This window comes from Coregonus clupeaformis, chromosome 11, assembly GCF_020615455.1.
Source record: "Coregonus clupeaformis isolate EN_2021a chromosome 11, ASM2061545v1, whole genome shotgun sequence".
NCBI lineage: Eukaryota > Metazoa > Chordata > Actinopteri > Salmoniformes > Salmonidae > Coregonus > Coregonus clupeaformis.
The window spans coordinates 46,530,406-46,661,447 of NC_059202.1; the positions used below are offsets into that span (position 1 = coordinate 46,530,406).

The 131,042-nt window shown below is 42.3% G+C and overlaps 1 protein-coding gene across 3 annotated transcripts; it reads left to right on the plus strand.

Moving 5' to 3' along the window:
- Positions 1 to 23,812: 23,812 nt before the first annotated feature.
- On the plus strand, positions 23,813 to 96,822 carry LOC121531527 (kit ligand). 3 transcript variants are annotated; one of them, XR_006661562.1, is made up of 10 exons: positions 23,813 to 24,064; positions 78,657 to 78,764; positions 80,361 to 80,417; positions 80,614 to 80,766; positions 81,616 to 81,811; positions 91,082 to 91,117; positions 93,773 to 93,873; positions 94,596 to 94,709; positions 94,873 to 94,924; positions 95,101 to 96,822. XR_006661562.1 is itself a non-coding variant. In XM_045223571.1 (9 exons), exons 1-8 carry the CDS (start codon positions 24,050 to 24,052, stop codon positions 94,695 to 94,697), a joined length of 768 nt encoding a protein of 255 aa, XP_045079506.1. In that variant the 5' UTR covers positions 23,813 to 24,049; the 3' UTR covers positions 94,698 to 94,709; positions 94,873 to 96,822. The 3 variants fall into 3 exon arrangements, 1 of the variants encoding a protein (XP_045079506.1); XR_006661563.1 differs by lacking the exon at positions 91,082 to 91,117; XM_045223571.1 differs by having other exon boundaries at positions 94,873 to 96,822.
- The last annotated feature ends 34,220 nt before the right edge of the window (positions 96,823 to 131,042 follow it).

Sequence of the window (131,042 nt, forward strand, 5' to 3'; positions counted from 1 at the left end):
TGTATATATATTGAGATCATGTGACAGATCATATGACACTTAGATTGCACACAGGTGGACTTTATTTAACTAATTATGTGACTTCTGAAGGTAATTGGTTGCACCAGATCTTATTTAGGGCTTCATAGCAAAGGGGGTGAATATATATTCATTTTTTTGAAAAAAATTTAACAAGTTATTTTTTTTCATTCCACTTAACCAATTTTGACTATTTTGTGTATGTCCATTACAATAAAAATCAATTTAAATTACAGGTTGTAATGCAACAAAATAGAAAAAACGCCAAGGGGGATGGATACTTTTGCAAGGCACTGTAGCTGTACCATAATATTTGCACTGTTAAGCATACTGTAGCTGCAACTTTGTAAACCTCCAATTGTCCTAATATTCCACCCACTAAAACCTCCCCCCCATATCTAGGTCTATTGTCACTAAGACCATCAGACCATCTCCCTGACTCATGACGACCCTTTGCCCAAAAATTGGCGTAGGCCAGAGGGAAATATGGGCAGTCCCATGATAACATAATTCAATACTGCCACCCTTCACTAACACATTCAAAGCCCCGTAGGTCTATTGCATATCTATGAGGGTACTTTTTAAGAGAACTAACCAAATAACATGGAAAACAGTCAGACATTTTTAATAATAACAATAATAGATCATATTAATAGAAATAATAACAGCACAATTGTATAAATGCATGCTCATATTTAGAAAGTCCTAGCAAGGCTATCAGCAAGTCAGCCCAGGCTGCTCAGTTCATTGGATCCAATTGATTTCCAAAAGAAATGAAGAGAAAACTACCTACAGTTGAAGTCGGAAGTTTACATACACTTAGGTTGGAGTTATTAAAACTTGTTTTTCAACCACTCCACAAATTTCTTTTTAACAAACTATAGTTTTGGCAAGTCGGTTAGGACATCTACTTTGTGCATGACACAATAAATTTTTCCAACAATTGTTTACAGACAGATTATTTCACTTATAATTTACTGTATCACAATTCCAGTGGGTCAGAAGTTTACATACACTAAGTTGACTGTGCCTTTAAACAGCTTGGAAAGTTCCAGAACAGTATGTCATGGCTTTAGAAACTTCTGATAGGCTAATTGACATCATTTGAGTCAATTGGAGGTGTACCTGTGAATGTATTTCAAGGCCTACCTTCAAACTAAGTGCCTCTTTGCTTAACATCATGGGAAAATCAAAAGAAATCAGCCAAATTATAGACCTCCACAAGTCTGGTTCATCCTTGGGAGCAATTTCCAAACGCCTGAAGGTACCACGTTCATCTGTACAAACAATAGTACGCAAGTATAAACACCATGGGACCACGCAGCCGTCATACTGCTCAGGAAGGAGACGCGTTCTGTCTCCTAGAGATGAACATACTTTGGTGCAAAAAAGTGCAAATCAATCTTAGAACAACAGCAAAGGACCTTGTGAAGATTCTGGAGGAAACAGGTGCAAAAGTATCTATATCGACAGTAAAACGAGTCCTATGTCGATATAACCTGAAAGGCCGCTCAGCAAGGAAGAAGCCACTGCTCCAAAACCGCAATAAAAAAGCCAGACTACTGTTTGCAACTGCAAAGACAAAGATCATACTTTTTGGAGAAATGTCCTCTGGTCTGATGAAACAAAAATAGAACAGTTTGGCCATAATGACCATCGTTATGTTTGGAGGAAAAAGGGGGAACGCTTGCAAGCCGAAGAACACCATCTCAACTGGAAGCACGGGGGGTGGCATCATCATGCTGTGGGGGTGCTTTGCTGCAGGAGGGACTGGTGCACTTCACAAAATAGATGGCATCATGAGGAAGGAAAATTATGTGGATACATTGAAGCAAAATCTCAAGACTTCAGTCAGGAAGTTAAAGCTTGACTCACAAATGGGTCTTCCAAATGTACAATGTCCCCAAGCATACTTCCAAAGTTGTGGCAAAATGGCTTAAGGACAACAAAGTCAAGGTTTTGGAGTGTCCATCACAAAGCCCTGACCTCAATCCTATAGAATATTTGTTGGCAGAACTGAAAAGCGTGTGCGAGCAAGGAGGCCTACAATCCTGACTCAGTTACACCAGCTCTGTCAGAGGAATGGGCCAAAATTCACCCAACTTATTGTGGGAAGCTTGTGGAAGGCTACCCAAAACGTTTGACCCAAGTTAAACAATTTAAAGGCAATGCTACCAAGTACTAATTGAGTGTATGTAAACTTCTGACCCACTGGGAATGTGATGAAAGAAAGAAAACCTGAAATAAATCATTCTCGCTACTATTATTCTGACACTTCATATTCTTAAAATAAAGTGGTGATCCTAACTGACCTAAAACAGGGAATTTTTACTAGGATTAAATGTCAGGAATTGCTGAAAAACTGAGTTTAAATGTATTTGGCTAAGGTGTATGTAAACTTCCAAATTCAACTGTATCTTTACTTTTACTCAAGTATGACAATTGGGTACTTTTTCCACCACTGGAGTATTGGCACAAGGTATATCCAGACTAGTCCACTACTCTCCTCCCTAAAGCAGCTTTTAACACAACAGCTATTTAGTGGGATGCCAGGAATTTAAGTCTAGAGGTGTGGACACAATCTCAGTTACCCTGATGGCACTGCCTCTATGTACACTTTGATGCCGGGCCAAAAATACTTTTCTCACAGTGATACTAAGAAGGGAGAAGTAAATAGAAAAGGACACAACTGTGAATAATTGCCATATTGTAATGATACTGTATCCAAAAGCTCAACCACTCCTTTTGATTTTATCCTGATACTTCCTACTTCTTTAACCGTTTATTGAGTGTTTCTAGTGATGATTATCTGAGCGAGGTGTTTGCAATGGGTATCTGGAGTGACTAACGGGTAACTGAGGGTGAATCACAGAGAGACCTTTTGAGATGAAGTGAATCAGATTGCAAAGGAGTTCTGATCACAGAGGTAATGAGTAGCTCACCGATAGCTCCCGTGCATGTCAACACAATGGCATCGGCAGCAGACAAAGGCTGTGTCCTAAATGGCACCCTATTCCCTATGTAGTGAACTAGTTTTGGAGAGATTATAGGGGCCTCAAATGCCCTTTTAATTTTACTACGATCGGACGGGGCCTTCCTCCGCTCTGCCACCGAAACGGTGAGCCCTTTGAAAATCAATTGTATCCACCTGTTCGTCCGTCATCTTGAGATTACGTTTCATGAACACCTTGACTTTTTCCTCCGTTGACTGATAGTTTTCATTTTCATCCTCCTTTATTCCCATTGTAACAATACTATTCTTAATTCTTCTGCACTTTAGATCAGGTAATTCCTCTTTCATTGTTTTATTATAACACTGTAGCCTCTCTGTAGTTGTCACGTCTCCTCCCATTGCTCCCCTCCGGCGCTCTGATTTGCCGGTCTACTGAGCCACCGGTCTGAGCGCACCACATCGGCAACACCGGAATGGAAACCCAACGCACCCTATTCACCTCCAGCGCACCTGCACCTCATCATCTCATCACCACCCCTATGCCTATATAGCCCTGGACTATTCAGTATTGTGTTGTGTGTGATTGTTAGTGTTTTGTCGTGTACTCGCTCTTTGTTGTTCTCTTGCTCAGTGTTAAGTAAACCTTTACACTGTTGATTCCTGCGTCTACATCCTGCCTCTTCGTATCCCTCAGTACTCGTCACAGAATCACACACCAATCACGAAGATGGATGCAGCAGGTAATCCTCTTGGAGTTTCCCAGCGCCTCGACCAGCACCAGCAGCAGATTGTCCAACTGAACGCCGCCATGCAGGAAGTGCTCCAAACGCTGCATAAACTAACCATCGCTCCGGTTCCACCTCAGGGAGCGGCGAGTGCACCCAGTCCACCTCCTCCCGTGCTATCACTAACGTCTGAGGGACCCCTCGCCCTGCCGGAGAGCTATGACGGAAAAACAACTAAATGTAGAGGCTTCCTGCTACAGTTTTCACTGTATCTGGCGCGTCAGCGTGGGGCATCTCCATCAGACCAAGCCAGGATAGCGCTGGTGATTTCGCTACTGAAGGAAAGGCACTGGATTGGGCCACGGAAGTCTGGGAAGGAGGTGAGGCCGCGCCACTTCCCCTACTCCACCTTCGATCATCCCACGGAGGAAAAGGATGGGGGGGTGAGCGTCTCCTCCGGCTACAACAGGGAGAGGGGGCCACGTTCGAGGACATCATGACGGACCTCGCATGTCGGGACGACAAGATGGACCTTGATACCATCATCGCCACGTCCATTCATCTTGACGACATGTTGAGAGACCGACGGCGTTCCCAACACCTCCCGGAGCCTCGACGCTCACCCCATCTGAGCTATGGAAGCCGCCATGCCTCCGAGTCCTCACCCATAGAGGTCGGCAGCACCCCTACACCAACACAGACCACAGATCTCCTGGCAGCTCCTATCTAGGCGGTATGACACCCGTCGCCACTCGCGTGAGTGTTCCGTCATCACCTGTCACCAAACCATTGTTTTTAGTTCCCCTAACGGTGACTGGTTCTTCCTTTTCTTCGCTTTTCACTGCAATGATAGATTACGGATCAGCGTGGAACCTTATAGATAGGGAGCTGGTCTCTGAATGGGGGTTGCCCACTGTGCCATTGCCTTCTCCGTTACACATCACCTCGCTGGACAATAAAACACTTGGATCAGGCACCATTACGCACGTCACTCTCCCCATCACCATCACCATTCCCACACTACCGAGCACCACAAGGAGCTGTCCTTCCACATCGTCACGTCACCCCTTCACCGGATCGTCTTGGGATTGCCCTGGCTCAGACTACACAACCCCACCATTAATTGGAGCACCAGGAGGATCTCAGTCTTGTCCCTCTCATGTCATTGGAGAGTCCGGAGTCCGCCCTCCAGCCCAACATTCCACGTGAGTATGCAGATCTCTCCCATCTCTTCTCTGCCTCCAAGGCTAAGTGTCTCCCTCCTCTCTCAGGCCCTGGGACTGCGTCATTGACCTGCTGGAGGGACAACACCCCCCGAAGAGTCACATTTACTCCCTCTCCATAGCTGGGAGACTGAGGCCATGGAGAAGTGGCGGAGACCCTGAAACAGGGGTTCATCAGACGCTCTACCTCTCCTGCCTCCGCCAGCTTCTTCTTCGTGGCCAAAAAGACGGAGGACTGAGGCCATGCATTGACTACCGGGGGCTGAACGCAGTCACCACCAAGTACTGTACCCCCTCCCTCTGGTTCCGTCGGCCATCGAGCAGCTGCGAGGGGCCTGGTACTTTACCAAGTTGGACCTGAGGAGTGCCTACAACCTGATCCAAATCCGGGAAGGAGACGAGTGGAAGACGGCATTCAGCACACTATGAATACTGCGTCATGCCCTACGGCCTCACCAACGCACCTTCCTGGGATACAGGATCAGTCCTCAGGGGGTGTTCATGGAAAGAGTGAAGACTGATGCCGTCAGCTCATGGCCAGTCCCCACCACCATCAAGGGCCTACAGAGCTTCCTGGGCTTCGCAAATTTCTACCAGCGTTTCATCAGGTCCTTCAGCTCCATAGCCACCCCGCTCACCTCTCTCCTTAAGGGGGGGCCTCAGAAGCTGGCTTGGAACCCTGAAGCTGAAGCTGCCTTCAAGAGGCTGGAGGAGAGGTTCACTACAGCGCCCATCCTAAAACACCCAGATCCATCTCGTCCTTTCATCCTGGAGCTGGACGCATCTGAGGAGGTCGTGGGTGGGGTCCTCTCCCAGCGGCAAGGTAAGCCAGATAAAATGTATCCCCTGTGCCTTTTTCTCAAAAGCTTACCCCCGCAGAGAGGACCTATGGAGTTGGAGACAGGGAGCTGTTGGCGGTGGTCCTCGCTCTGGAGGAATGGAGACACTGGCTGGAGGGCGCGGTCCATCTATTCCGGATTCTCACTGACCACCGGGAATTTGGAGCACATATTGGCAGCGAAACGGATGAACTCTCGTCAAGCCAGGTGGGCCCAATTTCTTACTTGCTTTCAGTTTATTCTGTCCTACTGCCCAGGATCCCAGAATGTGAAAGCCGACGCACTCTCTATGATGCACCATACTGGAGAAAGGCAGGATCTGGGGGGTCCTATCCTGCCTCCGTCTCTCATCGTGGCACCTGTCGTTTGGGATGTGGACGAAGACATCCACCTGGCATCTCAGGAGGACCCAGCGACTGCCAACGCCCCTCCGGGGTGCATGTATATACCCACAAGGGTCCGTGACCGCCTGCTGATCTGGGCACACACCACCCTTACGGCAGGGCACTCCATGATGTACATTCTCTATCACAAAAATACTGGTGGCCCACCTTGGCTACTGATGTCTCTCGCTATATCAACTCCCTTTTCCATATGTGCCCAAACGAAGACACCTTGGAATGCCCCCGACAGGCAAACTAGTTCCTCTCCCAGTGCCTCAGCGACCTTGGTCACACCTTTCCATTGACTTTGTCATCAACCTCCTCACGTTCTGACGGCTTCACCACAGTCCTGGTGGTCGAGATCGGTTCTCCAAATCATGCCGTTTTTTTGCCACTAACTGGTCTTCCTTCTGCTCTCCAGGTCACTGAGGACCTGTTCCAACAGGTCGTCCAGCATTATGGACTTCCGGAGGACATCGTCTCGGACCGTGACCCCATTCACCTCCCGAGTGTGGAAGGCTTTCCTGGAGAAGATCGGGGCCACGGCCAGCCTCAATTCCGGTTATAGGCCTCTGTCGAATGGTTAAGGTGGAGCACATGAACCAGGAGCTGGGGTTTTTTCTTCGTTGCCACTGTCCGGACCGGCAGGGTGAGTGGGCAAGGTTTCTTCCCTGGGCAGAATATGACCAGAACTCTCTCGTTCACTCCTCCACAGGGCTCACTCCCTTCCAGTGCGTCCCTAGGCTACCAGCCGGGCCTGGCCCCTTGGACACACAGCCAGACCGATGCGCCCGCTGTTGACGAGATGTTCCGCAGGGCCGGACAGGTCTGGGACGCGCCCATGGCCACCTCCAGAGGGCCATTCGTCGGCAGAAGGACCAAGCCCGACCGCCACCGCAGTGAGGGCTCCCGTATTCCAGCCTGGTGATTGTGTCTGGCTGTCAACTAAAAACCTTCCTCTCCGCCTGCCCTGCAAGAAACTGAGCCCCTGGTTTGTGGGGCCGTTTAAGGTCCTCCGGCGGATAAATTAGGTATCATACCGGCTGCTCCCTTCCCCTCTCTACTGTCTTTCTCCCACTTTTCATGTGTCACTCCTTGACGGGAGTCCGGCGTATGCGGTGAGGGACCTGCTGGACACCAGGTTCAGTGTGGACGGCTCCGTTACCTGGTGGACAGGTAGGGGTGTGGTCCTGAGGAGAGGAGCTGGGTTCCGGCTGGGGACGTTCTGGACCCCAACCTAATTCGGGACTTCCACCGTAGCCGCCTGACCGGCCCGCTCCTCGTCCTCGGGGTTGTCCTCCTGGCTGGCGACATCCTGCGGCGGGAGCCGTAGGCGTCTGGGGGGACTGTTCAGTGTTGTGTGTGTGTGATAGTTAGTGTCTTGTCGTGTACTCGCTATTTGTTGTTTTCTTGCTCAGTGTTAAGTAAACCTTTACATTGTTGGTTCCTGCGTCTGCGTCCTGCCTCTTTGTATCCTCAGTACTCGTCACAGTAGTGTCTTTTAGGGAGTCCAGGGTAGTTTTCAATATCTTATTTTCCGCTCGTACTTCTTCCATAATTTTATTACTGTAATCTATTCCTGTTTTTAAGGCCTCAACCTCCCCCAGTAGCCCAGGCAATATATCCAGCTTTTTTAACTGCTTGCTCAGCTTGAAAGCAATGCTCTATCTTCTGGAGACATAGTTATAAAAACGTCCCCCTCCAATGTTACATTTGGAATTTTCGACCGCGGCTTCCCTTCAGTTTCGTTCGCAGAACTCGAAGAAAGGTCTTCTCTTGTTCGTTTCGATGTATCTGTTTCTTTTTCGAGCATATCAAAATGCTGATCCATAAATAGTTCAAGGTTCTCTATATTATCCAGAATGTTTGTTTCGCACTTCTTACTTAATCATCTTCGTCATAAACAGATGTTTAAACATTGAATGTCCATTAGAAACTAACATACTTCTGGTGCCTTTGGTGGCACAGTCTGTAGAGACCAGAGTCTTCATTTTCCCCTTGCATCACTGAAGTAGGACACAAATACAGTGATGGCTTCCTCCTTGTCAGGTCTCTCGTACTGGGCACACAGGGGTTCTGGGATGGCGAGCTCTCATAGCAGTGTCACCACCCTTCCCAGTCCCAATTAATTCTCAAGCCACCCTTCCCCCTAGCCTTAACACTTCAGTCAGTGCTTATACGTAAGGTGAGCAATTTAGTGTAGACTCCACCACTACTATACTTATAGGCTACATATTCAACGTATTTTGGGGGATAGTAATATTTCCTAGTACTGACACAGAAAGTGGACGTTAAAAATTATCTCATTGTCAGGACAATGGTAGAGCAAGAATCTAGTGATTTACTGTTGATTGTAGAGTCATCCAAAGCTTATACACTGGGATGGTATGAGGGATCATCTGGATTGGGTAATGTCGTTACAGAGTCATCAACACTCTCCATACACTATATCCGTGACTGCTTAGCTGGTGGAGGTTTGGATGATCTGTCTTTCAAATGAGTCGACGCTAACTGTTCCTTTATACGGTACCGCATCCTGTTTATGTTTAGCCTCAGCCCAAACTTTGTCGCCATTGCCAGCTGTTGTCTTAGCACTCTCAAATAACACCTGTGATTGCTTTATGTCTCTCTCCCGTGTCAATATGCCTTGCTTATTGCTGTTTCGGTTATTTCTTATTGTACTATTTCACTGTAGAGCCCCCAGTCCAGCTCAACCTGCCTTAGATAGCTCCTTTGTCCCACCCTGACGGACACCGACTCAATCGGGTGCCTCCAGTGACGCTATCTCTTTCATCGTTACCCAACGCTTAGGTTTACTGTCACGTGAATTTCTATCTCTAATTCAACCTAAGCTTGAATCATTACCAGAGGTTGTAAAGCTCTGGTTTTAATCATCAATGATTCAAGGTCCACAATCCACAAGTAATTATCGGTAAATTTATTCAAGGAGAGCTCTGGTCAAAAACACAAACATACTGTTTTTATACCCCTTGACAAACAAAGGCACTATGCTCCTCCCACCTTTAGGTGGCTTTTCTTAAACAGTTTCCGCCTTCCCCCTTGAATGGTTAGTACCGCCCCCTCTGTTAGTGGGTTGACACTACATGATAATTCTAACATTTATACTGTGTTTGGGGTGAAATTCTTTAGTCATTATTCTTAAAATCCAAATTAATCTAACATTTACCTCCACTGTACTCACATCCTTGTCTGTACATAATGCCCTGAATCTATTCTACAACGCCCGGAAATCTGCCCCTTTTTTTCTCTGTACCCAACGCACTAGAAAGACCAGTTCTTTAAGCCTTTAGCCGTATCCTTATTCTACTCCTCCTCTGTTCCTCTGGTGATGTAGAGGTTAACCCAGGCCCTGTAGCCCCCAGTATCACTCCTATACCCCAGGCGTTATCATTTGTTGACTTCTGTAACCGTAAAAGCCTTGGTTTCTTGCACGTTAACATCAGAAGCCTCCTCCCTAAGTTTGAGTTCTTCACTCCGTTAGCACACTCCGCCAACCCTGATGTTCTAGCAGTGTCTGAATCCTGGCTTAGGAAAGCCACCAAAATGCAGAAATGTCCATCCCCAACTACAACATTTTCCGTCCCCGGATAGAACTGCCAAAGGGGGTGGGGTTGCAATCTACTGTAGAGAGAGCCTGCAGAGCTCTATCATACTATCCAGGTCTGTGCCCAAACAGTTTGAGCTTCTACTTCTAAAAATCCACCTTTTCAGAAATAAGTCTCTTACTGTTGCCGTTTGCTACAGACCCCACTCAGCCCCGAGCTGTGCCTTGGACACCATATGTGAACTGATTGCCCCCATCTATCCTCTCAGAGTTCGTACTGCTTGGTGACCTAAACTGGGATATGCTTAACACCCGGCCAACCTACAATCTAAACTAGATGCCCTCAATCTCACACAAATGATCAATGAACCCAACCCTAAATCTGTAAACATGGGCACCCTCATAGATATCATCCTGACAAATTTACCCTCTAAATACACCTCCACTGTCTTCAACCAGGATCTCAGCGATCACTGCCTTATTGCCTGCGTCCGAAATGGGTCCGCAGTCAAACGACCACCCCTCATCACTGTCAAACGCTCCTAAAACACTTTAGCGAGCAGGCCTTTCTAATTGACCTGGCCCGGGTATCCTGGATGGATATTGACCTCATTCCGTCAGTAGAGGATGCCTGGTTGTTCTTTAAAAGTGCTTTCCTCTCAAACTCTGCCCCATTCAAAAAATTCAGAACTAAGAACAGATACAGCCCCTGGATCTCCTCCAGACTTGACTGCCCTTGACCAGCACAAAAACATCCTGTGGCGTACTGCATTAGCATCGAACAGCCCCTGCGATATTCAACTTTCAGGGAAGTCAGGAACCAATATACACAATCAGTTAGGAAAGCAAAGGCTAGCTTTTCAAACAGAAATGTGCATCCTGTAGCACTAACTCCAAAAAGTTTTGGGACACTGTAAAGTCCATGGAGAATAAGAGCACCTCCTCCCAACTGCCCACTGCACTGAGGCTAGGAAACACTGTCACCACCGAAAAATCTACAATAATCGAGTATTTCAATAAGCATTTTGCTACGGCTGGCCATGGTTTCCACCTGGCTACCATTACCCCGGCCACCAGCTCTGCACCCTCCGCTGCAACTTGAACGAAATGGCGCCGGAGAAGATGGCTGCCGTTTTACAGCCCTCTAACCAATTGTACTATTATGTGTGTTTTTCCGCGTTATTTGTCATTTCTTTTGTACATAATGTTTCTGCCATCGTCTCTTATAACCAAAAAGAGCTTCTGGATATTAGGACAGCGATTACTCACCTCGTATTGGACGAATGATTTTTCTTCAACGAGGCGGCCGCGAAGGATATCCTACAGACACCCGACAAGGCCCAAATCCCTGTCATTCGCATGAGGAAGAGACGGAGATATCGTGGACGTAGGTTGGGGTCTTATGTTTCACCGAGTCGTGGCTGAACGACGACATGGATAACATACAGTTAGCGGGCTATACGCTACATCGGGCAGAATAGAACGGCTGACTCCGGTAAGACAAGGGGTGGCGGTCTGTATATTTGTAAACAACAGCTGGTGCACAAAATCAAATACTAAGGAAGTCTCGAGGTTTTGCTCTCCTGAGGTAGAGTATCTTATGATGAGCTCTAGACCACATTATTTACCAAGAGAGTTTTCATTTATATTTTTCATAGCTGTCTATTTACCACCACAAACCAATGCTGGCATTAAGATTGCACTGAATGAGCTGTATAAGGCCATAAGTCAACAGGAAAACGCTCATCCAGAGGCAGCGCTCCTAGTGGCCGGGGACTTTAATGCAGGGAAACTTAAACCGTTCTACCTAATTTCTACCAGCATGTTAAATGTGCAACCAGAGGAAAAAAACTCTATACCACCTTTACTCCACACACAGAGACACATACAAAGCTCTCCTCGCCCTCCATTTGGCAAATCTGACCATAACTCTATCCTCCTGATTCCTGCTTATAAGCAATAACTAAAGCAGGAAGCACCAGTGACTCGGTAAATAAAAAAGTGGTCAGATGATGCAGATGCTAAGCTACAGGACTGTTTTGCTAGAACAGACTGGAACATGTTCCGGGATTCTTCAGATAGCATTGAGGAGTACAGCACATCAGTCACTGGCTTCATCAATAAGTGCATCGATGATGTCGTCCCCACAGTGACCGTACGTACATACCCCCAACCAGAAGCCATGGATTACAGGAAACATCCGCACTGAGCTAAATGGTAGAGCTGCCGCTTTCAAGGAGCGGGACTCTAACCCGGACGCTTATAAGAAATCCCGCTATGCCCAGCGACGAACCATCAAACAGGCAAAGAGTCAATACAGGACTAAGATTGAATCATACTACACCGGCTCTGACGCTCGTCGGATGTGGCAGGGCTTGAAAACTATTACAGACTACAAAGGGAAGCACAGCCGTGAGCTTCCCAGTGACACAAGCCTACCAGACGAGCTAAACCACTTCAATGCTCGCTTCGAGGCAAGCAACACTGAAGCATGCATGAGAGCACCTGCTGTTCCGGATGACTATGTGATCACACTCTCCGTAGCCGATGTGAGTAAGACTTTTAAGCAGGTCAACATTCACAAGGCCGCAGGGCCAGACGGATTACCAGGGACGTGTACTCCGAGCATGTGCTGACCAACTGGCAAGTGTCTTCACTGACATTTTCAACATGTCCCTGACTGAGTCTGTAATACCAACATGTTTCAAGCAGACCACCATAGTCCCGTGCCCAAGGACACTAAGATAACCTGTCTAAATGACTACCGACCCGTAGCACTGACGTCTGTAGCCATGAAGTGCTTTGAAAGGCTGGTCATGGCTCACATCAACACCATTATCCCAGAAACCCTAGACCCACTCCAATTTGCATACCGCACCAACAGATCCACAGATGATGCAATCTCTGTTGCACTCCACACTGCCCTTTCCCACCTGGACAAGAGGAACACCTCACGTGAGAATGCTATTCATTGACTACAGCTCAGCATTCAACACCATAGTGCCCTCAAAGCTCATCACTAAGCTAAGGATCCTGGGACTAAACACCTCCCTCTGCAACTGGATCCTGGACTTCCTGACGGGCCGCCCCAGGTGGTAAGTGGGTAGATAACAACACATCTGCCACACTGATCCTCAACACGGGGCCCCTCAGGGGTGCGTGCTCAGTCCCCTCCTGTACTCCCTGTTCACCCATGACTGCATGGCCAGGCACGCCACTCCAACATCATCATTAAGTTTGCCGACGACACAACTGTGATAGGCCTGATCACCGACAACGATGACACAGCCTATAGGGAGGTCAGAGACCTGGCCGTGTGGTGCAAGGATAACAACCTCTCCCTCAATGTGACCAAGACAAAGGAGATTATTGTGGACTACAGGAAAAAATAGGACTGGGCACGCCCCAATTCTCATCGACGGGGCTGTAGTGGAACAGGTTGAGAGCTTCAAGTGCCTTGGTGTCCACATCACCAACTAACTATCATGGTCCAAACACACCAAGACAGTCGTGACGACAAAGCCTATTCCCTCAGGAGACTGAAAAGATTCGGCATGGGTCCTCAGATCCTAAAAAATTTCTACAGCTGCACCATCGAGAGCATCCTGACTGGTTGCATCACCGCCTGGTATGGCAACTGCTTGGCCTCTGACCGCAAGGCACTACAGAGGGTAGTGCGTACGCCCAGTACATCACTTGGGCCAAGATTCCTGCCATCCAGGACCTCTATACCAGGTGGTGTCAGAGGAAGGCCCTCAAAATTGTCAAAGACTCCAGCCACCCTAGTCATAGACTGTTCTCTCTGCTACCGCACGCAAGCGGTACCGGAGTGCCAAGTCTAGGTCCAAAATACTTCTCAACAGCTTCTACCCCCAAGCCATAAGACTCCTGAACAGCTAATCATGGCTACCCGGACTATTTGCACTGCCCCCCCCACCCCATCTTTTTACGCTGCTGCTACTCTATTAATTATTTATGCATAGTCACTTTAACTCTACCCACATGTACATATTACTTCAACTACCTCAACTAGCCGGTGCCCCCGACATTGTCTCTGCACCGGTACCCCCTGTATATATAGCCTCCCCTACTGTTATTTTATTTTACGTCTGCTCTTTTTTTCTCAACACTTTTTTGTTGTTGTTGTATTTTACTTTTTTATAAAAAATAAATGCACTGTTGGTTAAGGGCTGTAAGTAAGCATTTCACTGTAATGTCTGCACCTGTTGTATTCGGTACATGTGGCCAATAAAATTTGATTTGATTTGATTTGAACTTGCCCATGACCCCCCCTTATTAGTAACCCCTATTACTAGCCTGTTCAACCTCTATTTCGTAACGTCTGAGATCCCCAGAGATTGGAAAGATGCCGCGGCCATCCCCCTCTTCAAAGGGGGTGACACTCTAGATCCAAACTGTTACAGACCTATATCAATCCAGCCAAGTTAACAAACAGATCTCCGACCATTTCGATATCCCACCATACCTTCTCCGCTATGCAATCCGGTTTCCGAGCTGGTCATGGGTGCACTTCAGCCACGCTCAAGGTCCTAAACGATATTATAACCAGCGATCGATAAAAGACAGTACTGCGCAGCCGTCTTCATCGACCTGGCCAAGGCTTTCGACTCTGTCAACCACTGCATTCTTATTGGCAGACTAAATAGCCTTGTTTTCTCAAATGACTGCCTCGCCTGGTTCACCAACTACTTCTCAGATAGAGTTCAATGTGTCAAATTGGAGGGCCTGTTGTCTGGACCTCTAGCAGTCTCTATGGGGGTGCCACAGGGTTCAATTCTCGGGCCAACTCTATTCTCTGTGTATATCTCCTGTAGTCTCCTGAGATGGCACAGTGGTCTAATGCACTGCATCGCAGTGCTAACTGTGTCCACTAGAGATCCTGGTTCGAATCCAGGCTCTGCCGCAGCCGGCCGCGACCGGGAGACTCGTGGGCGGCGCACAATTGGCCCAGCGTCGTCCAGGGTAGGGGAGGGAATGGCCGGCAGGGATGTAGCTCAGTTGATAGAGCATGGCGTTTGCAACGCCAGGGTTGTGGGTTTGATTCATGGGGGCCAGTATAAAAAAATATGTATTCACTAACTGTAAGTCGCTCTGGATAAGAGCGTCTGCTAAATGACTAAAAATGTAAATGTAAATATCAATGATGTCGCTCTTGCTGCTGGTGACGCTCGGATCCACCTCTATGCGGATGACACCATTTTGTATACAATTGGCCCTTCATTGGACACTGTGTTAACAGACCTCCAAACGAGCTTCAACGCCATACAACACTCCTTCCGTAGCCTCCAACTGCTCTCTAAACACTAGTAAAACTAAATGCATGCTTTTCAACCGAACGCTGCTTGCACCCTCCCACCCGACTAGAATCACTACTCTCGAGCGGGTCTGACCTAGAGTATGTGGACAACTACAAATACCTAGGTGTCTGGTTAGACTGTAAACTCTCCTTCCAGACTCACATTAAGCATCTCCAATCAAAAGTTAGATCTAGAATCGGCTTCCTATTTTGCAACAAAGCCTCCTTCACTCATGCTGCCAAACATGCCCTCGTAAAACTGACTATCCTACCGATCCTTGACTTCGCGCGATGTCATTTACAAAATAGCCTCCAACACTCTACTCAGCAAATTGGATGTAGTCTATCACAGTGCCATCCGTTTTGTCTCCAAAGCCCCATATACTACCCACCATTGTGACCTGTACGCTCTTGTTGGCTGGCCCTCACTACATATTCGTCGCCAAACCCACTGGCTCCAAGTCATCTATAAATCACTGCTAGGCAAATCCCGTCTTATCTTAGCTCACTGGTCACCATAGCAACACCCACCCGTAGTCTGCGCTCCAGCAGGTATATCTCACTGGTCATCCCCAAAGCCAACACCTCCTTCGGCCACCATTCCTTCCAGTTCTCTGCTGCCAATGACTGGAACGAACTGCAAAATCTCTGAAGCTGAGACTCTTATCTCCCCTCACTAACTTTAAGCATCAGTTGTCAGAGAAGCTTACCGATCACTGCACCTGTACACATCCATTCTGAAATTAGCCCACCCAACTACCTCATCCCCACATTGTTATTTATTTTGCTAATTTGCACCCCAGTATCTCTATTTGCACATCATCTTTTGCACATCTATCATTCCAGTGTTAATACTGAAATTGTAACTATTTTGCACTATGGCCTATTTATTGCCTTACCTCCATAACTTACTACATTCGCACACACTGTATATAGAGTTGAAGTCAGAAGTTTACATACAGTGGGGAGAACAAGTATTTGATACACTGCCGATTTTGCAGGTTTTCCTAATTACAAAGCATGTAGAGGTCTGTAATTTTTATCATAGGCACACTTCAACTGTGAGAGACGGAATCTAAAACAAAAATCCAGAAAATCACATTGTATGATTTTTTAAGTAATTAATTTGCATTTTATTGCATGACATAAGTATTTAATACATCAGAAAAGCAGAACTTAATATTTGGTACATAAACCTTTGTTTGCAATTACAGAGATCATACGTTTCCTGTAGGTCTTGGCCAGGTTTGCACACACACTGCAGTAGGGATTTTGGCCCACTCCTTCAGGTTTCGGGGCTGTCGCTGGGCAATACGGACTTTCAGCTCCCTCCAAAGATTTTCTATTGGGTTCAGGTCTGGAGACTGGCTAGGCCACTCCAGGACCTTGAGACGCTTCTTACAGAGCCACTCCTTAGTTGCCCTAGCTGTGTGTTTCGGGTCGTTGTCATGCTGGAAGACCCAGCCACGACCCATCTTCAATGCTCTAACTGAGGGAAGGAGGTTGTTGGCCAAGATTTCGCGATACATGGCCCCATCCATCCTCCCCTCAATACGGTGCAGTCGTCCTGTCCCCTTTGCAGAAAAGCATACCCAAAGAATGATGTTTCCACCTCCATGCTTCACTGTTGGGATGGTGTTCTTGGGGTTGTACTCATCCTTCTTCTTCCTCCAAACACGGCGAGTGGAGTTTAGACCAAAAAGCTCTATTTTTGTCTCATCAGACAACATTACCTTCTCCCATTCCTCCTCTGGATCATCCAGATGGTCATTGGCAAACTTCAGACGGGCCTGGACATGCGCTGGCTTGAGCAGGGGGGACATTGCGTGCGCTGCAGGATTTTAATCCATGACGGCGTAGTGTGTTACTAATGGTTTTCTTTGAGACTGTGGTCCCAGCTCTCTTCAGGTCATTGACCAGGTCCTGCCTTGTAGTTCTGGGCTGATCCCTCACCTTCCTCATGATCATTGATGCCCCACGAGGTGAGATCTAGCATGGAGCCCCAGACCGAGGGTGATTGACCGTCATCTTGAACTTCTTCCATTTTCCAATAATTGCGCCAACAGTTGTTGCCTTCTCACCAAGCTGCTTGCCTATTGTCCTGTAGCCCATCCCAGCCTTGTGCAGGTCTACAATTTTATCCCTGATGTCCTTACACAGCTCTCTGGTCTTGGCCATTGTGGAGAGGTTGGAGTCTGTTTGATTGAGTGTGTGGACATGTGTCTTTTTATACAGGTAACGAGTTCAAACAGGTGCAGTTAATACAGGTAATGAGTGGAGAACAGGAGGGCTTCTTAAAGAAAAACTAACAGTTCTGTGAGAGCCGAATTCGTACTGGTTGGTAGGTGATCAAATAATTATGTCATGCAATAAAATGCAAATTAATTACTTAAAAAATCATACAATGTGATTTTCTGGATTTTTTTTTTTGATTCCGTCTCTCACAGTTGAAGTGTACTTATGATAAAAATTACAGACCTCTACATGCTTTGTAAGTAGGAAAACCTGCAAAATTGGCAGTGTAGCAAATACTTGTTCTCCCCACTGTACACCTTAGCCAAATACATTTAAACTCAGTTTTTTCACAATTTCTGACATTTAATCATAGTAACAATTCCCTGTCTTAGGTCAGTTAGAATCACCACTTTATTTTAAGAATGTGAAATGTCAGAATAATAGTAGAGAGAATGATTTATTTCAGCTTTTATTTCTTTCATCACATTCCCAGTGGGTCAGAAGTTTACATACACTCAATTAGTATTTGGTAGCATTGCCTTTAAATTGTTTAACTTGGCTCAAACGTTTCGGGTAGCCTTCCACAAGCTTCCCACAACAAGTTGGGTGAATTTTGGCCCATTCCTCCTGACCGAGCTGATGTAACTCAGTCAGGTTTGTAGGCCTCCTTGCTCGCACACGCTTTTTTCAGTTCTGCCCTCAAATATTCTATAGGATTGAGGTCAGGGCTTTGTGATGGACACTCCAATACCTTGACTTTGTTGTCCTTAAGGCATTTTGCCACAATTTTGGAAGTATGCTTGGGGTCATTGTCCATTTGGAAGACCCATTTGCGACCAAGCTTTAACTTCCTGACTGATGTCTTGAATATATTAATATATCCACATAGTTTTCCTTCCTCGTGATGCCATCTATTTTGTGAAGTGCACCAGTCCCTCCTGTAGCAAAGCACCCCCACAGCATGATGCTGCCACCCCGTGCTTCACGGTTGGGATGGTGTTCTTCGGCTTGCAAGCACCCCCTTTCCCTCCAAACATAACAATGGTCATTATGGCCAAACAGTTCTATTTTGTTTCATCAGACCAGAGGACATTTCTCCAAAAAGTATGATCTTTGTCCCCATGTGCAGTTGCAAACTGTAGTCTGGCTTTTTTATGGCGGTTTTGGAGCAGTGGCTACTTCCTTGCTGAACGGCCTTTCAGGTTATATCGATATAAGACTAATTTTACTGTGGATATAGATAATTGTTTACCTGTTTCCTCCAGCATCTTCTCAAGGTCCTTTGCTGTTGTTCTGGGATTGATTTGCACTTTTCGCACCAAAGTACGTTCATGTCTAGGAGACCGAATGCGTCTCCTTCCTGAGCAGTATGACGGCTGCGTGGTCCCATGGTGTTTATACTTGCGTACTATTGTGTTTGCAGTTGAACGTGGTACCTTCAGGCATTTGGAAATTGCTCCCAAGGATGAACCAGACTTGTGGAGGTCTACAATTGTTTTTCTGAGGTCTTGGCTGATTTCTTTTGATTTTCCCATGAGGTCAAGCAAAGAGGCACTGAGTTTGAAGGTAGGCCTTGAAATACATCCATAGAGACACCTCCAATTGACTCAAATGATGTCAATTAGCCTATCAGAAGCTTCTAAAGCCATGACATCATTTTCTGGAATTTTCCAAGCTGTTTAAAGGCACAGTCAACTTAGTGTATGTAAACTTCTGACCCACTGGAAGTGAAATAATCTGTCTGTAAACAATTGTTGGAAAAAGTACTTGTGTCTTGCACAAAGTAGATGTCCTAACTGACTTAACAAAACTATAGTTTGTTAACAATAAATTTGTGGAGTGGTTGAAAACTAGTTTTTAATGACTCCAACCTAAGTGTATGTAAACTTCCGACTTCAACTGTAGTTACACTCTTGTCCCATCACTGCAACTCCCCTACGGACTCGGGATAGGCGAAGGTCGAGAGCCATGTGTCCTCCGAAACAAGACCCTGCCAAGCCACACTGCTAGCTTAACCCGGAAGCCAGCCGCATCAATTTGTCAGAGGAACACCATCCAGCTGGCGACCAAAGTCAGCTTGCAGGCATCCGGCACGCCACAAGGAGTCACTAGAGCACGATGGGACAAGGAAATCCCGGCCAGCCAGCCAACCCCTACCCTAACCTGGACGACGCTGGGCCAATTGTGCGCCCCTCATGGGTCCCCCGGTCACGGCCAGCTGTGACACAGCCTGGGATTGAACCCGGGTCTGTAGTGACGCCCCAAGCACTGCAATGCAGTGGCTTAGACCGCTGCGCCACTCGGGAGTATGTTGGATTTTTTAAATCTTTGCTAAAATTATGTACGTTTTTTTACTGTTACTTTTTACATGCTGAAACAGTCTCATTACTTTTGGGCTACACTATGATCTGTAAATGTCTACTGTAAGTGTATAATACGCTTTAAAAAAAAGTTGTTGATGAATGAAATTAGCACCGTTTATAATAGTTTGTCTGGTGAGGAAGTGGGCAATATGGAATACATCGGACGAGGAAGGGAGAATTAATGAGTATTCAGAACTTGAACAATATCAGGGAATAAGCAAGTAAATGTACAGCCTACAATGACAAAAGAAACGGTGCAGAGATGTAGCCTTAAGATAACATTTGATATTTGCATGTTATGTACTGGACAGAGGGCTAGCCAGCTGTTCCCAAAACATTGGATTACCAACTTGAGCGATGACATCACAGTTTGCAGCACATTTTCACATGGACGTATATACACTGAAAAAAAACAACAACACAATATGTAAAGTGTTGGTCCCATGTTTCATGAGCTGAAATAGAAGATCCCAGACATTTTTTCCATAAGCACAAAAAGCTTGTTTCTCTCAAATGTTATGCACAAATGTGTCTACAGCCCTGTTAGTATTTTTTATTTGCCAAGGTAATCCATCCACCTGAAAGGTGTGGCATATCAAAAAGCTGATTAAACAGCATGGTCATTACACAGGTGCACCTTGTGCTGGGCACAATAAAAGGCCACTCTAAAATGTCACACAACAATGCCACAGATGTCTCAAGTTTTGAGGGAGTGTGCAATTGGCATGCTGTCTGAAGGAATGTCCACCAGAGCTGTTGCCAGAGAATTTAATGTTCATTTCTGTACCATAAACCGCCTCCAATATCATTGTAGAGAATTTGGCAGTACGTCCAACCGTCCTCACAACCGCAGACCACATGTATGGTGTCATGTGGGCGAGCTGTTTGCTGATGGCGACCCATTGGAAAAGTTTCATTAAGTCATCATTTACATTTACATTTACATTTTAGTCATTTAGCAGACGCTCTTATCCAGAGCGACTTACAGTTAGTGAATACATATTTTTTTATACTGGCCCCCCGTGGGAAACGAACCCACAACCCTGGCATTGCAAACGCCATGCTCTATCAACTGAGCTACATCCCTGCCGGCCATTCCCTCCCCTACCCTGGACGACGCTGGGCCAATTGTGCGCCGCCCATGAGTCTCCTGGTCACGGCCGGCTGCGACAGAGCCTGGATTCGAACCAGGATCTCTAGTGGCACAGTTAGCACTGCGATAGATTTAGTGTAAAATCTGTAACAGAGGCCTATTGTCAAGTTGGCCGCTATTCATTTCAGTGTGGAGGAACTGAATTGATTTTTCAATGCCATAAAGGAATAGATATTGATGTAATAAGACCAACAAAGGCTGAAAATGTGTGTTACTGTGAGGAAAATGCTAAATGATGGCCCAGAGATGTGACTTACATTTACATTTTTGTCATTTAGCAGACGCTCTTATCCAGAGCGACTTACAAATTGGTGCATTCACCTTCTGATAGCCAGTGGGACAACCACTTTACAATATATATATATATATATATATATATATTTTTTTTATGGGGGTGGGGTAGGGGGAGGGTAGAAGGATTACTTTTATCCTATCCCAGGTATTCCTTAAAGAGGTGGGGTTTCAAGTGTCTCCGGAAGGTGGTGAGTGACTCCGCTGTCCTGGCGTCGTGAGGGAGCTTGTTCCACCATTGGGGTGCCAGAGCAGCAAACAGTTTTGACTGGGCTGAGCGGGAACTGTGCTTCCGCAGAGGTAGTGGGGCCAGCAGGCCAGAGGTGGATGAACGCAATGCCCTCGTTTGGTTGTAGGAACTGATCAGAGCCTGAAGGTACGGAGGTGCCATTCCCCTCACAGCTCCGTGAGGCAAGCACCATGGTCTTGTAGCAGATGTGGGCTTCAACTGGAAGCCAGTGGAGTGTGCGGAGGAGCGAGGTGACATGAGAGAACTTGGGAAGGTTGAACACCAGACGGGCTGCAGCGTTCTGGATGAGTTGTAGGGGTTTAATGGCACAGGCAGGGAGCCCAGCCAACAGCGAGTTGCAGTAATCCAGACGGGAGATGACAAGTGCCTGGATTAGGACCTGTGCCGCTTCCTGTGTAAGGTAGGGTCATACTCTGCGAATGTTGTAGAGCATGAACCTGCAGGATCGGGTCACCGCTTTGATGTTAGCGGAGAACGACAGGGTGTTGTCCAGGGTCACGCCAAGGTTCTTTGCACTCTGGGAGGAGGACACTACGTAGTTGTCAACCGTGATGGGGAGATCATGGAGCGGGCAGTCCTTCCCCGGGAGGAAGAGCAGCTCCGTCTTGCCGAGTTCAGCTTGAGGTGGTGATCCGTCATCCACACTGATATGTCTGCCAGACATGCAGAGATGCGATTCGCCACCTGGTTATCAGAAGGGGAAAGGAGAAGATTAATTGTGTGTCGTCTGCGTAGCAATGATAGGAGAGACCATGTGAGGATATGACAGAGCCAAGTGACTTGGTGTATAGAGAGAATAGGAGAGGGCCTAGAACTGAGCCCTGGGGGACACCAGTGGTGAGAGCACGTAGTGCGGAGACAGATTCTCGCCATGCCACCTGGTAGGAGCGACCTCAGTTGAATTACCAGTCTTTAAACCTGATTGGTTTGGATCAAGAAGGTCATTATGAGAGAGATAGCAAGAGAGTTGGCTAAAGACGGCACGCTCAAGAGTTTTGGAGAGAAAAGAAAGAAGGGATACTGGTCTGTAGTTGTTGGCATCAGAGGGATCGAGTGTACGTTTTTTTGAGAAGGGGGTGCAACTCACGCTCTCTTGAAGACGGAAGGGACATAGCCAGTGTTCAAGGATGAGTTGATGAGCGAGGTGAGGTAAGGGAGAAGGTCTCCGGAAATGGTCTGGAGAAGAGAGGAGGGGATAGGGTCAAGCGGGCAGGTTGTTGGGCGGCCGGCCGTCACAAGTCCAAGATTTCATCTGGAGAGAGAGGGGAGAAAGAAGTTAAAGCATAGGGTAGGGCAGTGTGAGCAGGACCAGCGGTGTCATTTGACTTAATAAATGAGGATCGGATGTCGTCAACCTTCTTTTCAAAATGGTTGACGAAGTCATCCACAGAGAGGCAAAATATTACCAGAGCGTCTGCTAAATTACTCAAATGTAAATGTAATAATGGTAGAAATATAACAAAATGCCAACAATAAGGTCTGAGGTTAAGATGGGCTTAGGAGATCTTATACGTTTTCTTCTATGTGATAATATCAGTCATTTAACATGACATGTATGAATTATGAAGCCTTAATGTGCTTTATGTGCTTTTTTTCAATACATAAATCCTTAAAAGCTAACAAAATGTGACGTTAGCTGATGAAGATTATCTCATTGAACAAAACGTATAACATTTCCTAAGCCTGTATTTACCAAATAAGTTATTTTCGGTAATTATTTTTAATTGGCTCCCGCTCCTGGGGTCGGCCCCAGCCCTCTCTGGGTGTAGTTAGTGGCGCCCCCTGGTGGCCGCGGGCAGGGGTCGGATTCTCTCCGGTGTTCGGTCCCCCCTCCCTGGGTTGGCCCATCCCACTCTGGCCCTCTCCCCCCATCTCCCTGGTGCATGGAGCTGGCTGGATGTAGTGGCGCCCCCTGGTGGCCATGGGTAGGGGTCGGCCCCCTCCCTGGGTCAGGTCTCAGCCCTCTCTGGGCCTCTCCCTCCATATCCCTGGGGAAGGGAGCTGGCTGGATGTAGTGGCGCCCCTGGTGGCCATGGGTGAGTTTTAGGACCCCTCCGGGGTTGGCCCCCCTCACTGGGCCCCTCTCCCCCCATCTCCTTGGGGCAAGGGAGCTGGCTGGATGAAGTAGCGCGTCCTGATGGACACGGGTGGTGGTCGCCCCCCCATGTCCGGCAGTCAGCCCTCATCCCAGGGGGTCGGCCTACCCAGTCTCTGGAACAAGACTCTAGACAGAGTCTCTGGGTTAGAGCGTTAACATCACCTGTGAATGCACACTGTAAAGGTGTAAAGAACATGTCAAAAATGACCATAACAAGCATTTGAAAAAAGCAAGTGAAAAATTAAAATTACAAGTGTTAAGACGTGTTCCTGGTAAGACGATTTGAACCTTTTGGCTTTCCATATTTTAGAGCAGCAGACGGGCGGGAACGGTTCTTGTGGGCGGCACATGAAGCACGGATAAAAAGGGGTTGCCCTGTAAAAAAAAGCCACCAACTCACTATGGTCTCGCAGTCCCCGTTCATGAGCTCGCTATGATGTGTGTATTTGGATACCATAAATATCATCAACAGAGCTTATAGCAGCAGTTTTATGAGGTTTAATATTTTTTCCCCTGTTTGGATACTGACTGGGGCATTGGATATGTGCACGCGGGATGATGAAAACCCCCTTCCTCCCCGCAGAAGTAAGATAAAATAGGGTTTCGCATACATTGGATTTACTCCTCTCATTCCATATGAAGAAGTCAAAAGTAAGTTAACATCGGAACTGCACATTTTCTTACTCACTTTCTTGTTATAGGCTGTCTTTTATTTGCATGTCTTTCTTGGATAAACGCTTATGCTGTTTGTCCTGTAAGCCTGGTGCGGTGCGCCCCTGTTGAATTGTGTGTAATAATGTACAATATTTTCGCGTGTAGGACCTAATCGTTTTCCTTTCATGAAATCACTGTAGCTTATATGGTTTGAGGTTATAGCCTTAAATGATAAACAGTGATAAACATACTGTAGGTTCATGCCAGTACATGTACAGTATTTTGATGTGCCATGCGATATGCCTATTGGTTTGTGGGTACAGACAAATGAAAGTGTAATACAGGCTATTGGTTTTGGCACACTGTATACAGTGCATTAGGAAAGTATTCAGACCCATTGACTTTTTCCACATTTTGTTACGTTACAGCCTTATTCTAAAATTTATTAAATCCTCACCAATCTACACACAATACCCCATAATGACAAAGTGATTTTTTTAAATATAATTTTTAGCAAATGTATTAAAAATAAACAGCACTACCTTATTTACATAAGTATTCAGACCCTTTGCTATTAGACTCGAAATTGAGCTCAGGTGCATCCTGTTTCCATTGATCATCCTTGAGATGTTTCTGCATCTTGATTGGAGTCCATCTCTGGTAAATTCAATTGATTTGGAAAGGCACACACCTGTCTATATAAGGTCCCACAGTTGACAGTGCATGTCAGAGAAAAGATCAAGCCATGAGGCTGAAGGAATTGTTCGTAGGGGTACCAAAATATTTCTGCAGCATTGAAGGTCCCCAAGAACACAGTGGCCTCGTCATTATTAAATGGAATAAGTTTTGAACCACCAAGACTCTTCCTAGAGCTGGTCGCCCGGCCAAACTGAGCAATTGGGGAAGAAGGGCCTTGGTCAGGGAGGTGACCAAGAACCCGATGGTCACTCTGACAGAGCTCCAGAGTTCCTCTGTGGAGATGGGAGAACCTTCCAGAAGGACAACCATCTCTGCAGCACTACACCAATGAGGCCTTTATGGTAGAGTGGCCAGACGGAAGCCACTCCTCAGTAAAAGGCACATGACAGCCCGCTTGGAGTTTACCAAAAGGCACCTAAAGGACTCTCAGACCATGAGAAACAAGATTCTCTGGTCAGATGAAACCAAGATTGAACTCTTTGGCCAGGCTTGAACCCGATCAAACATCTCTGGAGAGACTTGAAAATAGCTGTGCAGCGACGCTCCCCATCCAACCTGACAGAGCTTGAGAGGATCTGCAGAGAAAAATGGGAGAAACTCCCCAAATACAGGTGTGCCAAGCTTGTAGTGTCATACCCAAGAAGACTCAAGGCTGTAATCCCTGCCAAATGTGCTTCAACAAAGTACTGAGTAAAAGGTCTGAATACTTATGTAAATGTCATATTTCAGTTTTTGTAATATACATTTGCTAAAATTTCTAAACCTGTTTTTGCTTTGTCATTATGGGGTATTGTGTGTAGATTGATAGAGAAAAAAACAATTTTATTCATTTTAAAATAAGGCTGTAAAGTAACACATTTTGGAAAAAGTCAAGGGGGTCTGAATACCTTCTGAATTATGTTTACGTAATTTTTACAGCAATGATGGGGAAAATCATTGTGTATTTGCTTCAGTAGCCTACACAGCCTCTCAACATATCGTTTTTGAATAGCCTATCAATATTCAGGTCATTTATTTATGTAGGCCTACAGTGGGGTCTGAAATGATTGACACCATTGATAGAGATAAACAATAATGACTATATAAAATAAATAATTCAAATACTGAGCTATATTGTATGCTCAAAAATTGGGAAATTATATTATTTTATACCAATACAATTGCTCCAAAGATAGAGATTTAGTTTAACAAATAATACAATTTCTTCTCAAAGGTAGGGGTCAAAAATTATTGATACCCCTAAAGATAAGTTATAAATAAAGTTTAGTATTTTGTCCCCTATTCTTAGCACACAATGACTACATCAAACTTGTGACTATACAGACTTGTTGGATGCATTTGCAGTTAATTTTGGTTGCGTTTCAGATAATTTTGTCCTCAATAAAAATTAATGGTAAATAATGTATTGTGTCATTTTGGAGTCACTTTTATTAGAATTAAGAATATAATATGTTTCTAAACACTTCTACATTAGTGAAAATAAATCTCATTCTCAATTGTATTAGTATAAAATAATATGATTTACCCTTTTTTTATTTAAAGTATAGCTCAGTATTGAATTATTAATTTTATACAGTCATTATTGCTAATCTTTATCAATGGTGTCAATAATTTCAGACCCCACTGGGTGTAGGGCTATGTATTACATAGGTAACGTGCAATGTATGTATTATGTTGTGTGTGATGTACAGTGTCTACTTTTCTAATTTCAACAGTAAAACACGAGTAAAATACGTGTTTTAAAGCATTAATGCTGTAGATTGCACTGCTTTATGGGTAAAATGCTGGAAAATACTGTTATTAACTATAATTACTCGAACACACTGTATTTCTTTACAGTAATAGTTTATGCCTACTGCAGATTAAAATGATCAGTTTCAGGTGCCACCTCATGCTGTCGGGTGAGACACATGAAGCTCAGACTATTTTAGTAAATGTCTTCTTGAAGCGGCTGTGGTGGAAGAATATTTTCAGCAGCTGCTGGGTAGGTACCTTGACTTGTTAATAAGTATCTTTATTGAATTGAAATACTGCATGTTTTCTTAGCTAAGCAAGCTAGCTAGCTAGCTCAAGTTGACACATGCCATTTTGGTCTGCTCTAAATTGCTCATAAATATATTGCTGTGCGACCTAGAAAAGCATCACCTAGATAATAATTGACCGGTATGTTTTCACCATTACTACAGAGAAATGACTTGTTTCTAGCAGTTTTTGGGGGGGCTTGACGGGCCACATTTTGCACATAAACCGTGGGCTGTACTCGCAAGCCTCTAAGCCGACGCGAATGACCAGTGCACCGGTGTGTATCGAGGTGCCTGCCGACCTAAGGTGTAGCCCATCATAGTGTCGCCAGTGGTAGCTAGTAACATGGATATTTTTTATTCTCCTTCCCATGATTATATTTCAAGTAGGATGGCAGCCTAGACAAGAAATAACTAACATTGGTAGCCATCTAGATATGTCACTGGGATATACAGTGGCTTGAGAAAGGATTCACCCCTTGGCATTTTTCCTATTTTGTTGCCTTACAACCTGGAATTAAATTTTGGGGGGTTTGTATCATTTGATTTACACAACATGCCTACCACTTTGAAGATGCAAAATATATTTATCTGTGAAACAAACAACAAATAAGACAAAACAACTGAACTTGAGCGTGCATAACTATTTTTTTTTTTCTTTAAGCAATGGCTTTTTTCTGACCACTCTTCCATAAAGCCCAGCTCTGTGGCGTGTACGGCTTAAAGTGGTCCTGTGGACAGATACTCCAATCTCCGCTGTGGAGCTTTGCAGCTCCTTCAGGGTTATCTTTGGTCTCTTTGTTGCCTTTCTGATTAATGCCCTCCTTGCCTGGTCCGTGAGTTTTGGTGGGTGGCCCTCTCTTGGCAGGTTTGTTGTGGTGCCATATTCTTTCCCTTTTTGAAATAATGGATTTAGTGGTGGTCCATGGGATGTTCAAAGTTTCGGATATTTTTTATAACCCAACCCTGATCTGTACTTCTCCATAACTTTGTCCCTGACCTGTTTGGAGAGCTCCTTGGTCTTCATGGTGCCGCTTGCTTGGTGGTGCCCCTTGCTTAGGGGTGTTGCAGACTCTGGGGCCTTTCAGAACAGGTGTATATATATTGAGATCATGTGACAAATCATGTGACACTTAGATTGCACACAGGTGGACTTTATTTAACTAATTGTGTGACTTCTGAAGGTAATTGGTTACACCAGATCTTATTTAGGGGCTTCATAGCAAAGGGGGTGAATACATGTGCACCACTTTTCCGTTATTTATTTTTTAGAATTTTTTGAAATAAGTAATTTTTTTAATTTCACTTCACCAATTTGGACTATTTTGTGTATGTCCATTACATGAAATCCAAATAAAAATCAATTTAAATTACAGGTTGTAATGCAACAAAATAGGAAAAACGCCAAGGGGGATGAATACTTTTGCAAGGCACTGTAGTCTCCTAGTCAATCAGGAGAGCATAAACGGCCACAACTCCGGGACAGTATCCTCCTCAACCCTGTGTGATTCGGTTCACTCGGCTCTCAGCTGTGCGACAAATATCATAGTTTTGCAGGCCAGAAGTGTCTGTATACCCTCTCCCCGCTAACCATTGGTTTAATTTAAACAACATAATTCCATGTAATGTTACAGTATTAGGAAACCTGTTCACTTTATCAGTAGTATGCAATCATTTGGTGGAACAGAAAAGAAAGGAAAATCTGGTAAACTAATTTGTGGTATTGTGTAGGCTACATAAATGTTTTATTAGTTAGCAGGGGTTTGAAGTAGATGTATCTAGTTGTCTTATTTGTATTTGTTCAATGACGCCATTGATTTCATTAACCATATTGGACATATGCTGTAGGTTCGACTCAACCCATGTTCCTCATGGGTGTTCTGTCTCTCATTATATTCTTTCTTTTTCTATGCTTGTCCTAATTAAGGGTGAGAAGAACTAACAAATCAGAACTGAGGAGGATTGTTACAGAGCCCCATGAGGAACACCTGATGCTGTGCTGACTTCTCTCCTGGATGCTCTTCTGCCCAAACTGTCCCGTTGTGTGTTTCACCGCCTCTGAACCCCCTTACCCCGAATAGTTGATCCTGATCACAGATCTAGGATTGTACCCAATCCCAATTTTAACTCAATCTCCCTTTCTCTCTTTGTCACTCTCTCCCCCCACACAGGCACACAATATAGTTTTTTCGATTAGTGATGATCTTATTTGGTTACATATGTGTTAACTGTTCTAACTTCTATTGTCAATTATGTTGTTAATTTGTTGTTAATGTTACCAATATGAATAAATGTATTTTATGTGCAAATGTATTGTTTTGCTTAGTTTTAGATTTCAGGGAGAATTTCACTGTAAATGTACAGCATTATCCTGGCACCAGAGTTGCAGCAGCTTGCATGTGAGTGGGTGTGTAGAGTCAGTATAAATGTATGAGTGCGCAAATGATGGAGTGAGTGTTTGTGTGTGAAGGGCCCTATGCGTGTGCATAGAGACAGTGCAAATACTTAAAAGGTCAAAGATACAAGGTAGACTCGGTCCATGTAGCTATTTTGTTAGCTATTTATCAGTCGTATTGCTTCGGGATAGAAGCTGTTCAAGAACCTGTTGGTGTCAGACTTGATGCACCGGGTACCTCTTGCCGTGCGGCAGCAGGGAAAATAGTCTATAGCTTGGGTGGTTGGGGTATTTGACGATTTTCCTGGCCTTCTTTTCACAGCGCCTGATATAGAGGTCCTGGATGGCAGGGAGCTCGGCCCCAGTGATGTACTGGGCTGTCCGCACAACCCTCTGTAGCACCATGTGATCGAGGGCGGTGCTATTGCCATACCAATCAGTGATGCAGCCAGTCAATATGCTCTCAATGGTACAGCTGTAGAACCTTTCCACGATTTGAGGGCTCATACCAAACTTTTTCAACCTTCTGAGGGGGAAGAGGCACTGTCGCGCCTTCTTCACGACTGCGTGTGTGTTTGGACCATTTTAAGTCTTTAGTGATTTGGACACCGAGGAACATGAAGCTGTCTACCTGCTCCACTGCCGCCCCGTCAATGTGGATGGGGGCATGCTCTCCCCCCACCCCCGTTTCCTGTAGTCCACGATCAGCTCCTTGATCTTGCTGACATTGAGGGAGAGGTTGTTGCTCCGGCACCAGACTGTCAGGTCACTGACCTCCTCCCTGTAGGTTAACTCATTGTCACCAGTGATCAGGCCTACCACCGTCGTGTCTTCAGCGATCTTGATAATGGTGTTGGAGTCGGTGCGTGGCCACACAGTCGTGGGTGAACAGGGAGTACAGGAGGGGACTAAGCACACACCCCTGTGGGGCCCCCTGTATTAAGGGTCAGCGTGGTGGAGGTGATGTTGCCTACCCTCACCACCTGGGGTCGGCCCGTCAAAGTCCAGGATCCAGTTGCAGAGGGAGGTGTTCAGACCCAGAGTCCTTATCCTATCCTATTTTTCCTTGTATCCAGACTTGGGAAATGAGCCTAACTGAAATCAGGTGTTTCTCACTTTAACCATAGCCTACAGTGTGGACTTAACTGTAGCCTCATTTTTCTTTGAGTCAGTACAGCTTTTCTCTGATTCAGTTAGTATAATTGAACTTCTCACATCTAGACTAGCCTTCCTGTTTCTTATGCACACAGCAACTTCAGCACAGCAACTGAGAAATACATTATGCACACTATCTGTGAAACTTTACACCCTTTGGTAGGCCTATGATGTATCCAGTGTTCTCAATAACTTGCCTGGTTAAATTAAAGTATTATATAAATCCTGATAATTCATAGTAACGCAAATGTTCTGCCTGTTCCCTGATGTCGTGTGGAAGCCCTTATTGGCAATGTCCATGCTAAAACGGGTTATATCCATCTAGAGTACTCTATCTATCGCTATGGTTTGGAACAAAACTTTATTGACTCCAATGAGCCACTCATAGTTTTGACAGATGTATGGTACCTCACAGAATACAGGAAACATTCCCCTCTTTCATTTCCCTCTTGCTTGTTTTTTATCAAGTCAACTACAGTAATAATAACTTCTTTAACCTCAACTGTATCGGTGTTGCGTATACGGGATGGTTGAGCTAACGTGCGCTAATGTGGTTAGCATGACTGTTGTAAGTAACAGCAAACTTTCAGGACATAGACATGTCTTACATGGGCAGAAAGCTTAAATTCTTGTTAATCTAACTGCACTGTCCAATTTACAGTAGCTATTACAGTGAAAAAATACCATGCTATTGTTTGAGAAGAGTGCACAACAACAGAAAATGTATCACGGCAACTGGTTTGATACAGTCACCTCTGAAGGTAAATAATGTCCTTACATTCAGTAATCATGCTCTGATTTGTCATCCTAAGGGTCCCAGACATCAAATTTAGCATAGTTTTGTTTGATAAAATCAATTTTTATATTCAAATGTAGGAACTTGGTTCTACAGTTTGAACCCCTGCTGTCTCTGGCTCCACACCCACCCTGCCCGGCCATCTAGATGTGTGAAAGTTAGTATATAAGCTAATGATCCATTATGTATGACATTCCTGGGAGTGTGTAAACTTACATTTTGTGTTACCATATCATTTTTGTATGTTATGTACTTGAAAATGTATCAATTGACCAATTCGGCACATTTGGGCAGACTTGATACAAAATAGTCCAGTATTGCAATGCTTCCCTGGATCAATCTGAAACTTTGCACGCACACTGCTACCAAAATCTAGTGGCCTTTCTCTTGCGTTTCAAAGATGATGGAGAAGGAAAAAAAAATGCATGTTTTTTTATTTGTATTATCTTTTACCAGATCGTAGAGCATGGCGCTTGTACGCCAGAGTAGTGGGTTCGATCCCCAGGACCACCCATACGTAAAAATGTATGCACACATGACTGTAAGTCGCTTTGGATAAAAGTGTCTGCTAAATGGCATATTATATTATTATTTTAATTTCACATTTCCACAAACTTCAAAGTGTTTCCGTTCAAATGGTATCAAGAATATGCATATCCTTGCTTCAGGTCCTGAGCTACAGGCAGTTAGATTTGGGTATGTCATTTTAGGCGAAAATTGAAAAAAAGTGTCAGATCCTTGAGGTTAAAACATTTCCCCATTGCGCAATAGTCTGCAGCTGCTGCCGAAAAATAAATATATAGCTATAAAAGGATAATACGATACAGGATGTGTGCAATGTTTGGCCATCAAGAAAATAATGTGTGTGGTGAGGTGCGTAACTTTGAGCGTTTCTGAAGAGCAAAGCACATCGACAGATATAGGCTACACATACTGTACCTTCTAGGTTGTTTTTATGTCTGCTATGAATCATATCCATGACCTCCTTCCTCAAAGGTCCCCAATGCCTCAGTAGTCAAGGTTTCATAGACCAAAATAAGGCCGGGTATAACAGTTTACTTTCTTTAATACTCTTAACCCCCATTCACAGTCTTGACGGCAGACCGGGGGGCTCCCAGGTCTCCTTAAAAGTTAGGGTCACACGCTGACAGCCCTGTTCGTATCTCTGCTTTACGACGTGCCCCTTGTGGAGAGCCAAGCACATTTAGGAAGAGTTAGTGGTCCAGCGGAGGGGGTCAACGAGGCTATGAATTGAGAGAGAGTTACGGGACACAACCCTTTTCCCCTCAGATATACGACCTTTTGGTCGGGTAGTGATTACGGAAGATGACACTACCCCCATACTGTAATTAGGTCAACCTTCATGGGGATGCTTTTTTGGGGGTCAATGTCATAATTTACCAGGCAACAACTCAGAGGGCTAAGCGTCTGGAAAGTGTTAGGGGCAAGCCACAAAACGAGGCCTGTGTGAATGAAAGTGGTCAAACTAGACAGTCCAGTTGATCTTTGCATGATTGCCAGTAAAATGGAATGCTGCTGAGGCTCGAGTCAGTGTCTGCATCCCAAATGACACCATATTCCCCATAGGGGAAAAGTAGTGCACTATAAAGGGATAGGGTGCCATGTCTCCTGAGGTCTAGACTCCACATGCCTGAGAATGCTAGTCAAATGGATCAGACTGGATGATCTGTAAGCAGCTCAGGTATGCTAAATCAACCTGTCCCTGCTGAGACTAACAGCATTATTGTCAGTCATGACTTTTGACCATACATTCAACCCACATACAATACAATACACTGGTATAAGAGAGGCTTATCATGCTCGAGGAACTCTTCAACCAGACTTGAAATACTTGTAAAGCACCAGCACTGAGTGAAATATTTGTTGTCCCTTTGGCCTAAAGCAAAACAAAAGCCTGACTGACCAGCAGCATGTTTGTAGGAGGGATGAGGCAAACGGTATGGCAAATAAGTCTGGCAGCCCAACTGATTGGCAAACGTACTGCAAATTAAGAAATCATGTGACTAAACTAAATAAAAATAAACTATACTATGAAACAAAAATAAATGATATAAAGAATGATAGTTAAAAGCTTTGGAGCACCTTAAATGAAATTTTTTGGAAAAAGGCAAACTCGGCTCCATCATTCATTGAATCAGATGGCTCATTCATCACAAAACCCACTGATATTGCCAACTACTTTAATGACTTCTTCATTGGCAAGATAAGCAAACTTAGGTATGACATGCCAGCAACAAAATGCTGACACTACACATCCAAGTATATCTGACCAAATTATGAAAGACAAGAATTGTACTTTTGAATTCCGTAAAGTCCGTTTGGAAGAGGTGAAACAATGATTGTTGTCTATCAATAATGACAAGCCACCGGGGTCTGACAATCTGGATGGAGAATTACTGAGGATAATAGCGGACGATATTGCAACTCCTATTTGCCACATCTTCAATTTAGGACCACTTTAAGCAATGGATTTTTTCTGGCCACTCCTCCATAAAGCCCAGTTCTGTGGAGTGTACGGCTTAAAGTGGTCCTATGGACAGATACTCCAATCTCCGCTGTGGAGCTTTGCAGCTCCTTCAGGGTTATCTTTGGTCTCTTTGTTGCCTCTGATTAATGCCCTCCTTGACTGGTCCATGAGTTTTGGTGGGCGGCCCTCTCTTGGCAGGTTTGTTGTGGTGCCATATTCTTTCAATTTTTTAATAATGTTCAAAGTTTGGGATAATTTTCTATAACCCAACCCTGATCTGTACTTCTCCACAACTTAGTCCCTGACCTATTTGGAGAGCTCCTTGGTCTTCATGGTGCCACTTGCTTGGTGGTGCCCCTTGATTAGTGGTGTTGCAGACTCTGGGACAGAACAGGTGTATATACTCTGGGACAGATCATGTGACACTTAGATTGCACACAGGTGGACTTTATTTAACTAATTATGTGACTTCTGAAGGTAATTGGTTTCACCAGATCTTATTTAGGGGCTTCGTAGCAAAGGGGGTGAATACATATGCACGCACCACTTTTCCGTTATTTATTTTTTAGACTTTTTTTGAAACAAGTTATTTTTTTCATTTCACTTCACCAATTTGGACTATTTTGTGTATATCAATTACATGAAATCCAAATAAAAATTCATTTAAATTACAGGTTGTAATGCAACAAAATAGGAAAAACGCCAAGGGGGATGAATACTTTTGCAAGGAACTGTACAGTATCTCTTTGGCTGATCATATTAGTCTGTATCCGGACCTTTCCACATCTGTCTGGATTTCTCAATGGGGGCTTACAGTATGGGTCGTTCCATGTCATTTCAGCAAGCCATGACACCCACCATCTCAGATTGTTCTGAAATCATTTCTGTAGTTAGAAACAGATAAGATTAGCATTCCTGCAACATTATTTTTTTGAAATATAATTTGATCTCTGAGATATTAAGTTAATTGATTGCACCCAAATTGGCCATTTTAATTTATAGGATTAATAAAATATCCAATGAATATAGTACCTAACATCCGATGTGGACCAAACTTTTTCTAACAATGAGTAAGACATGGTCAAAAAGCCAACCATGGACCCCCCACACCCCACGCCAAATCCACCTCAAAAACGAGTAGACAGTATCAGTAGTCTATGTCTGACAAGAAGTATGGAGCTGTGGCTCGGAGTATTGTTTCTTCATCCTTTGTAATGTATTCTCAGTGGATTTGGTGATGTGTTTATCCCCTGTTCAGGGATATTAAAGAAGTTGTTAGGTTTATGTCCTATCCAACAGGTTCTGACCACGAGATGGTGCTGTTCCTGCTAGTAGGTGCTTTTTTTGTAAAGGGATAGTTCACCCAAATTGTAAACGACCTATTGGTTGCCTTACCCTGTAAGCTGTTTATGGACAAGGAATGACAGCAAACCATGCTTTGGTTTTGTTTACCTGGCCACTGTTTCAAATGCTAACTTTTTAGCATTTGTGGCACAAATCAATGCAAGTCAATGGTACAGTGCCTATAGAAAGTCTACACTCCCCCCTTGGATTTATTCACATTTTATTGTGTTACAAAGTGGGATTAAAATTGATTTAATTGTTTTTTTTGTCAACGATCTACACAAAATACTCTGTAATGTTAAAGTGGAAGATATATATATTTTTTAATAATGAAAAATATAACACTAATATACCGTACCTTGATTAGATAAGTATTCACCCCCTGAGTCAATAAGGCCCGAGGGTTGTGGTATATGGACAATATACCACGGCTAAGGGCTGTTCTTACGCATGACGCAACGCGAGTGCCTGGATAGAGCCCTTAGCCGTGGTATATTGGCCATATACCACATACCCACGAGTGCCTTGTTGCTATTATAAACTAGTTACCAACATAATTAGAGCAGTAAAAATATATGTTTTGTCATATCCGTGGTATACTGCCTGATATACCATGGCTTTCAGCCAATCAGCATTCAGGCTCGAACCACGCAGTTTATAATACATGTTAGAAACACCTTTGGCAGCGATTACAGCTGTGAGTCTTCTTGGGTAAATCTCATAAGAGCTTTGCGCATCTTATTCCTTTCAAAAGTATTCAAGCTCTGTCAAGGTGTTGGGGATCATGGCTAGACAGCAATTTTCAAGTCTTGCCATAGATTTTCCAGCAGATTTGTCAAAACTGTAACTTGGCCACTCAGGAACATTCACTGTCTTCTTGGTAAGCAACTCCAGTGTAGATGTTGCTTTGTGTTGTAGGTTATTGTCCTGCTGAAAGGTGAATTCCTCTCCCAGTGTCTGGTGCAAAGCAGACTGAAGCAGGTTTTCCTCTAGAATTTTGCCTGTGCTTAGCTCCATCCCATATTTTTTCATCCTAAAAAACTCCCAAGTCTTTTCCAATGTCAAGCATGCCCGTACCATGATGCAGCCACCACCATGCTTGAAAATAAGGAGGCAGTTACTCAGTGATGTATTGTGTTGGATTTGCTCCAATATAAATATTTTAGTAAAATAAAACTGCAGTATATACTATAGTAATTAATGCAGTGTTTTTGCGGATTGTAGTATACTGTAGTATTTACTGTTGTGTTTTGGCAGACATCACTGTAGTATTTACTAGAGTGGTTTTGTTTTATTTTCTTTGACATAGAAGTGGAGGCTTTCTCCTTCAGGAAACCTACTGCAAAAAATACTAAAAGAGCACATTTTTTTTATAAGCTGTAGGTAGGACTGGGGTCTGACCAGATAGTTATTTTCTATAACCGTAGCACAATATATTGTCTATACTTCGCATGTAGGTTTCTCACTTATGGGTGGCACAAATTGTAATATGGGGGAGGGAATTTGCAGGGTATTTGTAATTATATACTCTCGTGAATGTCCCAGCCCCCTCATTATCTCAACCAATCATGGCTAGGCAAGATTCAGTATTTTCTCCATGGCTAAACAGCTTCGTGATTTCCAGTGAAGTAGTAATGTGTGTCTTCCACCCCATTTGGCTGCCTGTCAATGTATTTGTATTTATTTGTATTTATTAGGGATCCCCATTAGTGGCTGCCAAGGCAGCAGCTACTCTTCCTGGTGTCCAAACATATTCAAGCACTTACATTACATATAAAACAAAAGATAAAACAGTACATCATATAACATTATTACACCACTACATATCTACAATTGAAAATGTTTAATACCACCATACAACAGTATCACAATGTGTGCGTATGCATGTGTCTGTACCTTTGTGTGTGTCTCTTCACAGTCCCCGTTGTTCCATAAGGTGTATTTTTACCAGTTTTTTAAACATCTTTCTGCTCTTACCTGATGTGGAATAGAGTTCCATGTAGTCATGGCTCAATGTAGGACTGTGCGGCTCCCATAGTCTGTTCTGGACTTGGGGACTGTGAAGAGACCTCTGGTGGCATGTCTTGTGGGGTATGCATGAGTGTCCGAGCTGTTTTGCTAGTATTTTAAACAGACAGCTCGGGACATTCAGTTTGTCAACACCTCTTACAAAAACAAGTAGTGATGAAGTCAATCTCTCTTCCACTTTGAGCCATGAGAGATTGACATGGATGCTCATTAATGTTAGCTCTCCGTGTACTTTTAAGGGCCAGCCGTGCTGCCCTGTTCTGAGCCAACTGCAATTTTCCCAAGTTCCTCTTTGTGGCACCTGACCACACAACTGAACAGTAGTCTAGGTGCGACAAAACTAGGGCCTGTAGGACCTGCCTTGTTGATAGTGTTGTTAAGGCAGAGCACGCTTTATTATGGATAGACTTCTCCCCATCTAAGCTACTGTTGTATCAATATGTTTTGACCATGACAGTTTACAATCCAGGGTTACTCCAAGCAGTTTAGTCACCTCAACTTGCTCAATTTCCACATTATTCATTTTGAGATGTAGTTGAGGTTTAGGGTTTAGTGAATGATTTGTCCCAAATACAATGCTTTTAGTTTTGGAAATATTTAGGACTAACTTATTCCTTGCTACCCATTCCGAAACTAACTGCAGCTCTTTGTTAAGTGTTGCAGTTATTTCAGTTGTTGTAGTAGCTGATGTGCATTGTGTTGAGTCATCTGCATACATAGACACACTGGCTTTACTCAAAGCCAGTGGCATGTCGTTAGTAAAGATGGAAAAAGTGTAAGGGGCCTAAACAGCTACCCTGGGGAATTCCTGATTCTACCTGGATTATGTTTGAGAGGCTTCCATTAAAGAACACCCTCTGTGTTCTGTTAGACAAGTAACTCTTTATCCACATTATAGCAGGGGTGTAATGCCATAACACATATGTTTTTTCCAGCAGCAGACTATGATCGATCATGTCAAAAGCTGCACTGAAGTCTAACAATCATTTTATCATCAATTTCTATAAGCTCTGTGCTTGATGAGGGTCCTTCCCTATAAGCGTTCTGAAAGTCTGTTGTCAGTTTGTTTACTGTGAAATAGCATTGTATCTGGTCAAACATACATTTTCCCAGAAGTTTACTAAGGGTTGGTAACAGGCTGATTGGTCGGCTATCTGAGCCAGTAAGGGGGCTTTACTATTCTTGGGTAGTGGAATTACTTTAGCTTCCCTCCAGGCCTGAGGGCACACACTTTCTAGTAGTCTTAAATTGAAGATGTGGCAAATAGGAGTGGCAATATCGTCCGCTATTATCCTCAGTAATTCTCCATCCAGATTGTCAGACCCCGGTGGCTTGTCATTGTTGATAGACAACAATAATTGTTTCACCTCATCCAAACTGACTTTACGAATTCAAAAGTACAATACTTGTCTTTCATAATTTGGTCAGATATACTTGGATGTGTAGTGTCAGCGTTTGTTGCTGGCATGTCATATCTACGTGTTCTTATCTTGCCAATGAAGAAGTCTTTAAAGCTTTTAACTATCATTCTTTATATCATTTATTTTAGTTTCATAGTATACATTATTTTTTTCTTTGGTTTAGTCCCGTGATTTCTTAATTTTCAGTACGTTTGACAATCAGTTGGGCTGCCAGACTTATTTGCCATACCGTTTGCCTCATCCCTCTCAACCATACCATTTTTCAATTCCTCATCAATCCAAGGGGATTTAACAGTTTTTACAGTCATTTTCTTAATGGGTGCATGCTTATTAGTAACCAGAATAAGCAATTTCATAAATGTGTCAAGTGCAGCGTCTGGTTGCTCCTCATTACACACCACAGACCAGCAAATATTCTTTACATCATCAACATATGAATCACTACAAAACTTATTGTATGACCTCTTATACACTATATTTGGCCCAGCCTTTGGAACTTTGGTTTTTCCTAGATATGGCTACTATATTGTGATCACTATATCCTATCGATTTGGATACTGCTTTAAAGCAAATTTCTGCAGCATTAGTAAAGATGTGATCATAAGATGATGGCGCCTGAGAAGATGGCTGCCGTTTTACAGCCCTCTAACCAATTGTAATATTATGTGTGTTTTTTTGCATTATTTGTAATTGATTCTGTACATAATGTTTCTGCCATCGTCTCTTATAACCAAAAAGGCTTCTGGATATCAGGACACGATTACTCACCTCGTATTGGCCGAAGATTTTTTTCTTCAATGAGGCAGCCTCGAAGGATATCCTACAGACACCCGACAAGGCCCAAATCCCGTCATTCGCAGGAGAAAGAGAAGGAGACATTGTGGGCGTAGGTCAGGTGCCTCATAAGGTTCCGACGGCGGCGAAGTAAACTGCCTCTTCCATCAATCCTATTAGCCAATCTTCAATAATTGGAAAATAAATTAGATTACCTACGATTACGTTTATCCTACCAACGGGACATTAAAAACTGTAATATCTTATGTTTCACTGAGTCGTGGCTGAGCGACGACATGGACAACATCACAGCTAGCGGGCTATACGCTACATTGGCAGGATAGAACGGCTGACTCCGGTAAGACAAGGGGTGGCGGTCTGTGTATATTTGTAAACAACAGCTGGTGCACAAAATCAAATACTAAGGAAGTCTCAAGGTTTTGCTCACCTGAGGTAGAGTACCTTATGATAAGCTGTAGATCCACACTATTTACCAAGAGAGTTTTCATCTATATTTTTCATAGCTGTCTATTTACCACCACAAACCAATGCTGTCATTAAGATTGCACTCAATGAGCTGTATAAGGCCATAACTAAACAGGAAAACGCTCATCCAGAGGCAGCGCTCCCTAGTGGCCGGGGACTTTAATGCAGGGAAACTTAAATCCGTTCTACCTAATTTCTACCAGCATGTTAAATGTGCAACCAGAGGAAAAAAAACTCTAGACCACCTTTACTCCACACACAGAGCGCATACAAAGCTCTCCCTCGCCCTCCATTTGGCAAATCTGACCATAACTCTATCCTCCTGATTCCTGCTTATAAGCAAAAACTAAAGCAGGAAGCCCCAGTGACTTTCGGTTAATTAAAAAATGGTTAGATGCGCAATGCTAAGCTACAGGACTGTTTTGCTACACAGAAAGGAACATGTTCGGGATTCTTCAGATAGCATTGAGGAGTACACCACATCAGTCCCTGGCTTCATCAATAAGTGCATCGATGCGTCGTCCACACAGTGACCGTGCGTACATACCCCAACCAGAAGCCATGGATTACAGGAAACATCCGCACTGAGCTAAAGGGTCGGCTGCTTTCAAGACGACTCTAACCCGGCGCTTATAAGAAATCCCGCTTCTGCCCTCCGGCAACCATCAAACAGGCAAAGAGTCAATACAGGACTAAGATTTGTTGTACTACACCGGCTCTGGCGCTTGTCGGATGTGGCAGGGCTTAAACTATTACAGACTACATGGGGACTCTCCTGAGCTGCCCAGTGACACAAGCCTACCAGACGACCTAAACCACTTCTATGCTCACTTCGAGGCAAGCAACACTGAAGCATGCATGAGAGCACCAGCTGTTCTGGATAACTATGTGATCACACTCTCCTAGCCGATGTATAAACTTTTAAGCAGGTCAACTTCACACGGCCGCAGGGCCAGATGGATTACCAGGACGTGTACTCTGAGCATGTGCTACCAACTGGCAAGTGTCTTCACCGACATTTTCAACATGTCCCTGACTGAGTCTGTAATACCAACATGTTTCAAGCAGAACACCATAGTCCCCGTGCCCAAGACACTAAATAACCTTAAATGACTACTGACCCGTAGCACTGACGTCTGTAGCCATGAAGTGCTTTGAAAGGCTGGTCATGCTCACATCAACACCATTATCCCAGAAACCCTAGATCCACTCCAATTTGCATACCCACAACAGATCCACAGATGATGCAATCTCTTTGCACTCCACACTGCCCTTTCCCACCTGGACAAGAGGAACACCTACGTGAGAATGCTATTCATTGACTACAGCTCAGCATTCAACACCATAGTGCCCTCAAAGCTCATCACTAAGCTAAGGATCCTGGGACTAAACACCTCCCTCTGCAACTGGATCCTGGACTTCATGACGGGCTGCCCCCAGGTGGTAGGGTAGGTAACAACACATCTGCCACGCTGATCCTCAACACGGGGGTCCCTCAGGGGTGCGTGCTCAGTCCCCCTCCTGTACTCCCTGTTCACCCATGACTGCATGGCCAGGCACGACTCCAACACCATTATTAAGTTTGCCGGCGACACAACGGTGGTAAGCCTGATCACCGACAATGATGAGACAGCCTATGGAGGAGGTCAGAGCCTGGCCGTGTGGTGCCAGGATAACAACCTCTCCGTCAACGTGACCAAGACAAATGAGATGATTGTGGACTACAGGGAAAAAAAAGAGGACTGAGCACGCCCCCATTCTCGTCGACGGGGCTGTAGTGGAACAGGTTGAGAGCTTCAAGTTCCTTGGTTTCCACATCACCAACAAACTATCATGGTCCAAACACCCCAAGAAAGTCGTGAAGAGGGCACGACAAAGCCTATTCCCCCTCAGGATACTGAAAAGATTTGGCATGGGTCCTCAGATCCTCAAAAAGTTATACAGCTGCACCATCGAGAGCATCCTGACTGGTTGCATCACCGCCTGGTATGGCAACTGCTCGGCCTCCAACCCAAGGCACTGCAGAGGGTAGTGCGTACGGCCCAGTACATCACTGGGGCCAAGCTTCCCTGCCATCCAGGACCTCTATACCAGGAGCTGTCAGAGGAAGGCCCTCAAAATTGTCAAAGACTCCAGCCACCCCTAGTCATAGACTGTTCTCTCTGCTACCGCACGGCAAGCGGTACCGGAGCGCCAAGTCTAGGTCCAAAAGGCTTCTCAACAGCTTCTACCCCCAAGCCATAAGACTACTGAACAGCTAATCATGGCTACCTGGACTATTTGCACCCCCACCCCATCTTTTTACGCTGCTGCTACTCTGTTAATTATTTATGCATAGTCACTTTAACTCTACCCACATGTACATATTACCTCAACTACCTCAACTAGCCGGTGCCCCCGCACATTGACTCTGCACCGGTACCCCTCTGTATATAGCCTCCCTACTGTTATTTTATTTTACTTCTGCTCTTTTTTTGTTGTTGTTGTTATATTTTACATTTTTTATTAAGAAAAAAAATGCATTGTTGGTTAAGGGCTGTAAGTAAGCATTTCACGGTAATGTCTACACCTGTTGAATTCGGTGCATGTGGCAAATACAATTTGATTTGATTTGATCAATACATGTTGATGATTTAATTCCTGTGATATACCCTGGTAGGTTGACTGACAACCTGGTTGCAGGCACTGGTTACAGTTTGAATTTCTTTCTTGAGTGGGCAGCTTGATGAGAGCCAGTCAATATTTGAATCACCCAGAAATATATTTCTCTGTTGATATCACATACATTATCAAGCATTTCACACATATTATCCAGATACTGACTGTTAGCACTTAGTGGTCTATGCAGCTTCCCATGAGAATGGGCTTTGGTGAGGCAGATGAACCTGTAGCCATATTCAACAGTACTTAACATGAGATCGTCTCTAAGCTTTACAGTAATGTGGTTCTGAATATAGACTGCAACACCGCCCCCGTTGGCATTTCTGTCTTTTCAGTAGATGTTATAACCATGTATTGCTACCACTGTATCATCAAAGGTATTATCTAAGTGAGTTTCAGAGATAGTCAGAATATGAATGTAATCTGTTACAAGCAAATTATTGACTTAATGGACCTTGTTTCTCAGGCTGCATATGTTAATATTTTTAGCACTTTTCTGGGATGCTTGATTGTTTTTAATGCTTTACTGGGGAACTTATCAGAAGTAGACTTGCTCATGTTGCTCATATATAATAATAATAATAATAATATAATATGCTATTTGCAGACGCTTTTATCCAAAGCGACTTACAGTCATGCGTGCATACATTATTTTATTTTTTGTGTATGGGTGGTCCCGGGATCGAACCCACTACCTTAGCGTTACAACGCCGTGCTCTACCAGCTGAGCTACAGAGGACCACACTCATGACTTGCTCATGTTATATATATTGGAGCTGATAGTGCAGGGGTGAGCTGCACACAATGGTCTTCCTACTAGGGGCACACGACCTCAGTGCTAACAGTATAACTCTGGTTCATAGGCTCATGATTACTGCGTACAATAGCTGTACGATCAACAGATGTATTCAGGGCAGTTAGGGGGACATACATTAAGTTACTTACATGGTGTCTGCCAAGCGCCCCTAGGATAATGTACATTTGATGCAGCATTATGACGAGTCATTGTCACAATGGTAGGGATTAACTGAGGCTGGTCTTGGGTCATTGATAAGTCATTGTTTCTACGCAGCCTTGAAATGCGTGGACAGAGTCCAGGAGCCAAGATGATTTGGATGGACTCTGTCATTCCTGTAGAGTATCTTCTGTTTCCAGAATGTGTCAATGTTATCTATAAAAGTGATTCCAGCAGAGCTACAGTAATCTTTTAGCCAGATGTATAATGCCAGTAGCCTGCTGAATCTTTCACACCCACGGCCCACGATGGTACTGGACCTGAAATGATTGGCAGTTTTTGGAGTCTTTTAATGCTAAAATCAGTTCTTTAAAATCAATTTTCAGATGTTCCGAGCTAGCCCTCCTGATGTCGTTTGACCCCACATGGACTACGACAGCGTCAGCTCCCGGTATCTCTCGTAGAACAGTCGGAAGTAGCCTTGTGCATGTCAAAAGTCCTGTTTAGCATCGTGGCCATGAAAATGTTCACGCTCCACTTCCATTTGTAGGTGCGTGACCATCAATGCACATTATGGGCCGAATCCAAACTCAGATGATTGTATTTACAGTCAACAGTAGATTTGCAATAGAAGCACGCACATCTAAAGTTAGGGTGTGATGATACATATGTATGAGGCAGAGAACAAGCCTTTGGATGTATAGTTAATTATGTTTACTGTTCCCATGTGGCTGTGGATGAATCCCCCACTGTCTATGACACTGCTACTGTAATTCATGAACTTTGATTTTCAAGGAAATGTTGGAGGGGGTGCCGTGTGTTGGATTTTCTGAGGGTGAGTCAGACGCCAAGGGCATTAAACAGTTAGATGAGAACACAAACAGTGCAAATAAGCAGAAGACAGACTTCAAAGGTAAATGTAAAACCTGGCCAACATGACACAAGGCAGCAACACAGCAATATGCCTACAAGCCTTTTATTTTTAGCTACATATATGCAGTTTTTACATGGAGGCTTTTGGGAAAGTGTATGCCAAGGAATTGAAAATATGTTTGTTTTTTTGCCATTCATAATTTGCTGGAAAAGTTCTTACAATGATAGTAATTTTTTTTATACATGTCACAGTTTTGGGAATGACTAATCTAGTGAATGGAACCTCTGATATACGTATATAGTTGGTCATCATTATATAGTTAAGAGTTTGTAGAAGACTGGGCCCCACAAGCAATCTTTTGTTAGAGAGAGCCAGAAACAAAACAAAAAAAAGATTTACAGGGGAGAACCGTTCCTCAATGTCCAACGTATCTGTCCTTGGCAGTGTTCATCAACACTGATACAGCTGAATTGGATTAGTGATCAGATTTGTGCAAAACCAAATATTCACTGTTCACATATAAAACATTACAGCTCATGTTTGCTATTGACATTATGTTGAACAACTCGAAACATGTCATCACATCATAACTTTGAAACTGTTGAGAAAATATCAGTGCAATGAAACATGCCATCAAACGGCCATCTGGCCTATAGAGACTAAAGCACTATGCACACATCGCATCAAGCCATCTCCGAACTGTACACAAAATAACTGCACTATACTACATTGCACTCTGTCCATCTCTCTGCATTTAGATATATTCATACTGATACTGTAAATGTGTACATCTGCTGTATATCAACTGTATACCCACTGTGTATTTGTATATCTTCTCATTCTCTTATAGCTCTATGTTCACTCTACCTAGTTGTATATAATGTACAGTGGGAAAAAAAAGTATTTAGTCAGCCACCAATTGTGCAAGTTCTTCCCACTTAAAAAAGATGAGAGAGGCCTGTAATTTTCATCATAGGTACCACGTCAACTATGACAGATAAAATGAGAAAAAGAAAATACAGAAAATCACATTGTAGGATTTTTTTGTGAATTTATTTGCAAATTGTGGTGGAAAATAAGTATTTGGTCAATAACAAAAGTTTCTCAATACTTTGTTATATACCATTTGTTGGCAATGACACAGGTCAAACGTTTTCTGTAAGTCTTCACAAGGTTTTCACACACTGTTGCTGGTATTTTGGCCCATTCCTCCATGCAGATCTCCTCTAGAGCAGTGATGTTTTGGGGCTGTCGCTGGGCAACACGGACTTTCAACTCCCTCCAAAGATTTTCTATGGGGTTGAGATCTGGAGACTGGCTAGGCCACTCCAGGACCTTGAAATGCTTCTTCCGAAGCCACTCCTTCGTTGCCCGGGCGATGTGTTTGGGATCATTGTCATGCTGAAAGACCCAGCCACGTTTCATCTTCAATGCCCTTGCTGATGGAGGTTTTCACTCAAAAATCTCCCCGATACATGGCCCCATTCATTCTTTCCTTTACACGGATCAGTCGTCCTGGTCCCTTTGCAGAAAAAACAGCCCCAAAGCATGATGTTTCCACCCCCATGCTTCACAGTAGGTATGGTGCAACTCAGCATTCTTTGTCCTCCAAACCACGACAAGTTGAGTTTTTACCAAAAAGTTATATTTTGGTTTCATCTGACCATATGACATTCTCCCAATCCTCTTCTGGATCATCCAAATGCACTCTAGCTAACTTCAGACGGGCCTGGACATGTACTGGCTTAAGCAGAGGGGGACACGTCTGGCACTGCAGGATTTGAGTCCCTGGCGGCGTAGTGTGTTACTGATGGTAGGCTTTGTTACTTTGGTCCCAGCTCTCCATGAGGTCATTCACTAAGGTCCCCCAGTGTGGTTCTGGGATTTTTTGCTCACCGTTCTTGTGATCATTTTGACCCACGGGGTGAGATCTTGTGTGGAGCCCCAGATCGAGGGAGATTATCAGTGGTCTTGTATGTCTTCCATTTCCTAATATTTGCTCCCACAGTTGATTTCTTCAAACCAAGCTGCTTACCTATTGCAGATTCAGTCTTCCCAGCCTGGTGCAGGTCTACAATTTTGTTTCTGGTGTCCTTTGACAGCTCTTTGGTCTTGGCCATAGTGGAGTTTGGAGTGTGACTGTTTGAGGTTGTGGACAGGTGTCTTTTATACTGATAACAAGTTCAAACAGGTGCCATTAATACAGGTAATGAGTGGAGGACAGAGGAGCCTCTTAAAGAAGAAGTTACAGGTCTGTGAGAGCCAGAAATCTTGCTTGTTTGTAGGTGACCAAATACTTATTTTCCACCATAATTTGCAAATAAATTCATTAAAAATCCTACAATGTGATTTTCTGGATTTTTTTTCTCAATTTGTCTGTCATAGTTGACGTGTACCTATGATGAAAATTACAGGCCTCTCTCATCTTTTTAAGTGGGAGAACTTGCACAATTGGTGGCTGACTATATACGTTTTTTTTCCCCCACTGTATGTAAACTTTATTTTAACTCCTCTGTCTGTATTCTGTCTCTAAATGTTGTCTATCACTAGCAGCACCATATCACCAAGCAAAATTCTCAGTATGTGTAAATGTACTTGGCAAATAAAGTTGATTCTGATTCTGATCAGACATCCATCAGAAGATGACTACCCCTGCCCCCCACACACGAACAGACCTGTTTCAACCCCTAACACCTTAATCACAGACTTGAGGATGGTTTGTCATCGAACACAAATGAGATACTTATATTTTGATATGGAGCATTTTTTTTATCCCACTCCCATGTTTCTTTAACACCTTTCGAGACACTGACAACCACCTTTCCCTCACAAGACTTTGCAACCATGATATGTTATTCAATCTTTCACCACCTCTGTGCTTTCTATTATTTTTAATTGAACTGATTGACCTCTATTGTGAATGTGACATCTTACACAGAGGGAAAACAAGCGTTTTTTTGGCAAGTATTATGTTCGATCAATCGTGGATGTACAAACCCCTAGCCTGGCTGACGCAGCCCACATGACCTCTCGTGAGAAAAAGCTGTGACTTACTGGTCTCGAAAGGAGGCCGTTTGATTGGTTCTCTCAAATGTTTTTGTCCTGGGGGGAGTTAAACCTCTTGTTGTTTGGATTTAAAATCCAACAGTTTAATGGAAGGGGGGTGACGCTAGGGGACTGTGTGTGGCTGTGCCTTGTGGGTAATTGAGTGAGAAAACCGGAAGAGAACCAACCAGTAAAAACACATTCCACTTCATTATCAACGCATTGCGCCTACAACATCAAAACAGCCTTTCCAGACTCTGAAGTCAGGAGGACAATGAGTTTGGTATCACCAGACTACCAAACCCTTGCCTCATACTGTCAATATCACAAGTCTCTTCCATGTCCTCCCAAATTAAATTCTTTAAAGTTTGGTGCACTTCAAGTTATTTGATGATTTTATAAGTAATGTGTTGAAGGGACGATAAGGGAATAATTAGGAATGTTCTTCTTATCCAAGGAAAACAAATGTCTGCTACTACAGTTTCTACCAGCTTTTAACAACAAATAGAAAACTAGCTAATATGCCAAGCCTGCCTCGTTCCCCTTGTGTAACTTCTGGTATGACCTGGCCCTCAAATTTGCTCCAAAACATGACAACAACAACATACCTCTGCTACCTTGTTGTGCTGCTGCTCCAGTTTCAACTGTTCTGTCTGCGGCTATGGAACCTTGACCTGTTCACAAACATGCTATCTTGTCCCGACTTCTGTTTTTGACCCTCTCTCTCCCTCTCCCTTTCGTTCTCTCCCTTCCTCTCTACCGCACCTGCTGTCTCGAGCCTCTGAATACTCGGCTATGAAAATCCAACTAACATTTACTTCTGAGGTGCTGACCTGTTGCACCATCTACAACCACTGTGATTATTATTTATCCTGCGGGTCATCTATGAACATCTTGAAAATGATCTGCCTTAATGGCCATGTACTCTTATATTCTCCACCCAGCATAGCCAGAAGAGGACTGGCCACCCCTCAGAACCTGGTTCCTCTCTAGGTTTCTTCCTAGGTTCCTGCCTTTCTAGGGGAGTTTTTCCTAGCCACCGTGCTTCTACATCTGCATTGCTTGCTGTTTGGGGTTTTAGTCTGGGTTTCTGTATAAGCCCTTTGTGACTTCTGCTGATGTAAAAAGGGCTTTATGAATACATTTTATTGATTACCTCTTAACCTTCAGAATACTTTTCAAGTTTTGTGTTACACTCATAATATTTTGGTATTTTAGTATAAATCTAGCTATTTTTTTTCCCCTAGCGGTTAAACTCTACAATTGAAATCATGATTAGAGGCACCTTGAGAAGGTGCCTCTATCATCTCAAGGGAGGGTTAGGTATGAAAAAATTTATGCACTCACTAATTGGAGGTCGCTCTGGATAAGAGCGTCTGCTAAATGACTAAAATGTAAATTGTACTTCCAGTACTCAATCTCTTCAGTTGACCACATGACATTGAGTGAGCCTTTACATTTTAGACAGTATAATCCCCATGTATATATCCATTTCAGTGTTTATTTAGTTAACATGGGCCTTTAAGTGCACCTGAGTGGGCAGAATGCAATTTGTAGATGCAGATTTGATTTATACACGTTTTGAGTGGGCGATGGTCCGCTTTCTGAATCGCTGTGGGAATAGATCAATCGCATTTCCTGTTTTGTTTCATAGACTTTCCTTTTCCTGATGCTTTTAACTTTTACCCACTCTTGTAGGCCTTCTATTTTGGGTTACCGTCAGATATGATAAAACCAATGTTCGAAATCTATGTTTACACTGTCATTCTTAACCAAAATCAGAAGTGTTTCAGATTTCCATTACATATGATTTCAGCAATACCTGGAAAACTCAGAAATGTTTTTTTTGTTTATAAAATGACTAACACTGAACCAGAAGCCTACCAAGACAAAGTCATTGTTGTTCCATTCCAGTCAGTAAACAATGCACTGATCAAAAGCCTTGGTCATAACCTTAAATCAACTGAAAAACAATAGTTTGTTCAATAGTAATTTCTTCCATCTCATATGAGACAGCAACTAGGCTTTGAAAACAGATTTTATCTGCGACCCGGTCTATTTTTACTCCTTTATCATGAACCTTGTTTATTAAAACATTAAGCGCACTGGCAGAGATGTTGTATTGTCGTTAGACCAAAATAATTTAATGAGATTAGGAACGGGTCTTGCCTGTGAAAAACGGATAGCCTAGATTAAAAAGATCCTATGGCACTAATGATATGCATGCCCTGTGTTTTTGTACAATGAGATTACTGTATGTTGCTGGAAAGAAGCCTGGGTATCTGGAGGGGCCTGTTGGGTCTATTTGGTTAATGATCCTCAGGATCAAAGTGGCTGTAGAATCAAAGTGGCTGTAGATAATGAGTACATGGGTAATCATCATAATCAGGTAGGACCGCCCTAGAATTATGGGGGGCCCTAAGCAACATTTTGTTGGGGGCCACCCCACCTCGTTGGCAAAAAAATGTTTGTGCCCCCCCTCTTGATGGCAGAGATTGAAAAAATTGTTTAAAGTACATTTCCTGCAATTCTACACTTTCGCCATTGGGAGTAGAGAAAATGTTGCAGTTTTAAAGCAATCTTTCTGCCATTCTACACATTTTGCCATGGGTCGGAGAGAAGTTGAGCAATTGTATAACCAACTTCCTGCAATTCTACCCATTTTGCCATGGGGTGGAGATACATTTTTTCAGTTTTAAACAAAATGTCCTACAATTCTACACATTTTGCCAAGACTTACGCCATGTTAATGATATCTGAGTAAGAGTGTCTAATCAAAATCCACAGGGGCCCCCTGGAGGTCAGGGCCCTTGGGCTCCTGCCCTGCGTCGGTGATTCGGCCGTGATTACTACAAGTTTAGATAACTGGCTAGACTAATTTACCAATCAAAAAATAGTTTGCTGACATGGCTAATTATAAATGTCAGTGACTGACATAAGAAAAAAACTGCTATCTACAACCAAATTTAGAGACCCCCGACTGAGCTAAAGAAATTATAATAATATGTCTGTGGGCCCTAACGACCGTTTATGACACTTGGAGCCGTCCTGTCATCAGGCGTGCAGTGCAGCCAACACAACATACCTCAAAAGCAGTACTGCACCCAACAAAGCGTAACACAGGCCTTTTAAGCCCTAGAACTAGAAAAGTGTGCCTATTTCAATGTTAGGCTGGAGTTCAATCAAACCTGCACTGCAAAACCTGGCTTTGTTATTTTTTCTACTAAAACGTGCTATGACCTATTGAGGCAAACAAGGAAGCATTAATTTAAGTTCTTTATAAAAATGTGTGTTCAATTTGTTCAAGAATTTAATCTCTAATTACTATTACTTCCCTCCTTTCCTTGTTTTCATTTTTATCAAATACATCCCCTTAGAGTCGATTGAAGAACTGCTGCATCAATCTAAGTAACATCCTTTAAAAAATTCCCCATCAAAATCTGTTAGTTTAAGCTAGGGATATGTATTTTTTTTTCAATGGATGCTCTCAATCCACCGCATGCGCCGATATCGCACTTCCGCATCTGAGTTGAAAGGTGACAGAGCTAGAGCAGTATTTGTTAGACCATGAGATATTCCCGAAAAAATCTGTCTTCTCCGAAGCGGTCTGTAGCGTCCGAATGCTTTGACCCCTCAATGGAAAGACCCCTCAATGAGACTCTCCCGCGCGTGGGGTTCTCCGTTTTGCTCTACAACCCCCAGTGTCCGACTCGTCTAAAGGTACGTTACCTTTTCCCAAAAAATATGAAAATGAAGGTTTTTGTGCGTACCCAAAAAAAGGGGTTAAATATGTGTACAAAAAAATATATACATACCAGTCAAAGCGTTTGGACCCGCCTACTCATTCCAGGGATTTTCTTAATTTTTTTATATTTTTTTACATCGTAGAATAATAGTGAAGACATCAAAACTATGAAATAACACATATAATCATTAATAACCAAAAAACTGTTAAAGAAATCAAAATATATTCTATATTTGAGATTCTTCAAAGTATCCACCCTTTCCTTGATGACAGCTTTGCACACTCTTGGCATTCTCTCAATCAGGTTCATGAATGCATTTCAATTAACAGGTGTGCCTTGTTAAAAAATTTATTTGTGGAATTTATTTCCTTCTTAATGCGTTTGAGCCAATCAGTTGTATTGTGACAAGGTAGGGCTGGTATACAGAAGATAGCCCTATTTGGTAAAAGACCAAGTCCATATTATGGCAAGAACAGCTCAAATAAGCAAAAGAAATACAGTCCATCATTACTTTAAGACATGAAGGTCAGTCAATACGGAAAACTTCAAGAACTTTGAAAAATGTATTCAAGTGCAGTCGCAAAAACCATCAAGGGCTATGATGAAACTGGCTCTCCTAAGGACCGCCACAGGAAAGGAAGAACCAGAGTTACCTCTGCTGCAGAGGATAATTAATTAGAATTAACTCACCTCAGATTGCAGCCCAATTAAATGCTTCACAGAGTTCAAGTAACAACACACCTCAACATCAACTGTTCAGAGGAGACTGCGTGAATCAGACTTTCTACAAAAAACCACTACTAAAGACACCAATAAGAAGAAGAGACTTGCTTGGGCCAACAAACACGATCAATGACTTAGACCGGTGACATTTTCCTTTGTTCTGATGTGTCCAGATTTGTGATTTATGGTTCCAACCCCCTGTCTTTGTGGGGCGCAGAGTAGGTGAGCGGATGACCTCCCATCTGTGGTTCCCACTGTGATGCATGGAGGAGGAGGTGTGATGGTGTGGGGGGTGCTTTGCTGCTGACACTGTTTGTGATTTATTTAGAATTCAACGCACAGTTAACCAGCATGTCCACCACAGCATTCTGCAGCGATATGCCATCCCATCTGGTTTGCGCTTAGTGGCTATAATTTGTTTTTCAACAGGACAATGACCCAAAACACACCTCCAGGCTGTGTAAGGGCTATTTGACCAAGAAGGAGAGTGATGACTGCTGCATCATACCTGGTCTCCACAATCACCTGACCTCAACCCAATTGAGATGGTTTGGGATGAGTCGGACAGCAGAGTAAAGGAAAACAGCGAGCAAGTGCTCAGCATATGTGGGAACTCATTCAAGACTGTTGGAAAACCATTCCTCATGAAGCTGGTTGAGAGAATGCCAAGAGTGTGCAAAGCTGTCATCAAGGTAAAGGGTGGCTACTTTGAAGAATCTCAATTATAAAATATATTTTGATTTGTTTAACACTTTTTTGGTTACTACATGATTCCATATGTGTTATTTCATAGTTTTGATGTCTTCACTATTATTCTACATAGAAATAGTAAAAATAAAGAAAACCCTTGAATGACTAGTATCCAAACTTTTGACTGGTTTGTATATACAGTGCATTCTGAAAGTATTGACCCCTTACTTTTTCCACATTTTGTTACGTTACACCTTATTCTAAAATTGATGCGGAAAATGTATTTAATCAATCTACATAATACCCCATAATGCAACGAAAACAGGTTTTTAGAAATTCAACCCTTTGCTATGAGACTCGAAGTTGAGCTCCGGTGCATCCTGTTTCCATTGATCATCCTTGAGCTGTTTTTACAACTTGATTGGAGTCCACCTGTGGTAAGTCAATTGATTGGACATGATTTGGAAAGGCACACACCTATCTATATAAGGTCCCACAGTTACGTGCATGTCAGACAAAAACCACCTGGGTCGAAGGAATTGTTCTATAATTTAGCGCCGAGACAGGATTGTGTCAAGCACAGCTCTGGGAAAGGGTACCAAAACATTTCTGCAGCATTGAAGGGCCCCAAGAACACAGTAGCCTCCATTATTATATGGAAGAAGTTTGGATCCACCAAGAATCTTCCTATGGCTGGCCACCCGGCCAAATTGAGCAGTCGGAGGATGAAACCAAGATTGAACTCTTTGGCCTGAATGCCAAGTGTCACATCTGAGGAATGCTTAACCATCCCTACCGTGAAGCATGGTGGTGGCAGCATCATGCTGTGGGGATGTTTTTCAGTGGCAGGGACTGGGAGACTTGTCGGATCGAGGAAAAGATGAAAGGACAAAGTACAGTGAGATCCTTGATAAAACTCTCCAAGCGCTCAGGACCTCAGACTGGGGTGCCCTAACACACAGCCAAGACAACGCAGGAGTGGCTTCAGGACCAAGTCTCTGAATGTCCTTGAGTGAACCAGCCAGAGCCCAGACTTGAACCCGATTGAACATCTCTTAAGAGACCTGAAAATAGCTGTGCAGCAACGTTCCCCCATCCAACCTGACAGAGCTTGAGAGGATCTGTAGAGAAGAATGGGAAACTCCCCAAATACAGGTGTTCCAAAGCTTGTAGCATCATACGAAAGAATCAAGGCTGTAATCACTGCCAAAGGTGCTTCAACAAAGTATTGAGTAAAGGATCTGAATACTTGTAATTGTGATATAAATTTTTTTGTCATTATGGGGTATTGTGTGTAGATTGATGAGGGGGAAAACAATTTAATCCATTTTAGAATAAGGCTGTAGCGTAACAACATTTGGAAAAAGTCAAGGGGTCTGAATACTTTTGAATCGCTGTACAATGAGTGCACCAAACATTAGGATCACCTTCGTAATATTGAGTTGCACCCCCTTTTGCCCTCAGAACAGCCCCAATTCATCCGGGCATGGTGTCTAAAGCGCTCCACAGGGATGCTGGCCCATGTTGACTCCAATGCTTTCCACAGTTGTGTCAAGTTGGCTGGATGTCCTTTGGACCATTCTTGATACACCACGGGAAACTGTTGGCGTGAAAACCCCAGCAACGTTGCAGCTCTTGACACCTCAAATCGGTGCGCCTGCTACCTACTACTATACCGTTCAAAGGCACTTCAATCTTTTGTCTTGCCCATTCACCCTCTGAATGGCACACATACACAATCCATATCTCAATTATCTCAGGCTTAAACATCCTTCTTTAACCTGTTTCCTCCCCTTCATCTACACTGATTGAAGTGTTTGCAAGTGACATCAATAAGGGATCATTGCTTTCACCTGGTCAGTCTGTCATTGAAATGGCAGGTGTTCCTAATTTTTGTACACTCAGTGTATGTGTGTGAGTGTATATGTGAGTACAATATTCTGCGTGTGTATGAATGAGGTGTGTGTGTGAGCTTGTGTGTGTGTGTTTTGTGTGGGTTAGTCTATCTTTGTCTCTTAGTACAGGATACTTCTACTCTCACTTAATCGGAGAAACATTGTGCTGTGCAACAGTCTGATGCCTTGAGATAGGGTTGTTTTTCAACTTTCGGTCCCGTTTATGCACCTGTACTGTCTCTTTCTGCTAGATGGTAGCAGAGTGATCAGACGTGACTCGGGTGGCTGAGGGTTCCTTTGACACCAAGTTCTGTAAGTGTCCTGGAGGGGCAGGAAGCATGCCCGGTGATGTTAGGCTGACCGCCTCCCCTGTGGAGAGCCATTTGGTTGGGGGCAGTGCAGATGCCGTATTAGGCGGGGATGCAGCCCAACAGGTAGTCTAAGACCCAGTTGCAGAGGGGGGGTTCAGACCCAGGGCCCTGAGCTTAGTGGCGAGCTTGGGGGCACTATGGTGTTAAACAGAGCTGTGGTCGATAACAGCATTCTCACATAGGTATTCCTCTTGTCCAGGTGGGATAGGGCGGTGTGCAGTGCAACAGCATTAAGTGTTTGTGGAGCTGTTGGGGCGGTATGCAAATTGTAGTGGGTCTCGTAAGATAAGGTTGAATACCCCTGGTCTAGGGTGTCGGGCAAGGTGGAGGTGATATGGTCCTTGACCCCTCTCAAAGCACTTCATGATACAGGTGAGTGCTCGGGTCGATAGTTATTTAGTTCAGTTACCTTAGCTTGCTTGGTAACAGGAACAATGGTGACATCTTGAAGCAAGTGGGGACAGAAGACTGGGATAGGGAGAGGTTGATATGTCCGTAATCACTCCAGCCAGCTAGTCTGAGCATGCACTGAGATCGGCTTGTATGCCATCCGGGCTGGCAGCCTTGCGGGTCGCTGTCTACTCCTATCTACGGGATCGGGAAGCAGCAGTGAGGCTCGATGTCTGTGGCGTGGCTGGTTTTCCCTTGATAATCCGTGATTGTCTGAAGTCCCTGCCAGATGCGTCTTGTGTCTGAGCCATTGAATTGCGACACTTTTTCCCTATAATGTTTTTTTGCCTCTGATTGACTTACAAAGGTCATAGATGGTCTGTTTGTACTGATCCATGTTCCCAGTCCCTTACCGTGGTTAAATCCGGTGGTTCACGCTTTCAGTTTTGTGTGAATTAATTTTCTGTTCAGTTTTCTGCCATTAATCCACATTCTTTGGTTTGGATATGTTCTAATCGTCACTGTAGGAACATCCTCTATGCACTTCCTGATGAAACCAGTGACAGAGTTGGAAAACGTGTTGACATTGTGCGAGTGCTTAGCTAGCTGCTACCTGCTATTAGTGAAAGGGGTGAAAATGTAGCTATCTTTACCCCTCTGTGTGAGTTTTTACTAACTAGTTATATGTTTTACTAATAGTTATTGCTTTAAGTCTGAAATGGAATTGAATTTGAATAGTTTGAATATTAATATTTTATATTAATACAAGTATATCCTATGTACTACATTGTTTTTACATTACACTGAATCGGTATAGCTTTTTGAGTCATAACATAAAATAATTGAAAATGACCGGCCTATTGGTAGTGTCACCTTGTAGTTACATGTGCAGTGCCTTCAGAAAGTATTCATACCTCTTGATTTATTCCACATTTTGTTATTACAACCTGAATTCAAAATGATTAAATATATTTTTTTCTCTCCCCCATCTACACACATCCCCATAATGACAACGTAAAAACATGTTTTTAGACATTTTTTAAAATTCAGGCTGTAACACAAGGGGTGTGAAGACTTTCTGAAGGCACTGTAACAAAGTCTGATTTTGGTTCAAGATTTAAGGGGAACTGCACCCACTGATTTGGCCTCGATTTTTTATGCTTGCTTCTCAAGAAATGCTGGCGGCCATGACAGAAGCAAAACTGAGCTGATGTGGGTGTTTCCTGGGTGTGTCCTTGCCACCACCAAGACACACCCATCTGTCAAAACTTGCCCACAGCTGTTTCCCACTCAATCAAAACAAACAAACCTCCTGCAAGTTGAGTTCAATAACTACAGGCAGATGTATGATGAGAAAATAAACATACCAAAACGAACGAAAGCACACTGGGTATTATTATTGGCCTTGTTTCGGGGTCATGTCTAATGGATCCTTTACCTAATTCTCCTCTACGTTAATTCTTCTAACCTGCTGCGTAAATTCTCCTCAAATCTACTAAAAGTCAATTTGACAAAAGCTGTATCCCTTCTAGACAAAACCTTGTTTTGGGGGGGAGCTCATTCGAATAATACTCATCACGCTTTGCAATTGTCGATTTTTACATACACATTCATATTTGGTTCATTTAGCAGATACTCTTATCACACCATAGTGCCATCAACTTCTAAAACCAATGCATGGTGAAAGGGTATGAGTGATTTCAGTGACAACAGAAATTGTATTTGAATTACATAATTTAACATTTGTATTAGGATATTGAATTTAAATTTGATTTAAAAAAATGTTACGCACAAATGGAATAATTAAATTCATAAATTAAACTTCTATTTCATGATTTGAAACTGAATTGAATATTCAAGTTCAATATTTATATATTGAGTTTCACTATGTAGATATTGCATTCATTGTATGTGTATCAAGTTTACAAACTATCATTTAAAGTTTATCAAAGTTTCATATATTCAACTACTCAGATGCATTCAGATTCAGTTTTCAAATTCAAAACCAGAGACAACATCCTGGTACTTTGCCAGCCATAAAAGGTAGAGGAGCACAGATAGAATCAACGCTCACTGTGGTAAACAAAAACTACTGGCGGTTTCTGAAGCCAATGTGGCATGTTGAATTTATTTTCTTCCAATTAATTTGGCTCTAGTATTTTAACCGTTTTGGCTATGAGCTATTATGACCCCATTCCTGAACTAAACTCTCTGGAGCATGACATGCCTTCTCCTCCCCTCTATGGTGATCAGGCTGTGTTAGAACAACATTTGAAATGCCCTGTCATAGCCCAAGGATAGCTTTCCACTCCCTATTTAATCTTGCTCTTGTGACTGACTGGGTTCTAACCGGTCTCCTGCATGTCTCAAAACTGTGTTCACCACTTAGCTAAACCGTGATCTCTGAGTATGAGGTCAAAGTGGGGTGAAATGTAACGAGGTGGTTCGATTAACCTTGCTGAGACTAAGATTTGTGTTAGCTTCCTGAAATAATCCCTATGCTTTATTTAAGTGGGCTAACACAGTCTTGTGACATGCAGGAAACCTGTTTGAACCCAATCAGTCACAAGAGCAAGCTTAAATAGGGAGTGGAAAGGCTATCCTTAGAACGGCTATGACGGGCTATTCTACTATATTCTTATTGGGGCCAAATTGCGGTTTTTGTGACACCTGGCTGGCAAAAGTACCAGGATGTTGTCTGAATTTGAAAACTGAATCTGAAGTTGAATATATGAAACTTTGATTAACTTGAAATGATGGTTTGTAAACTTCATACACAGGCAATGAATGCAATATCTACCATATTGAAAAGGAATATACTAAATATATAAATGTAATGTTAAATATTAATATGAATTCAATTCAGTTTCAAATCATAAAATACAAGTTAAATGTATGACTTTAATGATTAAATTTGTGCATTCAACATTCAAAAATATTACATTCTAATTCAATATCCTAATACAAATTATAAAATTCTAATACAATTTCTGTTGGCACTGAAATCACTCCATAAAAGGGGGCCACAAAATGGTGAACCACTATAAAAAATTGTATAGAAATGTATTTGAAAATACAAATTCCAGCTCTCGAAAGTATCTTGTTACAAAATACTTTGGAGTGTAGTTCAGCCCAGTGTAATACAAATGACAAAATACTCAGAAGTAATTGAAATACATATTTTACATGAACAGTGGATATAAAAGTAGACACACCCCTGTTAAAATGCCAGGTTTCTTGTGATGTAAAAGATTGAGACAAAGATAAATGTCAGAACTTTTTCCACCTTTTTATTTTTCCCCCTCGAAGATTTCAGTTTGTTTTTCAATTCAATTGTTCACATTATAGGTCACATTAACAGTGGAAAAAGTTCTGACCTGGCATTTTAACAGGGGTGTGTAGACTTTTTATATCCACTGTTACAGAAATACTGCCCATCTCTGTTACATTTACATCATTTAGCAGACACTCTTATCCAGAGCGACTTACAAATTAAACAGAGTAATATGAGAATGCAATTCCTGAATTTATGTAGATACAGTATTCTAGTGTTTTGATAAGTTCCAAATGTAGTAACAGGTCCATGTAGAATAAAAACCCTTTACATAATACCATAGAATCAGTGTTCTGCTAATATAACAATGTCCACCTTTCACCTTTCATTGTCATTCCCAGACGATAAAGATACTGTGACTATCGGCATTTTGTCTGGTGGTAATGGGGGTACCTTGGCAAACATGTCAGAGGGGTCATACCTTCCTGTGTGGTGTCCCATATACAACATGAGTTCTCTGATCCTGGTGCAGAATACACAGGGTTTCTCCCTCCCCATATTGACTGATACAGTGTCATTCAATTCAATAATAAAAAAAGACAATACCATTTACAATCTGTAGAAACAATGAGAATAGAAAGGTTCAGAACTTTTGTGAAACATCACAGCACAGTTGAAAAATATATGGCAAATAGAAATCCAATATGGATGGTGTTAAGAGATAGATGGGAGGTGTTGAGTGGAGCTGAAGGTTGGGACTAATAACAACTAACAACAACAAGTTAACTAATGTAAAACATACTGTGTCTGTAAAACGTATATAGCTTAAGAACTTTTGTGAAAGAGCACAGTTTGAAAGATATGGCAAACAGAAATCAAACCGGATGGACATCAGAAATAGATGGGAGAGATTGAGGGTAGAGGAAGTACAGGAGTAAAAACAAACAAATTATAACTATTGTAAAATAGACTGTGTCCATAAAATGTATATAGTATGTTTAAGCAGGAAGTAGAGTCCTAAGAGTTGTTGTTCACTAGTTTACTCCAATTAGGGGAGGAAAAAATATATATATTTATATAAACAGCAAAAAAAAAACGTCCCTTTTTACTGACTCTGAAAAACACCAAAAGAAAGATGCCCAGGGTCCCTGCTCATCTGCGTGAACGTGCCTTAGGCATGCTGCAAGGAGGCATGAGGACTGTAGATGTGGCCAGGGCAATAAATTGCAATGTCCGTACTGTGAGACGCCAAAGACAGCGCTAAAGGGAGACAGGACGGACAGCTGATCGTCCTCGCAGTGGCAGACCACATGTAACAACACCTGCACAGGATCGGTACATAATAATATAAATAATAATATGCCATTTAGCAGACGCTTTTATCCAAAGCGACTTACAGTCGTGCGTGCATACATTTTTGTGTATGGGTGGTCCCGGGGATCGAACCCACTACCTTGGCGTTACAAGCGCCGTGCTCTACCAGCTGAGCTACAGAGGACCACGTGTCCATACTGACAAACATCACACCTGCGGGACAGGTACAGGATGGCAACAACAACTGCCCGAGTTACACCAGGAACTCACAATCTCTCCATCAGTGCTCAGACTGTCCGCAATAGGCTGAGAGAGGCTGGACTGAGGGCTTGAAGGCCTGTTGTAAGGCAGGTCCTCACCAGACATCACCGTCAACAACGTCACCTATGGGCACAAACCCACCGTCGCTGGACCAGACAGGACTGGCAAAAGTGCTCTTCACTGACGAGTCGCGGTTTTGTCTCACCAGGGGTGATGGTCGGATTCGCGTTTATCATTGAAGGAATGAGCATTACACCGAGGCCTGTACTCTGGAGCAGGATCGATTTGGAGGTGGAGGGTCCGTTATGGTCTGGGGTGGTGTGTCACAACATCATCGGACTGAGCTTGTTGTCATTGCAGGCTATCTCAACGCTGTGCGTTACAGGGAAGACATCCTCCTCCCTCATGTGGTACCCTTCCTGCAGGCTCATCCTGACATGACCCTCCAGCATGACAATGCCACAAACCATACTGCTCGTTCTGTGCGTGATTTCCTGCAAGACAGGAATGTCAGTGTTCTGCCATGGCCAGCGAAGAGCCCGGATCTCAATCCCATTGAGCACATCTGGGACCTGTTGGATCGGAGGGTGAGGGCTAGGGCCATTCCCCCCAGAAATGTCTGGGAATTTACAGGTGCCTTGGTGGAAGAGTGGGGTAACATCTCACAGCAAGAACTGGCAAATCTGGTGCAGTCCATGAGGAGGAGATGCACTGCAGTACTTAATGCAGCTGGTGGCCACACCAGATACTGACCGTTACTTTTGATTTTGACACATTATTCAATTCTGTTAGTCACATGTCTGTGGAACTTGTTCAGTTTATGTCTCAGTTGTTGAATCTTGTTATGTTCATACAAATATTTACACATGTTAAGTTTAATGAAAATAAACGCAGAGTTTATATGTATATGTATGTATGTACAGTTGAAGTCGGAAGTTTACATACACTTAGGTTGGAGTCATTAAAACTCGTTTTTCAACCACTCCACACATTTCTTGTTAACAAACTATAGTTTTGGCAAGTCGGTTAGGACATCTACTTTGTGCATGACACAAGTAATTTTTCCAACAATTGTTTAAAGACAGATTATTTCACTTATAATTCACTGTATCACAATTCCAGTGGGTCAGAAGTTTACATACACTATGTTGACTGTGCATTTAAACAGCTTGGAAAAATTCCAGAAAAATTGTCATGGCTTTAGAAGCTTCTGATAGGCTAATTGACATAATTTGAGTCAATTGGAGGTGTACCTGTGGATGTATTTCAAGGCCTACCTTCAAACTCAGTGCCTCTTTGCTTGACATCATGGGAAAATCAAAAGAAATCAGCCAAGACCTCAGAAAAACAATTATAGACCTCCACAAGTCTGGTTCATCCTTGGGAGCAATTTCCAAACGCCTGAAGGTACCACGTTCATCTGTACAAACAATAGTACGCAAGTATAAACACCATGGGACCACGCAGCCATCATACCGCTCAAGAAGGAGACGCGTTCTGTCTCCTAGAGATGAACGTACTTTGGTGCGAAAAGTGCAAATCAATCCCAGAACAACAGCAAAGGACCTTGTGAAGATGCTGTAGGAAACAGGTACGAAAGTATCTATATCCACAGTAAAACGAGTCCTATATCGACATAACCTGAAAGGCCGCTCAGCAAGGAAGAAGCCACTGCTCCAAAGCCGCCATAAAAAACCCAGACTACGGTTTGCAACTGCACATGGGGACAAAGATCTTACTTTTTGGAGAAATGTCCTCTGGTCTGATGAAACAAAAATAGAACTGTTTGGTCATAATGACCATCACTATATTTGGAGGAAAAAGGGGGTCGGCTTAAAAGCCGAAGAACACCACCCCCAACCGTGAAGCACGGGGTGGCATCATCATGCTGTGGGGGGTGCTTTGCTGCAGGAGGGACTGGTGCATTTCACAAAATAGATGACATCATGGGAATGGAAAATTATGTGGATATATTGAAGCAACATCTCAAGACTTCAGTCAGGAATTAAAGCTTGGTTCCAAATGGGTCTTCCAAATGGACAATGACCCCAAGCATACTTCCAAAGTTGTGGCAAAATGGCTTAAGGACAACAAAGTCAAGGTATTGGAGTGGCCATCACAAAGCCCTGACCTCAATCCTATAGAAAATGTGTGGGCAGAACTGAAAAAGTGAGCAAGGAGGCCTACAAACTTGACTCAGTTACACCAGCTCTGTCAGGAGGAATGGGCCAAAATTCACCCAACTTATTGTGGGAAGCTTGTGGAAGGCTACCCAAAACGTTTGACCCAAGTTAAACAATTTAAAGGCAATTCTACCAAATACTAATTGAGTGTATGTAAACTTCTGACCCACTGGGAATGTGATGAAATAAATAAAAGCTGAAATAAATCATTCTCTCTACTATTATTCTGACATTTCACATTCTTGAAAGAAAGTGGTGATCCTAACTGATGTAAGACATGGAATTTTTACTAGGATTAAATGTCAGGAATTGTGAAAAACTGAGTTTAAATGTATTTGGCTAAGTTGTATGTAAACTTCCGACTTCAACTGTATATATATTTGCAAAAAATATATGGGGGGATTGGAAGTGATGCAGACAATTACATTGATGGAAGCTACAATCTATCTGCAATATTAAAGCTGATCTACCCCCTAAAAAAAAAAAAAAAAAGTTGTGTCTTGCTGAAATATTTTGCAGAGTGCCAGGTCTCTCTCCATTTAGAGACATCAGTATCAAGCCCGTCTGTCAGTCTGGACTTCATCACATCATCTTGCAACTCTCCGTACATTTCTGTGAACACATAAACACATAGTCACCGACTGTGCTATTACCAATGGCAGTTAGGTAATATCTGACACACAAACAGGTAATATGTTTAAGTTGAACAGGTCAGATAAAACCTACCAAATGATGGTCTCCCAATCAAACGACCGAGGCTGGCGTCTGGCAAAAGCATCTACAGTCCTCTCCATCTGTACAAAATAGGCAGAGTTGAGGCAGAGTTCATCAGTGACACGGAATGAAAAGGGTGTTGCAAATTCTGGACATTTCTGCTCTACTGTATTATTAGTAATCCCCTTCAGTCCCACATTGTGGATGTGTTGATTGGCAGGTCTCTCCATTCAGAGACGTCAGTATCAAGTCTCCAAGTGCTGGCTCCATAGATGCATCTGTGAACATATACACAGTCAATGTTCTATTACCAATGGCAGTTAGGATAGGTGATATCTGACAAACAAATATATACTATGTCAGAGTTTGAACAGGTCAGACTAAACCTACCTAATTCTAAGGAGTATAATGACACCAAGATGTTATCTGTATTATGTATGGTTCATGGTCCATAAGGTCTTACAGGAGGCATGTATAGGTCTAAAAAGGGCCTAAAATCTCCACTTTCATCATGATTTTCTAAAAAATTGTTCAAATGTAAAAAACATGTTAAACATCCTTCTTCCCAATGAAGTTTCTAACTGAAAATTGCCAGAAAAATGTAAGATACCAACAACAACAAAAATTCAGATCTATGAATACCCATCTATGTTAGAACACATTGTATCTTATCTTCATATTGGAACCATACTGTATGTTTTGAGTTAAATTACATAAACAGATCAGGAAAGTGCTTATGGTCCTGCTTTGTTTTGTCTCTTTTACTGTGGACAGGACTACACTACTATTTGCCAGACTCCGTAGCGATTGGTAACTATCCCAGTATGAAAAAAGTATGAAAAAAGTATGAAAAATGTATGCACTCACTAACTGTAAGTCGCTCTGGATAAGAGCGTCTGCTAAATTACTAAAATGTAAAAATTTATCCCAGCCGTGACATCACCAAAGGAACTGTCCCAGTGAACTGATCTGGCTTTAGTCTGCTACTGTAGGTCTGACAGCATAACATCCACTTCTAACCATACTTGTTAATAACAAGTTATTTCTTAATGGTCATAGATTGGATATACACTACATGACCTGCTCGTTGAAAATCTAATTCCAAAATAATGGGCATTAATATGGAGTTGGTCCCCCCTTTGCTGCTATAACAGCCTCCACTTTTCTGGGAAGGCTTTCCACTAGATGTTGGAACATTGCTGCGGGGACTTGCTTCCATTCAGCCACAAGAGCATTAGTGAGATCGAGCACTGATGTTGGGCAATTAGGCCTGGCTCACAGTCGGCGTTCCAATTCATTCCAAAGGTGTTTGATGGGTTCGAGGTCAGGGCTCTGTGCAGGCCAGTCAAGTTCTTCCACAACAATCTTGACAAACCATTCCTGTATGGACCTCGCTTAGTGCACGGGGGCATTGTCATGCTGAAACAGAAAAGGGCCTTCAACGATTGCTACAAAGTTGGAAGCACAGAATCGTCTAAATTTTTTACACTTTAGTCATTTAGCAGACGCTGTTATCAAGAGCGACTTACAGTTAGTGAGTGCATATATTTTCATACTGGCCCCCCGTGGGAAACGAACCCACAACCCTGGCGTTGCAAGCGCCATGCTCTGCCAACTGAGCTACAGGGGACCTGTAATGTCATTGTATGCTGTAGCGTTAAGGTTTCCCTTTACTGGAACTAAGGGGCCTAGCCCGAACCATGAAAAACAGCTCCAGACCATTATTCCTCCTCCACCATACTTTACAGTTGGCACTATGCATTCGGGCAGGTAGCGTTCTCATGGCATCCGCCAAACCCAGATTCGATCCGTTGGACTGTCAGATGGTGAAGCGTGATTCATCACTCCAGAGAACGCGTTTCCACTGTTCCTGAGTCCAATGGCGGCGAGCTTTACACCACTCCAGCCGACGCTTGGCGTTGCGCATGGTGATCTTAGGCTTGTGTACGGCTGCTCGGCCATGGAAACCCATTTCATGAAGCTACTGACGAACAGTTCTTGTGCTGAAGTTGCTTCCAGAGGCAGTTTGGAACTCAGTAGTGAGTGCTGCAACCGAGGACAGACGATTTTTACGGGCTACGCGCTTCAGCGGTCCCGTTCTGTGAGCTTGTGTGGCCTACCACTTCGCGGCTGAGCCGTTGTTGCTCCTAGACGTTTCCACTTCACAATAACAGCACTTACAGTTGACCGGGGCAGGTCTAGCAGGACAGAAATTTGACGAACTGACTTGTTGGAAAGGTGGCATCCTATGACGGTGCCACGTTGAAAGTCTCTGAGCCATGTAGTGTATGACCTGAGTTTGACTGGCATCTGGCCATACTGTAGCCGGTCTCCAGCTTCTTCTCTGATTTCAGGGGTCATGATTCTGTCTCATAAAGCCAGGAAGCACAGCCTCTTTACATGGCTACCTCCAGTTTCCAAACTGTCATCGATGTTGACAAAATACTTGATTATTATTCTGTATTTTGACAAGGATAAATCAGGTGCAACTGCTTGGGCTGTGGCTGGCTGGATTGCAGCAGCAGCAGCAACATCAGGACCACTATCCGTTATCCCCTGCCTCGGGGAAAAAAATTGGACAACCAGTAACTACATTTTTTATCCTGCTGATTTGCAGACAGCTTTGACAGTGCTACTGACCGTAGTAGTGGCACTTGGCTTGCGCATGCAAATTCAGCACACACATTTAATATAATAGAATTTAGTTATTTGACGCATCAAATGAAAAGTGTTATTTGACGTGTTTATTTTGACACGTAAAGACCTGAACAGCCTTCCATATAAATTGCTATTCCTACACTGTAATTATACTGCACCTGTTTATGTAGCTAAGTGCATAGTTTGAATCTTTCTTTTTGGACCCAACCCTGGGGTTGGTGGGTGTGTGTGTGTGTTTGTGCGTGCATGTGTGCGTGTGAGGAAGAGAGTCTGTGTGTGGTGTGAGTGCATATGCAAATGCAGTTTGTGCATGTGAATATGCACGTGTATGTGTGTTTGTGTTCCCATTGTGGCTAGTCAGCATGTGATAAAGATGCACAGTCATCCAGACACTTTACAGTCTGTAAACTACTGATTTATCTTATTTCAGGACAATCCTCCAGAATTTGCAAATTACGGATAAGATCCCCTGCAAACAATGTGCCCAAGACCACTTCAACCCAGCAGCTACCGGAAACAAATTCCAATCATATACAGATGTTGGATCTTAATTTGATCACCCTGTTGTTGCAGGAAATGCACAGCAGGAAATGCAAACTTGTTGTGTATTCAAGGTTTATAAAGTTTATAAAAAGGCTTCTAAAGTTTATAATTTACACTTTAAAATGTCAGACTTGATTTGCCCTAACTAAGGGGCCTTTTTTGCCCTGCCTCCCTAAGGTGACCTAAGAGCAAGACATAAATCATAAATATTGTCCCCTGAACTATTATACTGTCTTGATCATTTTTCATTCCAATGTGATTTTGGCTCAATATTGTCAATAACTACAGATAGTTGAGATACAAACAGTATCTAAATTCATGCGGAGTCTCTGAAGTAGCCCTCATAACATCCCTCACAAGACCCTGACACCATTGTGTTCTCTCAGTTTAACCAAAGCCATATTCCAAAGCCAGATTTCAAAGCCACTGTATTATTATATTATATCAATTTCCTAATTTTGAAGTGGTTTACCACTGTCCAAATGTGCCCCTGTGTATAGTCTCCAGGGATCTATGAAACAATGGCTGTTCCACCAGGGCCTGCCATTTTTCTGCCTCACATGACACTTTTAAGACCAAGTGCGACACCAAAGTGCCCCATTTGAACATTTGCTCAATTGTGGTATAGCTAATTGTAAAATAATGACTGCAACACCTGGGTTTTATTTCCTTTGTTTGCAGCATAGACAGAGGTTAAAGTTCTCCGTCACTGCAACATATTTTCATCATATGGATTCTGGAGAGATCTTTTTTGAGATCATTGTAGATATAATATCTCCAGACAGAAGAATATATTTTCTACGAAATATGTATTCTCAAATATAGCATTTTCTCTGTTACACTGTGTGCACTGAACTGACATGCATGATTGTGGATGACACCCAGATGAAGGGAATTAAATAGTCTATAATGCGCACCACAGCAACGCTCAACTCAGACAGCGGTGTGTAGCCTACTGTAGCTGCTGGCAAAGTAATTCAAAGCCTCTACTTTATCATTCAGGATGTAACTTTCCAGTGCTACTTTTTTTGCGATTGTAATGTTGTTATAAAAATAAAAAATAAACAGACAACCCCATAGTAGAATACTTTACCTACTTACCTACTCGGCTTGTTGTTGTGTGTTCTATGCAAGATAAATATTCCTCTCAAGGCGCATTCAAGTTGCAAGAGCCATAGAAGGGAAATGTATTCATAGCATAATTTTACAAATGCAGTTTTACAACTGGAGTTTCAAGCATGGTTTAGGTGTAGCTACTAACAGAGCTTTCAAAGAGACAATGTCGTCTTAAAAGGGCAATAACATACTTTGTAATAGAAACAAACAAAAAAAATGAATTTTGAGTGAGTAATAATAGATTATTATTTATATATTCATATGTATGATCAAATAATAATAATGAATGACAACAATCAGGATGTTGTGTCCAATGGGGTAAATACAGATGAATAAACCCCATGCTTCAGTCTATGTACATTTTATAGGCACTATGCTTCATCAGCTAGGCAACAGGTGATTTTTGCTAATAGCACATCTGCGGCCAGTTGCACCAGTTGGGCATAAATAAGTTGGTCTTAAATGCTAGTTTGGGCGTAGCTAAGTCCGACTTCAGGATCAGAATTTACAGCTGTTCCAACAACCAAAAATAAGACTAGTTGGCCTCCCGAGTGGCGCAGTGGTCTAAGGCACTAGAGATCCTGGTTCGAATCCAGGCTCTGTCGTAGCCGGCCTTGACCGGGAGACCCATGGGGCGGCACACAATTGGCCCAGCGTTGTCCAGGGTAGGGGAGGGAATGGACGGCAGGGATGTAGCTCAGTTGGTAGAGCATGGTGTTTGCAACGCCAGGGTGGTGGGTTTGATTCCCACAGGGGGCCAGTATGAAGAAAAAAAAATGTATGCACTCTGGATAAGAGCGTCTGCTAAATGACTAAAAGGTAAATCCGGCATAAGCAATGCGCATTCATGAGATTTGATACTTCATAACAATGGTTGCTAGGCAGCGCTCATTACTAGGCTGTTACCCTCCTCGTGGCAGTTCTAAACTTTGCGATGCATGTCTCTTCGCACATCACTTGGCAAAGCCCACCACTATGCATGCACGTATTCTTAACCACAACTGGTTGGATCAATAAATATTGTTTGTCCTCGGTTGCAACATTCACTACCAAGTTCCAAACTGCCTCTGGAAGCAACGTCAACACAAGAACTGTTAGTCGGGAGCTTTATGAAATGTGTTTCCATGGCCAGGCAGCCGCACACAAGCCTAAGATCAGCATGCGCAATGCCAAGCGTCGGCTGGAGTGGTGTACAGCTCGCTGCCATTGGACTCTGGAGCAGTGGAAATGTGTTCTCTGGAGTGATGAATCACCCTTCACCATCTGGCAGTCTAGATTCTGTGCATCCAACTTTGTGGCAACAGTTTGCGCAAGGCCCTTTTCTGTTTCAGCATGACAATGCCCCATTGCACAAAGCGAGGTCCATACAGAAGATTGGTGTGGAAGAACTTGACTGGCCTGCACAGAGCCCTGACCTCAACCCCCTCGAACACCTTTGGGATGAATTGGAACGCCGACTGCGAGCCAGGCCTAATCGTCCAACATCAGTGCCCGACCTCACTAATGCTTGTGGCTGAATGGAAGCAAGTCCACACAGCAATGTTCCAACATCTACTGGAAAGCCTTCCCAGAAGAGTGGAGGCAGTTATAGCAGCAAAGGGGGGACCAACTCCATATCAATAGCCATGATTTAGGAATGAGATGTTCGACGACCAGGTTTCCACATACTTTTAGTCATGTAGTGTATAATTTCAGCACCGTTTTTGATTGGCTTTGAGTGTGGGGACTCATCTTGATAAATCAATCAATGTCACATTTTTGTTTTCACTGAATCTCTACTTGGATATTTGATGATAATCTTTAGTCTACCTAGTTTGGTAATCTATTAGCACTGGTCAGAAAACTTTGCTACAAGTTGATTATTTTGCTCTTCCCTCGAGTAGTAGCCTAGCCTACACTACCGGTCAAAAGTTTTAGAACACCTACTCATTCAAGGGTTTTTCTTTATTTTTGCTGTGTTACATTCTACATTGTAGAATAATAGTGAAGACATCAAAACTATGAAATAACACATATAGAATCATGTAGTAACCAAAAAAGTGTTAAACAAATCAAAATATATTCTTCAAATAGCCACCCTTTGCTTTGATGACAGCTATGCACACTCTTGGTATTCTCTCAACAAGCTTCACCTGGAATGCTTTTCCAACAGTCTTGAAGGAGTTCCCACATATGCTGAGCACCTGTTGGCTGCTTTTTCTTCACTCTGTGGTCTGACTCATCCCAAACCATCTCAATTTGGTTGAGGTCGGGGGGATTGTTGAGGCCAGGTCATCTGATGCAGCACTCCACCACTCTCCTTCTTGGTCAAATAGCCCTTACACAGCCTGGAGGTGTGTTGGGTCATTGTCCTGTTGAAAAACAAATGATAGTCCCACTAAGCCCAAACCAGATGGGGTGGCGTATCGCTGCAGAATGCTGTTGTAGCCATGCTGGTTAAGTGTGCCTTGAATTCTAAATAAATCACAAACAGTATCACCAGCAAAGCACCCCCACACCATAACACCTCCTCCTCCATGCTTTACGGTGGAAAATACACATGCGGAGATCATCCGTTCACCCACACCGCGTCTCACAAAGACACAGCGGTTGGAACCAAAAATCTCAAATTTGGATTCCAGACCAAAGGACACATTTCCACCAGTCTAATGTCCATTGCTCAGGTTTCTTGGACCAAGCAAGTCTCTTCTTCGTATTGGTGTCCTTTAGTAGTGGTTTCTTTGCAGCAATTTGACCATAAAGGCCTGATTCCTCTGAACAGTTGATCTTGAGATGTGTCTGTTACTTGAACTCTGTGAAGCAGTTATTTGGGCTGAAATTTCTGAGGCTGGTAACTCTAATGAACTTATCCTCTGCAGCAGAGGTAACTCTGGGTCTTCCATTCCTGTGGCAGTCCTCATGAGAGCCAGTTTCATCATAGCGCTTGATGGTTTTTGCGACTGCACTTGAAGAAACTTTCAAAGTTCTTGAAATTGTCTGTATTGACTGACCTTCATGTCTTAAAGTAACGATGAACTGTAATTTCTCTTTGCTTATTTGAGCTGTTCTTGCCATAATATGGACTTGGTCTTTTACCAAATAGGGCCATCTTCTGTATACCCCCCTACCTTGTCACAACACAACTGATTGGCTCAAGCGCATTAAGAAGGAAATAAATTCCACAAATAAACTTTTAAGAAGACACACCTGTTAATTGAAATGCATTCCAGGTGACTACCTCATGAAGTTGGTTGAGAGAATGCCAAGAGTGTGCAAAGCTGTCAAGGCAAATGGTGGCTATATGAAGAATCTCAAATATAAAATATATTTTGATTTGTGTAACACTTTTTTGGTTACTACATGATTCCATATGTGTTATTTCATAGTTTTGATGTCTTCACTATTATTCTACAATGTAGAAAATAGTAAAAATATAGAAAAACCCTTGAATGAATAGGTGTTCTAAAACTTTTGACCGGTAGTGTATATCCCAACCAAAAGCCCTTGACATGTCGAATAATCAATCAATATGATTTTGTTTTATTGAATCTCCGTCTGTAGCCTATATTTGGTTATTTGATCTCTGGCTGGGCAAATAAGTAGTGGTGGTTAGGTAATCTATTCGTTTGCTAATCTATCACTGATCAGAAATATTTAGCATGCTAGATGTAGCATAAATCAAGTGTATTCTTTTGCTGTTGACTCACACATAGGCAACTCGAAAACCCTGCGGAGGTTGTGAAATATGAACACGAGACTCACATCATTTTGAAACTATAGATTACTATTATTTTCTGTGCATATCATGATGACGATAGTCCCAATTTAAAACCCTACACCTGCTCTCTACTAGGCGTAGAATCTAAGCCCAGGCGTACCTCTCGAAGGGCTTACGCCCAGGTGGTGCCACAAGTCACAGTTTTAGGACTGGCATTGAGAGCATTTTACGTCGGATGTAGAGTTATGACCCACTTACAACCAACTGGTGCTACCATCCCATAATAATATACACAGTGTACAAAACATTAAGAACACCTTCCTAATATTGAGTTGCACCCTCGCCTTTTGCCCTCACAACAGCCTCAATTCGTCTGGGCATGGACTCTACAAGGTGTCGAAAGCGTTCCACAGGGATGCTGGCCCATGTTGACTCCAATGCTTCCCACAGTTGTATCAAGTTGGCTGGATGTCTTTTGGGTGGAGGACCTAGGCCTGTTACGGTGACCGTATTACCGCCACACCGGCGGTCACGAGTCATGACCGCAGTCAAATTCCACGTGACCGTTTAGTTACCGTAACTAGGTTTCTCCATGCTCTGATGCTGCTGATGATCATTAGTAGCCTACCAAACTTGCTAACTGCCTGGTACTCAGCACTCTATTATCACTCTAATCACTCTGACATCAATATAAATCTAATTGAAAATCAAATCAAACACTTCATGAGAGCCGATGAGCTCATTTCTATTGGCTATGCAAATGTGTGAGAAAACAGAGTTTTGATGGCCTCTATTAAAAGAGGAGGATCCCATCAGCTTTCTATAGGCTAGGCCTTGTATATTTATTTCTAAACGTTCCTAATATTAAGCACATCGCTTCGCTTTACAACAGGAGTATAGCCTTCCTGGCTGTCATGAAAATGAACCACTGGAAAAGCGTCCTCCATTCGCTATTTAAGTGCATAGATGACGTATTTTTTCCCCCTGTTCAGAGACCGGTGCATGATAATGGTCCATTCTAAATCAAAACTAATTTCACACATATATGATTTAGTATATGTAAAGACAAGATTAAATCAATAATAGTCTGATGGGTGACAATATTAGAAATAGCCTAATAGTTTATCAACATTTTAAGCTAAACGTTCTGATCTGTAGGTCAACTTCTGTACTATGGGGGATAGTAGATTGACATAGGCTAGTGCTTTTGCTGTTCGTTAGGCATACTCATCTTATTGGCTGCCAAAAAGTAAATGTGGACAGTTCTTCTAGCATCTTCAATATGCACCTCGGAATTCGATAAGGACGCGCGCAGTTGCGACCCCGATGGGTCGGTCTACACTTGTAGCCTACTTCAGAGCTGAGATGCCTGTGAGAAGGACCCGATCACGTGACAGGCATTGACTAATAAGAATTGAGATATCTGAGAGAGCCATGTGAGTGAGAGGTGCTTAGGAGCACGCAGCTGGGAGAAGGGAATTAAAATTATTATATTCAAGGGCACAATGGCAACAAAAGACATTTCTGGAGGTGGAAATTATATTTTAGATGGTGTCAGCCTAATTTTTTACAATTAATTTAGCAGTATAATGTTCTTTTAAAAGGTCACCAGAACTGAGCTTCTCAGTCCTTCTACAGTCAGGGGACTGGAATTGGTCAAACTCGCAGTTTAATACATGTACAAAATGATCCTCGTTCCCTAAAAGCATGATGGTCATTACTTTCTTGCATGAAAGGGGAGGTTAACTTGGTACAAGACAATCAATCTGAGATCGACATAAGATTTTTTTGGCTTTCACCCCTGAGCATAGAAGTGCAGCCCACTCTCATGTTTTTTGTCAAAGTTTATCATTTGTAATTGACTGAATTTACTTTTGTAATTGACTGAATTGTCTTGGCTACACAGATATTTTGCATCCGTCAAAACAACATTGGCTGTCACAAAAAAAGTATTTAGTCAGCCACCAATTGTGCAAGTTCTCCCACTTAAAAAGATGAGAGAGGCCTGTAATTTACACGTCAACTATGACAGACAAAATGAGATTTTTTTTCTCCAGAAAATCACATTGTAGGATTTTTAATGAATTTATTTGCAAATTATGGTGGAAAATAAGTATTTGGTCAATAACAAAAGTTTCTCAATACTTTGTTATATACCCTTTGTTGACAATGACACAGGTCAAACGTTTTCTGTAAGTCTTCACAAGGTTTTCACACACTGTTGCTGATATTTTGGCCCATTCCTCCATGCAGATCTCCTCTAGAGCAGTGATGTTTTGGGGCTGTCGCTGGGCAACACCAATTTTCAACTCCCTCCAAAGATTTTCTATGGGGTTGAGATCTGGAGACTGGCTAGGCCACTCCAGGACCTTGAAATGCTTCTTACGAAGCCACTCCTTCATTGCCCGGGCGGTGTGTTTGGGATCATTGTCATGCTGAAAGACCCAGCCACATTTAATCTTCAATGCCCTTGCTGATGGAAGGAGGTTTTCACTCAAAATCTCACGATACATGGCCCCATTCATTCTTTCCTTTACACGGATCAGTCGTCCTGGTCCCTTTGCAGAAAAACAGCCCCAAAGCATGATGTTTCCACCCCCATGCTTCACAGTAGGTATGGTGTTCTTTGGATGCAACTCAGCATTCTTTGTCCTCCACACACGACGAGTTGAGTTTTTACCAAAAAGTTATATTTTGGTTTCATCTGACCATATGACATTCTCCCAATCCTCTTCTGGATCATCCAAATGCACTCTAGCAAACTTCAGACGGGCCTGGACATGTACTGGCTTAAGCAGGGGGACACGTCTGGCACTACAGGATTTGAGTCCCTGGCGGCGTAGTGTGTTACTGATGGTAGGCTTTGTTACTTTGGTCCCAGCTCTCTGCAGGTCATTCACTAGGTCCCCCTGTGTGGTTCTGGGATTTTTGCTCACCGTTCTTGTGATCATTTTGACCCCACGGGATGAGATCTTGCATGGAGCCCCAGATCGAGGGAGATTATCAGTGGTCTTGTATGTCTTCCATTTCCTAATAATTGCTCCCACAGTTGATTTCTTCAAACCAAGCTGCGTACCTATTGCAGATTCAGTCTTCCCAGCCTGGTGCAGGTCTACAATTTTGTTTCTGGTGTCCTTTGACAGCTCTTTGGTCTTGGCCATAGTGGAGTTTGGAGTGTGACTGTTTGAGGTTGTGGACAGGTGTCTTTTATACTGATAACAAGTTCAAACAGGTGCCATTAATACAGGTAACGAGTGGAGGACAGAGGAGCCTCTTAAAGAAGAAGTTACAGGTCTGTGAGAGCCAGACATCTTGCTTGTTTGTAGGTGACCAAATACTTATTTTCCACCATAATATGCAAATAAATTCATAAAAAATCATACAATGTGATTTTCTGGATTTTTTTTCCTCAATTTGTCTGTCATAGTTGACGTGTACCTATGATGAAAATTACAGGCCTCTCTCATCTTTTTAAGTGGGAGAACTTGCACAATTGGTGGCTGACTAAATACTCCCCCCCCGCCTCCCCCCCACTGTACATCATTTGTTATGTAAGGAAAGGGAAAGGGGGATACCTTGTCAGTTGTACAACTGAATGCATTCAACTGTACAGTCTTGGTCAAAAGTTTTGAGAATGACACAAATATTAATTTTCACAAAGTCTGCTGCCTCAGTTTTTATGATGGCAATTTGCATATACTCCAGAATGTAATGAAGAGTGATCAGATTAACTGCAATTAATTGCAAAGTCCCTCTTTGCCATGAAAATGAACTTAATCCCCCAAAAAACTTTCCACTGCATTACAGCCCTGCCACAAAAGGACCAGCTGACATCATGTCAGTTATTCTCTCGTTAACACAGGTGAGAATGTTGACGAGGACAAGGCTGGAGATCACTCTGTCATGCTGATTGAGTTAGAATAACAGACTGGAAGCTTTAAAATGAGGGTGGTGCTTGAAATCACTGTTCTTCCTCTGTTAACCATGGTTACCTGGAAGGAAACACGTGCCGTCATCATTGCTTTGCACAAAAAGGGCTTCACAAGCAAGAATATTGCTGCTAGTAAGATTAAACCTAAATCAACCATTTATCGGATCATCAAGAACTTCAAGGAGAGAGGTTCAATTGTTGTGAAGAAGGCTTCAGGGTGCCCAAGAAAGTCCAGCAAGCGCCAGAACTGTCTCCCAAAGTTGATTCAGCTGCGGGATCGGGGCACCACCAGTGCAGAGCTTGCTCAGGAATGGCAGCAGGCAGGTGTGAGTGCATCTGCACGCACAGTGAGGCGAAGACTTTTGGAGGATAGCCTGGTGTCAAGAAGGGCAGCGAGGAAGCCACTTCTCTCCAGGAAAAACATCAGGGACAGATTGATATTCTGCAAAAGGTACAGGGATTGGACTGCTGAGGACTGGGGTAAAGTCATTTTCTCTGATGAATCCCCTTTCCGATTGTTTGGAGCATCCAGAAAAAAGCTTGTCCGGAGAAGACAAGGTGAGCGCTACCATCAGTCCTGTGTCATGCCAACAGTAAAGCATCCTGAGACCATTCATGTGTGGGGTTGCTTCTCAGCCAAGGGAGTGGGCTCACTCCTAATTTTGCCTAAGAACACAGCCATGAATAAAGAATGGTACCAACACATCCTCCGAGAGCAACTTCTCCCAACCATCCAAGAACAGTTTGGTGACGAACAATGCCTTTTCCAGCATGATGGAGCACCTTGCCATAAGGCAAAAGTGATAACTAAGTGGCTCGGGGAACAAAACATCGAAATTCTGGGTCCATGGCCAGGAAACTCCCCAGACCTTAATCCCATTGAGAACTTGTGGTTGATCCTCAAGAGGCGGGTGGACAAACAAAAACCCAAAAATTCTGACAAACTCCAAGCATTGACTAAATAAAAAAATAAATATGCCATTTAGCAGACACTTTTATCCGAAGCGACTTACAGTCATGCGTGCATACATTTTTGTGTATGGAAGAATGGGCTGCCATCAGTCAGGATGTGGCCCATAAGTTAATTGACAGCATGCCAGGGCGGATTGCAGAGGTCTTGAAAAAGAAGGGTCAACACTGCAAATATTGACTCTTTGCATAAACTTAATGTAATTGTCAATAAAAGCCTTTGACACTTATGGAATGCTTGTAATTATACTTCAGTATACCATAGTAACATCTAACAAAAATGTGAAGACCAAAACTTGTGTCATTCTCAAAACTTTTGACCACGACTGTATATGCATCAATAGTTGAAATTAGTTGCATTTTGACAGATAAACAGATGTGACCGGTCCAACCTGCTTTGCCACTGTTCATATCATGTCATTTGAGCCACACTGTGATCGTACCAGACTATTACCTGCATGGCCATGAGTATTGATATAGAGTTGGTACCCCCTTTGCTGCTATAACAGCCTCCACTCTTCTGGGAAGGCTTTCCACTAGATGTTAGAACATTGCTGCGGGGACTTGCTTCCATTCAGCCACAAGAGCATTAGTGAGGTCGGGCACTGATGTTGGACAATTAGGCCTGGCTCGCAGTCGGCGTTCCAATTCATCCCAAAGGTGTTCGATGGGGTTGAGGTCAGGGCTCTGTGTAGGCCAGTCAAGTTCTTCCACAACAATCTTGACAAACCATTTCTGTATGGACCTCACTCTGTGCATGGGGGCATTGTCATGCTGAAACAGGCAAGGGCCTTCCCCAAACTGTTCCTACAAAGTTGGAAACACAGAATTGTCTAGAATGTCATTGTATGCTGTAATGTTAAGATTTCCCTTCACTAGAACTAAGGGGCCTAGCCCGAACCATGAAAAACAGCCCCAGACCATTATTCCTCTTCCACCAAACTTTACAGTTGGCACTATGCATTCGGGCAGGTAGCATTCTCCTGGCATCTGCCAAACCCAGTCCGTCGGACTGCCAGATGGTGAAGTGTGATTCATCACTCCAGAGAACGCGTTTCCACTGCTCCAATGGCGGCGCGCTTTACACCACTCCAGCCGACGCTTAGCACTGCGCATGGTGATCTTAGGCTTGTGTGCAGCTGCTCGGCCATGGAAACCCATTTCATGAAGCTCCCGATAAACAGTTGTTCTGACGTTGCTTCCAGAGGCAGTTTGGAACTCGGTAATGAGTGTTGCAACCGAGGACAGACATTTCTTCCGCGCTACGCGCTTCAGCGATCCTGTTCTGTGAGCTTGGGTGGCCTACCACTTCATAGCTGAGCCGTTATTGCTCCTAGACGTTTCCACTTCACAATAACAGCACTTACAGTTGACCGGGGCAGCTTTAGCATGGCAGAAATTTGACGTGTTGGAACGGTGGCATCCTATGACAGTGGCACGTTGAAAGTTACTGAGCTCTTCAGTAAGGCCATTCTACTGCCAATGTTTGTCCATGGAGATTGCATGGCTTTGTGCTCCATTTTATACACCTGTCAGCAACAGGTGTGGCTGAAATTGCTGAATCCACAAATCTCCCCTCATATAAAGATTATTTTGTTTAGATTCATTAAATGGAGCGATGTGGATTTGAAATAGGCTCCGTCCGCTCTTCATTTTCCCCCCTGGTCTCATTTGTAGTCCTTTGTATACTGCACCTCCTCCAGCTGCCATATGAAGATACAGACAATAGTACAGGGACACTGAGAGGATATTATATATGGCTGAGTCCCAAATGGCACCCTATTCCCTACATAGTGCATTAATTTTGACCAGAGCCCTATGTGCCCTGGTCAAAAGTAGTGCACTATATAGGAATATGGTGATTCAAAATGTTTGGAATCTGCTCCTGTTCCTAATCTGGGCTATGAGGGGGTAAGGTGTGGGTCAGGTCAGTCTGTTGCATAAGGGAATTTCCATCGAAAAGCACCTATGAGCACCAACATGTGAAGTTCATAGGAGCATATCAAATTGGGTGTCAAACGAAAGCTAAGAGTCTATAATTATGGGAAATGAAGGCATAGATACATTTTTCAACCATTTAAAGAGAAGCATCCCAGTTAGCTGATGACCACCACATAATGCTAAACTGTGTCTAGAAAGGACTGGAGCACTAATGGTCTGTCACCGTCTATTTTACGGAGCCTAGTGTTTGAAGACAGACGTCTTCTAAGGGAACAGTATCATCACCATGGTGAAAAGAAAGTTGCCTGGATATGTGCTCTTCTCTTCTCATGCCTAGGATGGTCTTTAAGTGTCAGGTTGCTACCTTTGATCAACTAAGATTGGCCTAAGGGTTAACTTTAGGGGATTATGTCTAATTAAATAATTTATTTCCAAAATGCTATATCCACCAATGTTTTACAAGTTTTTTTCAATATAAATTATTCTTTATTAGATAATTTATTCATACATTTTAGATGTGTATGAGAATGAGTTTTTTTGCAAAACGCTATGTATTCATTGTTTAGCTGGAATGGAATGTTCGTATCCTGTATATTTTACTGTGATATGTGGTTGTCTCACCTGGTTATCTAAAGATGAATGCACTTACTGTAAGTCACTCTGGATAAGAGCATCTGATAAATGACTTAAATGTCAAATGTTTTGCATACAGATCTCATATTACTGTATTGAAAAAAAAATACATGATTTTCTCTCTGAAATGAAACCATCAAGTGATAGATTTTAAACAAATACAGTACGTCTGTCATTGAACAACCCCATGCCATAATTAGATAGTGAAAAAAACACACCAATATATTTAATAATTTCTTTAAAACAATAAAAGCTAATATATCAGCATTTCTGAAAATGGATATATAGTATTTTGGAATGAAACTCTTCAATTATAGGCAACAGCTAGTTACGCTAATGGAATATTTATCTGTAGACATTTCTCATGATGTTGTGTGTTTGTCTTTCTTGGTTTTCAGATTTGGATACATGTCTGTGTCCATTTATTGTTGTGCACCACATTTGGAGTCCATTCAACTGAATTTGGAAACGCTGTAACAGATGACATCACAAGCATTTCACTATTGGTAAGGTCCTCGGAAGTACTTACTTCTTCAAGCCACCAAAACTGCAAATCAAAGCTCTTTGGCTAATGCTCTTATTGTATTTAGCTGTCTCGATCCAGTTACTGCCAGTATGGTGTTTTATTCTCAACCAGGGATCCTTTCAAAATCAACCATTAGGCTTATGCGTAACATTGTCACAATGACAGTTGCACACAATTCATTTGTAAACTTTATATTTTGATACATTCATCCATTTAGATTCAGTCATTGTTTCCTAATACCACGTATCCTAATGGGGATTGTAATGAGAGTCTCACACAGTAGGACTTCCTGCATTAGCATTAGTGTTGTCACGATACCAGAATTTTGACTTTGATACCGATACCAGGTTTAATATCACGATACGTGATACCATCACGATATTCGATACCAAAACAATACCACGGCAAAAAAGGCGTATTAGCCAAAGTCACAGAATGGCACTTGATCCAGACAGATAAACTCAGCTACTGCTCTGTTGGATAGTTGGGCATCATTTGAGTTCAATATCATTACATTTGAAATTTGATGTCAACTTTTTTCAGAGACAGCCATGTATGCATTAATGAATCAATTATAAAATCATACAATTAATTTGGCTTTGTTTCTACCAATCTAACTACATAACGGTAATAATTTATTTGAATGGTAAATCTCTATTGATAAAATGGGGAAATCAAGACGTAGCCTAGGCGATCTATTCACAATACAGGTGAATGCATATTCAATAGGACTGTGTGCATGCATTGACTTTTGAGCTTGTTTCCGCTGCTTTCATAAGGCTACAGATGACAAACAATCTGTTTCCCTTCCATTTTCATAGAAGTAGCAATCTCTTCTTTTATAAAAGTGCATGCTGTCTCTTTAAACCCAGTAATGACATCATTCATGATGAGTCACACGCCCACATAGTCAGTTGAGTTCGGCGAAAGAGACGTGACAGACGAAGGGGAAGGTGTCTTTGGATGGAGACGATTAAGTGAATTAATAAAGTTTTTGGTGACAATCAGCTTTGAAATCAGCATATTTTGCGTCATGGTTTGCATATGATCACAAGCAAAGTACTAGGGTAGTGAATTGATGTCAGCGTCATCTGGAAGCTAGCAAGGAAAGTTAGCCTACAAAGCTGGAAGCTTTGCATTGTAAAGTTTTCTAGCCTGTATGGACATTGTTTTGCAATAAGTAATTAACTGTTTCAACATTTCTACATGCCTTGTTGGATTATTCAAGTGTGTTAACTTCTGTGCAGCATGAGTTGGGAGCCAACATGTTGCATGAATGGTGCGCTCCCGCTAAGGGGGACATCGGCTGCACTGATAGGCAGACTTGATCCTCTCAATCAGTATACGACATGAGACACATTTGAGAGAAGTAACGAAAGTAACAACAATTCTACTATAGAACTGTTTTTTAATGTTCGAGTATCAAAAAAGTACTGAAGTTTTGATATACTGTGTAATACTAATTAGCATTAGTGTAAATCAGTAGTTTAATCTCTGAGATTTGTTCTGGTAACAAACCCAAATGTTCCCCAAACATTTCTGGTAATTTTTTTTGATATTGTCTGTTTTTGAACAGAAACAAAATATACCTAAAGATTACAAGATTCCTGTGACATACATTCCGAAAGAAGTGGTGAGAAATTTTTTTTTCTTATTCAATAGCATGATTACTCTATTATTATAACTTCAAATGTTTGTATTCCTTAGAAAATATATTTGAATGTCTATGTTGCCTGACTTTTTTTTTTGAGGATGGACTAAAATTTGTAAATTTCAAAACTGTCCAGTAGCCATGATTCTTATTTCCTGATTCTTGTTTTCTTTTTCAGGGTGGAATGTGTTGGGTATCGCTAAATGTTTTCCACTTGGAACTCAGTTTACGAGGATTAGCAGACAAGTTTGGAAACATTTCGTCCAACAAATATAATATCAGCATATTGATCGAAATGCTGAAAGAGACGCGATATCACATGAAGAACTTGGTATGTTTTGAGCTTTGGTTCTAATACTAATAATGTAACTGCGTTAGCTCCTATGACAGGTTTCTTTTGATGAGGACACATGTTTAAGGCTATTCAAAATGCATCTTTGAAGTGCATTACTGTACATAGAATATTTATCATACCAATATGTCATTACCAATTACAATTATCGCAATAAGCATATCACCCATAGTGCAACGGGTTAGTTGAACGCTTCAACTGCATCAAAACATTGAAGGCTGAATTGGCAAAGGTCTTGTTGGATAGCTTTGATTGGGATGACTACCTAGCTGCCTCTAGTGGAGCTGGCCAATAACACATACATTCATGCAATCCTTTCTGGCCCATTGACATGAAATAGAGCAATACAAGAGACTAGAATAAATTAATAAAACAGGTTTACACAAGTTCTTAGCACAAATAGCCCAGTGACCACATCATCTTACATCTGAGTTGTCTGCAATAATGTCTTGTGAGGACTGGGTCATCTGTCAGGTAGAGCAGGTATTCACAAAGGGACCTGGGGATCTCTCGTAGTCTCATGAGAGTAAAGCAATACGTTCATAATGTACAGTAGGTGTAATAAATTGTTAAAGCATATTACTCATATTATTCTGGCTAACTTCGCTCATAATCCAATAGGAATAATTAAGTCCCCCTTGTCCTGAATAAAAAGACAAGATTGAAGTTACTTAATTTTGGGCTCAAACATCCGTCCAGCTGTGTTCTTTGAACTATTTGCTGCATGGCTAAATGAGAGCACCATTGGGAGACAAAAGTTAAAACTAACGTGTTTTATGTTTTGAATTTCACATCATTGAGATTATTATTCCCCTTTTGTATCCTCAGGAGGCGATCACGTACGATTTTGAGTGCCACTACAGAGACGAGCAATGGCAGACAGGACACTATTTTCATTTTGTTGAAGATTTTCTAAAAACGGCCCGTTCGAATAGAGATTCGCCAGAAGAATGTGATCCACCTCCCTGTCCCACAACAACAAAGGCAGCAACAACTACAATAACAACACAATACCCTACATCAGGTAAATGTTGAAGCATTTAAAAAAAATTTTTTAATGTTATCCAACGTCATTGTTGCATTCGCTCATATTCAGATAGTGGTCAATGCTGATATGGTCATAGGAGTCAGCTCTCAGTTTCAATCTTGCTAAGTAGTCTAAAATATCCTGTGGTGGTCTTCATATGCCAGAATTAAAAACTACTATTTGTCTTCTTTGGTGGATCGGCACCGGTACCTCTCCATTAAATTATTTCTCTTGTGAACAGACTTTCTTTTTAGTCAGATCTCTTTTTAGTTTTTTTTGTGTATTTTTATCTGTGTCCTATACAGAATATTCTCTCTATTTTCTGTTCAAAGAACTTCACATGACAAAACATGAAATGTACCAGGTGCTTGGAAGGTCCATTGTGACATTAGTGCTTCAGCCGAGTCACAGAACCAAAGGAAGATGTCCCCGATGGACCCCTTGAAAGGGAAGAAAAATACTGAAACCGCATCTGTGATGGGACTTTTTAGCACACTCTCGCTCTTGCTGTCTGTGATTTATTTGCTGCAAAGAGTAGCAATGTAATGCAACCCGTCAAACTGGTGTAGGCCTACTACAGTAGCTACCTTTCCTCAATTCAGGAAGTAAACCAAATGTAAATTCAATAATAGAAAAAAGGGCACTTTAATGACTTCTCAATAAACAGAAGTAGAAGCTATTTTTACATTTCTGAATTTTTAATTTAATATTGAGTCAAAAGGGATCATTCCCTTCATTTGCTAATTGGTTAAAAGCCTGTGTCACTTGATTTATGAAGAGTCTGCAGGGGGAATGGCATTCATCCTTAAAGGCTTTAGTCTAGTCACATTACAGTTCTTGTCTAAACTCATGTTTTATGTTCTTAATTTAGAATAGATTTTTGGTAGCACTTTACATTTCAGCTCGGTAATAACATGGTAATAAACATTTAATTGCTAGGTTGCCAATGTAGTTTCCTCCAAGTCCTTTCCTGACATCCCAACTAGCCTGTGGTGTGTTACCTGGAAACAGAGAGAACCCAGAATCAGTGCTGGAAAACATTACTCATTTCTCTTTAGTTCTACCGTTATCAGACCTGGGTTAAAATATGTGTATTTGTTATTTAAATATTATTTTCTGTGAGTATTTGAGTATTTTCAAATTCATAACCCAAAACATCTACTTTTATTTTAGTAGTTGAATGGTCATTTGTAAAAACCAAATAGTTGATGCACAAATACTCTGACCTCAAATTATTAATTATTTCAAATATTATTTTCAAATACCTGGGTTACATGCATGGGAGTGTATATGAGTCAATGTATTTGAGTATTTTCAAATACTTTCCAAGTGTATTTCCAAATATTTTCCAATATTCAACTACTTCTTTTTTAAAATAAAGGTTGTCTGAATACTTGTTTTGAAATGTATTGAAAAGTAATTGAAATACCTAAAATAGTATTTGAACCCAGGTCTGAATGTTATTATAACTAAAAATGTAGGAAGAGTAAAGCAAGCTACTTTTGTCTTTCTATGTGAAGGCTATTTACATAACCTAGAACATTTGGAGGATGTCAAACACTGTCAATTAGGCTACTAGCTATGTTGGTTGTTTTGATTAAATTTTGGCTCTAGGTTTAGGAAATGTCAGATACAGATGTTTAAAAAATGTAAAATACTCCAGCTTGAACTTCCCTAGATAAATCAGCACCACCCACCTTGTCAGCACTGCACAACTATTATTGGCCGGCACTTAGTCTGTCTGCATGCTGCTTTCTAGTGATCTAGTTCCCTCTCCTTCACCTGAAATCCATAAAGTATAAAACATTCTGCTAGCTGGTAGCTAAATAGCCAAACTAGCATTGCATCACAGAATCAGAATCTCCTTTATTCGCCAAATACATTTGCATGTACAGGAATTTGACTTGGTGAAATGGTGCTGCCACAACAGACAGACAATAAACATACAGACAACATATATAGACACAGACCTTACACAATCCACATACAGTATGTGCACTATAAAACTGAAGCTCAAAACTACAGAATACACTGTAAAACACTATAATCTACATTATAACGTATGCATGTAGAGATGTATAAAATAAAATGTTTACAAGATGATGCGCAATGGGGGAAATATATATGCAACAGTCAACTGGTGGCAGAGCACAGAAGGCAGAGCAAAGAGCAATGTGCAGTTGTAGGATAAAAGTGCAGGGTGAAGAGTCTGTGGATTAATATTGCAGAGTGCAAAGTCCATGAGTGAGAAGATCATCGTGGACCAGTTAGCCATGGTAAGGGCCACGGCGTGGGGGAAGAAGGAGCTGTTCAGGTGGCGCAAGGTTTTAGTCGTGATTGACTTTAACATTTTTACAGAGGGGAGTCTTTGGAATAGTGGGTGACCAGAGTGGAAGGGGTCGACGAAGACCTTTCTGCACACTTCCTCGCCCTGGAGTCGTGCAGGACCTCGATGGAGGGCAGGTGGCAGCCGATGATCCTCTTAGCAGACAGGACAATTAGTTGAAGTTTGCCCTTGGACCGGGCAGACGCATTCCCGAACCAGACAGTGATCGAGGAGGTGAGGCTGGACTCACTGATGGCTGCGCAGAACCGGATCAGTATTGTCTGTGAGAGTTTGAATTTCTTCAGTTGGCACAAGAAGTACATCCGCTGGTGTGCCTTCTTGGTGATTGCTGTGATGTTGTCCTCCCACTTGAGGTTGTGGGAGATGATGGTCCTCAGGAATCTGAATGACTCAGCCGTACTTACAGCTGAGACGTTGATTTCAAGGGGGATAGGTGGTGAGGGATGCTTCCTGAAGTCAATCACCATCTCCACAGTTTTGAGTGTTCCGCTCCAGGTTATTATATCACACGGTATAAAACTATTTTTACACAATGCCATCTCATTGCTTCTAGTTCACTAGCATCACAACAACATTAGGCAAGGATTTATGAAATTAATTAATTGTAGTGGAGCAGGTGGAGAGTGTCAAGTTCCTTGGTGTCCACATCACCAACAAACTATCATGGTCCAAACACACCAAGAAAGTCATGAAGAGGGCACAACAACGCCTTTTCCCCCCTCAGGAGACTGAAAAGATTTGGTATGGATCCCCAGACCCTCAAAAAGTTCTACAGCTGCACCATCGAGAGCATCCTGACCGGTTGCATAACCGCCTGGTATGGCAACTGCTCGGCATCCGACCGTAAGGTGCTACAGAGGGTAGTGCGTATGGCCCAGTACATCACTGGGGCCAAGCTTTCTGACATCCAGGACCTATATACCAAGCGGTGTCAGAGGAAGGCCCAAACAATTGTCAAAGACTCCAGTCACCCAAGTCAGACTGTTCTCTCTGCTACCGCACGGCAAGCGGTACCGGAGTGCCAAGTCCAGGTCCAAAAGGCTCCTTAACAGCTTCTACCCCAAGCCATAAGACTGCTGGACAATTAATCAAATGGCCACCCGGATTATTTGCATTGACCCCCCCCTTGTTTTTACACTGCTGCTACTCGCTGTTTATTATCTATGCATAGTCACTTTACCCCTACCTACATGTACAAATTACCTCGACTAACCTGTACCCCCGCACATTGACTCGGTACCGGTACCCCCTGTATAGATACTCATTATTGTTGTTTTATTATGTTACTTGTTTTATTTTTTACTTTAGTTTATTTAGTAAATATTTTCTTAAAACTACATTGTTGGTTAAGGGCTTGTAAGTAAGCATTTCACAGTAAGGTATTCGGCACATGTGACAAATACAATTTTATTATTAAACCGTAGGTCTCATCAATACATACAGTGGGGAAAAAAAGTATTTAGTTAGCCACCAATTGTGCAAGTTCTCCCACTTAAAAAGATGAGAGAGGCCTGTAATTTACATCATAGGTACACATCAACTATGACAGACAAATTGAGAAAAAATAATCCAGAAAATCACATTGTAGGATTTTTTATGAATTTATTTGCAAATTATGGTGGAAAATAAGTATTTGGTCACCTACAAACAAGCAAGATTTCTGGCTCTCACAGACCTGTAACTTCTTCTTTAAGAGGCTCCTCTGTCCTCCACTCGTTACCTGTATTAATGGCACCTGTTTGAACTTGTTATGAGTATAAAAGACACCTGTCCACAACCTCAAACAGTCACACTCCAAACTCCACTATGGCCAAGACCAAAGAGCTGTCAAAGGACACCAGAAACAAAATTGTAGACCTGCACCAGGCTGGGAAGACGGAATCTGCAATAGGTAAGCAGCTTGGTTTGAAGAAATCAACTGTGGGAGCAATTATTAGGAAATGGAAGACATACAAGACCACTGATAATCTCCCTCGATCTGGGGCTCCACGCAAGATCTCACCCTGTGGGGTCAAAATGATCACAAGAACGGTGAGCAAAAATCCCAGAACCACACGGGGGGACCTAGTGAATGACCTGCAGAGAGCTGGGACCAAAGTAACAAAGCCTACCATCAGTAACACACTACGCCGCCAGGGACTCAAATCCTGCAGTGCAAGACGTGTCCCCCTGCTTAAGCCAGTACATGTCCAGGCCCGTCTGAAGTTTGCTAGAGTGCATTTGGATGATCCAGAAGAGGATTGGGAGAATGTCATATGGTCAGATGAAACCAAAATAGAACTTTTTGGTAAAAACTCAACTCGTCGTGTTTGGAGGACAAAGAATGCTGAGTTGCATCCAAAGAACACCATACCTACTGTGAAGCATGGGGGTGGAAACATCATGCTTTGGGGCTGTTTTTCTGCAAAGGACCAGGACGACTGATCCGTGTAAAGGAAAGAATGAATGGGGCCATGTATCGTGAGATTTTGAGTGAAAACCTCCTTCCATCAGCAAGGGCATTGAAGATGAAACATGGCTGGGTCTTTCAGCATGACAATGATCCCAAACACACCGCCCGGGAAATGAAGGAGTGGCTTCGTAAGAAGCATTTCAAGGTCCTGGAGTGGCCTAGCCAGTCTCCAGATCTCAACCCCATAGAAAATCTTTGGAGGGAGTTGAAATCCATGTTGCCCAGCTACAGCCCCAAAACATCACTGCTCTAGAGGAGATCTGCATGGAGGAATGGGCCAAAATACCAGCAACAGTGTGTGAAAACCTTGTGAAGACTTACAGAAAACGTTTGACCTGTGTCATTGCCAACAAAGGTTATATAACAACGTATTGAGAAACTTTTGTTATTGACCAAATACTTATTTTCCACCATAATTTGCAAATAAATTCATAAAAAATCCTACAATGTGATTTTCTGGATTTTTTTTCTCATTTTGTCTGTCATAGTTGACGTATACCTATGATGAAAATTACAGGCCTCTCTCATCTTTTTAAGTGGGAGAACTTGCACAATTGGTGGCTGACTAAATACTTTTTTTCCCCACTGTAGCTAGCTACTTGAACACAGCATGCACTAAACACAGACTGAGGAAAGAGAGCAAGAGCACATGCTCTGTTGATTTTACATTACATTTTTACATTTTAGTCATTTAGCAGACGCTCTTATCCAGAGCGACTTACAGGAGCAATTAGGGTTAAGTGCTTTGCTCAATGGCACATCGACAGATTTTTCACCTAGTCGGCTCGGGGATTAGAACCAGCGACCTTTCGGTTACTGGCACAACGCTCTTAACCACTAAGCTACCTGCATTCCTGTAGACTATATCAATCCATCGCAGAGCGATTGTCAACCACAAAAAAATAACAAAGAGCAACGAAAAGGGAATTTTGGTGAAATTTAGGAGGTGAATGTAACGAGTATAATAACATTGTTCTATTGTCTTTCACCAGAATCCTTTTATTGACGGACTTTGTTATTTTTCATGTCTTCAGCTATGTGATAGATTGCTTTGGTCTGCTATAATGTCAGATCAATGCGTGCGTGTGCTCTCTGCTCAGTGTGCTGCTTGTGCTTAATGCTTGCTGAGAAGCGGTAGCTAGCTAGCTATGTATTTATGGGACAAGTGCTCCAGTATATTATTGTTTAAAAAGTGTAGAACACATAAAAGTGCATGTGCAATTCATAAAAAGTTTCCTAATGTTGTAGTGACACGACTGAACTAGAGGTGATTATAGTTAGTATTAGTATTGTGTAAAAAAAAAATTATACCGTGTCGTTTATGCAATGCTAGGTTGGCTATTTGGCTAGCTAGCTAGCAGGGTGTTTTATATACACTTGCATTTCAAGTGGAGAACTGGATCACTAAAAAGCAGCATGCAGGCAAAGTGCCGGTCAGCCATACACCTGCAGTACACCCTTTGCAGGGGTCTTCCAATAATTTTCTGACAAGGTATGGTTGTGCTGATGTAGCTAGCTAGCTAACGTTAAGCATGGGGAGAAGGGGAGCTCAAGCTGGAGTATTTCGATTTTTGGAGATATCTGCTATTTTCTGAAACCTTGAGCCTCAAATCATATCAAACAATGTAGCAAGACAACATAGTAACGTTAGCGTAATTGACCATTTTGATCCTGAAATAATTTGAGGTGGTCCCAATGACATTTCCTGCTAGGTTATAGGGGGTTAATGTAAATAGCCTACACATACAAAAAAAATATATATAACTTGTTTAAAGGTGCAATCTGTGATTGCTAGATCCATTTTTGGACTTTTAAATACCCATTGATTCTTGAAGAATGTACTGTAATTTAAAAATGCCTTATGAATTTAGTTCAACTGTTGTACCCCATCAGAACCCAAACTATCATCTTGTTTCACTCCATTGTTTGTAAACAAACACAGTATAGCCTCATAACATCGTTAAAGGTATAGGCAGCATTGCAACAAAGACGCGGAAGACGCAGATTTCTTAACACGCTACTAATGGGAGATTACACGGCGCTCTGAGCTAAAATAACACTGGTTGCAACGAAAAAACATTTACATTTTAATAATTTAGCAGGCGCTCTTATCCAGAGCGACTTACATCCAGTAGGAATCATGCAGGTAGTCCATCAGGAAAACAATCCTGCAGATAGTTCTCAAATAAATCCTGCAGGAATTGTCCTACACCAAAATGGCTCCAAAATCTTTTGGGATATCCTATAGGTAAGATTCCTGCAGGTAATTCCACAAGATTTCCAAGGCCATTTTCCTGTAGGACAACCTGCTGGATTCCTTCCTCATCCTTCAGAGAATGTCATGTAGGACAATCCACATTCTTTCAGAAGAATGGACAGAAAGCACAAGATATCAGATTGCATGGCAATTGTACTATACAATGAAGCAACAGCGGATGTTTGTCCATTTCACCAGCACTGCAGAAAATATTATTCCTAGGAGAAAGAAAAAGCATATTTTGTAACAAGTCGGAAAGTAATGGTGGCATCAAATGAACAGCTTATGTGTATTGGTGTGAAGGGAAATGGATGTCTGCAATGGTAAACTTGGTTATAGTTGGTTTTAATATGACTGGTACACCAACAAAATCTGTGAGTATGTGGGTGTATTAGGCTCTGTTTTAATGGGAGAAATGAGAGGCTGAAACTGTGTGATGTTACCTTCGCCTGCATGGCTGTCAAGTGCTGCCTTCTGTGGTAGTCAGTCTCACTGTTGTTTACAGGCTCTGTCTTAACTGGGGAGGAGAAGGCAGAGTTCAGAATATAACTGCAGGACATCTGTGTGTGTGTTACATGAACAACTGCGACAAAAGTGCAAATTATATACTGTAGTAGTAAAAGACAACCTACTCACATTTAACTAGTAGACTACTGAACTAATTTACGAACGCGCAATAACCGTTCAATATGACCGGTGTCAGTAAATGTCGGCAAAAAAACATAATTAAATTGTTGCCAGCTGCACAATGACAGTCACCAACACTAAATAACATGAAAACAGCCTAACCAGTGACCCCACTTAGAAATGTCCTTGTTTTCGAAAGAAAAGCATTTTTTTGTTCATTAAAATACATTCAAATTGATCAGAAATACAGTGTAGACATTGTTAATGTTGTAAATGGCTATTGTAGCTGGAAACGGCTGATTTTTACGGAATATCTACATAGGCGTACAGAGGCCCATTATCAGCAACCATCAGTCCTGTGTTCCAATGGCACGTTCTTTGCAACTCTGCCTAGAAGGTCAGCATCCCGGAGTCGCCTCTTCACTGTTGACGTTGAGACTGGTGTTTTGCTAATCAAGTTTTCAGCATAATTGCAAAAGGGTTTTCTAATGATCAATTAGCCTTTTAAAATGATAAACTTGGATTAGCAAACACAGCTTGCCATTGGAACACAGTACTGATGGTTGCTGATAATGGGCCTCTGTACGCCTATGTAGATATTCCATAGAAGATCTGCCGTTTCCAGCTACAATAGCCATTTAAAACATTAACAATGTCTACACTTTATTTCTGATCAATTTGTTGTTATTTTAATGGACAAAAAAATTGCTTTTCTTTCAAAAACAATGACATTTCTAAGAGACCCCAAACTTTTGAACGGTAGTGTGTGCGCACACACACAAATACATACACATACCCTTTAAAAAATATATTTTCTCCTTTATTACTTTCTAACCCTACCACTCCTCCCCTAATTGGAGTAAACTAGTGAACAACAACGATTAGGCCTCTACTTCCATCATATACATACTCTATACATTTTATACATTACATTTAAGTCATTTAGCAGACGCTCTTATCCAGAGCGACTTACAAATTGGTGCATTCAACTTAGTATAGCCAGTGGGACAACCACCACCTTTTTTCCCCTTTTTTTTTTTTTGGGGGGGGGGGGGGGGGAGGGGGGTAGAAGGATTACTGTTATACTATTCCAGGTATTCCTTAAAGAGTTAGGGTTTCAAGTGTCTCCGGAAGGTGGACAAAGTCTATTTTACAATAGTTATATTTTGTTTGTTTTTACTCCTGTCTTTCCTCTACCCTCACCCTCTCCCATCCATTTCTGATGTCCATCCGGTTTGATTTCTATTTGCCATATCTTTCAAACTGTGCTCTTTCACAAAAGTTCTTAACCTATAACCTATATGTGTTTTACGCACACAGTATGTTTTACATTAGCTATCTTGTTTTACATTAGCTATCTTGTTGTTATTAGTTGTTATTAGTCCCAAGTTGTTATTCAACCCCTCCCATCTATCTCTTAACACCATCCAGTTTTGATTTCTATTTGCCATACATTTTTCAACTGTGCTGTTATGTTTCACAAAGGTTCTGAATCTTTCTATTTTCATTGTTTCTACAGATTGTAAATAAACAATTTTGCTAAAGTATTATTATATTATTGATCGATTGACTTTGACTTTTCAGATCACCCAGTAGTGCTGTCTGCAGGGTTAGCTCCAGGTAAATATTGCAATTCTTCAGCCATTCCTGGACCTGTGACCAAAAACAAGCTACATATGGACAGTACCTAAACAAATGATCTAATGATTCTGTCTCTTCGCAGACAAATCTGTAGAGCTGGGAAGGTTGTATCCCCATATAAATAACATTTTATTGGTTGCAAGAATCCGGCGTCGTTTTGCGTATCAGTTCCTAAACCATGTGCCATGGAATCGGTACGTCCAAAATCTCTTCCCAACTATTTTGCGATCTATATGGCACAGCTGTCAATTTTTGTGTCCTTAAATGAAACTGATATACTTTTTTATTTATCACAATTTTCTTTAACCAATTATGGTCTTTAATGCAGGACCTGTAGACAAGTTCCTTACTTTTTCCCCCTTCCACTTTCCTCTTCCATTTTTGCGGTAATGTTGCAATTAGTTGGTTGTAATTTTGGGTAGCTGCATGTGCGACATAACTCCACCAGTCCTACCTATGATATAATTTACGAAGATTATACCTTTTTAAAACATTCTTTCAAGAAATAATGTTTTTTTTATCAATTAGTATATTTGAGGTTAACCACAATATTTGTTGCATTATTTGTTCTGTCTTTTCTGGTGGATTACATTGAAATTGCAACCAACTTTCTATGGCTTGTTTAAAAAATAGCAATATACTATTAGTTTAGTTTGAGTATACTGTAAACAAACGGTATCCTTTCAGTTGAGCGTACTAACGCTTCACCTGTCTACCGGAAGTTGATGCTGTTGCTGTGCAACCTCTTGCTAGCTTGTTAGCGTCACAAATGACTAGCTAGACATCTTACGACTTCATTAACAATGTCCATTGAAAACGCACAATGACTATACCACTTAGCGAAGCTAAGAATGACGTGAATAATCAAGTCAATAAACACTGAATAGTTAGTTAGATAGCATATAGTTAATATACTGGCAAGTTCGATGTATTAGTAACCAACTAATGTTAGGTAGCTAGCTAACATACCGGTACATACTGCTGTAATGATATGCTATTCGGTTCTTAAGGATAGCGTAGCTAACAAATTGTCAGCCAACATAACGTGGAACGTAGCTTATTTGAAAAGTCGTTACTTTATTACATTACTCAACATTTTCTTAACATTTGTCATAGATAGTTAAAGCAATCAATTTGTATCCCCTCTCGTCGGACTTCGGCTGCATAATTTCCGCCATTTACTTCAAATATGAAAACGCTGTGAAGCCAAGCCCATTTCTGAAGAATTGCCTTATGGGCCCTAAAAGCACAGAAATAGTGTCCACTGCTTGTATACCTCGTATTTTGGCTAAATTAGTACGACATGCGGGAACTTTTGGCATACTAACTATATCCATACTAAATTTACCTCACAAATAGTACGGTTAGTATAAATATTCGAACACAGCTTCACTCATCATCACAAATTGTAAGCCAGCTAGTTACAGTGCCTCCTAAACACATGATTGGGAAAAGAGAGTGGGCTTTCAGCTGATCATTGATTTACATCAATCAACAGTTAGCTAGCTAGCTAGCTTGATTTCTTTTACTGATTGTGATTTATTTTCAATGCTCGTTTCAAATAACTTCATAATATAAATAATCTAACTCAAGATATATGGCTGGCTGGCTAATGTGGATATTAGCTTGTGTGGATATTTTTATATGGGGGTTAGCTAGACTACCTGTGTTGCTGCTGCCCTGACACACATGTGCAATTCCTGACTGAAGAAGGGATGGAGTTGGGTCGTTGATGCAGACGTTGATCTATGTCTTTCTGCCTCTCTGCTGCGCATATGAGCCAACCAGACTGAATATTGATGATGTAGGCTAAATCAAGTGATATCAAGTGTTAATAAAATGTTATGTTGCTGTGGCAGTACTGTTGATATTTAAACTAGGAGATAGCTACACACACTCAATCGGTGACTGCATCTCTCAAGCTATGCATATTTGGATACCGGTTCCACAATCTCTGTACAGGGGACCCTGGGAAAAATACGCAACCGTGCGCATGCGAGCTTCGTACAGGGCGATCAACAGGCGGAACCAACGGATGGGGTGGAGGGTGGTGACGACTTGCGGGCAGTGGGTTTTGATAAACAATGACAAAAACTAAATGGGGGGGTTATAGCACCACCCAAAAGGACACTTGAGACTGGAAGGGCAAAAGGGCACAGGTAGAGCCCTCTATGCACATGCCTGTTACCATGTTATTATCCAGTTATTAATGAGCTGGAATGTAAAGTGTCTCCTCCCAGTGTCTCCTCCATCACTGACAATATTGAAATAGCGTGAGCCATGAGGTGTGATGGATTTACTGTAGCCAATCATTTTCCATGCTTCAATCAGGCTATGAGAGATGGGATGGATATGAGACATGTTTTTGGTATTTGTAACAGAGAGACATACATTTACAGTCAATTATCATGTGAAAGAAAACAGGCAAATATCTATGACATAAATGGTTAGTTCCAGGCAAAGTCCCTTAGACTGAGTCAGTTAGAAGTTGAGGAGGTTATATTACAATTATTAGCCAGCTTTCAAATACAAATGGTTGTTATACAAACAATTTTAATGGTCTGACTTCATATGATTTCTTTGCTTGCACCTTTTCGATAATCTTACAGACTACAAACCTTTCTGTCCCTACAGGGAACGAGCCTCTGAGGTTCCTGCCAGAAGTAGTGGAGAGAAGCCTCCTGTCACTACTTGTCATTCCTATTGCAGCCATCGTGTTTCTGTTTGTGTGGAAGGTGAGCTGTTCTTTGACCCTAAGGACCTGCAACTTAACCTGATTGTTGGCAATTGTCATTCCAGTGTTTGAGTCTGGTGCCACTCTATAGATTGTTGTTTTGTCTGTGGACATTGTGCAGTCTATGTTCATTGTTAATCTCTTTGATTGCAAGTACATTTTTTGGTCTTTGATGGTTGTTTTCTCTGTGACTGTCTGGGTGTTTCTTTCCCAGTAACTGCTACTTTGACTTTTGTTTTGTTAGTGAATTTGACTGTGTGTGTGTTTGTGGGTTACCATGGGTTCCCTTGGTGTTTTAAAGATCCAATGCAGCCTTAAGTAAGTTACTGTGATTCGTTTTAAAGGAAAATTGTAACAAATAAACAAAAATAGCTTCTTAGCAAAGAGCAATTCCTCAAGCAAGAATTTAGCTAGGACTGTCTGGGAGTGGTCTGTGTGGGGAGGGGAAAACTGAAAACTATCTGTTGTTGTCAGAGAGGTTTGGAACTCTTTCTTATCAGTATATTAACTAATTTTCAGGCAGGACAAAACTCCATCCCACCAAAACAAGTTGACATTTCAGGTTGTCTTTTCAAACAGCTCTTACACTAAAAGGGCATTATCATAATTTTCACAATTTCACAGTATTATTCCAACCTCAGTGTGGAAATACATATAAAACAAAGGAAAATCACGTTTTTGACTGCTCTGGGCCTTTAACTAAGTGTTACTCTTATCTAACAGGTGAAATCCAGGAGCAACCAACATCAATCAGATGAACCGAACTCAGTTGAAGGGGGCCTCTTCACAGGAACAGAAGGGGAGTTTGGCACCTCCACTAGATGACATTTCTGAAAAGTAAAGACATTCACTCATCTGTTGTTTAATTTAATCTATCAATTCACTAATCTTAATATCTGACAGGTTTGCGTGTGCCAAAATAATTTAGTAGTTTTGTGGTGAGGTGAATTTTTATCTACATATGTCAATAGATTTATGGTAAATGTTTTGTCCATTACAGGAACAGATTGAACATCATTGAGACAGTGTAATTGTTCAATCCATGGAAATTGGTGAGATTTTTCATATCAATACGTGACCTCAAAGACGGAAAACCATCTTAGCCAACTGCTGACATTTATGGCTTGACAACGAAGAGTATGGAACTAGGATAATTATTCTTAGCTCGCTGTATGTAAAGATTAACACTAATTTACTGTACATCCACTTCTTTCTATCTCTCTCTTAGGTGTACAGAGGAGTCATCTAAGAAAGAGCAAGCAAACAAAAGCAAACATAAAACTGAATTTCTTATGGTGAAAGACTTGCTTCTTTCCTGTCTAGAAACTGCCAGTCTTCACATACCAGAACCAGATAATGGTATCACATTGACTCCACACAAAAATGTGCTCAGTCTTATCACTCCTGCAATAAGCTGGGAGTTTTTCTTGCGAGAATATATTAACCTGTCGTCTACTATCAAATTTCATCAAAGGAAGCTGAAAAGGAGTGTGTGATTCTCCTGGAAACATCTGGAGACATCAATAACTGTTGAAAACACAGTGAACTTCATGGGAATAAGTTGGTTTCACTAGCACTCCCCCGTTTGCACTTTGCGTGGGTTTGGCTGGAGCATGGACACTAGTTCTACTCAAGAACGTAGCATAGAACAAACGCCTACAAATGGCTTTCTTTCATTAGGACTGAAGCATAAATGACTACCTCTAGTCGCCCTCACTTTCCTCAACTTCTCAGCAGCATTCCACTCCACTTCCTTCTACATCTTGGTTTCCATTGGACATTCCCTGAGATTCTATTTTGAAATTATTTAGCTAGAAATATTCTCAGATCTAACCATCTGTTTTGTTTGATGTTTTTGGCCATGTAAGTACGGAATGGATGAGGTTGTTGGATGTATTTATTTATTTACTCGGAATGCTGACAGCATAATATTGCTGCGGTTGGAGAAAAACAACTGACAATGATTCAGCTCATCTATAGAAATACTAAATGAGCAGGATAAGGTCTACGAGGGTGCATTATAAAGAATACATAACCCATCATTCTGCAATGCATAAAGCCTACATAAACAGCACACTGGAATCTATAAACATGCGTTATCTATATTATTAAAACAGCCATAGAGTGCTGTACATACGCATGTATGATGGTGTTGTTAATTGCTTATGAATGGGTTGTATGAAATGCTTTTGTTGGAGTTGTAAATGTAAAAAAAATGTGCTGCTTTGACTAACTTTCATTTAACCCATTATATACAGTAAAAAGTATTCTCCCTATTGCAATCAATGGTAGATCTTACATATCCATATTGATTTAGAGCAGACGTTGAGGATCTGATAACGCAAGGTTTTTCTATGCCCTCAATGCACAAGAAAGAGGTGGTCTAGCCTCAAGTAAACCAGTTTGGTATCAGATTCTGCAATTACATTATAACTCTGCTCTGGTATATTGCAGCCTAACCACCCATAAGGTATATTCTGTATCTTGTATGTACACAGCTGTACAGTTTCTGTGAGGACAGTGTCTAGCAGTTTATCCACTGTCTATCAAATCGTGTGGTACTTGTGTTGTACTCAGCAACTCAGGCTATGATATGGCAGCATAATTATAAAGATTAATCTGAGAAAAGTCGGATCCCCAGCCACGGCCATCATTCTATTAAACCCAGAATTTGTGTATGACATTTCACCAACTCATCAGGAGACTACTAAGAATGGAGGCAAACAGTTGACAAAAAAACAACATGGAGGACCTGAGACCAAGAACCTGTCTCATCGATAGGTGTTGGTTGTCTCTCAGTGACCATGAACCAATGGGATAGATACACCGCTGCTAGAAAGTGTTGTGGACAAAACCTAGAGAAGAGTGTTGAATCATTGCCCAACTGGTTGTAATGACCTCCCACCAATGGAAACAACCTGTTACTTGTATTGTCTTTGTTGCCCCTATATGTAAAACCCGTTACCCTTATTTCAATACACAATTCTGATACTCATCCAAACAAAAGGACCCTAAGCCTAAGTGGAAGCCATATTAAATATCAGGACACAGTCAGCGCAATAACCCTTTTCACTTAAATACTTATACTTATACTCCTTATATGAAACGGTTCCAATGGAAAAACCTGTTTATGTCATCAAGTGTATTTGGGAAATATATCTTGGACTTTTCTGTTAGAAGAGTGTTTTCATAGTGCAAAATGGAGTGTAAGTAAAAAAAAATAAACACATTGGTGTTCATATAGTTCTCAGCAAAAGTGAGTTTCAGCATGAGTAGCTGAAAATGATTGGTGTATTAAGTGTTGTTTTGTTAAAGCTACAAGAGCATTTTATTCATCTCCAAAATAAATTACTTTGATACACTGAAAAACTAAAAAAAATTGCCACAACAAAACAACATGTAAGCTTTTAAAATAGTAAACTTCTGAAGTTTTGCGGGTGTTTTACCTATTCTATGAATATTGCGAATAGTTGAAACATGGTTTAAGCTGTGAACAGAAATGTGGTGGCATCACCATCCTGTCAGTCTTAGCGCCTATGAACACAGATATAGCCTGCGTCCCAAATGGCACCCTATTCCCTATAGTATTCAAACCCCTTGACTTTTTCTACATTTGTTACAGCCTTATTCTAAAATGGATTAAATAGATTTTTTCCATTCAATCTACACACAATACCCCATAATGACAAACAAAAACAGATTTGTTTTAAAACGGAAATATCACATTTACATAAATATTCAGACCCTTTACTCAGTACTTTGTTGAAGCACCTTTGGCAGCGATTACAGCCTGTAGTCTTCTAGGTATGACGCTACAAGCTTGGCACACCTATATTTGGCGAAGTTTCTCCTATTCTTCTCTGCAAATTCTCTCAAGCTCTGTCAGGTTGGATGGGGGAGCGTCGCTGCACAGCTATTTTCAGGTCTCTCCAGAGATGTTCGATCGGGTTCAAGTCCAGGTCACTCAAGGTCATTCAGAGACTTGTCCCGAAGCCACTCCTGCGTTGTTTTGGCTGTGTGCCTAGGGTCGTTGTCCTGTTGGAAGGTGAACCTTCGCCCCAGTCTGAGATACTGAGCGCTGTGGAGCAGGTTTTCATCAAGGATCTCTCTGTACTTTGCTCCGTTTATCTTTCCCTCGATCCTGACCAGTGGTCCCAGTCCCTGCCGCTGAAAAACATCCCCACAGCATGATGCTGCCACCATCATGCTTCACCATAGGGATGGTGCCAGGTTTCCTCCAGACGTGAGCCTTGGCATTCAGGCCAAAGAGTTCAATCTTGGTTTCATCAGACCAGAGAATCTTGTTCCTGTAGGTGCCCTTTAGCAAACTCCAAGCGGGCTGTCATGTGCCTTTTACTGAGGAGTGGCTTCCGTCTGGCCACTCTACCATAAAGGCCTGTTTGGTAGAGTGCTGCAGAGATGGTTGTCCTTCTGGAAGGTTCTCCCATCTTCACAGATTAACTCTGGAGCTCTGACAGAGTGACCATCAGGTTCTTGGTTACCTCCTGACCAAGGCCCTTCTCCCCGATTGCTCAGTTTGGCCGGGCGGCCAGCTCTAGGAAGAGTCTTGGTGGTTCCAAACTTCTTCCATTTAACCTTTTCACACGTACCAACAAACGGGTGTGATCATTCTACAGTGGTACCTGCAGCGTACGCTCAAACCGGTGTGATTAGAACGCTTATTTAGAACGTCCAGTTTCGATTTACCCAACAGTCAGCATTTGAGCTAGCCACACTGTTTTTTCACAGAAACATTTTGCACAAACACAGCCCTTACAAAGTTATGTCCTGAATGTGACCAGTTTCTTTTTGGATGCAATGTTCAGACATTCACAGAAGTAGCGACAGCATACACAATCATCCAAACCGGAAAAATGTAGGCTACTTTAGTCCTAGCGCTAACTGAGGAAAGATTGACCGTAACACAAGCGGTCATATTTAGATAACTCTCAGCTGTCAGAAACCACAATATTAATTAGCTAATAGCAATTACGATTTATAATTCATCACATCACGGGTGAGCTCACCATTGACCTAAATAATTGAGTAAAACACTTTCTAGAAATCAAAGTAATCCGACGATGGGGAGTTTGTGCACGCTGCCAGGTTTGTTTTTTCGCGTCAACCAAAGATAATAAGACGAGACAAGATGAGTTTGGTCTGTTTGCAGTATACATGTTGAAGGGGGTGTGTCGTCTACGATCATTCACTTCCCTTCATTCACTTCCGAAGTTTACCCTTCACCTCATTATAACATCTTTGGTCTGACAGATGTTTACGTGACACCCAGAATGCATTGTATAATGTCAACAAACATGGCGCCACACATAACTGGCAAATAGCTTAGCATTAGCTAATTGAAATCAGTACAACCTTAAAAATAGTATTTTACACACATCATAGGTGTCCATTACAATCTATGCAATAATCGGAATGCATTATTTGTCACCAGTACTTGAAAACGTGAATAGAACTGTAAATACATTATGCTCCACACATACTGTATGCTACAGTAGAAACGACAACACGATATACAGAAAATAAGGCACTTACTTTGATAGGAACGCACACATGTCCAAAGTTATTATTTGTAAGGAAAATAACAAGGAAGGCAATGCGAGCGCCAGCCAGAAAATGTGCCAATTCGTGCAAGACTGTGCAAATGTCTGCATAGTTGATCTGCGGAAACATTGGTGAAGTGCTTGGGATCTCCGAACTTTGTCCGGCTCAGTAAAGCCTCAAACAAATTGTCCACAACACTGAAATGGGCTAATTCTATGTGAATTAATGAGGAGGTGGAACACACCTCAATTCAAACTGTTGTTAGAAAATACAACTTGTTAGAAAATAATTTGAAATTGACAAGTTGAAACATAGCCTATAAATAATTAGCAGGCAGCGCGTGTTAACTGTCCTGTTGCGTAACAATCACATTTTGGAACAGTGAGTGCATTCTGACATCACGTGCATAAAACAACTCACGCTGGGACGACCGTTAGAGATATGTGGAACTCACGTGTGAAAAGGTCAAGAATGATGGAGGCCACTGTGTTCTTGGGGACCTTCAATGCTGCAGAAATGTTTTGGTACCCTTCCCCAGATCTGTGCCTCTACACAATCCTGTCTCGGAGCTCTACGGACAATTCCTTTGACCTCATGGCTTGGTTTTTTCTCTGACATGCACTGTCAACTGTGGGACCTTATATAGACAGGTGTGTGCCTTTCCAAATCATGTCCAATCAATTGAATTTACCACAGGTGGACTCCAATCAAGTTGTAGAAACATCTCAAGGATGGTCAATGGAAACAGGATGCACCTGAGCAAAATTTTGAGTCTCATAGCAAATACTTTATGTAAATAAGGTATCTTATTTTTCTTTTCTTTTTTAAAAATGTGCTAACATTTCTAAAAACCTGTTTTCGCTTTGTCATTATGGGGTATTGTGTGTAGATTGATGTGTAAATAATTTCATCCATTTTAGAATAAGGCTGTAACCTAACAAAATGTAAAAATGTCAAGGGGTCTGAATACTTTCCAAATGCACTGTAGTTCACTATATAGGGAATGATCTAGGGAATATGGTGCTATTTTGGATGCAACATGGTGTCATTCCATGGAGCCTCAACAGCCCTGCAGTCCATGGTGAACAGTGCAAGAACCAGCAGCATACCACCGTGCATCCCACTGCTGGCTTGCCTCTCAAGCTAAGCAGGGTTGGTCCTGGATGGGAGACCAGATGCTGCTGTAAGTGGTGTTGGAGGGCCAGTAGGAGGTAGTCTTTCCTCTGGTGTAAAAAAAAATATCCCAATGCCCCAGGGCAGTGATTGGGGACATTGCCCTGTGTAGGGTGCCGTCTTTCGGATGGGATGTTAAATGGGTGTCCTGACTCTGTGGTCATTAAAGAGCCATGGCACTTATTGTAAGAGGGTTGGTAATCCCAGTGTCCTGGCTAAATTCCCAATCTGACCATCATGGCCACCTAATCATCCCCAGCTTCCAATTGCCTCATTCCTCTCCCCGTAACCATTCCCGAGGTTGTTGCTCTAAATGAGAATGTGTTCTCAGTCAACTTACCGGGTCAAATAAAAGAGCCCTAACAATGTTTTATGGTATCAGTTCTTCTATGTTGTTTAGCTTATTTAGGTTGAAATTAGCTGTGCCCTGAACAGTGGTCTTTACCTTAATCTCCCACCATCGAAATAGAATTCCAAATTTCTAATTCTAGAATTTCAATTGGGGAATTCTGTGTTTATGTGTTCCAGGAGGTAAGTCTGGGTGCCAAAAGAAAAAGGAATTGTGACCCAGGCGAAAGCTGGGCAACACTCTACTGTATACTGTATTTTTGTATAAATGAAAACAGACATATATATGATGATATGAATAAAGTACACTTATCCAAATATGCAGTGTTGCTGAAGTGTATTTGCTGATCATTTTATAAAAGTTGATAGAAAGAAATACAGTATACCTTGTAGACCAAAGGAAATATATACAGTGGGGAAAAAAAGTATTTAGTCAGCCACCAATTGTGCAAGTTCTCCCACTTAAAAATATGAGAGAGGCCTGTAATTTTCATCATAGGTACACGTCAACTATGACAGAGAAAATGAGGGAAAAAAATCCCGAAAATCACATTGTAGGATTTTTAATGAATTTATTTGCAAATTATGGTGGAAAATAAGTATTTGGTCAATAACAAAAAGTTTCTCAATACTTTGTTATATACCCTTTGTTGGCAATGACACAGGTCAAACGTTTTCTGTAAGTCTTCACAAGGTTTTCACACACTGTTGCTGGTATTTTGTCCCATTCCTCCATGCAGATCTCCTCTAGAGCAGTGATGTTTTGGGGCTGTCGCTGGGCAATACGGACTTTCAACTCCCGCCAAAGATTTTCTATGGGGTTGAGATCTGGAGACTGGCTAGGCCACTCCAGGACCTTGAAATGCTTCTTACGAAGCCACTCCTTCGTTGCCCGGGTGGTGTGTTTGGGATCATTGTCATGCTGAAAGACCCAGCCACGTTTAATCTTCAATGCCCTTGCTGATGTAAGGAGGTTTTCAATCAAAATCTCATGATACATGGCCCCATTCATTCTTTCCTTTACACGGATCAGTCGTCCTGGTCCCTTTGCGGAAAAACAGCCCCAAAGCATGATGTTTCCACCCCCATGCTTCACAGTAGGTATGGTGTTCTTTGGATGCAACTCAGCATTCTTTGTCCTCCAAACACGACGAGTTGAGTTTTTACCAAAAAAGTTCTATTTTGGTTTCATCTGACATTCTCCCAATCCTCTTCTGGATCATCCAAATGCACTCTAGCAAACTTCAGACGGGCCTGGACATGTACTGGCTTAAGCAGGGGACACGTCTGGTACTGCAGGATTTGAGTCCCTGGCAGCGTAGTGTGTTACTGATGGTAGGCTTTGTTACTTTGGTCCCAGCTCTCTGCAGGTCATTCACTAGGTCCCCCCGTGTGGTTCTGGGATTTTTGCTCACCGTTCTTGTGATCATTTTGACCCCACAGGGTGAGATCTTGCGTGGAGCCCCAGATCGAGGGAGATTATCAGTGGTCTTGTATGTCTTCCATTTCCTAGTAATTGCTCCCACAGTTGATTTCTTCAAACCAAGCTGCTTACCTATTGCAGATTCAGTCTTCCCAGCCTGGTGCAGGTCTACAATTTTGTTTCTGGTGTCCTTTGACAGCTCTTTGGTCTTGGCCATAGTGGAGTTTGGAGTGTGACTGTTTGAGGTTGTGGACAGGTGTCTTTTATACTGATAACAAGTTCAAACAGGTGCCATTAATACAGGTAACGAGTGGAGGACAGAGGAGCCTCTTAAAGAAGAAGTTACAGGTCTGTGAGAGCCAGAAATCTTGCTTGTTTGTAGGTGACCAAATACTTATTTTCCACCATAATTTGCAAATAAATTAATTAAAAATCCTACAATGTGATTTTCTGGATTTTTTTTTCTCATTTTGTCTGTCATAATTGACGTGTACCTATGATGAAAATTACAGGCCTCTCTCATCTTTTTAAGTGGGAGAACTTGCACAATTGGTGGCTGACTAAATACTTTTTTTTCCCCCACTGTATATATATATATATATATATATATATACAGTTGAAGTCGGAAGTTTACATACACATATTACCTCAACTAGCCGGTGCCCCCGCACATTGACTCTGCACCGGTACCGCCTCCCTACTGTTATTTTACTTCAGCTCTTATTTTACTTTTTTATTAAGAAATAAATGCATTGTTGGTTAAGGGCTGTAAGTAAGCATTTAACGGTAATGTCTACACCTGTTGTATTTGGCGCATGTGACAAATAACATTTGATTTGATTTGATTTTACCTTAGCCAAATACATTTAACCTCAGTTTTTCACTATTTCTGACATTTAATCCTAGTAAAAAGTCCCTGTTTTAGGTCAGTTAGGATCACCACTTTATTTTAAGAATGTGAAATGTCAGAATAATAGTAGAGAGAATGACTTATTTCAGCTTTTATTTATTTCATCACATTCCCAGTGGGTCAGAAGTTTACATACACTCAATTAATATTTGGTAGCATTGCCTTTAAATTGTTTAACTTTTTCAAACGTCAAACATTTCGGGTAGCCTTCCACAAGCTTCCCACAATAAGTTGGGTGAATTTTGGCCCATTCCTCCTGACAAAGCTGGTGTAACTGAGTCAGGTTTGTAGGCCTCCTTGCTCGCCCACACTTTTTCAGTTCTGCCCAATAATTTTCTATAGAATTGAGGTCAGGGCTTTGTGATGGCCACTCCAATACCTTGACTTTGTTGTCCTTAAGCCATTTTGCCACAACTTTGGAAGTATGCTTGGGGTCATTGTCCATTTGGAAGAACCATTTGCGAGCAAGCTTTAACTTCCTGACTGATGTCTTGAGATGTTGCTTCAATATATCCACATCATTTTCCTTCCTCATGATGCCATCTATTTTGTGAAGTGCACCATCCCTCCTGCAGCAAAGCACCCCCACAGCATGATGCTGCCACCCCTGTGCTTCACAGTTGGGATGGTGTTCTTCGGCTTGCAAGCAACCCCCTTTTTCCTTCAAACATAACGATCATTATGGCCAAACAGTTATATTTTTGTTTCATCAGACCAGAGGACATTTCTCCAAAAAGTATGATCTTTGTCCCCATGTGCAGTTGCAAACCGTAGTCTGGCTTTTTTATGGCGGTTTTGGATTTGGCTTCTTCCTTGCTCAGCAGCCTTTCAGGTTATGTCAATATAAGACTAGTTTTACTGTGGATATAGATACTTTTGTACCTGTTTCATCCAGCATCTTCACAAGGTCCTTTACTGTTGTTCTGGGATTGATTTGCACTTTTTGCACCAAAGTACGTTCATCTCTAGGAGACAGAACGCGTCTCCTTCATGAGCGGTATGACGGCTGCATGGTCCCATGGTGCTTATACTTGCGTACTATTGTTTGTTCAGATGAACGTGGTACCTTCAGGTGTTTGGAAATTGCTCCCAATGATGAACCAGACTTGTGGAGGTCTACAATGTTTTTTCTGAGGTCTTGGCTGATTTCTTTTGATTTTCCCATGATGTCAATCAAAGAGGCACTGACTTTGAAGGTAGGCCTTGAAATACATCCACAGGTACACCTCCAATTGACTCAAATGATGTCAATTAGCCTATCAGAAGCTTCTAAAGCCATGACATTTTCTGGAATTTCCCAAGCTGTTTAAAGGCACAGTCTGACTTCAACTGTGTGTATATCTATATATAAATTCCTGACTTCACTTCCTCTATAGATGTATTCGAATAAACAACTATTCATTTCAGGGGTGGCGCCGTCATCTAAATAACAGCATCTGATCTCATATCATTGTTTTCATCATGAGTAAATAAAGAGCCAACAAACATGTAAAATATGTCAGTGTGAATACAGCATTGTGTTGCTGTGAATAGACATACAGTACAAAACTGTAACATTTCTGACAATGACTATTGAATGACCATGCTATGAGACGGCTATGACCACAATCAACATTGTGTTAGGCCTTTTATGTACCTTGTAGATATAAGCAGGATATGTACAGTACATCCTTGTAGCTTTAGCTACTGCTACGAAGCATATATGACAGGCATGTGTGGGAAACAGGGCTGTGCACAGACCTTTCAGGGGGCAGGTGCTCAAAATAGAATCCTAATTAATTTCTCAAAATTCTAAAACTTTTTTTTTGCACAGGCCTATTTATTTATGCAGCAACACACTCACTCATCATCACAAATTGTAAGCAAGCTAGTTGCAGTGCTTCAAAGACATGATTGACATCGGGAAAAAAGGGTGGGACATCAGTTGATCATTGATGTTGATGATTAATGTAAATCTGCTAGTTAGCTGGCTCGATTTCTTTTACAGATTGTGATTTACCTCTCTTTTTCTTTTCGGCCTCTCTCTGCTGCATGTACAGTGAGGGAAAAAAGTATTTGATCCCCCTGGCGATTTTGTATGTTTGCCCACTGACAAAGAAATGATCAGTCTATAATTTTAATGGTAGGTTTATTTGAACAGTGAGAGACAGAATAACAACAAAATCCAGAAAAACATATGTAAAAAAAATTATGAATTGATTTGCATTTTAATGAGGGAAATAAGTATGATTTAGATATTTACGTATATATTTTTGAATTATTCATAAATTGATGTCTTGAAATGTTATTCTTAAATCTAAACAATGCTCATATTTCAGAGCACGAGGTAAGGTTTCAAATGACACCAAATCGCTTTGTAGCATCACAGACTTATTGTTGTAGTGTCTTAAAGAAGTGCCTGGGTTAGGTCAAAATGTTATTTCCCAATAATTATTTTGAATAAAGATTTCAAAAGGTATGCCAAACATTCTTTCCCCAAAGGACCTTTCTATGGATTCCATTTTAGTAATTCCCTTTTTTCCAGGCAAATAATCCAAAGGAACAGGTTTCTACAGAACAATCACTATTCTATTTCTACAGAACAATCACATCAACTATTTTACATTCAAAGTTTTTAAACTAACATTTCATTCATTGTTTCTCACACCACAGCCATTTTGCTCTGGTCCTTGCTATCCGGGATCCTTGAGGTAAGGGGTAACCTCTTGGGAATTGTCTTATATGGATAGGGCTAAATGGTTTATATAATTTTGGGGCGCATCCACCACCCTTCTTTGGAGGACAAAAGTAAATTTGTTTTTATAGCTTTGTTGTACAGTACATATTACACACATTTTACATACATGGTTAAAAAAAAATTGTACACAGTTACATAAGAGAGATATATACACTACCAGTCAAAAGTTTGGACACACCTACTCATTCAAGGGTTTTTCTTTATTTTTACATTGTAGAATAATAGTGAAGAAATCAAAACTATGAAAAAACACATATGGAATCATGTAGTAACCAAAAAAGTTTTAAACAAATCAAAATATATTTTATATTTGAGACTCTTCAAATAGCCACCCTTTGCCTTGATGACAGCTTTGCACACTCTTGGCATTCTCTCAACCAGCTTCATGAGGTAGTCACCTGGAATGCATTTCAATTAACACGTGTGCCTTCTTACAAGTACATTTGTGGAATTTCTTTCCTTCTTAATGAGTTTGAGCCAATCAGTTGTGCTGTGACAAGGTAGGGGGGGTATACAGAATATAGCCCTATTTGGTAAAAGACCAAGTCCATATTATGGCAAGAACAGCTCAAATAAGCAAAGAGAAACGACAGTCCATCATTACTTTAAGACATGAAGGTCAGTCAATTCGGAAAATGTCATGAACTTTGAAAGTTTCTTCAAGTGCAGTCGCAACAACCATCAAGCACTATGATGAAACTGGCTCTCATGAGGACCGCCACAGGAAAGGAAGACCCAGAGTTACCTCTGCTGCAGAGGATAAGTTCATTAGAGTTACCAGCCTCAGAAATTGCAGCCCAAATAAATGCTTCACAGAGTTCAAGTCACAGACACATCTCAACATCAACTGTTCAGATGGGACTGTGTGAATCAGGCCTTCATGGTCGAATTGCTGCAAAGAAACCACTACTAAAGGACACGAATAGTAAGAAGAGACTTGCTTGGGCCAAGAAACATGAGCAATGGACATTAGACCGGTGGAAATTTGTCCTTTGGTCTGGAGTCCAAATTGGTGATTTTTGGTTCCAACCGCCGTGTCTTTGTGAGACGCGGTGTGGGTGACCGGATGATCTCTGCATGTGTAGTTCCCACCGTAAAGCATGGAGGAGGAGGTGTTATGTAGACAACCTTTGAATTTCACGTGCCATATATTTTTCAACTGTGCTGTGATGTCTCACATGAACTTTGAACTTCTCTAATTGCATACTATCCACAGATTGTATGTTAAAGACACAAGAGTATTATTATATTGTTAATTGATTGACTATGGCTTTCCAAAATCGCCCAACATTGCTAATTGAAGGGTTAATTTTAAATGAATGTTGTGATTTTTCTGCCATTCCTGAACCTGTGACCAAAAACAAGCTACATGGTGACAATATCAGAATAAATGATCTAATGATTGTTTCTTCGCAGCAAAATCTGCAGAGCTGAGATTGTTGTATGCCCCATATAATATTCTGTTGGTGGCAAGAATATTGAATAACCATTAAAATTGAAAAACTCGAAGTGTTGAATCAAGCGCTGTTTTGTATATCAGTTCATACACCATGTGCCATGGAATTGGTACATCAAACATTTCTTCCCAGCTATTTTGCAACCTGTATGGCACAGCTGTCAACATGTTTGTCCTCAAATGAAACTGTTTTATTTTTCTATTTATGGCAATCTTTTTCAGCCAATTTTGGTCTTTAATATATGGCAGACAAACAAGTTCCCTATCTTTTCCCCCTTCCACTTGCCTACTCCATTTTCACGGTAATGCTGCAGTCAGTTGGTTTTAACTTGGATTGAGCAAACATTCCCATATATTTTCGATAGCTCCATGTGTGACATAACTCCACAGTTCCTATTCATGATATCTTTAATAAATATAATAAAATGTGTAAAAAATATTTTAAAAAATCCATAAATGTTTTGTTTTTTAAAAATCAATTAGTATATTTGAGTTTAACCATAATATTTGTTGTATTATTTGTTCAGGTTTTTTTCTGGAGGATGACATTGAAATTGTAACCAGCGTCGTATGGCTTGTTTCAGAAAGGGCGATACTTTGAACCACGTGTCATTTTCAATTAACCAAAAAGTTGTAAAAGTTGTAATCTATATAAAGGCAAAAAGGCCATTAGTAATATACTGGAGAACCAGTTTGGGTTTAAGTATAACTTAAGTATGAGGGAAGCTTTTAGCGAGAGGTTTAATTATTTAATATTTAATCATTTTAGCCCCCTAAACTCATATTCGTTATTTAAATTGACACGTTTAATTTTGTCTGGTTTAGCTTTCCAAAGAAAGTGCAATATTCTATGCTCATATGATTTTAAAAAGCAATTCTGGAGTAGGCAGCGACATAAGTAAACTTTGATGTGGCTAAAGAGTTGATCAGTGTGATTTTTCCATAAATAAGCAGGATCTTGTCCATTTTTGATAATTTCTATTGAAATTTGTTGTGGTAAGTTCATTTATATCTTTAGGGATATGAATACCATGTATGTCTACTTCACCATGAGTCCATTTTATTGGTCAACTACATGGCAATGTAAAAGTTGTCTTAAAACGATCCAATACGTAATATGGTGGGTGCATTTATCATAATAGAGAAGTGATCTAAATCTTGAATGAGACCATGCAGGGATCCAGATTGCGGACTTAAGTCATCGGTATACATTTACACTTTTGTTGTTAATCCTTGGATTTCTGACCCGTTGATGTTCTTGTTGGATCTGATTTTAATAGCTAGCATTTCAATGGCCATAACAAATAGATATGGAGACAACGGACAGCCTTGTTTTACTCCTCAACAGTTCAATACTTTCTGAGAAGTAACCACTATTTACTATTTTACACCTAGGGTTGCTATACATCATTTTAATCCATTGTATGAGAGATTCACCTAAATTAAAATAGTCCAGGCATTTATATACTGTGGGGGGTCGGAGTAGAGTGTGGGGAGTGGGGGGATTGACCCGTTGTAGAAAAGGATGAGAAGACGTGAAAGAAGAAGGGATATACTAGGTGACTGAGCTGGATAGATCTAGAGCAGGGGCAACTGAGTGCTTTGAAAGGCTGGTCATGGCTCACATCAACACCATCATCCTAGAAACCCTAGACCCACTCCAATTTGCATACCACCCCAACAGATCCACAGATGACACAATCTCTATTGCACTCAACACTGCTCTTTCCCACCTGGACAAAAGGAACACCTACTTCAGAATGCTGTTCAATGACTACAGCTCAGCGTTCAACACCATAGTGCCCTCAAAGCTCATCACTAAGCTAAGGACCCTGGGACTAAACACCTCCCTCTGCAACTGGATCTTGGACATCCTGATGGGCTGCCCCCAGGTGGTAAGGGTAGGCAACAACAAATCTGCCACACTGATCCTCAACGCGGGGGCCCCCTCAGGGGTGAGTGCTTAGTCCCCTCCTGTACTCCCTGTTCACCCATGACTGCGTGGCCAAGCACGACTCCAACACCATCATTACGTTTGCTAACGACACAACGAAGGTAGGCCTGATCACCGACAACGATGAGACAGCCTATGGGGAGGAGGTCAGAGACCTGGAAGTGTGGTTCCAGGACAACAACCTCTCCCTCAAAGTGATCAAGACAAAGGATATGATCGTGGACTACAGGAAAAGGAGGGGCTGAGCACGCCCCCATTTTCATCAACGGGGCTGAAGTGGAGCAGGTTGAGAGCTTCAAGTTCCTTGGTGTCCACATCACCAACAAACTATCATGGTCCAAACACACCAAGACAGTCGTGGAAGAGGGCACGACAATGCCTAATCCCCCTAAGGAGACTGAAAAGATTTGGCATGGGTCCTCAGATCCTCAAAAGGTTCTACAGCTGCACCATCGAGAGCATCCTGACTGGTTGCATCACCGCTTGGTATGGCAACTGCTCAGCCTCCGACCGCAAGGTGCGACAGAGGGTAGTGCGCACAGGCCCAGTACAATCACTGGGGCAAGGCTTCCTGCCATCCAGATCCTCTATACCAGGCGGTGTCAGAGGAAGGCCCTAAAAATTGCCAAAGACTCCAGCCACCCTAGTCATAGACTGTTCTCTCTGCTACCACACGGCAAGTGTGGTAGCACCCCGTCGACCTGGCATCTTTTCACTCCCTCCTCTCACATTTTCTTCATCTGTTTCTGCTGCCAAGGCCACTTTCTACCACTCTAAATTCCAATCATCTGCCTCTAACCCTAGGGAAGCTCTTTGCCACATTCTCCTCCCTGCTGAATCCCCCCCCTCTCTCTGTGGATGACTTCGGCCAACCACTTTGAAAAGAAGGTTGACGACATCCGATCCTCCTTTGTTAAGTCTAATAACACTGCTGGTCCTGCTCACACTGCCCTACCCTATGCTTTGACTTCTTTCTCCCCTCTCTCTCCAGATAAAATCCTGCGACTTGTAACTGCAGGCCGCCCAACAACCTGCCCGCTTGACCCCATCCCCTCCTCTCTTCTCCAGACCATCTCCGGTGACCTTCTCCCCCTACCTCACCTCGCTGATCAACTCATCCATGACCGCTGGCTATGTCCTTCCATCTTCAAGAGAGCGAGAGTTGCACCCCTTCTCAAAAAAACCAACACTCGATCCCTCTGATGTCAACAACTACAGACCAGTATCCCTTCTTTCTTTTCTTTCCAAAACTATTGAGCGTGCCGCCTTTAGCCAACTCTCTTGCTATCTCTCTCAGAATGACCTTCTTGATCCAAACCAGTCAGGTTTCAGGACTGGTCATTCAACTGAGACTGCTCTTCTCTGTGTCACGGAGGCTCTCCGCACTGCTAAAGCTAACTCTCTCTCCTCTGCTCTTGTCCTTCTAGACCTGTCTGCTGCCTTTGATACTGTGGACCATCAGATCCTCCTCTCCACCCTCTCCGAGCTGGGCATCTCCGGCGCGGCTCACTCCTGGATTGCGGCCCTACCTGACCGGCCTCCTACCAAGTGGCGTGGCGAGAAGCTGTCTCCCGCACCACGTGCTCTCACCACTGGTGTCCCCCAGGGCTCAGCTCCAGGCCCTCTCCTATTCTCCCTATACACCAAGTCACTTGGCTCTGTCATATCCTCACATGGCCTCTCCTATCATTGCTACGCTGACGATACACAACTAATCTTCTCCTTTCCCCTTCTGGATAACCAGGTGGCGACTCGCATCTCTGCATGTCTGGCAGACATATCAGTATGGATGACGATCACCACCTCAAGCTGAACCCCTGGCAAGACGGAGCTGCTCTTCCTCCCGGGGAAGGACTGCCCGTTCCATGATCTCGCCATCACGGCTGACAACTCCGCTGTGTCCTCCTCCCAGAGTGCGAAGAGCCTTGGCGTGACCCTGGACAACACCCCTGTCGCTCTCACACAGGTCCTAATCCAGGCACTTGTCATCTCCCCGTCTGGATTACTGCAACTCGCTGTTGGCTGGGCTCCCTGCCTGTGCCATTAATCCCCTACAACTCATCCAGAATGCCGCAGCCCGTCTGGTGTTCAACCTTCCCAAGTTCTCTCACGCCACCCCGCTCCTCCGCACACTCCACTGGCTTCCAGCTGAAGCTCACATCTGTTACAAGACCATGGTGCTTGCCTATGGAGCTGTGAGGGGATCGGCACCTCTGTACCTTCAGGCTCTGATCAGTCCCTACACCCAAACGAGGGCATTGCGTTCATCCACCTCTGGCCTGCTGGCTCCCTCCTCTGCGGAAGCATAGTTCCCGCCAGCCCAGTCAAAACTGTTCGCTGCTCTGGCACCCCAATGGTGGAACAAACTCCCCCACGACGCCAGGACAGCGGAGTCACTCACCACCTTCCGGAGACATTTGAAACCCCACCTCTTTAAGGAATACCTGGGATAGGATAAAGTAATCCTTCTACCCCCCCCAAAATAAATAAATAATAATAATAAAACACATATTGTAAAGTGGTTATCCCACTGGCTATAGGGTGAATGCACCAACTTGTAAGTCGCTTCTGGATAAGAGCGCCTGCTAAATGACGTAAATGTAAATGTTAATGTAAGTGGTACCGAGCACCAAGTATAGGTCCAAAAGGCTTCTTAACAGCTTCTACCCCCAAGCCATAAAACTGCTGAACAGCTAATCAAATAGCTACCCGGACTATTTGCATTGACCCCTCCCCTTTTTTTTTTTTACGCTGCAGCTACTCACTGTTTATTATCTATGCATAGTCACTTTACCCCCTACCTACATGTACATATTACCTCAATTACCTCACTAACCTGTACCCCCGCACATTGACTCAGTACCGATACCCCCATGTATATAGCCTCGTTATTGTTATTTTATTGTTGCTCTTTTATTTTTTACTTTAGTTTATTTAGTAAATATATTTTTTCATAACTCTTATTTGTCTTAAAACTGCATTGTTGGTTAAGGGCTTGTAAGTAAGCATTTCACGGTAAGGTCTACAACTGTTGTATCGTTCATGTGACAAATCAAATTTGATTTGAAGACAACTGGAGTACTGGGCCAGCCACTCTTAAATAGCACCTGGGCCAGCACATGTGAAACACCTTCCCACTAACGATATGGCAACCAGCACAGGTGTAACACATACTGACTAACGAGGTGACACTAATCGTGCGCACCACGTGCTAATGAGCTATACGTGCAGAGTCCAACCCAAAACATAAATAGAAAAACCAAAGCCTGTAACACCTTCCCCTTAAGATAACAAATATCTTATATTTTTGTTGGACGAAGTTTGCTCACCACCAACAGAAAACAACTTTCATTTTACAACATAATCAACTTAAATGCGTCTCTACTTATGTGTCGCCTTCTCCAACATAAACATGGCGTCTACTGGCTGTCAACAAATATTATAGTTGCCTAAAACTCACAAGTTTTGAAAAACTCTCGCTCCCTTGTAATGAGCCCAAACAAAACAAAACTCATCACCAATACAGAAAAACGCTTAGTTAAAATAAATTGTGAGCCAGGGCAACACACCGGCTAAACGCAAAACACAAAACATTTTGACTGCCCACCCGAGAGACAATCAGCAACCAAGTTGTCGCTACCACGGACATGTCTGATTTCAAGAGGAAACTCCTGCAATGCACGTAGTAATCCTTTCCTCTCCTGATTTTCCTCCGTGGAATGTGTGTGATTGGGGCAGAGTCCCCAACATCAATGTCATGCTCTAGTACATTTGTCTGAGTTGGCACATCTGAGAATAAACCCTGATATTCTAAAAGCAGTGCAACAATGTTGCCTTTTTCCTACGGATACAAGTGTGCCAAAAAGACTTCAAGGTTTTCTAAATCTCTGAGTTACTCAAACGCCTAACCAGCACAGGGTGTATTGGGCTTTCCTCCTGCTCTTGAGGAAGACCAGTGTCAACGTGACAGCAGTGGCCACAGGCACAACATCACTACCGGTTTCCACTGACTTTGCCGCCCGATCTAGTGGGTGAAATATGGTTTCAACACGCTGACATGACACAGTCAGGTTTTTTTTTCTTCCTATGCTCCGGTGTGGGGGTGAAAGCGGTGTACATTTTCTGAGCCTTTCCCACAAGAACACTTTGGAGGAGCAGTGACCAAATACAACACAGTCCAAAAGTATGTGGACACCCCTCAGCTGTATAAAAATCGAGCACACAGCCATGCAACCTCCATAGACAAACATTGGCAGAATGGCTCGAACTGAAGAGCTAAGTGAATTTCAATGTGGCACCGCTCATAGGATGCCACCTTTCCAACAAGTCAGTTCGCCAAATTTCTACCCCGCTAGAGCTGCCCCGGTCAACTGTAAGTGCTGTTATTGTGAAGTGGAAATGTCTAGGAAGCAACAACGGCTCAGCCGCCAAGTGGTAGGCCACACAAGCTCACAGAACGGGGCCGCCAAGTGCTGAAGCGCAGCTCAGAAACAGTCTGTCCTTGTTTTCAATACTCACTACCGAAGTTCCAAACTGCCTCCGGAAACAACGCCAGCACAATAACTGTTTGTTGGGAGCTTCATGAAATGGGTTTCCATGGCCGCAGCAGCCGCACACAAGCCTAAGATCACCAGCATTGGATGGAGTGGTGTAAAGCTCGCTGCCATTGCACTCCGGAGCAGTGGAAACGCGCTTTTTGGAGTGATGAATCACGCTTCACCATCTGGCAGTCCGACGGATAAATCTGGGTTTGGCAGATGCCAGGAGAACGCTACCTGCCCGAATGAATAGTGCCAACTGTAAAGTTTGGTGGAGGAGGAATAGTGATCTGGGGCTGTTTTTCATGGTTCGGCTAGGCCCCTTAGTTCCAGTGAAGGGAAATCTTCTACGCTACAGGATACAATGACATTCTAGGCGATTCTGTGCTTCCAACTTTGTAGCAACTGTTTGGGGAAGGCCCTTTCCTGTTTCAGCATGACAATGCCCCCCTGCACTAAGCAAGGTCCATACAGAAATGGTTTGTCGCTTGGCTGCACGCTCACATTCTCGCCGCTTGGCTACACGCCCACGCTCTTGTCGCTTGGCTGCACGCTCACGCTCTTGTCGCTTGGCTACACGCTCACGCTCTTGTCGCTTGGCTACACACTCATGTTCTTGTCGTAGTGCTACACACTCACGCTCTTGTCGCTTGTCTACACGCTCACGCTCTTGTCGCTTGGCACACATTCACGCTCTTGTCGCTTGGCTACACGCTCACGCTCATGTCATTTGGCTACACGCTCACATTCTTGTCGCTTTGGCTACACACTCACGCTCTTGTCGCTTTGGCACACACTCACGCTCTTGTCGCTTGGCTACACGCTCACGCTCTTGTCATTTGGCTACAAGTTCACGCTCTTGTCGCTTGGCTACACGCTCACGTTGTTGTCGCTTTGGCTACACGCTCACGCTCTTGTCGCTTGGCTGCACGCTCACGCTCTTGTCGCTTGGCTACACGCTCACGCTCTTGTCGCTTGGCTACACACTCATGTTCTTGTCGTAGTGCTACACACTCACGCTCTTGTCGCTTGTCTACACGCTCACGCTCTTGTCGCTTGGCACACATTCACGCTCTTGTCGCTTTGGCTACACGCTCACGCTCATGTCATTTGGCTACACGCTCACATTCTTGTCGCTTGGCTACACACTCACGCTCTTGCCGCTTGGCTACACACTCACGCTCTTGTCGCTTAGGCTACACGCTCACGCTCTTGTCATTTGGCTACAAGTTCACGCTCTTGTCGCTTGGCTACACGCTCACGTTGTTGTCGCTTACAACACGCCACGCTCTTGTCGCTTTTGCTGCACGCTCACGCTCTTGTCGCTTGGCTGCACGCTCACGCTCTCTTTTCTTGTGCTCGAGCTCTAATTTCTGCTGTTCAATCTCACATTTTTGTTGCTCCAACTTTGCCCTTAGTTCTAATTCCCTTAGTTGCACATCTACGGGATATACTTACTATATTCTACAAGAAAACCAAATGATGCCGCCAAACAGAAGGGGGGAACTAACAGAGTCACTGACAACAACCAAAACAGGTGAGGTTTTAGGATGGGTTCTGAAAGAGACTCATGGGGGTGTCCACTGAAAGTTGACTAGCAGCAACTGGAACCTAAAAGACACACACTATGACAGCCCATTAAATTTGCTCAAGAAAAGGCAAACAAAAAGAAAAAACCACACCAAACTTAAAGACAGGAAGCAAACCAAAAAGGCAGAGCAAAGCAACAACAGGGAAGAACTCAAAATAGGGAGCACCAACTACAGGTGTTAACCTGCCACATCTCTCAAAACAACTGGAGCACTGGGCCAGCCACTCTTAAATAGCTCCTGGCCAGCACAGGTGAAACACCTTCCCACCAACGAGATGGCAACCAGCACAGGTGTAACAAAGTCCAACCCAAAACATAAATGGAAAAACCAAAGCCTGTAACAGGATGTCATGTAAATTCTGAGGTGTATTGAACGTGAACAATAAAATACGCTTTATGACCACCAAAAGCATACCTCAAGTTACTGAAAATGAGACTTCCTACAGTGTACCCATAATTGAGTTTTTTTTAAGCACAGTCTGTTCAATGGTCAGTCAATTCATCATAATATTGATAATAAGTTAAATAACAAATACATTCCTTATGAACAAGGAACAATTGACCCTATCATCCACCTCTCTCGTCACCACAGATCTGCTTTGAGAAGTTTCTGACTCATCAGGTTTAGATTTTGTGCCATACTTTTGTGCCCCCCCTTTTTAAGTTAAGAATGTGACAGAGAAGTCACATTTTGTTTGATATTTTGTTTCCTTTTCAATGACCCCTGGTCTTGATGCCCTAATCAAGAAAACAAACAGGTTTAATTATTATTACCTTGAGTTGTGTCTGTAGGCCAGTAGTGACAGCATCCACAATAATCTGTTGTTTACTTTTGCCACAGCCAAAAATTAGCATAATTAGCATTGTCGCCAAATATGTAATCAATGTGTTAGCATAGCTGGCGGTGCAAGCCGAAACGTCCCTCAAAAACCCTTCAAAACTACATTTGGTAGCATTGATACTTGGGAAGAACCTGTCCATGTTTTCTTTCCTGTGAGAATGTCATTATTTTTACTGTAATATCCTGATAAATGCTTTGATAGTTCCATTAAACCAACAGTGAGTTTGTTCACAGCTGGTGATCAATCTGGGTTTGAGTGCCCAATGGAATAAAAATACAAACAATAAAACGTTATTGGCCATGTTACAGCAAACAACAGAAACAGATGTGGCTGGGAGACTACATGAGGAAATAGTTCCAGTTTTGAGTAACACAATTCCAGTGACTATTTCAGCAGTATGCACATAAAAAAATCCCAACAAACTCCACCAACTACCAAACGTAGTTTGAAGTGTTTTTGAGCAAGTTTGGGCTTGCAATGCAGCTTTGATTACATCGGTACCATGGATTACATTAATCATTTTGGACAATGCTGATCATGTTAACTCATGGCTGTGGCAAAATTAAACTATTGTGGATGCTGTCACTACTGGCCTAAAGACACAACTCAAGATAAGAGGAATTTGACCCAAACATCAATTTTGGCTGAACTATCCCTTTAACTGAACTCCCGGAAAAATACATTTTGATAAATCCCTCTATGCATTCCAAAACAGTGTCTGTATCCTCATGGTGTGTGCATAGCAGGGTTGTGTTCAATTCAAATGTGATTGGCCACACCCCACAGGATGTCGAATTTGAATGAGTGAGTAAAATTTAATTTGGTGCAATTCAAATAAATTCCACAGTCATAGAACATGAAAGTTTCATTGAATCTGACAGGTCACACTTCCAGATATCAAAGAATATATCACTTTTCTCTGGAAACAATATTAATATACTCTTTTAACCTTAGTCCTTAGAATAGCCATTTATATTTCCACCAACCATTTCATCTTTTTGAAGGCTTTAGGGTCAACTTGAGGGTTAAACTAATGTGTTCTGGGAAATGTAGTATTTCCCCATATTGAACAACATTTATTGTGGAACAGACAGCATTTTAGCAACATGAAATCTTATTAAAATCTGTTTATATACACCCCCAGGAAGAATATGATACTTTTTGTTACATTTTCTGACAAGCGAGCACTCATTTTCACTTTTTCATAAATTCTTAGAATGTTTGGGAATTACGTATACTAAGGCATTTGTGGAAAATTCTATAGCAATATAGAGTGGGAAAGTGGCCGTTGCGCTTGGACAATTAATAGACACTGCAGTAAATAAAACCTAATAAAAACATCTGTCTTGTCATGGACCGGAGTCTACGCAGACCGGTGAGCCATAGCCAATCAGAGCTACAGTAGGCCAATATGCAAACAAGCCATTGCCATCAATCACTTTGAACTGGACTGTGTGTTTACAGGCAGTTGCAACAACGTGACTTTAGATTATAGAACGCATTCTGCAAAAAGCCACAAAATACACTTGAATGGATTTCTGCAAATATGTAGCTAAATACCACAGGAGTCCTCTTACATTTGGGAACTTTACAGTCCTATTGAGGTAAACCAGTTAGCTTCCAGACACAAATGAGAGAACACCTCACTGACCATTTTACTCGCCCTAGCAGAGCTGTTTGGGTTGTTTACATGTTACTACATATAGAGCGATCTTGACTAAATATTACTTTTTTTTGCCTACTTTTACTGACCGGTCATATTCAGCAGGTGTTAGGCATTCAAATGTGTGAGTTATTCTGCGCTCTGGCACATCAGACAGGACTCTGCTCTGAAATCGGAGTAGATAGCAAGAGTGAATTTGCGAACGCAAGAGATATACTATCTGGATAACAGTCGCTCAGCATGGCTAGCTAGCAAATTGATTCACATTTGTTGCTAGCTAACCAAATGACACCTGCATCTCTAGCCGTGTAGCCACCAAAAAATGATACAAGGGGGAAAAGTCAGTCACATCCACTCCTCCAATGACATTACATTTTCCTAGCAGCTAGCTATCTAGCTAACGCTAGGCTCTGTGTTTTTAGCTTGCTACATACAGTGGGGGAAAAAAAAGTATTTAGTCAGCCACCAATTGTGCAAGTTCTCCCACTTAAAAAGATGAGAGAGGCCTGTAATTTTCATCATAGGTACACGCCAACTATGACAGACAATGAGAAAAATAAATCCAGAAAATCACATTGTAGGATTTTTAATGAATTTATTTGCAAATTATGGTGGAAAATAAGTATTTGGTCAATAACAAAAGTTTCTCAATACTTTGTTATATACCCTTTGTTGACAATGACACAGGTCAAATGTTTTCTGTTAGTCTTCACAAGGTTTTCACACACTGTTGCTGGTATTTTGGCCCATTCTCCATGCAGATCTCCTCTAGAGCAGTGATGTTTTGGGGCTGTCGCTGGGCAACACAGACTTTCAACTCCCTCCAAAGATTTTCTATGGGGTTGAGATCTGGAGACTGGTTAGGCCACCCAGACCTTGAAATGCTTCTTACGAAGCCACTCCTTCGTTGCCCAGGAGGTGTGTTTGGGATCATTGTCATGCTGAAAGACCCAGCCACGCTTCATCTTCAATGCCCTTGCTGATGGAAGGAGGTTTTCACTCAAAATCTCACGATACATGGCCCCATTCATTCTTTCCTTTACACGGATCAGTCGTCCTGGTCCCTTTGCAGAAAAACAGCCCCAAAGCATGATGTTTCCACCCCCATGCTTCACAGTAGGTATGGTGTTCTTTGGATGCAACTCAGCATTCTTTGTCCTCCAAACATGACGAGTTGAGTTTTTACCAAAAAGTTCTATTTTGGTTTCATCTGACCATATGACATTCTCCCAATCCTCTTCTGGATCATCCAAATGCACTCTAGCAAACTTCAGACGGGCCTGGACATGTACTGGCTTAAGCAGGGGGACACGCCTGGCACTGCAGGATTTGAGTCCCTGGCGGCATAGTGTGTTACTGATGGTAGGCTTTGTTACTTTGGTCCCAGCTCTCTGCAGGTCACTCACTAGGTCCCCCGCGTGTGGTTCTGGGATTTTTGCACACCGCTCTTGTGATCATTTTGACCCCACGGGGTGAGATCTTGCGTGGAGCCCCAGATCGAGGGAGATTATCAGTGGTCTTGTATGTCTTCCATTTCCTAATAATTGCTCCCACAGTTGATTTCTTCAAACCAAGCTGCTTACCTATTGCAGATTCAGTCTTCCCAGCCTGGTGCAGGTCTACAAATTTGCTTCTGGTGTCCTTTGACAGCTCTTTGGTCTTGGCCATAGTGGAGTTTGGAGTGTGACTGTTTGAGGTTGTGGACAGGTGTCTTTTATACTGATAACACGTTCAAACAGGTGCCATTAATACAGGTAACGAGTGGAGGACAGAGGAGCCTCTTAAAGAAGAAGTTACAGGTCTGTGAGAGCCAGAAATCTTGCTTGTTTGTAGGTGACCAAATACTTATTTTCCACCATAATTTGCAAATAAATTCATTAAAAATCCTACAATGTGATTTTCTGGAATTCTTTTTCTCAATTTGTCTGTCATAGTTGACGTGTACCTATGATGAAAATTACAGGCCTCTCTCATCTTTTTTAAGTGGGAGAACTTGCACAATTGGTGGCTGACTAAATACTTTTTTTCCCCACTGTAAATAGAAACGCTAGCATATTAGCCAAGTTATGACTGACTTGTGATCATTGCCCTTGCTAGATTGTATTGACATTCCAGCCTTAGTTACATTCGCCAGTTTTTGCCAAAATTTTGAGTCATTATTATAACTGAAACAGTTCATTCAATGGAGGCAGCAAACAATGTACCAGGCAAGCTGTGATTTACAACCTGATAGCAATATTGTTTGGACTGCCAAGAAATGTATTGGTGAATTATATTAATCATGCATTGAACTGCATCCATCTATTTTGCCAACAATGCCTTAGTGTATGTCATGGAATGTTGAGGCAAATATAACCTATTTTTAAAACCTCTTAAGTTTTGTGGCATAAACTGGGAATTTTATATTTTTTTACTGATATTACGATTGTCTGTTTGTTTCATACAGGGGGGAGAACAAGTATTTGATACACTGCCGATTTTGCAGGTTTTCCTACTTACAAAGCATGTAGATGTCTGTAATTTTTTATCATAGGTACACTTCAACTGTGAGAGACGAATCTAAAACAAAAATCCAGAAAATCACATTGTATGATTTTTAAGTAATTAATTTGCATTTTATTGCATGACATAAGTATTTGATACATCAGCAAAGCAGGACTTAATATTTGGTACAGAAACCTTTGTTTGCAATTACAGAGATCATACGCTTCCTGTAGGTCTTGACCAGGTTTGCACACACTGCAGCAGGGATTTTGGCCCACTCCTCCATACAGACCTTCTCCAGATCCTTCAGGTTTCGGGGCTGTCGCTGGGCAACACGGACTTTCAGCTCCCTCCAAAGATTTTCTATTGGGTTCAGGTCTGGAGACTGGCTAGGCCACTCCAGGACCTTGCAATGCTTCTTACGGAGCCACTCCTTAGTTGCCCTGGCTGTGTGTTTCGGTTGTTGTCATGCTGGAAGACCCAGCCACGACTCCATCTTCAATGTTCTTACTGAGGGAAGGAGGTTGTTGGCCAAGATCTCGCGATACATGGCCCCATCCATCCTCCCCCTCAATACGGTGCAGTCGCCCTGTCCCCTTTGCAGAAAAAGCATCCCCAAAGAATGATGTTTCCACCTCCATGCTTCACAGTTGGGATGGTGTTCTTGGGGTTGTACTCATCCTTCTTCTTCCTCCAAACACGGCGAGTGGAGCTTAGACCAAAAAGCTCTATTTTTGTCTCATCAGACCACATGACCTTCTCCCATTCCTCCTCTGGATCATCCAGATGGTCATTGGCAAACTTCAGACGGGCCTGGACACGCGCTGGCTTGAGCAGGGGGTGTACCTTGCGTGCGCTGCAGGATTTTAATCCATGACGGCATAGTGTGTTACTACTGAGACTGTGGTCCCAGCTCTCTTCAGGTCATTGACCAGTCCTGCCGTGTAGTTCTGGGCTGATCCCTCACCTTCCTCATGATCATGTGATGCCCCACGAGGTGAGATCTTGCATGGAGCCCCAGACCGAGGGTGATTGGACCGCCATCTTGAACTTCTTCCATTTTCTAATAATTGCGCCAACAGTTGTTGCCTTCTCACCAAGCTGCTTGCCTATTGTCCTGTAGCCCATCCCAGCCTTGTGCAGGTCTACAATTTTATCCCTGATGTTCTTACACAGCTCTCTGGTCTTGGCCATTGTGGAGAGGTTGGAGTCTGTTTGATTGAGTGTGTGGACAGGTGTCTTTATACAGATAACGAGTTCAAACAGGTGCAGTTAATACAGGTAATGAGTGGAGAACAGGAGGGCTTCTTAAAGAGAAACTAACAGGTCTGTGAGAGCCAGAATTCTTACTGGTTGGTAGGTGATCAAATACTTATGTCATGCAATAAAATGCAAATTAATTACTTAAAAAATCATACAATGTGATTTTCTGGATTTTTGTTTTAGATTCCATCTCTCACAGTTGAAGTGTACATATGATAATAATTACAGACCTCTACATGCTTTGTAAGTAGGAAAACCTGCAAAATCGGCAGTGAATCAAATACTTGTTCTCCCCACTGTATCTGCAAAGTAGTTCAAACGCTGTCACACTTTATGTAAGGGATAATCAACAAGGCGCCACGACGTGGAAGATGTTTTCAACAATGCGCTAGTGGAGTGGAACTGACCTTCCACAGAGTTGCATTATTTTCCAGAGAATGCATAGAGCCCCTCATTGATTATCCCTTTTATATCGCGCTATAATTTAACACATAAGCTGCTAGAAATGTGTTCATTTGCAGGTAGAAATGTGTTCAACATCCACTGAAGTAGCCAGCAAGTTTACTATATTGAACAAAAATATAAACGCGAGTTCATTTAAATACATTCATCCACCCACTGGAGAGCCAGGCCCAGCCAATCAGAATGAGTTTTTCCCCACAAAATGGCTTTATTACAGACAGAAATACTCCCCCTCAGACGATCCCGCAGGTAAAAAACCAGATGTGTTTGGACGTACTGACAAATTCCTCTAAAACGACGCTTTATGGTAGAGAAATGAACATTCCATTTTCTGGCAACAGATCTGGTGGACATTCTCGCAGTCAGCATGTCAATTGCATGCTCCCTCAAAAATTGAGACATCTTCTTAACAGCTTCTACCCCCAAGCCATAAGACTCCTGAACAGGTAATCAAATGGCTACCCGGACTATTTGCATTGTGTCCCCCCACCCCCCTCTTTTACGCTGCTGCTACTCTCTGTTTACTATCTATGCATAGTTACTTTAACTATACCTACATGTAGATATTACCCCAATTACTCGAGTAACTGGTGCCCCCGCACATTAGACTCTGTACCGGTACCCCCTGTATATAGCCTCGCTACTCTTATTTTTACTGTTATTTTACTGCTTTTATGTTTTACTTATCTATTGTTTACTTAACATTTATAATAAAACTGCATTGTTGGTTAGGTCTTGTAAGTAAGCATTTCACTGTAAGGTCTACACCTATTGTATTTGGCGCATGTGACAAATAACATTTAATTTTATTTGACATCTGTGGCATTGTGTTGTGTGACAAAACTGCACATTTTAAAGTGGCTTTTTATTGTCCCCATCTCAAGGTGACCAGTGTAATGATCATGCTGTTTAATCAGCTTCTGATATGCCACACCTGTCAGGTGGATGGATTATATTGGCAAAAATAAATGCTCACTAACAGGGATGTAACCACATTTGTGCACAAAATTTGAGAGAAATAAGCTTTTTGTGCATATATAACATTTCTGGGATTTTTTTATTTTAGGTCATGAAATATGGGAACAACACTACATGTTGCGTTTATATATTTTTTTCAGTGTAGATAGCTACAGTAGTTGCATTAGTTGCCTTGGTAACTAAACAAACATATTTGCTAGTTTAGCTAACCAAACAATCAGTCCTAGCTTGCTGTTATGAAAATCGAATTCAATAATGCCAATAATGTTTTCAATTCGACTTTTTCTTTCAAAAGCAGCTCAAACATTGAATGTGTAAGAATGAACTATAGCCATTGAATTCTACAGTGCTGATATACTGTGCATTATAGGGAAATCATTTATGCTCTAGAATGCCCTTCAAGCCAATCAGAAACGAGTATTCAACAATTCCATGGTAAATTAAGCAATAAGGCCTGAGGGGGTGTGGTATATGGACAATATACCACGGCTAAGGGCTGTTCTTATGCACAACGCAATGTGGAGTGCCTGGACACAGCCCTTAGCCGTGGTATATTGGCCATATATCACAAACCCCCGAGGTGCCTTATTGCTATTATAAAATGGTTACCAATGTAATTAGAGCAGTAAAAATAAATGTTTTGTCATACCCGCGGTATACGGTCTGATATACTATGGCTGTCAGACAATCAGCATTCAAGGCTCGAACGACCTAGTTTATAATGAAATATTATAACTTAGAATATTTGTATACAGGTTATGTTTTCCTTGATCATTCATTATACGTTTAACCAGATAATTTATTGTTGCAACAATATTTTATATGTATTTATATTTGATGTTTTATGTACAGTATGTATATTTGTATAGATTACACCTAATATAGAATAGAAGAGGCATTTGAATGTCATTGAATTTCACTGAATTAATTATATTTCCTTTAATTCAAAATCTAATTGCAATTCTGTATCCTTTTTACTACTTAAATTCAAGAATTGAATTGACATTTATGAGGCATTCTCAATTAAATTCTGAGTTGACCACAACCCTGGGGCACAGATTTTCTAATTTATTCTTCAGACTATTCACTGTGTCCATCTTCAGAAGTTTGTTGTAGGTGCAGAACTGCAAGGCTTAAAGAGCCACTGAACACTCCGATTGGCACATGTGTTTTTGTTGCTCATTAGAAAAACAAGATTTCAGTCTTGGAGGTGTGTTTCCTAACCGATTCCGTGTTTTGTTAGGGGGATGTTTGTCCCAGATGAGACACTGTAGACGCGAAGCCTATTTCACTTCCTCAAAATCCCAAGAATGAATCTAAGATAACTCAAGAAATCTGTAATTAATTTTGAAGTTTTTGCAGAGTATGTTTTAGTTGCCCAATTTTACATCTAACTAACTGTTGACTTGGGTAAAAAAATGTGTTGTCTTCTGTAAACAAAGTCAGAGCTGCTGGGCAGGTCTGTTTCACTGTCTGTGCAATTGGATAGTGGGCAAATGGACATCATCAAATCAAAACCCAACCTTCATTTACCCATTGTGACGCACGGATGTGCCAAACTCTGTTTTAGACGAGACTGACCAAAATTATCCTATTTACACTTTGTAGTCAATTTTGACACTATGCCATCTGGGGAAGCAAGTCAAAATGAACAAGCAGGTACAGTGAGGGAAAAAAGTATTTGATCCCCTGTGATTTTGTACGCTTGCCCACTGACAAAGAAATGATCAGTCTATAATTTTAATGGTAGGTTTATTTGGAACAGTGAGAGACAGAATAACAACAACAGAATTCAGAAAAACGCATGTCAAAAATGTTATAAATTGATTTGCATTTTAATGAGGGAAATAAGTATTTGACCCCCTCTCAATCAGAAAGATTTCTGGTTTCAGGTGTCTTTATACAGGTAACGAGCTGAGATTAGAGCACACTCTTAAAGGGAGTGCTCCTAATCTCAGTTTGTTACCTGTATAAAAGACACCTGTTCACAGAAGCAATCAATCAATCAGATTCCAAACTCTCCACCATGGCCAAGACCAAAGAGCTCTCCAAAGATGTCAGGGACAAGATTGTAGACCCACACAAGGCTGGAATGGGCTACAAGACCATCGCTGCAAGCAGCTTGGTGAGAAGGTGACAACAGTTGGTCTGATTATTCGCAAATGGAAGAAACACAAAATAACTGTCAATCTCCCTCTGCCTGGGGCTCCATGCAAGATCTCACCTCGTGGAGTTGCAATGATCATGAGAACGGTGAGGAATCAGCCCAGAACTACACGGGAGGATCTTGTCAATGATCTCAAGGCAGCTGGGCCATAGTCACCAAGAAAACAATTGGTGACACACTATGCCGTGAAGGACTGAAATCCTCCAGCGCCCGCAAGATCCCCCCTGCTCAAGAAAGCACATATACAGGCCCGTCTGAAGTTTGCCAATGAACATCTGAATGATTCAGAGAAGAACTGGGTGAAAGTGTTGTGGTCAGATGAGACCAAAATCGAACTCTTTGGCATCAACTCAACTCCCGTTTTGGAGGAGGAGGAATCTGCCTATGACCCCAAGAACACCATCCCCACCGCCAAACATGGAGGTGGGAAACATTATGCTTTGGGGGGTGTTTTTTATGCTAAGGGAACAGGACAACTTCACCGCATCAAAGGGACGATGGACAGGGCCATGAAATCAAATCTTGGGTGAGAACCTCCTTCCCTCAGCCAGGGCATTGAAAATGGGTCGGGATGGGTATTCCAGCATGGCAATGACCCAAAACAAACGGCCAAGGCAACAAAGGAGTGGCTCAAGAAGAAGCAAATTAAGTCCTGGAGTGGCCTAGCCAGTCTCCAGACCTTAATCCCATAGAAAATCTGTGGAGGGGAGCTGAAGGTTTGAGTTGCCAAACGTCAGCCTCGAAACCTTAATGACTTGGAGAAGATCTGCAAAGAGGAGTGGGACAAAATGCCTCCTGAGATGTGTGCAAACCTGGTGGCCAACTACAAGAAATGTCTGACCTCTGTGATTGCCAACAAGGGTTTTGCCACCAAGTACTAAGTCTTGTTTTGCAGAGGGGTCAAATACTTATTTCCCTCATTCAAATGCAAATCAATTTATAACATTTTTAACACGCGCTTTTTCTGGATTTTTTTTGTTGTTATTCTGTCTCTCACTGTTCACATAAACCTACCATTAAAATTATAGACTGATCATTTCTTGGTCAGTGGGCAAACGTACAAAATCAGCAGAGGATCAAATACTTTTTTTCCCTCACTGTATGCGCGCACGCCGCCACACACACACACATACACATACACACACAGTCACACACACCGGTGTGGAAGACCCTCCGAGAATGTCATTGTCATTCTCTCTTTATTCGGGTCCTCCTTTCCCTTGACATTCTCCATCACATCCCATCCTTCAACACTCCACATCTTTTAAGACTTAAGTCTCCCATCAAATCAAGGTATAGGCAGTTCCATCCGTGTTGTAATATATCACCCATCAGAACAGGGTGTCCCAGGTACCATTAACTTATCCTGTCAGCTATGTAGTGAGAGTGACCAGAGGCCTTCCACGCTCCCCTGTGAACCAACGGCCATGCTCTACTACCCCCCGATCCTCGCCGGCCTTCCTTTGAGGTAGAGTTCTGCTTTACTCTTTTTTACCCTTTGCTTTGGGAAACCCCGGGTTACACATCCAAACTGGCATCTTACATTATAAATGTTTTCAAAAAGGAAAAACATTGAAATTAGGTTTCCTCTGGAGTAATTTGTTGATCCCACACCGTCTGATCCTAACTGATAAATGCTCTATTTATACACTGATACAAGGCTGTAAAAAAAAAGACAATTTTTTAGATCTTTGAGGGCTTTTATAGGGTAAGATTGCTCCTCTCTAACACAAACTTTTGGAATTTAGGCATACTGATGTCACAGATGTGTTAGGAATAAATTTGCTAAGTATCCAATCTGCTCTATGCTGCAGATGTCTGAGTAATAAACCACAATTTTGTTTTTCACTTTGATTACGGTCGCAAAACGCACCATGCAGCAATACAAAGTACGCAATTTCCTGTTCATCCCATAAATCATTTAATTAGCAATGATATCCAGCTAAACAGATTTATAAACCCACAAACCCACTTGAACCCTATATCTAACATATGGAAACATAAGCATTTTCTGACTGATTTTATTCTGAATGGTGCAGCTGTAAAATTTGTAATGAGAAGAAAGGAGGCAGCATAGCGTGCGCTTGCCCCCAAACCATCAGCTTGCCAGCCAGTGCCCTAATAATTACATTGTAACAGATGTCAAGAAATGTCAACTAAGCGCCTGGGTGGGACAGATTAACAAACACATTCAAAACTGTTAGGAGACTAAACATTATGAAACCGTAAAAATGGGAAGACTAATTCAGTAAGGTTATAAAATGTGTAGTGCTGATTTTGTATATATTCTACCAGTAGCATTGTCTTGTTATGGACTGCACATATTTTAGATCTTGTTGCATGTAATTATACAGATTATCATCCAATGATATCAGAATTGCCATATCCCACATTAGAGTTGAGGGGTGTTTTATAGTTACAGTAGCCTACACAAGAGTGTGTAGTCTGGAAAGTTAGAGCCCACAGAGTCTACACGCTGGCTAAAAGTAGAGCACACGAAGCATGAGTGAGTAACGTTAGAGTACACAAAAGGCTTGTAGTGTGTAAAGTTAGAGTGCATAAAGACCACATACACAACAGAGAGCTCTTATGTGGGATCAGCACTACTCCCTATAATGGGACACTTGGGACCAGGGATGTGTCTTTTGTGATGAACCACATGGTTAGGGGTGAGGTTATTTACTTTGTCACAGTGCTTCAAGAGTAAATTGAGTGCAAGACGCCACCCGCTCAAACTCAAATAAAGAGTTTGAATAAGCATCTTTGTCATTACATTGCAAATCCCCTCCTTTACACAATTCTTCCTTTTAGCCACAGATCTTTACCAGGAATGGATCTGCTTATAATTTTATTCCCTTGTGGGAATTCTCATTATATTCCTCTCGTATAATTACCGCTATTCAGAACCAAGCTTTTTAGTTTGGCCTTAATAAGTCAAGAATATTCAGAGTGTGGTTCAGTGCGGTGGATCTGAGGGGTTTGCGTTGAAATCTTCTTCGTGGGATAGAGGGGCAACAGATTGGGGAGAGGGTGTTCTTGATGTGAGGGAAGACAGTAATTTGGCTTGCAGGGGTTACAGGATAGAGATGGACATAATCCCCTCTCTTAGTAATGCAGTGGTGCCGCGCCAATCTCTCTTAAAGCAGATAAACCCCATGGGGGCTAGATTAGATCATGTCTCCATGAAAACCGGTGTCTGTGTGTGGAAATCAGGTCAAAGATAATGTACATTGTTCCAGCTGATAGCTGTCAATAACATAGACTAGTGTACCGTCACTTTTTGCAAAGAAATATGCAAGCTCATAGCTGCCAATAACATAGACCAGTGTACCGCTATATTTTTTATATAGAAGCATGGTGAAAATACGACTTTTGGTGGAAAAGGTCCAAGACTCAATACTTGGAATGGTCTATATATTGGTATATGGTAAGCAAGAAATAATCTACTTGTAGAGTTCTCTAGATAACTGTGTCCATCGCGAGTCAACTAGAATGCAACCTACACAACAATGCAAAAGCTACAGCCAGGCTGGAAGTGTAGTGAGGTCTTTTCCTCCCACACACCTAGGTTGAAGATACCGGGTTAGGACAACCTAATAATTCCATGTGCAAGCTTTTGAAAATAAACAGATTCATGGCACCAGCTATATTGCTAACTAGCATAGCTGGTTCCTTTGTTTGGAATTCTTCATTATTTATGCAAAGAGTTACGGGACATTATAATCGCCTTGTCTTAACATTTTATCTTCAACCTAGCCATGCACCAAACCTTTGGAACTTCCTTCCTGACAATCTCAGGGCTGCCAAGCTGTTGGGGCTTTTAAAACAGGCATTAAGACTTATCTCTATCAGCTGGGCTACCCTTTCTCCTAGACTTTGATTGTATTTTTGATAATCATATTTTACTTGGTTGAACAGCCTTAAGCCAATGTAACTGCAGACAAATGATTTTTGTAGCCATCAATGAGCTTGCCCACTCTTCAGCAGAAGGACAACGACTCCAAACACACATAAAAGGCACCCAGGAATGGTTCAAGAAGAGATACTGGACTGTTCTGGAGTGGCCAGCAATGTACAGATCTGAGTCCCATCAAAAACCTATGGCAAGATTTGAAAACAGCAGTTGGTCAAAGGCACCCTCAAACATTGAAGAATTGGAGCAGTTCGCAGCTGAAGAGTGGGCCAAATTGCCAGTAGAAAGGTGCAGCAAGCTCATTGATGGCTACAAGAAGCATTGGTCTGCAGCTATCTTGGCCTTAGGCTGTGCAACTAAGTACTAGCTCCGGGGTGGCAATAGTTCTTCATTACCATTTTGTTTTTAAGCTTCTCCAAAAAACAATTGCTTGTATTTAATATCAAAGTATTTAAGGAGGAATAGGGAATTATTTAAGAAAAGTGCAAGGGTGCTAATATATTTGGCCACAACTGTATATTAAACACATTTTCTTGTTTATCTTTTATTTTTTGCACTTTGAGATTATTCTTGTAAAATGAAAAGTGCTAAATTGAAAATGTAATAAATTCTTATTATTAGTGTCCCACGAACGTCCTATGTCCTCAACTCAATGTCCTAAAGAAAAACAGCCACCCATATATTCACCTCACAAACAGCAGCCACCCATATGATCATTGGAACTCCTCACAGAACTAAGTGCTCAGGGCAAGCCCGCGCCATTCCCAAGAGCTTCAATGTTTGAAACCATTGTCCGTGAGAAAACATCAAAGTGGAAGATTATTATTTTAGGTCATGGCCGATCAGACACACAGCAGCCCAGTTAAGGGTCGTCGCCAAATGAGATTTGAGGGAAATCATAGATTTGATCACAGCAAGTGGTGGGTTGCTTCCCCATTGACATTCACATGCAGCATCACTGTGGGGTTCCACTTGACCGAGGTAGCAAACCGACCCTGTGGTCGACCCATGCATGAGGGAAAGGGACTGGAGGGAGAGAGGGAGTGGCAGAGATTGGGAGGGAGAGGTTGAAAGGGAAGGAGGAAAGAGGGATTTGTGAGGACATAAATGCAGCATGCAAACATGAGAGAAAAAAGAGCGACTGAGCACAAGAGAGAGAAAGGGAGAGAGGGAAAATGAGAGAGAGCGTGAGAGCACAATCGAGAGAGAGGGAGACACCCTGGGGGGATTACTACAGTACGCTGTAATTTCTCCTCCAGATGTTAGTAGCCTATGAGAAACATTCCAGTGTCCAGTGAGGGTCTCAGTACTGTGCATTAGACCAAGCCAAGCATACATCTTGTTTCTCACCATACAACGCCAGGGTAGTGGGTTCGATCCCGGGACCACCCATACACAAAAATGTATGCACGCATGACTGTAAGTCGCTTTGGATAAAAAGCGCCTGCTAAATGGCATATTATATTATTATTATATTATAACGCTTGGGCTGAATATTGCCCTGGCCTAGAGCAGTGGTTGTCACACATACAAAGACTAATAGCAGTTCTAAATGGGGCGTTTCAACCAGTAGCCTTTGAGGTAACTTCTGCATCCAAATGGCACCCTATTCCCTATGTAGTGTACTACTTTTCAAAAGCAGTGGACTATATAGGCAATAGGGTGCCATTTGGGACACATACTTTGTTCAGAGTGTCCTCTAGTCC

Excerpts from the sequence above, each read along its gene's own strand:
- LOC121531527 (XM_045223571.1), top strand. Across the intron at positions 80,767-81,615 it reads GATATCACATGAAGAACTTG|GAGGCGATCACGTACGATTT; the intron begins GTATGTTTTGAG and ends TTGTATCCTCAG. Across the intron at positions 81,812-91,081 it reads AACACAATACCCTACATCAG|ATCACCCAGTAGTGCTGTCT; the intron begins GTAAATGTTGAA and ends TTGACTTTTCAG.